The 144,179-nt window shown below is 41.3% G+C and overlaps 3 long non-coding RNA genes across 8 annotated transcripts; 1 reads left to right on the forward strand and 2 right to left on the reverse strand.

The window, feature by feature from the left end:
* Positions 1 to 2,075: 2,075 nt before the first annotated feature.
* On the reverse strand, positions 2,076 to 4,945 carry LOC138750129 (uncharacterized). The gene is made up of 2 exons (XR_011349119.1): positions 4,845 to 4,945; positions 2,076 to 2,422 (listed from the first exon to the last, which is right to left on the reverse strand). It is a non-coding gene; the product is annotated as an uncharacterized lncRNA (long non-coding RNA).
* A 52-nt stretch (positions 4,946 to 4,997) lies between these two features.
* On the forward strand, positions 4,998 to 113,481 carry LOC138740050 (uncharacterized). Of its 5 annotated transcripts, XR_011342638.1 has the most exons (8): positions 4,998 to 5,083; positions 10,502 to 10,560; positions 12,324 to 12,469; positions 14,416 to 14,703; positions 32,205 to 32,411; positions 106,821 to 106,904; positions 112,374 to 112,433; positions 113,090 to 113,481. It is a non-coding gene; the product is annotated as an uncharacterized lncRNA (long non-coding RNA). The 5 variants fall into 5 exon arrangements; XR_011342636.1 differs by lacking the exon at positions 12,324 to 12,469; XR_011342640.1 differs by lacking the exons at positions 12,324 to 12,469; positions 106,821 to 106,904.
* Positions 43,451 to 119,093, reverse strand: LOC138740067 (uncharacterized). Of its 2 annotated transcripts, none has more exons than XR_011342651.1 (3): positions 119,010 to 119,093; positions 109,214 to 109,301; positions 43,451 to 43,542 (listed from the first exon to the last, which is right to left on the reverse strand). It is a non-coding gene; the product is annotated as an uncharacterized lncRNA (long non-coding RNA). The 2 variants fall into 2 exon arrangements; XR_011342652.1 differs by lacking the exon at positions 43,451 to 43,542 and adding an exon at positions 95,485 to 95,594.
* Between the last annotated feature and the right edge of the window lie 25,086 nt (positions 119,094 to 144,179).

Genomic DNA, 144,179 nt, shown 5'->3' on the forward strand with positions numbered 1-144,179 from the left:
GCGGATGAGGAGGATGCAGGAAGGTGAAGGTGGAGTGGGATGAGGAGGAGATGAGGAGGAGGAGGAGGGGAGGAGGATGAGGAGAAAAATTGGCAGGCCAGCCAAAGTCTGTATAGACCCGGCTGTGATCTGTGATTCCAGATCCTAGCAACTCGATTCCCCAATCACAAATCATTCTGTTTCGACGTTTCACTTTGCTGTGGTCCATCACAGTGCCTGCTTAGCAATGCCACAATAATAAATGTCAAAACAACATTAATATTTCAGACTAATTCAGAAATAAAACAATAGCACATTCAATGAAACAAGCACCACAAAAGCTCTGTCTGCACTACTGCTCTTTTGTGCATTAGGATTTACAGTGAATCTTTATGATCGATCTGATATTTTTACAATCTATTTTAAACTATTTCAATTAGTTTACTCTTGTAGTATCTTTTCTTTACAAGAACCTGTTCGGCCGCAGCAAGTGAGAACTTCGGAGCATATGTATATTTACAATGTGTAGGACAAAAAACACGACAGATGCTGGGGCAGATGCTGGTGCTCACCTTACAGAGTCCTTTAATGCTCGTCGTCCTAGATGTCTTCACACTTGTGCCCCAGTGGCTGAGTAACTGGTGCAAGGCAATTGCTATTCAATATGGATGAATGCAAGTGGTTTGAAAGGATGACTTTGAACTATTCTGGGCCAAGGAAGCCTTGTTACAGATGACACGACTGTGGCACAGAGAGCAGTTAGCCCAGGCTGGCGGGCTGACAGGTTACAGCGAGAATGCGGCAGACCATGAGTGTAAACATTGTCAGAGAGCAGGCAGCAGATTTGTGCTTCATCAAACTACTGCAACTCCCTTGGGGGCAGTGCCTCTGTGATTCTGGATAGACTGCTGTGAGGCCTTGCAAAACCTATGGTGAACTGCAGGTTATAGCAATGATGGTAGCAGTTTGAGCACACAGTTTAGTAATCTGAATTTTCTCAGCAGGTTGCAGATTAGTGCCACCTCCTGCTAAGGGGAAAAATAATGTCTATCAAACACTCTTTTTATTGCCTCTGTCCAGAAGTGTATACGTAGATTGGTTACCAGATCCATGAGGAAAAGGGTGGGTTCTGGGCACTGCGTAAAGTCCAAACAGATGTCTCTGTTCACTGATCACAACATTTTGACCAAAAACTCCAAGCTTTTTGTTATCAATATTTATAGTCTGTCAGTGATATTCAGAAAATATCCCAGTAACCATCAATTTCTTGGATAGTGAGTTCTGTGAAAAGAAATTCTGGAACCTAGTTTTAAATGACCATCCATTGATCTTGTAATTATGTCTCCTTGTCTGAGATACTTCCATGAGTAGAAATATCATAAAGTCTACCCTGTTTTAGTTCCCCTCTCATAGCAATGTGTATTTCATTAATAACACTGGAAAATGATGATTTTGCTTCCTGAACACTTCAGGTGTATTTCATTAATTTTGAACTGCTGACCATCAAAATCATCTTAAAATGTGGAATCCATCAATGCTGGCCAATTTATTGTTGGACTCTGACACAAGAGGCATCAGATGCTGAGTACAAATGAAAATCAGTGTCAAAATGTGTCAACATCATTATGTGATTAAATATATTAACTTCAATAATAGTTAATTTAATGTTTCTCCAACTTCCTACATGGTACCACAAATCTGAAATTTGTGTTCAGCTTGAAGTTGTCTATCATAATCCCCAATTTCTTTACAGGAAACAAACTTTTTGATATAAAAGGTTTTTTAAAATCTTTTTTTAGATATTTAAAGATTGGGAGCTATTTAAAATACCATGGTATTAAAACTCCCTCAAGATTTGGAATTAAAGATGATAGAGAAGATATATAATCTTAAACCAAATACTAAAAAGCAGTTCTCAGTTATCAGTTCTCTATGAGTTATTATTAATGTCTAGTGGTGATTCCCTAAACAAGTCTAAGAAACAAATGGGAGCAAGATTTTCAACAAGAATTTTCCGATGTTATTTTGAAACCTGTTAATTCATCCTCTTTATGTGCCCGATATTCATTATTACAATTTAAAGTAGTACATCGAGATTATTTTTCCAAGGTTCAATTGGCTAAATTTTATTCTAATTTCTCATCAAAGTGTAATATATGTAAGACTGAAGAAGGTACATTATTTCATATGTTTTGGTCATGTTCCTCAGATTCCAATTATTGGGCCAGTATCTTCCATACCTTTTCTTTAGTTATTAATATTAATTTGGATCCTAATCTTTTTCTTGCCCTATTTGGGGTAAGTAGGTCAGCTGATTTAAATTGGTCTGGGCTACAATCCACGTCATTGCCTTTGCTCTTCTTATTGCCAGAAGAGCTACACTTATGAGATGGAAGGATGCTGTCCCATTTATACATACTCTGATGTGATGGCACGCTGGACTCTGGAAAAAAACACAAAAAAAAACGCAATAAAAATATTGGAAAGAGTGAAAGAAAATGTTGTGTAATGTAACCTGTGTTCTCCCCTCCAGAGAGATTGGGACAGGTAAGTACACCTTCTACGCCAGTTGCTGTTCCGCCTGTTCTTTTTAACCTGCTTTACTGCAGGATAAGGAAACTGCCAGCCAATCAATGGCATGATACATGTTAACTGGGTATGACATCTTTATAAAACAAAGTAGCATGGATTCCACTGAAGAAATGATATGGTTCTGTCACTTTTTGGGAACTATTAGATTTAGGATCCTGTGATAGTACAGATTCTATCACCAATGTGTCTATGTACAGATGGTAGTGTAGGATGACTGTGATTGGCTGAGAGTGTAGCCACACCTACTGGCAGGTCTTAAAGGATTGCTCCTAGCCAAACCAGGTCATTCTGGACTGGTCGACCTGCTTGTGATATGCTCCAGTCTTTTAGTTAATAAAAGCCTTGGTTTGGATCAACAAGTCTTTGGTTCTTTCGACGTGCATTACAGATCCAAAGTACTTTAAAGTCATCTGCTTTAATGTTCTGTTTTGAAAATATAACACCTTTTCCTTGTGCTATAAGCAAATCAAGCTGACTTATTCTGGCATTCAAAATATGCTAATATATTAGTCCAAATCTGAAGTCAGGTTATTGCACAAATAGGTAATATATACAATTAGCTCATTACTTATCTTTTTATTAAGAAAATTGTCATGCTCTGGAGAAAAATGATGCCTTGCTGCAGACTTAACTGAAACTTAACACCAAAACTGAGAACAAGATAAAATGCAAAGCTACGGTTTTACTTTTTTTTTGAAGGTTGCAGAAAAATATACAGTAGTTCCACTTGTCAAGGTAATGAAACTAAAAACCAACAGCAGTCTTCCTAGCAACAAGCAAGCCATTGGTCATAAAGATAGAAATGCTCATTTATAAAAATGCAAGAAATTATTGAGATATTCATGAGTTTTGTGAATTGCAATGCTTCATCTCCAGTTACTGAAATGACAAACTTTAAATAGGAATGGAATTTTTTTATAATCAATAACCAGAGAAATTAAATAGACCAATGGAATCCATTAATTTTCTTTGGTGCTTGGTGTCTGGCTCTAGTTCAATAAAGGCCTGGTATGGTGATTTATTTCAAACTTTTCTCAGTCAAGCTCAATTTATTGTCAAGGATTTTGGAAAAGACAAGCCCCTGTCCTTGAAGAATGAGCAAGCACTGTGTTTTTTTTTAAGTGTGAGGCAAAGACAGTGTTGTCTCCCCTGGCTTTATAAATCAATGGCATTTTGAATTAATGCTGTGCCCCCTTGCCTTTTGCAAGCCCAAACGAATAACTCACAGCAGCAGTGATAGGTATGGGGCAGAATCCTACGTTGAATGTTTTATTTAATCAAAAGACTTTCTCTGTTTGGAATTAAGCCTCCATGACAAATAAATTTCAGTGGTAGCACTAACCAGAGAAGCAGTTGGGATTTCATTCGACACAACGAACCAATGATACAAAAGCAATAGCAATTCTTTATTTTATTGTTAAGCCTTGCACCAAACTGCTAATGCGACTCAAACTTGATAATATTTTGCCTCTCTTTTGGCAAGGCGAGCAATTTTAGTTGAATAGAAGGATGCTGCCCCATCAACTCATGATCAGTCCTGTTTGAATGTGGAAAAGATTTGTTATTCGGTTACTCATTCATATACAAGATTCCGGAGGTTAGGGGGGGGGGGGGTCACTATCTTACTTAATTAAAATTGCTACTCTCTTTAAATGAAGAAAAAAAATTACTTGATCTACCCAATCTCTTTTCAATTTCAGGTTTTCTTTTTCAGTAAAGTTTCGTGCAGAAAAGCTGCATCCAGTCCTAATTTCTTTATGTAAGATCATTTCTTTATTTTTATTGATCCGTTAATCCCATTAATATTAAAATTAACAATCTTAATTGCTTTATTCATATTTCCTTATCTTTAAATCCCTTTTATCTCTCCCATCCAGGAAGAATTCCCAAACATTAACATGAGATCTCAAGTGTTACCACCTGCAATCCAGAAAGAAATATAAAAAAGATGAAATATGATGCAAATCCACAAAGGAAAAAGAATAACAGAAAACCCTACCCAAAAGGTGCCATAGAATACAGCTCTATATCCCCTTCCATTTGGCGGGTCATGGTATTACCATGAAAACATACGTAAACCGCCAGAAATCAATATCTCCTGACCCCACGGGGAGAAAAAACATTGATGAATCAAAATATCAATCTTAATCTAATTAAAAAAGCAAAAGTAATGTTGCTCAATTTCCTCATCTATGAGAAAAATCAAAAAATAAACTGAAAAATAAAAAAAAAACTTATTAGTCATTGCAACAAATCAGTACTCACTACCTTACTTTATAATTTTACTCCTGCCACGTGGCAGGGCAGCCATGAGAAGATGGCGCCATCAGGGGTTCTCCCTGCCTCGTGCTTGCAGCCCAGCATGTGCCTGGGGCAGCCTTTATGATGTCACCATGCACGCAGAGGCTGAGCTCATGCTGCCCTTAAAGGGGCATGCACAGGATTTGAATCAAACAGTCATTGGTGACATCCACGTAGTGGCTGTGTGCTTCTTCATTGTAGCTATTCCAACGTAAGTAAATTGTCTGACTCCATTTTTTCCAAGTTGTTTATGTTAATTATTTTTTAACCTTTTTTCTTTTAACACCAGTCATATATAACATCTGGAAATGTGGTTCATTAGGGGGGGTTGAGCTTTTCTCTTTTACTGTTTTCTTCTTTCTTTCCTTTTTTGCATTATTTGAGTTTTTTTTTCTTTAAAAAAAGTATATACTATTAGAATATGAACTACAGATATCATTTAAAATTTATGTATGTTAGCGTTATACAGAATGTCTTATTTGGTTTGTGTAACTGTCCATATCATCTTATTGATTTGTATCTTTTTGTTTGTATAAGTTCTTAATTAAAATCAATAAAAATATTTTTAAAAAGATAATATTGGAGTGGGAGCAATGTGGATAAAGGATGTATGCATAAAATATTCAGAATCCATAAGTATATGTTCAAGAAAAGGCAATTTTCTTTCGATTAGCCTTGGCACTGTAAAACATGTTAAAATGGCGGTACTGCGAGAGCAACTGTAATGGCAGCACTGATGCTGATGAGAGAGTGGAGAACACAGCACTGCTCTGAAGGTTTCAACCACCCGGTCCTAATGCCAATGGCTCTGCGCTGGCTTTAAACAGCCTGTTAAAGGAGCTGAAGATGTTTTATTATAAAATCCTGCAACCATGTGTTCAGTGCCCAAGATGGCTGCACCTGTGCTGGCAGCAGCCATGAGGTGTTGCTGGGACAGTGGACCAGAAATGGGGAGGACACTCCTGTTCAGCAGGAGAAGCAGAGGAGACAACCTTACAGGACAGTGACCTTGACAGTGGAATAGAGAGGGGTTCAGTGGCTGAAGGACCCTAAAGGATGGCGGCCACAACAGCAGACCAGCGAGGGGGTTCTACGGTTGCACAGGTTGCAGGTGACTGGCTCTGAATCTGATATCGGAATTAGAATTCAAGATGGTGCTGAGGGCAGGAAAAGTCGAAGATTTCCTAATTGGGTTGGAGGTTTGGATCTGGAGTTTAGGTTACCAAGGATCTCTTTTGCTTCTCTTTCTCTTTCTCTGGTCAACACTAATGGCATAAAAACACAGAAATGCTGGCAGAATTCAGTGGGTCTCCACAGGAGGTATACAACCAATGTTTTGGGCCTGAGCCTTCTGTAAAGGTATACCTTCTCCTTACCTTGAAGAAGGGCTCAGGCCCGCAAGGTCGGTTAGATATCTTTACCTCCTATGGATGCTGCGAGACCTGCTGAGCTCCTCCAGCATTTCTGTGTTTCTACTACAATCAGAGCGTCTGCAGACTTCTGTGTTTCACTCAACATTAATGGTGACCCTTTGCCTTATGGCAGGCAGAAGGCAATTTCATGTAATATTACAAGTTCTGCACTGTTACATGACAAAAAAGGAATCTTGATTCTCTTGAAAAGTGAAGATCTCTGTTCCCCACTAAAGCCCCCGTTGTACCAAGTATGTGCTAGTGGAAGTTAACTTGATGCATATTGGTTTTTTCCCCCACAGAACAAACATGATAATATCTGGACAATGCCAATAAAAACTGCATAAATAGTCATTGCATTAAGTGGTTATGTTAATTAGTAAATTTGTTGCTTCCCCAGACACCTATAGCATGTGATGCAACATAAAAGCTGAGCTGTGTTATTAAAATTCATTGAATATATCTGCTTCTTAGGCCTTAACTCATTTTGTGGAGATCAATCGTAAGACAGTTGAGAATGACATTAGCAGAAGTACACTTGGAAAATCATCTGATATTACCTTTCACTATTTTAATGCAAGAGTTAGCCTGTTCATTTCAAATTAAGCAATATTTTAGCAATATTTGATCTTAGAAACCCACAGCATGAAAAGTTTCTTTGAAAAGTAAACCGTGAACTAAAATTGAGGACTTACAAGGCGACTGATAAAGATGGCAATTTTAGCCATGTTCCTCACTGTGCTTGCTGTTTATACAAACAACACAACCCAGACAGGCATAGCCATTTGGAATACTCACTCGGTGCCAGTTCTGAGACTTTCATTTGTTTTGAAGTGACCCTGAAGGCCTTCGGCACTGTTGCAGAAGCAGCCATTCATACGTCCAGTGATGTTTGCTTCTGTAATCCTAAGGGGCTCCTCAGCAGATTGCAGTTTGGCACTGGGGATCCTTATTCAGATGGACCTCCCAGAAGTTATCCACTTACAGCCTCTCCACCAGCCTACCAGCAGCCTCTTCACTACATAGCTCTGCCTCATCATAACACCTGTACCCTCCTCACCAAAACAATCAATCAACCAAAACCCCACCCCTGCCAATCAATCATCATTTGGCCTGCCTCTGACTCTTCCATCTCCTATCACTCTCAGCAAACTTGGGTGGCAATTCTCCCCTCCTCCAAAACCCCATTTCTCCCTTGTGGCTGTTCTGTCTCTGTGTTTCTTGGGAGGCTTCTAAATAACTTAGAGATGCAAGATTCAAATAACAGAAGAGACTTTACTTACTGATGCTTTTATCACTTTTTTCCAGTGCAACTTAAGTAACTGAACTTTTACACTAATTTATTCACACAACTATTTTTAAACTACTTCTTATCGATATCACACTGGAGGCAGTATGTCCTTCACCATCTTGTAGATTTGACTGTGACCGTTGGGCTCTGTGTTGCTGGGACACAAGTAGGTGATGTACCTTGTTGTGCTTCACCTGACAAATGCTGTGGTGATGTTTCAGTATTAGTAGTTGTGGTCTCTTCACTTGATACCTCACTTGCTATTGGTGTTGCAGGCTTTGCTGGATTAAAGCTTCCTGCTTCATCAAATCTTGTGTCGGCCGGATGTGAATTCTGTTCCTCCTCAGCTGATTGCCAGAGTCTGCTTCGACAATGTATGATCTTGGTGTCTCAGCTTCTCTGATGACCTTTGCTGGGGTCCATGTTTTCAACATAGGCTCTTGAATATGCACATGCTGCCCTCTGAAGAGTTCGGCAATGTTTGTGCATGTTTGTTTTAATGCTGGTGTCCTTCTCCTTGCATGTCAGCCAGTCTTCTCCTGGTTTTCTCCTGGTCTTCTGGAGGGTGTATTTTGCTTGGCAGAGTTCTTTTATATCTCCTGCCATTTAGTAGTTCTGACGGGGACTTCATGTCAGCCCTTAAAGGTGTTGCTCGTAATGATAGAAGAGCTAGGTCTGGGTCTTCTTTTGTTTCGCGACACTTAACTAGTGTGCGTTTCACAGTTTGCACTTGTCTTTCAAATGAACCCATGACCTTTGGGGTAGAATGGGGCTGATGTAGTGATAACAAACCCATACTCTGCAGCAGCCAGCTTTCTGAATTCTTGTGATGTGAACAGTGTTCCATTGTCACATGTTACTTGCTCTGGTATTCCTTGTTCGACAAGAAGTGCTCTCATTTCTGAGGTGATAGTTGACCCTCTCAGGTCTTTCACAAATGGAAACTTAGAGTAGTAACAGGCTACACTTAAATACCACTCTTGATTCTCGGTGAACAAGTCTGCTCCCACTGTGTGCCATGGCCTGGCAGGTACTTCTGTGGAAATCATTTCCTCTTATTGTTGTGTGTTTCTGTTAATGCTTTTGAATATCTTCTTCATCTGGATCTCATAATTGACGGAGATCAACTGCAACTCCCGGCAGGTATCCGTGAGTTGATGGTCCATCTGCATCTTCCACAGAGAACGTACAGAGGATGTTCTTTCCCTTATCCCAGCCATTGATTTAGCTCTCCCTAGCTGGATCATGGGTCCACCATAGGCCGTTAATGTGACATTTGCTGTTTCCAATGCACCATCTTTTGGATATCCTTTATTATGTTCTCTGGGAACAACTGGCAGTTGAGTCTGAGTGGAAGGACATTCCTTTGTGATCCAGTATCCAGCTTCACCTTTAGGTTAAATATCTAAGGCTTGTTCTGGATTGTCCTCTGTTTACAGATCCTTGTGGGCAACTCACCTGCTTCTTTCATCTCACCCGACATCTTGTGAATGTGAATGGATTCTATGTCCAGTATCTGGGTGTTGGAGTCCTCATTGTTGTTTCCTTTTATGTGGTGGATCTTTTTCTTGTCTTTTTTCTTCACTGATATTACTGTTTTCTTCATACGAGACTAGCATACTAGTTAAGTGGTTTGCTTTACCACAGGCTCTACATTCAGAACTGTATGCAGGGCATTTGTTTCGGTCATCAAAAGAATATTATCTGCCACATTTCCTGCAGACCTTGGGGGTTTGCACTTTTCTGATTGTGTTCTTTATGGCGTCAGCCCTTCCTTCTCTTTGCTGTGGGTGGGTCTGCATAGATAGGGATTTCATTTTCATCCTTGTGACTTCGAAGCCTCTGGCTGTGTCTATAGCTATGACCGTTTCAAGCTGTCCTTCCCTATAACAGACTTTTGCACTTCGGGATGGGCACTCCCCCATATTAGTTGATCAACTAATCTTTCCTCTATATCCTTAAATCTGCATTTTTCAGCAATAATTTTTAGTCTAGTGAGTAAGTTATCAACAGTTTCATCAGTCTCTTTCATTAAGCCTAGAAATTCATAGCATTTAATTCTACGATTGGACCTGGGTTCAAGGTGAGAAGCAAACTTTGTAAATATATGCTCTGGATCATTTTTCTCCACCTCTGTAATCTCCCAGGTATCAAAAAAGTCAAGGCCTCGCTCCCCTGTCCAGAGAAGTATATAACTGACCTTCTCTGCTGTTGCATTTTTAAAATAGCTTTTGAATGATAAATTGCACTTCTGCTGAAACTTTTAAATGATTCAACCATGTCTTCAGCTTCCCCGTCCATCATGGGATGAACTGCTGTTGCTCCAGCCATTTTTTAAATAAGGTTTTTTTTCTCCTTTTCCCCTTCGTATTTCATTGACTTACAATCAATTGTATGGCTTTATGCTCGTTCTCTTATACCGCTGCCACCATGTTATGCCACCGTGTTACTTGGGAGGCTTCTTAAATAACTTAGAGATGCAAGATTCAAATAACAGAAGAGATTTTACTTACGGATGTCTTCCACCATCTCACGAAACTGTTCACACACATGCAGACATATACATATACATACGCCCCACAGTGAGAAGGGTGTATTCTTGCCCAGTTACAAAATAGTTCACATTATCCTGACTATATAACAGTGGCCCCTCCTTCTTCTCACTCATCCTCTTGAGTAAACGATGACCCCAGATTCACTCGATGAACTTTGCTTTCCCATGTTGACTCAGTAGGCAAAAGAAAAATTTGTTCTCCTGCAATTTCTGCTCAGTGGAACCCAGGGGGCCTCAGGAATTTGATGTCTTAACATTTTATTGGATGGTTCCATTGTTGTTTTAATAGTGTTTTACAAATGATTGGTGTGCTTTGTTTTGTGGTATTATCTCCACTCTATTTTAAACAGCACATTCTTTCATCATTTCTAGGTCTATAATAATTCCCAACTACTCACTATCTTCATCAAAAGGACTGAAATATTTCAAAGGTATGGGCTCACCATCAATTTGCCAAAGATAAGTTAGAAATGGCAAGAAATATTGCTCTTGACCATAACGCATTGGTGAATAAAGAAACCCAGTTTCCATATTCAGCTGAACCCTCTCTACACCCCTTTGTGCAGTACATTGTGTGAAGCCTTGCACTGGTAATCATATAAAGGCACGCTCGTATTCAACATGGCAAACCTCTTGCAAAGGACAGTCCTTAAACCTTGCCTTTCTCCTGCCAATTAGAGTTAGCCACAGGGCCTGGCTGACTAAAATTTTCTTTTTTTTCCAGTTAATTACTGGTACGTCTAGCAGGTCTAAGTGTGAAAAATTGCCAAATGATTTTTCAAAAAGAGATCCTTTTGCCAATCAGTGTTCGTGGCAGGGCTGCATTAAACATGCAGAATAAAAATTGTTTACACTGAACATTTTGCTTCTGGAGTAAGAATGAGCAGGTCCACCTCAAGCTAAATTGTTTTAACAACTAATGTTGATTTGACAGGAATGTTGACTCTAATCCTGAATGAGACTAATTCACTTTATAAAATGTTTCAAAGCTCAGATAATAAATTTTGGAATAGGTTATTCACTTATCAAAAAATTTGTGTCTTTAGCCATCATTTGGACTTCTTATTCAAAGACGATTGGCTGTGAAGAAAAACCTAAAAATAGGCATTTTTCGTGCTACTCAGACTGGATTAAAAGCTTGTGCTGATAAAGTCTGGGTAATTGAATAAGTCACCTAGAACCTCTAGGCACTGTGAATTGCTCTGAATATGTAATAGGCTGTCGCAATATATAATGTCTGCATAATACTAATCATTTTGGACAACTTCAAATTTTCTTTTAAGTTGGATGAAACCTTTGGTCAAGGTATTTATTATTGAGCATCTTTGACATTTAATTGTAAGAATAATAGTGGGAGGCCAAGGTCTCTGCCGCCATTTGAATGACAGGGGTTAGGCAAGTGGAATGGGAATTGTAGATTGGGAGGCACAAAGTAGATGGATTCCTTTAATCTCAACCTGTTTTTGTAAGTTGTAAATTTCATGCATAAAATTAAATATAAAATCTTTTGTACCATTACTATATTACGCAATGAAAGACTGCTTAAATCAAAGGTTCATTATACAAACGTGAAATCAGAATTGCTGCTCTGGGAGAAGAAACAATTAACAAATTTCAAAGATGAACAGCGAAAGTTCCCTTAATACTTTTCATTTCTTTGTCTCTGTTTAGCACGTGTGCAAAGTCGACTGAAAGGGGTTTACTGACTCGAAAGCTTTCTTGGCAAAGGGGTGACCAGGGGTGGTGAAGAGCGCGCGCGCGCACACGTGCGTGCGTGTGCGTGTGTGTGTGTGTGTGTGTGTGTGTGTGTGTGTGTGTGTGTGTGTGTGTGTGTGCGTGTGTTATTAAAGTAATTAATCTGCCATTTCAAGACCTAAGATCGGTCAGACCCCTTAAAACCACAATCAAATTTGAAGTATGGCATCAAGTAACAGAATAGAAACCAAGCAGCTAGAATCTGCCATTCAGCCTCTCCCACCTTTGGCTCCATTCAGTTAAAACAGGGCTGATCCCTATCTCAACCAATGTAATTTTGCAATGTGTTCTTTATTCTAACTGCCTACAAAGATCACTAAGGAATATAGAGAACTAATAAAACATCTTGTTTATTATTCTCTATCTAGCTGCACTGCGTCTTTGTGTATACCTTTGTCACATACTTACAGACCAATCCATACATTCACATTATTCACAGAATTAATCCGAAGGGCTCAGGACCAAAATGTTGACGACCTATTGCTTTCCATGGATGCTGTATGACCTGCTGGGCTCCTCCATCAGGCTTGAAACATCAACTGCCTATTGCTTTCCATGAATGCTGTGTGACCTGCTGAGTGTATTGTAAGTGCATCACTGTGTTGGGTTGTGGAGCAGCAAAGCAAACACAATACATGAGAATAGACTGCACTGCAGGTTTTAATCGACTTAAACTCTGTACACACCAGTTGTCATATCTTGATGGCTCCATGTGTGTCTGACTGTCCTCTGCTGGCTCCATGTGTCTGGGAGGGGCCGACTCGAGTCTATATACAGGTCGGTGATTGACAACTGGTGAGGTAGGGTCGGCCTCCCAAGTTGCCTACCTGCAGGTACAATGGTTTCCCCCGCAATAAGCTGGTGGAACCGCGGCCAGTGTTGTAGTTGTATCACCACAGTCACCACAATGTTTCCAGACACCAGCTTGCAAATGGCAAGTTGCTGCTCAATGAGGACATGATCTGCTCACGTCTGGCATCTGTCTGTTCAATGAGATCATCAACCTACTTTCTGGTGGTACATCTTTATCCATAAATTGCTCCCTTGTACAGAAATGAGCTCGCTATCTGAATCTGTGAAAAAGAGAAGAAAGTCAAAAGGCTTGTGACCACCACAGAAACTATCAACTAAACCAGTTGATGCTTTCTGATGGGTCTGTCATCGAGCCTTACAAACAAGTCCAATTAATTTTCTGTGTGAAATCAGTCAGAACAACTCTGATCAACCACTACGAAAGGGTGGACTGTATCTTTAAACATCGCACCAAGCTGTTAATGCCCAGTGCATCTCTCCATAACATCTGTTTCACTGACCTTGGACCTAGTGCCAGAGATAGTGCTATGGGGTGTCATTGATACCTCTTCCCACACTAACCCTCACCTCTTCTTCCTCCAACTTCATTCTTCCTACTGCTTATTTTCCTCTACCTCTGCATCTCCTTATCCAAAGATATTGTCACTCATCAGGCAGTTTGTACCCCATGGTATGCTCAGGGCAGTGAGCACCATCCAAAAATATGATCATGGTTAGATTGTGCACCTAGCCATTGCCAATCGTTCCCAGTCACCCACCCGCCCACACATATCCAATCTGTATGAGGAAGGTCAATCTCTCTGCCCATCTGCAGCTTGCAGTTAAAAGTGGTGAGATTTCAGCGACAACCGAGCTGCACTCAGTGAGACAACCATGTCCCACATCCCATTATCCCTGACAGCACTCATCAGATGCAATTCTGATGAAGGGTTCTGGGCCTTTTTTGTGCCACACCTGCTGACTACTCCCAGCATTCTCTGTGCATTTTATTATTATTGCAGGCAAGTAGATGACTAGTCACCATCTTAAAGAAATAATGGGGCAAGTAACAAGTGGTTTGCAGTTGATGTCTTTCCCCTATATTGCCTTGTTCTTATTTTCTTGTTGTGAGACACAGAAGCAGTGGTGAAAAGAATGAAACCATTCATGAACTAATTAGATATTGCACTGGGAGGAGTTTCGGGTCATTCAGGATGGTTAAAATGCATCATTTAGCCTTCAATGTGTCTTTAGAGTAACTAAAAGGCATTTCAGAATCACAAGAATCCATCAAAATTAAATCTTAAAAAAACTCATCATGTTGTGCAGAGTTGTCTAGTGTTGTAAAATTCAGTTCTAGTCCTTGATCCATGCTTAATAGCTTTAAAAAAATATCCGTAAAACTCATCATGTTGTGCAGAGTTGTCTAGTGTTGTAAAATTCAGTTCTAGTCCTTGATCCATGCTTAATAGCTTTAAAAAAATATCTGTTTCCTGGAAAATTCTGAGTGGAAATTAATAATTATAAATATACTTTGCATTATTATATGAAATTACACACATCAATTAATTTGGTGTTATTGTAAATAGGTAGGTTGAACAAAATATACTGTTGAACGCAAAGGTTGATTATGCTGGTAATTGAAAGCAATGTGTGTTGTATCAGATAATTGACTGTAAATAGAGTTTGAAATGTTATAAGAGTTCATTTCATAATTATGTGTGTTTTAAAACTCAAAGGACCCAGCCCACTGAGAACTAATGTGAATCTGGCTACCCACAGACATTCATCTGTTCTGTGAGAGAATGCAGGCTAAAATTCTAACCAATTGATTCCCAATCTGAAAGCTCAAGGAACACAAAGAAGTCCCGCTAGCCCAGCACCCCTATCAAGGAGAGAAAGAGAAGCAAAAGAGTCCTTTCAGAGACAGTATATGGATCGTGCCACCTCTTCTCATGCTACTGCCTCCTGTGCTCTGGTAACCTCTACAACTGCTCAACCAATCCAGTAGTTAACCTGAGTTCCAGGTATCTTTTCTTTATCAATATTTTTATTAACATTGAAATTTCACATCCAAAATGCAGAGTACATGCGGATATATGTTAAAAGTCAAGAAGATATGTTACACTTAAATCAATCATTTCATCCAAGGTGCCCCACATTTTAATCAAATAGATTAGATTGCATTGATATTTTATTACACAAAAAGAAAAATCTATGTTCCAGGTATCTAAGTCACCCTTCTTGATCCCTGGTTCTGAACCCCCAAAATAATTAGGAAGCTGTTAGCGCCCGAGGCCCTTCAGGAATCCTTCTCACCATCAGCACCCTCAATACCTGGGCAGGCGTCTGCATCATCGACCTGATACAGGTTTTTTTTTTGTAATCTTCCAATGCTGCATCTCACTTCCAACAGCATTTTAATGGAGTGGACCCAATCTACAGGACTAACAAAAAAATGATCAACTTTTGTCACCTCCACTGCAGAACTAAAGGATATTGTTCAGACTCTGCACATACATTGCGCGCCTATATACACTTTCCGAATTACAGCTCAGACTCTTTCAACACATGACTCCAAAGTCCTCTATCAGCCTGTTCCTACTGCACTTGAGAGAAACCATGAACATCCTCTCAGCAGCATTCTCCAATTCCACTGGCAGGATAAACGAGTCAATGTCAATGCCCTCCCTCAGGCCATCACAGATTGCATCGGGGTCTTAATTACACGTAATCTGCTCGTTGGGCAAATTGCTTCATTCATATACAGAACTCCAGACACCCTGGGCAGATATTTGATTTCAAGCTCCATCAAGGCACGACATTCAGATTTTAGATATATTATCAGAGTACATACATGACATCACGTACAACCCTGAGATTCATTTTCTGCGGATGAGGCAGAATGACCACTAATTGTAATGCAAAATAAAACTGTGCACAGGTAAAGAACTGAAAACAGATAACGAATGTAAACAACCAACTGTGCAATGCAGAGAGAGTAACAAAAATCAATAATGTGAACAAGTATCTTTTAATGAGTCACTGATTGAGTTTTTGTAGTGAACTGGGATTAACTAGAAGTGTGCTGTACTGACAAATGGTCCCGCCTCCCGGCTCCTCCCCCAGGGGGCCCATATATAATCCTGGTTTCCCACCTAAACCCTGAACCCCTCTGAAGTCTGTTTGTGAACCCTACCTGTGTTGTAAGCTAATAAAAGTGTTTCTTCTCCCTCCAGTCGAGTGTGAGCTTTTATTGATGCTCCAATTTTATTAGCTTACAAACAAGGATGGAGGTGCTGCTTAAGCCCAGTAGGTTGTTAATGGACCTCCTGTCCCCCGATGTGGCTGAGGAGTTCACATATTAGCTAGACTTCTTTCAGGCCTATCTGAATGCGACCAGGGATGTCATCGACACAGACGAGCTCCGGAGGTCGGTGCTTATCTCAAGGGTAGGGATGAAGGGGTACACAGTCATCCAAGACTGCCCGATGTACAAGGCTGCCATCGAGGTGATGAAAGCCCACTACAAGAAGGCCCAGAACAAAGTCCTAGCGAGGCACTGGCTCACCTTACGCCACCAATGGCCCGGAGAGTTGATTGACGACTACCTGCTGGATCTGCGGATGCTGGCTAAGAAGTACAGGTATGAGGCTGCTTTGGGCTGTGTCTGGGAAGATGAAGAGATCCGGGACACCCTGGTCGCAGGGGTCTGCTCTAGGTACTTGAGGCAGTGACTGCTCAAGTCGGGAAGGACGGACCTCGCTAGCCATGTTGAGCTGGCCAAATCACTGGAACAGGTCAGTCTTGAGAATGACAGCCTTGAGGCTAGCGAACTCGTGCTCTCAGGTGAGTTCCCACTTTAACAGTTGCCGCATCCCGAACCCGGGACTGCTTTTTCTGCAGCAAGGGACAGCACCCTTGTGCCTGCTATGAAAGACTTGGCGTGTTCCAGCTGTGGGAAGAAGGGACATTGGGCGAGGCTCTGCCGCGCAAAAGGAGGTCTGGGGAAGTCCATGGCCTGTACCGCTCCTGGATCTGATTCCAGCCCAAAGTCATCTGCCCAAACTCACCCAAGATCGCCTTCTGTGCAAATGGTCACCTACGAAAATGGTGCAAAAAGACTTAGTGGCCATATTGCAGCAGCCCGAATTTGAATTTGGCACCATCATTATTGTCAGAGGAGGGAGGGTGGCCATCTTTCCACGTCACGAGGTCGGCACCATCTTACCTGCACAGGTTGACTCAGGATGGAGGGGCCACTTGAGGGAAGAACACGGCATCGCTGGTGACCTGGCATCGTTGGTCCTCGACCAGAGTAGACCTCATCAGCTCAACAACTCGATGGTGACAGTGAAGGTAAACAGACATTCGGCCAAGTGCCTGATTGACACAGACTCCATGGAAAGTTTCATAGACTCACGTACTGTGCAAAAATATAACTTAAAAATGTACCCCTCTAATTACCGAATCTTGCTAGCGTCCCAGTCCCATTTGGCACATGTACAGAAACATTGTATAATTCATCTGTTATTTGAGGGGGGGAATTTTGTAAATTTCACAAATACACTTTAGATGAATTGTGTGCTAAAGTATTGTTGGGTGTGGACTTCCTGTGTCACCTTAAAAGTGGAGTGTTCTGGTCCCCTTCCCACGGTAACAGTTCGGAATGGAGGACTCACAAAACCAGCACCCACTTGCAGCCTCTCCACGCTGAACATTGACCCCCCCCCCCCACCTCCTAAACCTGTCCGCCGACTGTAAGCTCATGGCCATCAAGAGCAGGAGGTACAATACAACAGACAGGGAGTTTATAAAGACGGAGACCCAGAGCTTGCTGGAGGAGGGGATCATCGAACTAAGTACCAGCCCATGGGGAGCGTAAGTGGTGGTAGTAAAGGGGGAAAACAAGTCCAAGTTAGTTATTGACTAGAGCCAAACAATTAATAGATACAAACTCCTGGATGCATACCCTCTCCCTCGCATTTCGGATACGGTGAACGATATCGCGCAGTATCGGGTCTAGTCAAACAACGACCTGAAAGCTGCCTATCACCAGCTGCCAATCTGTTCTGAGGACCGCAATTACACAGCATTTGAGACTAATGGTTGACTAAATCAGTTCCGGAGGGTCCCCTTCAGTATTAACAATGGGATGTCTATGTTCTAGCGGAAGATGGACAGGATGGTGGGCGAGTACGGGTTGAAGGCTACCTTCCCCTACCTCGACAATGTCACCATCTGTGGCCACCCCGTGGAAGACCATGATGCCAACCTCCAGAGCTTTCTCCAGGTGGCGAGAGCCCTGAATTTCACTTACAACTCTGACAAGTGTGTATTCAGGACTACACGATTGGCTATATCCTTGGCTTCATGGTGGAGAATGATGACATTTTTCTCATATTATGCCAGTGGATCCCTCAATGCACCGATAAGATTTGTCCCCTCTTAAAGGCCACCAGATGGCTTTTAATTACCTTTGAAGATACATTGAGAAAGCCGCCATGCATGCGGTAGATGAGAATGTACCTTTCCAAGTGGAAATTGACGCCTCGGACATAGTCCTGGCTGCCTCTCTCAACTAGGCGGGCAGGCCGGTTGCCATTTTCTCATGGAAGCTTCAAGGCCATGAGCTCCAGAACCCATCTGTGGAAAAGGAGACTTAGGCCATTGTAGAAGCTGAAAGGCACTGGAGGCACTACCTAGCTGGTAGAAGATTTATGCTCCTCACTGGCCAGCGGTCTGTTCAGCAATGCCAAGAGGGGAAAAATCAAGAATGATAAAATTGCTAGGTGGAGGATCGAACTCTCCACCTACAATTTTGACATTGCCTACCAGCCTGCGGCCTTTAACAACCTTCCAGATGCCTTCTCCAGGGGATGCTGTGCCTCTGCACACACTGGCCAACTGCAAACCATACATAATGAGCTTTGCCATCCAGGGGTCACCTGTATGGCTCATTTTGTCAAGTCTCGCAATTTGCCCTACTCAATAGATGACGTCAGGGAAATGGCCAAGTCAAGTCAAGTCTGCGCTGAGTACAAACCGCACTTTTATCGCCCCTTGATAGCACACCTGATTAAATCATCCAGGCCTTTCGAATGGCTCAGCATTGATTTTAAGGGACCTCTCCCCTCCACTAACGGGAACACCTACTTTCTCTCGGTTATCAATGAGTACTTCCTCTTTCCATTCACCATCCCATGCCCAGACACGTCCGCCTCATCCGTTATGAAAGCCCTAGACTCCATTTTCACCCTGTTCGGGTATCCCGGCTATATTCATAACGACTAGGGCTCAGCCTTCATGAGCGATGAGCTGCATCAGTCCCTGCTGGTGAGGGTCATCGCATCCAGCAGGACTACCAGTTGTAATCCCTGGGGGAACAGGCAGGATGAAAAATAGAACGCCATGATCTGGAAGGCTGTCAAACTTGCCCTGAAGCAAAAAGGCCTTCCAGTCTCATGCTAGCAGGATGTTCTCCCCATCATGCTCCACTCAATCTGGTAGCTACTCTGCACTACGATCAATGCTACTCCTCATGAGGTCATGTTTACATTCGACAGAAGGTCGGCATCAGGAACTACAATCCCAGCCTGGCTCACTGTCCTCGTCTGGTCCTTCTCAAGAAACATGTGAGGAGAAGCAAGACCGACCCCCTGGTGGAAAGGGGGAAATTCCTCCATTCCAACTCCACGTTCGCCTACGTGGAGTACCCAGATGGCAGGGAGGACACCATCTCCATCAGGGACCTGGCCCCTGCCAGAACACATGGTCCGTTGTCTCAGGTGCCCCATGTGCTATCGAGCTTTTTTCCCCACCCCAAGTCAGGGACTCAGGGGACATGGTTCAGGAGGAGAGTGAACCCCCCTCGAGTTGGAGCCCCAGCCCATTACCTTTCCATCACAGGCAGACCAGGAGACTTGAGGAGACCAAAGACCCCCAGTGCTAAGGCTCTCCACCAGGATCTCCAGACCCCAGACCACCTGAATCTGTAAATAGTATTGTAAATATTTCTCTTCTGTGTCTATTATCGGCTTCTGATCCTTGTTCTCTGCATCCACAGACCCTTAATTCTGAAGGAAGGGGTGAATGTAGTGAAATGGGATTCACCAGAAGTATGCTGTTCTGACGACTGGTCCCACATCCCGGCTCCTCCCCCTGGGGACCATATATTACCCTGGTTTCCCGCCTAAACCCAGAACCCATCTGAAGCCTGTTCATGAACCCTCCCTGTGCTGTAAGCTAATAAAAGCATTTGTTCCCCCTCCATCGAATGTGAGTTTTTATCTATGCTACAGTTTGTCATTGATGAGTCTGATGGTGGAGAGTCTTGTGGCACCTATACCTCTTCCCTGTTGGCAGCAGTGAGAACAGAGTGTATGCTGGGTGGTGTGGTTCCTTGATGATTGCTGCTGCTTTCTGATGGCAGTGATCCCTGCAGATGTTTTTCATAGTGGGGATGGTTTTGCCTGTGATGTCCTGGACTATGTCCACCACAATTTGCTGGGCTTTATACTCAGGGCTATTGATGTCCTCATACCAGACTATGATGCAGCCGGTCAGCACCCTTTGCACCACACATCTATGGAAATTTGCCAGGGTTTCTGGTGTCATATCAAACCTCGACAAACTCCTGAGGAAGTAGAGGTGCTGACGTGTTTTCTTCATGATGCCTTTAGTGTCTTCAGTCCAAAAAAGAACCTCCAAGATAGTGACTCCCAAGAACTTAAATTTGCTCACCCTCTCCAACTCTGATTCCCTTAACAATCACTGGGCTGTACACCTCTGGCTTTCCTTTTCTGAAGTCAGCAATCAGCTCCTTAGTTTTGGTGATAATGAGTGCAAGGTTGTTGTTGGTGCACCACTCAGCCAAGATTCCAATCTCCCTCCTGTATGCTGAATCATCTCCTTCCTTTATACAACCCACTACTGTGGCAACGACAGCAAATTTGTAGATGGTGTTATTGTCGTACCGAGCTAAATGAACATAGGAGGCTAAGAACGCAGCCCTGTGGTGCTCCTGTACTGGTGGAGATTGTGGAGGAGATGTTCTTGCTGATGCTCTTACCAATTCTCACTGATTGTGGTCTGGAGGTGAAGAAATTATGATCCAATTACAAAGTGGGGTGTTGAGTCCCAGGTCTTGGAGTTTGCGAATCAATTTTGAGGGGATGATGGTGTTAAATGCCAAACTGTAGTCAATAATAAGCATCCTGTCGTATGCATCTTTGCTGTCTAAATTTTCCAGGGCTTTGTGTAGAGCCAGTGAGACGGCATTCGCCGTAGACCTGTTGCTACCATAAGCAAACTGGAATGTGATTGCTCAGACAAGGGGTGATAATGCTTCAACACCAGCCTTTCAAAACACTTCTTCACTGTTGACATAAGTGCTAGTGGCTGAGAGTCTTTAAGCCAGGTTGCCAACTGGGCAGAGGAAATTATTCAAAGACATTCTCAAAGCAAAAACACAAAGCTGGAGAAATTAAGCAGGTTAGGGTTAGATGTTTTAACTTCAACCACGATGCTTTTGTGTTTTACTTCTATTCTCAAAGCATCTTTGAAACAGTGTAAATCCATATAAAAAAATGTCGAATATAGATCTCCAAATGGTGCTCAGGACACAGAAGAGCAGATAACTAGGCAATTTTTGGAAAAGTGCAGAAATAACAAGCTTGTTGTTCTGGGAAACTTGAACTTCCCAGATATTAATTGCCAACTCCTCTCTGCAAGAGGGATAGATAGGACAGAATTAAAAGAAAAAGAAAGGGCTGGATCTTCTTCAAAAACATTCAGATTGAAAAGTCCCCGGGACCGGACAAGATATACCCCAGGTAAGCGAGGGAAGAGATTGCTGGGGATGTTGGCAATGATCTTTGCTTTCTCTCTGGCCACAGATGGGGAACTGAAGGATTAGAGAAAGGCAGATGTGATTCCCTTATTTAAAAAAGGTAACAGGGAATTATAGATCAACAAGTCTTATGTCAGCAGTGGGCAAGCTATTGGAGAGAATTCTTCGGAACAGGATTTGTGAGCATTTGGACAAGTATAGACTTCTCAGGGATAGTCAGTATGGCTTTGTGAGGGGCTGGCCATGACTCATGAGCCTAAATTAGATTTTAAAGAAATGACAAAGGATATTGATGAAGGCAGGGCAGATGATGTGGTGCATATGGACTGGAGTAAGGCATTTGACAAAATCTCCATTTGGAACGTCATGAGGAATGGGATCCATGAAATCTTGGGTGCATGAATTCAGAATTGGCTTGCCTATAGAAAGCAGAGGGTAGTGGTAGGGGGAATGTATTCTGCCTGGAGGTCAGTGACCACTGGAATTCTTCAGGGATCTACTGCGGGACACCTGATCTTTATGATCTTTATAAATGGCCTGGACGAAGAAGTAGAGGAATGGGTCAGTGTGTTTTCAGATAACGGGAAGGATGGAGTTGTTGTGGATAGTGTAGAAGTTTGTCATAGGCTACAACAGAATAAAGGTAGGATGCAGAGTTGGGCAGAAAACTGGCAGATGAAATCAATTTGAATGAGTGTGAAGTGATGCATTTTGGATGGTCAAACTTGAAGGCAGAGTACATGCTTAATAGTAGGATTCTTAACCGTGTGGAAGAACATAGGGACCTTGTGGTCCAAATCAATAGATCTCTCAAGGTTGCTGTGCAGGTTGATAGGATAGTTAAGTAGGCTTATGGGGTGTTGCCTTCCATTAGTCAGAAGATAATATTGTACCTCCATCAAACTCTGGTTAGCCCACACTTGGACTATTGTGTTCAGTTCTGGTCACCCAATACCAGGAAGGATGGGGAAGCTATGGAGAGGGTGTAGAGGAGATATCTCACAATATTGCCTGTATTGGAAATCATGTCTAATGAGGCATTATTGTTACAATTTCGAAAGCCTTAGCAGAGCTAGGGCTTTTCTCTTTGAAGCAAAGAAGGATGAGATATGACTTACTGGATGCCTACAAGATTATGAGCTGCTTAGATAGGGTGGGCAGCCAGCATCTTTTTCCTGTGATGAGACTAGCAAACTCCAGAGGACATCTGTACAAAGTGAGGGGAAGAAAGTTTTGTGAGATGTCAGGGATAAGTTTTCTACACAAAGAGTAATGGGTGCCTGCAATGCATTGTCAGGGCTGGTGGTGAAGGCTAGGACAATGGGGATAATTAAAGTACTCTTAGGCAGGCACATTGGTGCAAGAAAAATGGAGGGTTATCAGTGTAAGGTGGGGAAGGTTTCGGTTTAAGTAGTAGGTGTATCTAGGTCAACTCAACACTGTAAACTGAAATGCCTGTACTGTGCTGTAAAGTTCTATGGAGAACATCAGTGTAAGTGGCAGATGGAATGGATCACCTTCCAAGCAGCCAGCCTGTGCTAAGCAGCTCCTGCTTCACCTCTTTCAGAGTGTGTTGTTCCCACATTGGTTTCATCGTCTGCTTTAGATCTACAGTAGAAGCAAGACATTTTCAGCCCTGCGGAAACTATCCAGGAAGAAGCGCCAATTTTGAAAAGATTAAGCAAGTGCAATGTGGTTTAGCGCGCAATTTAACCTGCTGGAACTCAGCAAGCAAGGATGGGTGGCAGCACATCTTTGCTTTCAAAAGTGAGGAGGAGGCAACAACCTGAAAAGCATGGCTGCCTCGCAAAGCAGGGAAGAGGAAGAAGATGACTGGAGAAGTGATCTGAGGAGCAAGTCCTATCCATAAAAAGTTAGTTGGAGTATTTATTTACATTTAGGCAGGTCATTGATTGATTAGACTGTGTTACATGCAACACATCTTCCATATCCAGAACTGCCACTGCCTGTGACAGGAAAAGTCATTCTTATGTCTCCGTTTCTCCCAGATTGATGCAAAAGGCATTGGTAACATCTTACAATTTTCAGGGCACCACCTCTACCTGGGGCCTCCATTCAAGGAGAACTGAATTTTATCGTATCCTGTTTGTAGCTGAGCAGGTTGCCTGGCTGCACTCATGTCACCTTGCTGGAGGTAGTGGGAGAGAGGACGATTTCATTCCAGATCCTGAAATGCATTCACTCCTTCAATGTGTTTAGCACAGATACAATGACTGTGGAGTGTGGAATTTAATTGGTATGGGAATCATTCCATTTTCTCCATTAACTTCTCAATTGAATTTACTAAATTAGTAAAAGAAGTGTGGAAAATCGGGACCTCTTGAATTTAAAAGGAAAGTGGTAAATTATATCCTATTGAAAATAAGTGAGCATTGGGTTTAAAAACAGAACAAAAGAATATAAAAAGTTTATTGCAGGTAATTTAACCAATTTTCTGAGAACTTGAAGTATATTATTTATCAGTTAATTGGATTAATTTAATAAATAGGTCTAGGTGCCCCTCCACATCTCTGAGGCAGGGTAGCCACTGGTGGACCATTGGTGGTCGATAGGTTTGTTATAGGTGGTCAACAATGATGTAGCAATGATTTCTTACCAAAGCAAAATGAAAATCCTGTCAGTGGTCTGCGAATGTTTCAAGCTTGCCAGTGTCCCTCGATTTTCTCCCCCACCCCCGCACTAGTGTCTGTGGCTTTGTGAAAGGTGGCATCTGGAAAGTAAGGAATACTTAAGGTGGTCTGTGAGTGAAAGCAGCTTTAGAACCACTGATTTAAGGAATGTACTTCTTCTTCCATGCTTTCCATGTCCCAGACAACCACAGATGAATGAGGTGCAGCAGTGAAGAAACTCAAGCTTCATTTTCTGAACTTTGTGAAACCCCTTGTGTCGTCTCTCTGTCCACGAGACTGATTGCATGCACGGATAGGATGTTCGAGAGGCAGTCACCCTGCAACTCAAGAAAATAAAGGCAGAGTGGACAAGGCAGAGCAGGGGACACCTGAGGGAATGCCATTGTAGAACAGTCTTCACTTTGGAATGTTTCACTTGGGGAGTCCAGCTGGAGCCAACCCCATGTATAGGCAGCTATTCTGGGAGAGAGGAGCGATGTAAAGAGAATATTGGTTATGAGGATTCTAGAGTTAGGACAGTGCACAAATAAATATGTGACTGTTGATGTGATTCCAGTATGGAACATTGTCACCCTAGTATCAGGTTAAAGGATATCACTGGGCAGATGCAGAAAATTCTGTTGGAGATGGGTGTAAACCAGAGGCCATGGCCAATAAATATTGCTTAAAAAGAAGGGATGAGGTACTGCAAGGAAATGTTAAGGAGTTAGGAAAGAAATTAAGTGTGACCTTGAATTCAGTAATCTCCAGATTATTCCATTCCAAGCATTAATGAGTACTGAGATAGAAGGTAACGCAGGTAATGCAGGTAACGCATGGCTTGATAAATGGTGCAGAAGGAACACTTTCAATTTCTGGAGAATTGGAATAGATTCAGGGGAAATGGGACATGTACAGGCCACAGACAAATTGCACCTCAGCAGAGCCAGATTGTTTCATTAGTGCTGTGGGAGGATATTTAAACCCACTCAGAAGGCAATGTACAGTAAAAGATAGCACTGAAGGGTGAAAAATGGCATGGAAGCTACTTTGAATGATAAATGGCACCAGTGCAAGAAATAGAGAGCAGTTGTGATGAAACTGAAAGAGATTACAAGAAGGTCTAGGGTAGGTTTATCAAACAAGGTTCAAGAAAAGTAGACACCTTAATTATACAAGATTAGAGTGCTGAGGCTGTTAAGAAACCTGGCTAAAAGATGGGCAGAAATGGGTCCTATGTGTTCCTTGATACAAAATGCTCTGAATAGAAAGACTGAGGAGTGTCAATATTGATTATGAGGAATATCGCAGAGCTGGAGGTTGAGGATGTCCTGGAATGGTCAAGAATTTAAGAGAAAATAGAGGTGTAATAAGACTGGGGGTGGGTCACTCTTCTGTCAGGGGACAGCTAGTGGGAAGGTATAAATATTGATAGTGAATCTTCAATAACTGGGGAGCTGTGCGACTCTTTTATCATACATGTAATATTCCACAATGTCTACAAATTTACAGCCGAACTGTCCCATAGTCTCCCCCCTCCATCACATTGAATACTTCCATACATTTCTGTTCACTCTAAATTGAAATAAATGGTTATGGTCATAATATCAAAAAATGTCAGTTGAGGGTTTTAGGGATATTTTTCAATCTTTTTATATTGCTTTTTTAAATAGAAATCGATGTAACTCCTATAAAGCTTTGTATTGAATTCTATAATTGATTTTAAAAAAACCTAAATTAGTTATGGAGCTAATGCTACTTAATTCCTACAGCATTCTCTTGAGATGTCTAATCTTTCCTTCTATTAGCCTATCATTCTAAATATTACAAGTCTATAAACTGGAAATATAAAAACTAAGTCTTCTAATAGAGCAAAAAACAATAAACATTTTGTCAGGGATTAATCAATAAACATTTAATCATCAAGAATCTCCCATAATCTACTTTCCAAAATCTTTTGCTCCCCCCCCCCATGTTATGTCCTCAAGTGACCTTCAACCAGAATATATTACATAAAAATCAATGTTCAAATACATTCAACTTCACATCACTATGAACAAAAACAGTGAAAAAGATCTCTGTGACGACAGCATGTGACATGAAGGAGACCACCTCCTGGCTGTGATGGTGAGACCACCTCCTGGCTGTGCTGGTCATAGTGGTTGGGGTGTCGCATTGACATGTGTGACAGAATATCTTGTAGAAGGTACATTTTGCAGTCCTTGTGACTGAAGGAAGAATGCTTGAGAAGCCAAATGATTTGATGATTAAACTGGCTGTTTTGTGCTGGATAGTGCAGAGTCTCTTGGCCATTGCTGATGTTTAAGTTATCACACCAAGCAGAGAGTATTCTATCACATTCCCCTGCACCCTGTAGAGCCAGAGAGTGAGCTTCTGACCCCTTTGATTTTGCCCAACGATGACTTGCAGGGGTGGGAACTGGGCCAACTAAACCTGCTGTCTGTCAAGAGATGTGCAGCATTTTATTTTTTTGGAAGTTATCAGTTACTAATGCCACTGACGTTTGATGGAAAGTATTGAGTACAGGAGTTGTGAGGTTATAGTGAAGTTGTATGTGACATTGGTGAGGCCAAATGTGGAGTATTGTTTGCAGCTTTGGTCACCCAACCACAGGAAGGGGATCAAAAGAATTTGAAAGAGTGCAGAGAAGATATACAAGGACGTTGCCAGGACTTGAAGCACAGAGTTACAAAGAATGATTAAACAGGTTAGGACTTTATTCCTTGAAACGTAGAAGAATGAGGGGAGATTTGACAGTGGTAAACAAAATTATGATGAGTATAGATGGAGTAAATTCAAGAAGGCTTTTTTTAATGAACAAACAGAAAGCAGAGAGTTGGCATACATGGGTGCTTTTCAAGTAGACAATCAGCGGTGAGCAATGTACCACAGAGGTTCACGATATGATCTGGAAGAGCCAGCTAAGTTTGTGGATGACCCAAAATTGAGTGGAAAAGCAAATTGTGCAGAAGGTATGGAGAGTCTGGAGTGAAATTATAGATGGGTTAAATGTGTGGGCAAGGGTTTGGCAGATGGAGAACAATGTTGGTAATTATGAGGTTATCCACTTTGGAAGGAAAGATGAAAGATCAGATTATTATTCAAATAGCAAGCAATTGCAGAAGGGTGCTGTGAAGAAGGTTTTGGGAGTGCTTGTGCATGAATTGCGAAAGGTTGTTTTGCAGGTGCAGCAGGCAGGGAGGTTATGCTCCAACTGTACATCTGGAGTACTGCATGCAGTTCTGATCTCCTTACTTGAGGAAGGATGTACTGGCTTTAGAAACAGTGTAATGGAGGTTCAGCGGGTTGATCCTAGAGTCTATGAGGAGGGATTGAGTCATCTGGGACTATACTCACTGGTATTCAGAAGAATAAGAGGGAATCTTATAGAAATGTATAAAACTATGAAATACATAGATAGGTTAGAGGGAGGTAAGTTGTTTCCACCAGTAGATGTGATTCAGGATAGTAGAATTTAGGGTGAGATGAAGAAGAATTGCTTTTCCCAGAAAATGGTGATTTGATGGAATTCTCTGGCCATTGAAGCAGTGTCACTAAATATATTGTTACAACCAAACAAAATCCTATCAGTACTAACAAACAAACAACAACGACAAATTCACCAGGCCATGGTAAATTCAAAATAATAGTTTTTATTGAACTATTAATAGCATAACATTGCCTACTTATCTCCAAACTTAACTCTAACATATGTTATTGACCTTTTGAACTGTGGACTGTCAGAATAAAGGATGGATTTTTGCTCCTCTGTGCAACTTGTGGTACAGCTGAGCACTGACTTGCTAATTGCTTGGAACTTTCGAGAACAAATGGAGAATCCATTTGTGAACCAGAGACCAGCAGGTGGAGTGGCAGAATGGCAGCTGGAGAGCTGTGTAAAATGCACATGCCTCTTAAGTGAAGATCTGTAAGTTTATTGCAATGAAGCATCAGTCATTTCTCTCTCCAACATTCAATACAACGTCCTTTGTTATTCAGTTAAATAACTGGACTTGGACATAGAACTTTGAGATTGAATTCTGTGGACTGTGTTTTTTGTACTGACTTACTTGACTGACTGACCTGGGGTTTTTGGTGGATTTTTTCCTTTTTGAATATTGGGCACAGACTGTAATGGTCTGGGTTTTTCACATACACACTGTTTATTAATATATGATATCTGTGTATTGGCTATAGATACTTATAGTAGGGTTAAGTGTGTTCAGAAATTATATTCTTAATAGTCATTAATAAATATAGAGTTAAAATTTAACCCTTTTGAATTGCATCTTCTGTTGCTGGGTTCAGATATAACAAAATGGGGGCTCATCCAGGATCCAAACAAATTTGGGAGCTTAAAGGTTGATTGATTAGTGATCCATCATCTTGAGCCTGAATCAAGTTGGAGCTTGGTGATTGATGAAATTCTAGTCTGGCCCAGGAAATTCTTTGGTAAAAATAATTAAAAGCTAGTGTGTGTGCGTATGTGACATCAACAGCAACAAACCAGCAGCCATGAATATAGAGGGATATTTGGCATTACCTTTGAGAATTTGAAAAAGGCTAAAAAGCACGAGTTAGTGACTATTGCCAAAAAGGTTGGAAAATTTTTCATTGGAACCACAAATGAAAATAGAAGCATGAATGTTTGACAAAGAAGTGTTAGAGCCATTTCCCAAGAGTAAAACTTCTGAGAGAATACAGTTGGAATTAAAGAGATTAGATTTGGAGGCAGCCGAGAGACAAAAGGAATTGGACATAGAAGTGGGACAGAAGAGATTAGAAATAGAAGCCGCTGAGAGACAAAAGAGATTGGAAATGGAACTGCAGACAGAGGAGAAAATTAGGCTACATGAGCTGGAATAGATTAGAGTGGAAAATGACCGGAGAAATGAAGAGCCACAAGATTAAAGTCTTGGTCTCGGTGAGGGGTTTATGGCCAGTAGAGAAGTTAGGTTAGTTCCTCCATTCAAGGAAAAGCACAACAAGCTTATTCTGCCCTGACCACAGAGCAAGCTCCTAATTATGAAATTGCCATAAAATGCTATACTCCCAACTTATGAGATGGTTCAAGAGACTTACAGACAGAAGTTCAGGAATTTTAAAAAAATCAACAACCCATGCTTATGCAGATTTTTATTTTGAAATGATTGTATGTTTTTTTGACCAGTGGTGCACATCTAAAATTGTAAACAATGACTATAATCAATTGAGAGAATTGATAATAAATGAGGAGATTAAAAGGGGTGTCCCTGACTATATTAAAGCATACTTGGATGAGAAGGAGGTGAAAACTTGGCAGGAGTCCACTAATTTAGCAGATGAATATGCTTTAACACATAAGCCCAAGTAGAGTAAATTTGGAAGTATTTTTAGGAGTAAAGATAAATGGTAAAGGAAAAACCTTTGAGTCCCCTTTGCTGCTACTGTAAGAAGGCTGGTCATGTGATCACAATTTGTCCTGTGCTGAAAAAGTGGTAGCATCGAATGCTTGTATTCAAAGTGAAATGACGTATAGAAACCAAGGAGAATCCAAAGTTTCTGATAAAATTAGGAAGATATTCCAACCTTTCGTGACTGAGGGTTTGGTTTCAGTTAAAGAAGGGTTTAAACAAGTGCCAGTGAAAATCTTACGAGATACTGGGGCTGCTCAGTCACTTGTGTTCAACAGTGTTTTGGAATATGGTGAAGAAACTGGTACAGGTGAAGTAAATTTGATTAGAGGTATCAGAGGTGATACTGAGCCCATTTCTTTACACATAATGTTATAATCAGCCTTGTTTAATGGACCTATTATAATATGAGTTTGGTCGAACTTGCCAGTGAAAGGAGTCTCACTTGGAGGGGAAGGTTGTTCCTGCAGTACGAATGACAGCTAAGCCAGTCATTGATGGGTCAGAGAGGGATTCTGGTATTTACCCCACTTGTTCTATAACAAGAGCAATGTCTAAAAAGATTGTCATTGCAAAAAAGGCTGTGAAAAATGATTTGACAGAAAATAAAGACTGCAATCAGCAAAAACAACATTTAGGTGGAATTAACCTGGTAAAGGTTGAGCAATCTTCTTTATTAGACTCAAGCACTGATAGTAGACCTAAGGGTAAAGATTTGTCACTATCCAGACAGGAGTTGATAGCAAGGCAAAATGAGTATCCTGATCTTGCTGAAGTGAGAGATAAGGCTCTCTGACGAGGAAGTTAATAAAGTGCCAGTGGGTTATTATGTCAAAGATGAAGTATTAATGAGGACGTGGAGACCATGTGATGTTTCTGCCAGTGAAGATTTGGCAGTAGTGCAGCAGATTGTGATCCCTGAAGCCTATAGGGATGAAATTATAACTTTGGTTGATTGCACACCCTTCGGTGGTCACCTTGGGGTAAAGAAAACTATGGATAAGAGAATGAAATTATTTTATTGGCTAAGTTTAAGAAAGGATGTTGTAAGCTTTTACCTGGTCCTGTCACATTTGTCAGGTGGTGGGTAACCCTAATCAGTGTTCTCTAGAGGCCCATTGCCTAAAACCAAAGCTGGGAATCAGTATTTGTTGACCATTATGTGTGCACCCTGAAGGTTTCCAGAGCCCATTCCTTTGAGAAACATTAAAGCAAAGGCAATTGTGAAGGTTTTGTTAAAGTTTTTTTTACCTTCGTTGGCCTGCCTAGAGAAATTCAGTCAGATCAAAGGAGTAATTATCTGTCAGGCTTATTCCAAGTGGTTTATGAATTGAGAGTTAAGCAGATTGTATCTTCTGAATACCATCCAGAGAATCAAAGGGCCTTGGAGAGGTTCCATTTGACCCTGAAAAATATGATGAGAACTTATTGTTTTGATAATGAAAAGGATTGGGATGAAGGAGTTTATTTGCTTTTATTTGCAGTGAGGGATTCTGTCCGGAAATCATTTGGTTTTAGTCCATTCGAGTTGGTTTATGGACATGAGGTGAGAGGTCTTTAATGTTATTAAGGAACAGTGGGTGAATAATGGTGTGCATTTAAATTTGTTGGATTTTGTCTTTAAATGTAAGGATCGGTTACATAAAGTTTGTGAAATGACAAAGGAGAATTTAAAGGCCACTCAACAGAAGATCATGGTTTGGTACGATCGTAAGGCAAAGATGAGGAATTTTAAACCTGGTGACAAGGTGATGGTTTTGTTTCCTACACATTCAAATCCTTTTAGGGCTAGATTTTCAGGACCCTTTGAAGTTAAGTCTAAAATTAATGAGGTCACTTACTTTATTAAAATACCTCATCGCAGACAAGAAACTCAGGTCTGTCACGTAAATATGATGAAGCCATATTTTGAGCAGGTGCCTCACAGTGAGACTAAACTTTCTCCAGAGGTGATGGTTATCGACCAGGATAATGAGGAGACATATAAAACCCATTTTAGAAAAGGTTATGGTACATAAAAATTGATAAGCCCGAGGTTGGAAAATTCCATGGTTTTGCAGAACCTGGAAACAAAGTTGGCTCATCTCCAAACTTTAGAGAGGAAAGCAATGAGACAGTTACTTTTAAAAATTGAGAATTTATTTCCAGATGTACCATAGAGCATTTCCATAACTTATCATGATGTTGATGTAGGTGATGCTAGACCCATTAAACAACATCCCTATCGGATAAATATGGAATAGTGCAGACTAGTAGATCAGGTAATTGACTACATGTTGAAGAATGGTATCATTACAAAGTCTACTTCAAATTGGAGTTCACCATGTGTTTTAGTGCCAAAGCCAGATAAAACTGTTAGGTTTTGCACTGACGTTAGGAAGGTAAATGCTGTGACAAAGACAGATGCTTATTGTATTCCTAGAGTGGATGATTGTATAGACAAGGAGAGGATGGCAAAATTTCTTACCATAATTGACTTTTTGAAAGGTTACTGGTGTGTTCCTTTAATAGATAGCGGTAAAGAGATGTCTGCATTTATTGCACCTTCTGGGTTGTATGAGTACAGTGTCATGCACTTTAGAATGAAGAATGCTCCAGGGACATTTCAAAGAATGGTTCATTCTGTAATTCAGGGGTTGAAGCATGATGGCTGTGAAAGATTTGGAAACTGGGCATTGCAGGCTTCTGCAAAAACAACCCACTGCATCTGCTGAAGTGACCACGTATCCACTCCAAGTGTGTTGATACGATGCATAAACCAATCCTTCAACATCTCCAACTGCTGGCTGTAACTTCCAGGCAGACAAGCCAATAGAGTGAGAACATTTGTCTTTGGAAGTGTGAGTAGAAACTGCTTACCATTAGATTGATAAATATTATAGGTGAAAAACACCTCCTAGCTGAAAAGTAAATCATATAATAGTCATTTTATAATTGAATTTTTATTTTTAGTGTTGATCAAAGCACCATCTGTTGTCGTTCCAAACCCATCTGCAAGTGTGAATCTCCAAGTACAAAAGGATATCTGCAAAATAAAACTAATCCCCTTCAGATCCACTGATGCTATCTCATTCTCAACACGCTGAACCCTTTCAGACATGTGCGTTCACTCTAAATCCATTCATTGAATATCGGTACACATGAGCATCAATTGATGCAATAAAAATTGCAAGAAAACTCTCTTTGGAAGTGAAAATCACTTTTCAAATGCTTACACAGGCAACAATTATAATTAACGATATCTCCATATGTTTAACCAAGGGGACATGGTCTGTAAACCTGTCACAGAGAAGTAATTCCACCAGAGTCTAATCTTCCTTGCTTATCCATGCAGGAGATGGCATTGTGCTGTCAAATAATCACATATACAGTACTCTGGCTTAGGATCTCAATGCAAAAGCTAATTGATTGCAGTTCAACATTTAGAGCTGTCCTATTTCAAGAAATGTTCAAATTTGAGTATTCTCTATTTAATGATTTGAACTTTATGTTTATACTCATGTGGCTATGAAGTTAGGTCAATATAGATAACTGTGGGTTCATAAAGCAATATAACCCAATATATTTTTGAACTTTAATCCATGTCTTCTCTACGTTCGGAAATAAATAGATGATCTGACAACAATAAGAACAATTTCTTGAGTCTTGAACAATTCTTTGTCAATCTCACTTTCTTTCATTCATTCTTGGGTCCACGCACCTTACAAGCTCCCTTATAAGGTGTGGGACTAGCTTTCGTCAGTTATTTCGCCTGCCTTTTTCTTCCCCCACCATTGAGATTCAGCAAGAAAGTAAAAATCAAAACGATTTAACAAGTCCGGCTAAATAAAGCTGATTTAAAAATAAAACGTGTGAAAGAGAAATGTTTTGGGTAATCAGCACCTTGCTCAGTGTTAAAATTCATTCTTACACCCCAGTACACATGACAGCTTCACACCTCCTGCTGCTGACGGTGCCTCTTGTCAACAATCTTCAGGAGGAAAGCTCCTTGCTTGAGAATTTAACACCAAACATATATATGAATGAAGAATAATTACTCAAGGCATTCATATTGATAAGTATTAAGAAGTGAAGCAGCGACTTGAAAACATATGAGCTTAAACAACATTCTGTTAAAATAATTACCTCTAATGGCTTGTCATTCTACAGCCTCAAATTAATATCTGTAGTTCCAAGCTGCTACTCAATGCAGAGCTTCATTTTCTTTATACCTAGTCATGTCACATAAAACTGTAATGCTAAACAGGTTTTATATAGCAGCTTCAATTAAAGTTGTTAGGTTATTTCATCTTTTGAAATAGTTTTAGATGTCTGCTGCAAATTAGCCTCTGGCTAATTAGTTTCCTTTCAGAGATTGTTGAAACATACAAGTGTCTCCAGTTAACATGTGTTCGGCATAAACATACGCATAAAAGAAAGGAAAAATAAAATTTTGGTGATTATCACCCAATTGCATGTCATTATCTAAAATGCGCCAGTTCCATTAACACCGTTGAGTCAGGAGGCCTGTATAGCTTGGCACAGGAGGATCTGGAGTCCTTTAAGTGTATGGAGGGTGATGTGATTTTTGCATGAACATTGGCTGGGGCAGTGTGAGCACCACAGACACCCCTCATTGTACAAAGTGAAAAGACACAACTTTCTGAGGAACCAAGCCACCTGTTTAGAGCAGGGAGCCAAGTTTCAGGTTCAGTTCCTTATCCATGATGTTTTAATTCATCCTGGCCAATTGATTATCCTTAGCCACCCAGAGTTGAGAGAGAAAGAGAGAGAGAGAGAGAGAGAAATTCCTAACACTTAATTGGAAGTTTACAAACTTTAGGCTCTGAGAATACAAAGAAATGAGCAAGAGGTACAGCCTTTCCAGCCGATCTCACACCCCCAAGGAAACAAAAACTAGACAATAAAAGGCCAAGAAAACTGCAGATGCTGGAAATCTGAAATGAAACAAAATTGCTGGAAACTCTCAACAAATTTTGAAATTTGCCTCAATTGTAGTGATTTTTTTTCAAATTTTTAAGTACTTATTTTTTTGGCTCTCCATTTTTCATGGGAAGCTTCTGATCTAATTCAAGGTAAAGGAATAAGAGGGGTGCAGGGCAAAATTGGTGATTTTTCTCTGTGAGTTGGAAGTTGATAGGTTAATATTCTGGACTTAAATGGATTTACAAAGTCTGCTGTTCAGCTACAGGAGGAAGAAATTGCACTTGTGGATGCTTGAATTGAGTAACCTGAATGTAGTTCCCCACCACGCACTTTGAAATGCCCAACTCCTTGTTTGCAATGTGAATCCACAAAAATCAATCCTTCTATTTTCATTCCCAAATATCTGTTAAATTAACGACATTAGAGGGCCAAACAACCAATATTTAGAATGCAATGGCTAAAGACCTCAAGTTATCTTTTTCACTATAAATGGGGTGATAACCATCCTATTCAATCTTTTCTTGCTGCTACCTTCAGGAGGAAGGTACAGAAGCCGAAAGGGCAGCACCTTGAGGTTCAAGAATATTTTCTTTCCAAAAATCATCTGGATCTTGAACCTCCCCTTTCTGCATTAACCATAAAATACTTCAATCCCACAAAAAGGACCGCCAGGACCACGGAACACCATTTATCTCTTGCTCGATGATAATATAAAATCTATTATCTGTCTTTTTTACACTAGCACTTTTAAATGTAAATGAATCTCAAGATTCAAGATTCAATTTATTATGATAGTAGTGTCATATTATATGAAATTTCTTTTTGCCTGCTGCAAGGCGGACAGATTCACCACTGGTAGGAATTGCCTAAGTGCCTCTTGCAGACTGACTTACAGTCAGAGAGAAGCAAAAGAGACACTGACCGATTGTCCATAGCTTTGCATCACTGGTGACCCAAGCTCCAGATCCGAACCTCCGATGCAGTCAGGAAACCTTCAGGGCCCTCAGCACCTCCTTCAGACCACCTTCCGATACCTGGTCCCCCTCCGGCCAATTTGCGCCAGGCTTTTGCAGTCCGCAGTCCGGCACGAGTCTACCGACAGCGGTCTCCAGCAGCCCGCAGCTTCCGCAGGTTTCTCGCCTCGAGTCGCCAGCAGCCTGCCACGGGCACTGATCCCTCAGCCGCAGAGCTCCCTCACTGGTCCACTGCCATGGTCACCGTCCCCACGGGTCGTCTCCTCCGCTTCTCCTTCTCAGACAGGAGGGGGAGGGGGAGGAGTGGTGTGATCTTCCTGTCCTCTGGTGCCCTTTTCCAGTCCTGCACTTCCCCAGAGTCTGCAGCCCCTTGTGGCTGCTGCTAATTAATAGGCGCCACCAGAATCTGAACTATTCCTCTGCATATCTGTTTATATGGGCACCCTTCAATACTGAAGTTGAGTCCTGTTGTCCTAGTACCTTTTTCAGCTGCTGCAACAATAATTCTGGAGCCTACACACATCATACAATGTATATGACAATAAACCCAGGCAAACCCACAAATATGATTAAATTGAATGTTAATAACTTTAATTCTGAATAAAAATGGTCAACTAGGGATTAACTGTTCGGTTCCGAATCATGGGTCCTCTACCGGCATCACCTACGGCTCCTAGAACGCTTCCACCAGCGTTGTCTCTGCTCCATCCTCAACATTCATTGGAGCGACTTCATCCCTAATGTCGAAGTACTCGAGATGGCAGAGGCCAACAGCATCGAATCCACGCTGCTGAAGATCAAACTGTGCTGGGTAGGTCACGTCTTCAGAATGGAGGACCATCGCCTTCCCAAGATCATGTTATATGGCGAGCTCTCCACTGGCCACCGTGACAGAGGTGCACCAAAGAAGAGGTACAAGGACTGCCTAAAGAAATCTCTTGGTGCCTGCCACATTGACCACCGCCAGTGGGCTGATATCACCTCCAACCGTGCATCTTGGCGCCTCACAGTTCGGCGGGCAGCAACCTCCTTTGAGAAGACCGCAGAGCCCACCTCACTGACAAAAGACAAAGAAGGAAAAACCCAACACCCAACCCCAACCAACCAATTTTCCCCTGCAACCGCTGCAACCGTGTCTGCCTGTCCCGCATCGGACTTGTCAGCCACAAACGAGCCTGCAGCTGACGTGGACATTTTACCCCCCCCCATAAATCTTCGTCCGTGAAGCCAAGCCAAAGAAAGAGGGATTAACTGGAAACTGCTTTAAAATGACATTTCCACGAAACAGTTGTGTAATTAACCAGAGGTGATTAGTGAGCTGAAGCTAAAGGACCCCTCAGGAGGCAGTAATCACAATATGATCGAATTCACTTTGAGATTTGAAAAGGGGAAGCTAAAGTCCGATGTGTCAGTATTTCAGTGGAGCAAAGGGAGTTACAGTCGCACAAGAGAGGAACCGGCCAAAGTCGATTGGAAAAGCACACTAATGGGAAAGACGGCCAATCAGCAGTGGCGGGAGTTTCTGTGAGAAATTAGGGAAGTGCAGGACAGGCACATACCAAAAATAAATAAATTTGTGAATGGAAAAATGAGACAATTGTGACCGACGAGGGAAGTTAAAGCCAAAGTAAAAGAAAAGCACAGGGCCATACAGGGAAGCAAAAATAAGTGGAATGATAGAGGACTAGGAAACTTAATAACTTAGAGAAGGTAATTAGGTAGGAAACAACATATTATGAAAGGAAGTTAGCAAGTAATATCGAAGAGAATACTAAAAGGTTTTTTAAATATATAAAGAGTAAAAGAGTGACCAAAGAAGACATGGGACTCATAAAAAATGACACTTGAGAAGTTATAACGTGAGGCATGGAGATAGCAGAGGAAATGAATGAATATTTTGGATCAGTCTTCACTGGAAGATATTAGTAGCATGTTGGAAACTCATGGGTCTCTGGAAAGACAAGTGAATGCAGTCAAGATCACAAGAGAGAAGGTACTTGGGAAACTAAATGGTCTGAGGATAGATAAATCTCCTGGACCAGATGGAATGCACCTTTGGGTTCTGAAGCAAGTAGAGATTGTGGAGGTATTCATAATGATTTTCCAGGAATCAATGGATTCTGGCATGGAGAATCGCAAATGTCACTCTACTGCTTACAAAGGGAGGGAGAGAGTAGAAAGGAAATTATAGTCTTATTAGCACATCATACTATAGTAGTTAGGAAGCTGTTGGAGTCGATTGTTATGGATGAGGTTACTGAGTACTTGGAAGCTCATGACAAGATAGGCCTGTCAACATGGTTTCTTAAAGGAAAATCATACCTGACAAACCTATTGCAATTTTTTTGAAGAAATCAAAAGTAGAATAGACAGGGGAGATGTGTTATTGGACTTTCAAAAGCCTTTCAACAAGGTGCCACATATAAGGCTGCTAAACAAGATGAGAGCCCATGAAATTACACGAAGGATACTGGCTGATTGGTAGGAAACAGAGAGTAGGAATAAAGGGATCCTATTCTGGTTGGTTACCGATTACCAGTGGTGTCTGTCTCACAGGGGTCGGTGTTGGGGCCGCTTTTTTGACGTTGTATATAAATGATTTTGATTATAGCTTTGTGGCTAAATTTGCCGATGATACCAAAATAGGTGGTATGGCGCATGATGCTGAGGATACCAAAAGGCTGCAGAAACTCTTGGATAGATTCGGAGTAAGGGCAAAAAGGTGGCAGATGAAATCAATGTTGGAAAGTGTACAGACATGCAATTTGGTAGAAGAAATTGATGGGAAAACTACTATTTAGATGAGGAGAAACTTCAAAATTCTAAGATGTAAAAGTGTCCTAAAGGTTAACCTTCAGGTTTGGTCAGTGGAGAGGAAGATGAAGGCAATGTTGGCATTAATTTCTGGAGGAATAGCATATAAGAGCAGGGATGCAATGTTGAGACTCTATATGGCAATGGTGAGATCTCACTTGGAGTACTGTGTAAAGTATTGGGCACCTTATTTGAGAAAAGATGTGCTGGCATTGGAGAGGGATCAGAGGAGATTTACTAAATTATATCAGGAATGTAAGGGTTACTCTATGAGGAACGATTGTCGGCTCTTGGATGGTACTTGTTGGAGTACAGAAGGATGAGGGGGACCTCATGGAAGCATTATGAACTCTGAAAGGCCTGGACAGTGTAGATGTGGCAAGGATGTTTCCCATGCTACAGGAGTCTAAGACAAAAGGGAACAACTTCAGAATAAAAGGGAGTCAATACAAAATAGAGATACAAAAAAAATCCTTTAGGCAGAGGGTTGAGAGCCTGTGTAACTTGTTGCTAGTCATCTGTGGAAGCGAAGTCGTTGGGTGCATTTAGAGATTGACAGGTATTTGTTTAGTCAGGGTTATGGGGAGAATGCCAGGGAGTGGTGCTAAGTGGGAGATGGATCAGCTCATGATTAGAATGGCAGTGCAGACTCGATGGGCCAATGGGCCAACCTTTGCTCCCGTATCTTGTTAATTGGAATATGTCACAGAGGGACTAGACTCATGGAGAAAAGGAGAGAATGAAAGGAAGGGGGAGACAGGAAATAAAAAATAATGGAAGAGGGATTTTAATGTAGCGAAACAGGAGGGGAAGGTTAAAAGAAAAAGGGGATAGCAGGATTTAGATGGAGAGAGGGAGGGATTACAATGCAGGATAGAGAGAAGGGAGAAAGAGGGAGGTGTTTGATGGGGTAACGTGAGTAATGAATGATGGAAGAGGGATGGAGGGACAGAGAACAAAAAAAAGCATTAGGAAGTTCAGGCAGACGGAGGAGTGAGATGGAACTGGAAAAGAGAAGATTTTTTTTATGAACCATTGGCACATCATACACCATCCTTCATTGTGTTGGGGGGGGAGGTGAAAGAATCATGTCCTAAACTTCCAAGTGGCTATGTCTTCCTGCTGAAGACCATTGACCCTTCTGGAACTTGTACTGCTGTGCATTACCCCTATTCAGACACTGCAACACATCCAAGGTGTTGATGAAGGGCTTAAGGACAAAATGCTGGTTATGTATCTTTATCTTTGCTCTATAAAGTTCACTGTTTGACCTGCTGATATTCTCCAGCATTGTGTTTTATACGTTAACACATCCATGCCCTCATTAGAATAGGCGATGAGAATTTAAAACATTTAAAAAATGCTAGAAAATGGAATTTAATTTTTTTTTATTCCTTGCCTCAGATAAGAGGCAATGAGCAGTACAGTAGGACAGAGGGATCTGGGAATACAGGTGCATAATTCCCTGAAAGTGGCATGACAGGTGGATAGGATTGTAAAGGGAGCTTTTGGCACATTGGCCTTCATAAATCAGTATTGAGTACAGGAGTTGGGATGTTATGTTAAAGTTGCATAAGACATTAATGAGGCCAAATTTGAGCACCTAACTGCAGGAAAGATATCAATAAGATAGAAAGTGTGCAGAGACGATTTACTAGGATGTTGCCTGGACTTCAGGAACTGAGTTACTGGAAAAGGTTAAGCAGGTTAGGGCTTTATTCCTTGGAGCGTAGAAGAATGAGGGGGGATTTGATAGATGTCTTTAAAATTTTGAAGGGGATAGATAGATTAGATGGGGATAGACCATTTCCATTGAGGATAGCGGAGGTTCAAACTTGAAAACATGAGCTGAGATTTAGGGGGCAAAAGTTTAGGTGTAACACAAGGGGGAGCTCTGGTGGAGGTGGTGGAGGCAGGTACAATATTACCTTTCATGAAAAATTTGGATAGGTATCTAGAAGTAAAAGGTATGGAGGGTAATGGGCAGAATGCAGGTCAGTGGGACTAGGAGAGTGTAAGAGTTTGAGCACAGACAAGGAGGGCCGTGATGGCCTGTTTCGGTGCTGTAATTGTAAATAAGAGGATGTGGGTTAAAAGTGAAAGGGGAAAAATTTAGGGGGAACATGCTGAGTAACTTCTTCACACAGAGAGAGTTGGGGGTGTGGAACAAGCTCCCGAATAAAACAGGCTCAGTGTCATGGGGGGGATTTCGCGGCCCATACCCCACACCCCACTAGTGTCACTAGGGGGTTGCAAACTGCAAAGGGTGATGCCATCAGAGGGGGTGTCACCAAAATGAATAAATAAAAATAATCTGTTTGAAATGGATTTGTAACAGAGAAGGGCCTCTGAGTCTGAAATATACAGCAGATTTTACAAGATAAACATTCGCATCTCAATCAGCAGATAAATAACATCCGTTACCAGGTGACCTGATTTAATTACACGATTGATCAGGTCCACAGATTGTGCAGTGAAATCCTACACTAACATGTATTTAAGTGCAGAGTACCTGATAGATGATCTGTGGAAATTGTTCTCCTGTACATTAAATGCATTAGTTCACACACAAACACACACACACACACACACACACACACACACACACACACACACACACAACACACACACACACACACACACACACACACACACACACACACACACACACATGTCCTCGATGGAGTGAGGTCTGGTACTTGTGATGTGGCAGGCCGAGTTTATTCTTCTCCTGAGAAGTTGGTACCTCCATACCAGGCAGTGATGCAACCAGCCAGAATACTCTCCACAGTGCACCTGTAGACGTTTATGAGAGGATCAGTGAGGATTGGTAAAAACATCTCCTCCACAATCTCCATCATTACTGGAGCTCCATAGGGCTGTGTTCTTAACCCCTGCTCTACTTACTTTACCCCTAAGACTGTGTGGCTCAGTATGACAATGACACCATCTACAAATTTGCCGATGGTACCACGGTAGTGGGTTGTATAAAGGAAGGGGTTGAGTCAGCAAAGAGGGGGGAGATTGAAAACTTGGCTGAAAGGTGCACCAACAACAACCTCACACCAAACCCAACGAGCTGATTGTTGACCAGGAAAGGAAAACCAGAGGTATGCAATCCAGTGATTATTGGAGGATTAGAGTTGGAGAGGGTGAGCACATTTAAGTTCTTGGGAGTTACCATCTCAGAGATCTTTCCAGGATCCGACACACCAATGGCATCATGGTGGAAGCACGTCAGTGCCTCAGGAGTTTGCAGAGGTTTGGTATAACGCCATAAACCCTGGAAAATTTCTAGAGGTGGGGTTGAAAGTGTGCTGACTGGCTGCATCATGGCCTGGTATGGGAACACCAATACCCCTGAATATAAAGCCTTCGAAAGGTAGTGGACCCAGCTCAGGACATCACAGTCCTGTCCGCTGTCGAGAATATCTACAGGGAAGCTGCCGTTGGAAAGCAGCAGCAATCATCAAGGATCCACACCACCCAAGACACGCTCTGTTCTCACTCCTGCCATCAGGAAAGAGATACAGGTGCCATAAAATTCACACCACCAGGTTCAGGAACAACTGCTACCCCTCCACCATCAGACTCCTCAACCACAAACTCAATCAGAGACTTATTTAAGGAATCTAACTTTTGCACTTTATTTTTTTTATCTCTATTTTGCAGTTTGTCTACATATCTTTATTTGATTACAGGTATAAGTATTTTCTAGAGTACAATTTTTTACTCTACCAATAAGTGGTTTTGCAAGCTCAGTTTGTTTACATTCATTATCTGTTTTCAGTTCTTTATTTGTTTACATGTTTACGTGAATGGTTTATTTTTTTCACTACTAATAAGTAGTAATTCTGCCTTGCCCGCAGAAAAGGAATCTCAGGGTTGTATGTGATGTCATATATATACTTTGACAATAAATCTGAAATCTGTATTTACTTGTGTCATACATACATTCAATAAGGCAGCCTCAACTGCTCACGGGGCACAGAATTCCACAGATTCACAACCCTCTGGGAAAGGCAGCTCCTCCGTATCTCTGTCTGAATGAACATTAGCATAAAGGAAAAAGTTTGCAATAAGGCCTTATGAAAAATGAATCTGCAACTGCTGCCCAGGACATATTTACCATCTTGGCTACCAACGTCTGTAGTGTGAGATAACAGGACTATAAGGTGATATTTTGTTGACAGAAAATCATTAGGAGTTGCAGATCAACACCTCGACAAACTGTTCCATCAAGCAGAAGGACACATATGGCAAAAGCAATTCTATTATCGACCTTTAGTAAAGAACAGAGTCAACTTTGCAGCCATTCTATAATTGCAGGTTTGAACTATTAAACAAAATAACTAACGGTATATTTAAAATGGATATATCGAGTGGGCATTCCAAGCATTTCAAAAAATAAATGGATTGTAGATGCCAAACATACTGAAAATCATCGATATCCTGGTGAGGTCAAGAGTGTTTTTTAATTGCCCCAACATTGATAGAGAGATGGAGAAGATTGCATCCATGTTTACAATGCGCCAATAATTCAGAACAATACCATATATAATTAGGATATAGTTATGTAAATAAGTAAATGATGAAAGGATTTTAATAAAACAGTGTCGTATTACATGACATTGGTTTTGCCTGCTGTAATGCAGACAGATTCACCATGAGCAGAAATTGCCTTAAGCGCCTCTTACAATCAAAGGTTGTCATGCCATCATTCTATATATCAATGCTAGCATTATGTGCAACAAGTCTGTGTTGCTTGAGATAAAATGGGCACTCTTCTGCAGATGCCTTGAAGTCAGGACAACTTTATTCGGCATCTGAAAAACTGCTCCCTGTAGACAGTCGCAACTATAATGATCTCCAGAAAACATAAAATCCATGTAAAATCATTACAACAGCTTGTAGAAATCAATCAGCAACTAACCCAAGTTGATGATCCTTTTAAATAGCACCGGCAAGGTTGCTTCATCCTGCTGAACCACACAAGGCAAAGGGAGAACATTAGAGAGTGATTTAACTCCAGTTGGTGAGCACCGGATTTCACACTGAATGATACTATTTGGCTATGGTGTATAAATCCTCTACTCATCTTTACATCCTAACCAATGTGGCAACAATTGTAATTTGAGTCATAAATGGGTATTTGCATTCCTTCATATGAAAAACTGTTCACCATGTGTTGCGATTTAATAGCTGAATTTTGCAGACAACATGTTTTCACATTCTCCTGATTCTCCCGTGTTGTTGCCTAAAAAGAATGAAGAGCAGATGCAGTTTACAAAGACATGAAAAAGAAATGCAATAACGCATTCATCGTAAAATACATATTCCATCAATAGTTATCGCAACATTAACAATCTAATGACTGCATTACTGCCTTTCAACTCATAATTATAAACACTTCTATTTACATATAAAATTGGAACTGTCACCAGAAGTTTAACACATTAATTATGTCATCATAAGAGTGTTGGCATGAAATGAATCAGATTCCATTTTTATCACAACACGATCCGTGCTTTCAAAAACAGAAACGCTGGAAGAATTCAGTCAGTGGAGTTGCAGCTGAAATCATGGCATCAGTGGCCCTTCCTAAGAACAAGGGAGAGAGGAGGGCTTACAGTTTTCAAATCAGAGCAAGGAGCTTTTGTCTATTGCTTTTTGCTCGTCCCCTCCTTCCCTCCCCAGCCTTTTCATTCCTGCGCCTGCCTGCTTTTTACTCATACCTCAAAGAAGTGACCAAACCTGCAATGTTAGTTACAGTGTTTATCTTTACTGGACACTGCAAGACATGCTGAGCTCAGAATCAAAATTTATTGTCATGAACAAGTCCTGAAATTCGCTGTTTTGTGGCAGCTTCATAGTGTGAACGTTCATATTATAACCATCTTACAACATTACTATAAATAAATAAATACAAAGATAGTGCATGAAAAGTAAGGCAGTGTCCTTGGTTCATAAGTCATTCAGGAATCCAATCATAACGGGGAAGAAGCTGTCTTTGTGCTATTGAGTGGTCATCTTTCGGCTCCTGGTAGCAGAGTGAAGAGGGCATGTCCTGGTGGCTCTTTGAGGATAGAAGATGCTTTTTTGAAGACGCTGCCTCATGTCGATGTGCTCGATGGAGTGAAGTCTGGTGCCTGTGATGTCGCAGTCCGAGTTAAAGTGTGCTCAAGCTTTCTAAACTCTTGATCTGCCTTATATGGGCTTATTTTCATATCCAAAATTTGTGTTTTTATTACAATCATAGTGTCTTCAGACTTTTGTGTTTCACTTCAAGGAGCAAAGAGCCAGGTAATAGAAGTCAATTTTAAAGTCTAATATGAAATGAGCTCCTGGAGGAACTCTCCAAGAGCAGGTCAATAAAATTCAACCACAGCTGGAGTTTTACTTCGGATTCCAGCATCTGCCATTTCTTGTGTCTCTAAAGCCTATATGAAGATAAGCCTATATAAGACAGATCAAGAAATTAAAAAAGCTTGAGTGCATTTTGTTAGCAAGTTATTTTCAAGAAAAAGACTGAGTAAAGCTGAAAATGGGAAACAATGAAAGAGCAGATTACCTCCAGTTGGAGAATTCAATGCTTTTTCCAAAAGGATGCAAAATGTCTAGACTGAAGACAAGATCTAGTTTATATTGGACCTCACTATGAGGTTTAAGTTCAAGTTTATTTGTCATCAGTATCAGTACAACCTGACGAAACAGCGTTCTGTGGTCCATGGTGCAGAACAGTGCAATTTATGGCAAACAAGTTACAAATTGTGTGTGTGTGTGTGTGTGTGTGTGTGTGTGTGTGTGTGTGTGTGTGTGTGTGTGTGTGTGTGTGTGTGTGTGTGTGTGTGTGTGTGTGTGTGTGTGTGTGTGTGTACATACACACATATATTAAAATATATTTACATATTATAAAAATTATTATTGTTAAGAAGAGTTGTTTTAGGAGTCATTTGGCAGTGTCACTCTCTGTGGGAAGAAGCTGTTCTCAGCCTACAGGATCTGGCTTTGTAACTCCTCTATCTGTAATGCAGCCAGCCAGGACGCTCTTGAAAGAGCTTTTGTAGAAAGCTGACAGAATAATGGCCGGTAGCCTTGCCCATCTCAACCTTCTAAGGAAGTGCTGTTGCGCCCTCCTGACAAGTAAGGAGATGTTATGTGTCCAGGATAGGTCAATTCTTAAGTGGACTCTGAGGAATATGAGGCTCTCCACTTGCTCTACTACTGTGTTATTAATGTGTAGTGGATGGTGGTCATCCCTGGTCCTCCTGAAGTCTACAATCATCTCCTTTGTGCTGTCCACCTTGAGACTGAGGTTGTTATTCTCATACCATTTCACGAGTCATTCTACCTCTTCTCTGTGGTTTCTGCTGAGGCCACCTACTGTTGTGTCATCTGCAAACGTGATGACTCTGTTGGAGCTGGATCTGACATTGCAGTCATGTGTCAGTAGTGTGAACAGGGGCGGACTGGACACGAGGTGCACCAGTGCTCAACGTGACAGTGTTGACATTCAGCTACTGACCTGGACAGACTGTGGTTTTTCATTACGAAACCCAGGATGCCGTTACAGAGAGGGGTGAGAGGAGGAGGATGGAGGATGCAGATATACATGTTGGAAAGGGAGTGGGATTGAGAATCAAAGTGCCATGCAGAGTGATTATCCAGTCTGTGCTTGATTTCACCATTGTGGTGCCACACTGTGAACACCGAATGCAGTAGATGAGATTGGAAGAAGTACAAGTGAATCTCTACTTCATCTTGAATGCTTATTTTGGGCCCCTGGACAGTTGGAATGGAAGGGGTGAATGGACAGGTGTTTCCCTCGGTTGCACGGACAGGTGATGTATTGTGTTGGGACACAAGAGCTGACTAGGAATTCATGAAGTAAGTGGACTCTGTGAAATGCAGAATTGGGAGATGAGACAATGATTTGATTGGTGTTGGGATCATATTGAAGCTGGTGGCAAATGCAAAAGACTGTCTTTAATAGATTATGTCTTTAATCCACTGTCCTTAGTTGATGGATAAACAGACAGATGCAGGAGAAACTCAGCAGGTGCTGTTATGTAGCAAAGGTAAAGATACATCACCAACATTTCAGGCTTGAGCCCATCATCAAGGTGTTTCGCTGTCCTTAATTGATAGTGAATATGGCAGTCAGGGCAGGGACATCCTCCTCTTGGAGAATGTGGATAGATAGGGAAGTCAGCAGTGTGCCTGATAACTTCATGTGCAAGAAATGCACCCATCTCCAGTGCCTTACTGACTATGTTTGAGAATTGGAGCTGGAGATGGATGAACTCGGGATCATTCGGAATGCTGAAGGGGTGATAGACAGGATGGACAAGGACGCAATTACACTTAAGAGAAAGGAGGAAGGTAGCTGGGTCACCATCAGGAGAGGGAAAGGGAACAGGCAGGCAGTGCAGGGTTAAAAAAAAAACACATTGAAATGCTGGAGGAACTCAGCTGGTCTTTCAGCTTCCATAGGAGATAAAGATATATTGTCGATGTTTCAGCCTGAGCCCTTCTTCGAGGAATAAGCAGAATGTGCAAATAACAGGAAATCTCAGAATACAAACCTGTTGGTTGGGTGAGGAGTCCAGATGAACAAAAAAAGTTAATTGGGTATGATAAGGGGAGAGAATTCATTATATCTTTGCGAAAGGAGATGTGAAGCCCTTTCATGCCAGGTCTCCACTTGGAGGCCGTCTATAAGCGCGGAGGGAAAACATAAACTAACCTTTCATGGAGCAGCCCTAAAAGGTTGCTGTCGCATCACATTAATCTTGAGTGGCGCCTCATAGTGCCCAATGGAGGCGGGGCATCTAATGCTGTAGCGCCACCTGTTATAATTTCCAAGATTCAAGCTTTCTTTATTGTCATGTGATTAAAAACAGTGTAATATTACGAGAGACCCTTCAGTCTGTTGAAAGGCAGACAGATTCACCATCAGCAAAAATTGCCAATGGCTCTCACAGTCAGAGAAACAGAAGCCACAAAGAATCTAAAGGTTCGCCTCCCATTCTGATGCTTTCTGCCATTTTAATAATTTCCAACCAGCCCATGGAAATTCAGTCTCTTTACACCTCCATCACCAATCAGGAATGTCATTTCATCCCAAACTGGCGGCTGACCCAGTTCCCCATCCACACACACATCCGATTGGCAGATCTGGTCCTTGTGCTCAGCAACCTTTCCTTTGATTCTAATCACTTCCTCCAGGTTAAGAGCACCCACTTGGCTGCAGCTAGGCCTGTGTTTCTGTTGGAATCACAAAACAGTCCTTTTTCCAGGCTTTTCCAGGACCACTTCTCAACCTTTTCTCTGATGCGTTAATGAGATTGTTGGTGTCACATCCTTCTCGCACATTGAAATTGACGATGTTATCACTTTTGTCATCAATTTCTACCATCTTCTCACATTTACACGCTTCATCTCTGACTTTTTCCTTCCATTTCTTGATCTCTGTCTCCTTTGGAGAGGGCTAGCCACCAAGATCTTTATCAAGCCCACAGTCACCACAGCTACCTCAACCACACATCTGCTCTGCAGTCACACAACTCTATGCAAACGTAAATGAAAATATTTGATCAAATCACTCCGTTTATTTTTTTTTTGTTTTTGAAATGGAACATGACATATTCATGTGAAGAAATGCTGGTCCTGTGACAAAATAGATTTCCATTGCCATCCATCTGGTCAAGCTGATCAATCCCAATTCAGCTTAACAAGGTACAGCTCTTGTAGAGAAAGTTGGCCAGGAACATAAAAAGAAACCATCGAAACAACTTGACGTGTCAAGCAGCCACTGAGGGAATAAAGAAATTGTTGCCATTTCAGATCAAGATCATGCACCAGGCTCACCTTGGTCATTGCCTGGCAGGACATTCAATTTAATTCTTGCACTACTGAGTGTGTAGCTTAGTTATTTCAAAGGCATTCCTGAGTTATACATAACATGACCTGGTAAGAACCAATTTCCCCTTCCCAGAAGGACATCAGTGAGACAAATGGGTCTTTAACAACAATCCAGTAGTCTCCTGTCAGCATTACCAATGCAAACTTGTTTTGATAGCAGCTTTAATTTATTTATTTAATTGACTGATTTCCAACCTGCAAAATGCTAATTTGATATGTTTTTCTAAATAAGGTTTTCTAAATTCGCTCTGCCCACTCAGAAGTTCCTAATTTTGTCATTCAGCACATGGAAACAATAGAAACAAAAGACCACGAGGTCCAGTTTGGCAGGAAATGAAAAAAAAAATTATGGGCCATGTGCAGCCAGGGGATGAATGTATTAATCACTGGTTGACATGACTTTTCCTTAATTCCGTAAATAAGCAGTCCTGAAGTCTTGATCACAATATACAGGCCTCATGAATAAGAGACTCTGTCTAATTAGCACTGTCTTTATTACCAAACACATATGTCAACCCAGCACCTGCTACATTAATTTGTCCTTATGGAAAATAAATTTCTTTACTATGTAGAAAGAAGCAGCAACCAAATTTTAGATTACTATGTGCCGTTTGAAATATTTGATTATAAGAAAGACATTAATGCTGTAGAGGCTTATATTTTTCAGGTTGCTGCTGGGGAGATTTAGAGTTGTGAGGCAAGGCTAGAATAGTGTTCAGTTTCCACCAAAGCAAATGTTGCCTTAGAGGAAACACAACAGAGGCTTTTAAAATATGGTTTTGATAGAATGAATAGAAAGGCTTGCTTCCTGTACTGAAGGACTGTAGTTAGTAAGGGCCATGAATTTAAAATGGTCACATACAGCATACAAATGAATTGCTTTGTGTGGATTGGTATTGGAAGATGGAATCGCTTGCCTCAGAAATGGTTGAGACAGAGAGCAATGCATTTTGTAAAGGATAATTGTATAATTATTTGATGCAAAGGAATACGCAGGGCCATTCAGGCATTAGCTTTGAATTGAGATGCTGTTCAAATATGGCTCCATTTCTTCACTGCCTCTAAAACATATATCCGATATATTAGAGTATAATTTATGTGATTTCTGCGGGATAAGATATAGCTGTTGCAAAAAGATATATTGCACCAAACTATATCTTACATATATTGTATTGGTCATGCTCTCCTGACATAAATCAGACCACTTTTTAATCACCAATACTAATATTCAAGTCTGATTTCCCATCTTTGTTTTGATTTATATAACTTCCACTTGGGAGTTCCCAACTGAAGTAAGGAATACATTGCAGATAAAACTTCCTTGTGTTTCCCTTTCAAATCAGAATCTCCATTTTACTGCCCTCTGGGAACATTATGGGCATTCCTAATGAAAAAAGCTTTGAAATGAAAGTAACATAAGATTGTGTTGTTAAGAATATTATATCAGAAATGGGAACCTTTTTACATTCCACCTGGTCATGCCCTAAAGTGAAACCTTTTTGGGAACATTTAAGAATTTTATTAGACCAGATTATTGAGAAACAATTGCCATGAAGTCCAGAATTGTTTCTCTTAGGAAATACAAGACCAAAAATGAGGCTGTCCAAGTATCAAATAGAACTTCTTAAAATTAAATTGCAGTGGTCAGGAAATGTATGGCAGTAACTTGGAAGTCTGATTCCCTTCTGGATATAGCCTGGTGGAATGCAGAAATGCATATTTGTGTTCTCCTTAAGAAAATTACTTATAATGCAAGGAAGAAATATAACACATTTTTGCAGGTAACAACAGCCATACTTGCAGAATGCAGGGTTGAATTATTCTGTTCTTGAGTTCTACCTCCTTGTTCTTTCCCCTGTTTGAGATCTAGACAAGTGAAGGAATTAGCTCCTCTGATCCCGGATCCTGACTGTTCCTTGTTCTTGCTTTTCTGTATCTTTCTCTCTTATACAATTTCTTTTCCTTTCCTTCCTTTTTTTCTATCTTGGGGTTTTGTTAATTGGGAAGGGAGAATGGGGCTGTTTTGAAATATGAATAGTCTCTATCATTGATCTTTTTTCATTTCAATTTATGTAGTCGGGTAATGGTTATTTCTTGATATATATTTGACTACAAAATTAAGTGTACAAAAAATGTATATGACTGCATTGCTTTCTGCAGCTTTTATCAGCAACATGCACAAAGCATCATAGCTCCCATTGAAGTCTCAGGTCTATTTTTCAATCCGTCCGTCACATAGAACAGGCAGAGAAGATTTAATTATGTACATGGAATTGCTCAATACCGACATTTCTTGTACCATTGCAGCAATCCTCACATCAAATACATTACATTTAATAAATAATTATTCTGACATTGAATGAAAGGATAGACTTTTTTCATGGATTGAACAGGTGACCATTCCAGGTTTGTGCAAAGTTGGATGAGTTCACTGTCCTCATTCACATGATGCCTAATGCACATTGCACACCTTTCCTGGTCTTTCACACCAATTGGGATGGTTTTCCTCAAATCCTACCCTTGAAGGGTGAAAGTCACAGAGCAAGTGGGAATTATTGAAAGAGCCGGACAGAGTAGACGGTTAGAAAAAGAAATCAAAGGGATAACAAGATCACGGAGGAGGAATGGTTGGTCTAGGAGATGATTATGGGAAAATATTGTAGAGGTGGGAAGCAGTGAGATTAGCAGCTGAAAGCCTGGGATGCCAGGATTAACATAGACAGCAGAGAACATTGATGGAATGCAGAAGCTTAGCCTCAAGGAAATTAACTCTTGGAAATTGTTAGATTCCCTAGAAGGGATCTAGGCAGGGATGTGCCCTTTTACCAAGACAGGAACTGATTTTAAATGACCAGTTAACACTTGTATCTGCAATTGGAAACTGCGCTGCTTGTAAGATGCATTCTTTAGGGTAGGAATGTATGAATTATGTTGTCCTTGACTTATGTCTTTGTGTATGCCTACTGGCTTCTGTGCGCATTCAAACCAGATGCACATGAAACTACACTGCAATTAGTGTATTTTTGTGATTTATCAAAATCATTCCTCCACATGAAATTACTTCATTGAATACAGCAAAAGCCATTAGCCAAAATAAACATTTTGTTTGTAATGCAAAAGCCACACTCCAGAACCATTCCCCCTCTAATATTTTTACACTGGTATCTCGCAAAATTTAACTGATATGCCTGCCCACAAAAAGTAGGAGAGGTAGAGTCTGACCAATTACTGCCCCATTAATCTCCTCTCAGTAAGATTCAGAACAATAACTCTCCACTGGTTAATGTCAGCCTCAGTGCAAAGGAAGATGTTTTGGTTATTGTGGATTATTTTTATCATCAAAAGCAATGCAGAAGTTCCTCAGGACAGAGACCTGCTCCAAGTCTCTCCATCTTTTCCTTCCTCCTTGGGGATGTCCATTGTTCAGTGCCTAAATCAAATCACAAGAATTTAACTAACAACTATCCTAGTAGTCGCCATTCACTAGAAACATAACGGATCCCAACACATACATACAGTGGCTATAAAAGCACACCAATGACATATTTCCTTACTCCTAACTTTCCACTTTCTATATTGCAAATGTTAGGAGAACAGTCACAGAGCCTAGAATTGCAATAATAAGAAAGAGCAATTAGCACCTTGCAAGGGCAGTATGATATTACTATTATAGGGTTCAGTCAGAAGCCTGATGGCTGTGGGGAAGAAACTGTCTTTAAGCCTGTAGTGTATGCTTTCCCACTATTAAGCTTTCTCCCCAAATGGGAGGAGAGAAAAGAGAATGTGTCTGGGATGTGATGGGTCTTTTTATTTGTTAGCTGCCTTTTTTGGGCAACAGGAGATGTAGATGGAGTTCATGGATGGGAGGGAAGTTTGTATTATGTTTTGAGCTGCATTCCCCACCTTCTGTAGCTTCATCTGATCTTCAGCTGAGGCGTTCCCAAACCAAGCTGCGATGCATCCAGTAGGTTTTTTTTATGGTGTACCTGCAGAAGTTGAGGGAAAAGGGAGACAAGCCAAACTTCCTTCACCTTCTGAGTAAGTAGAGGTGTTGTTGTACTTTCTTGACACATGTTTGAGTCAGATCAGGACATTGGAAATATTGAAAAGACTCAAAGCTAACTATTAGTACAACTACAGCACCATTAACGTGGGCAGATCTAATATTCTCCCTGTTCTGGATTCATTCCACATCAATCTGTCCTGGAAAGTTCTCCTCATTCTATCATCTTTAAAGCCATTGTTACATATATGCCTACACAACCAAAGGTGATTTGCTTCTTGTGGCTAACAATTCTACCCAACTATTCCAAAGTTTATTGTCGTGCCCCATCTGAGCCGATACATTAAGACCCCCACTCCCTCTCCAAAAGTCAAAGATCTTTTTTTTGTTGGTCTTATTGATATTGAAGGGCAGCTTGTTGTTTTGAAACCACGTGACAAGACTTTCAATCTGCATTCTTTCTCGTCATTACTTTTTGCCCACCCCACTACTATGGCTTCATCAGCAACTTTGACGATGATTTAGCTATGCAGTTGTAGGTATGGGATGAGGAGGGGTGTGGTGCAGTAGAGCATTGAGGAGCATTGTGATTGACTGTGATTGCGGAGGAGATGTCATCGTCCATCTCACCAATTGAGATCTCTTCAGTGGGAAGTCAAGGATCCATTGGCAGAGTGGGCACAGAGGCCCAGAGCATGAAGTTGAGGAATGAGCTTGTTTGGGTCTATATTGTTCATCTTTTATTATTTTCAAGTTATAATCCTGAAATTTCATACCTAAAAGAACAATTGAAGTACCAAACCATACTCAAGAAAAATTTTACTTCCATTATCGGAATTCAAGAAATCAGCTGCCTCAAACAACTGGCAAAAAAAAAAAAAATCACAGAAAATAACTACTGGTAGGTAAAAAAAATGAACGTTTAAAATTGACGCCCCCTACTAGTTAGTTCACCTAACACGCAACACACAATCTCAAGCAACCGGAAAATTCATTTAATCGGCATCTACCAATCCTGGATACTGGGTATTTTACTTTATAACTTTATCAAAAACAATTTGGTTGGAGAAGCAGATGCTAGTGTTGCCATGCCTTGTACAAATGAATGAAGAATGAACAAAAACAAAGAGACTTATTTCCTGCCTATTTGTTAAATGGCATCTGTTTGTTTTAGATTTTTGGACTCTGCATTCTCTGTTTTGTTTTGTTTTATAACAAGTCTAACATTGAATAATGATTGCAAATATTGGGATGTGGCTCAGACTAGAAGCTCAGGAGCAGAATTTTTTTTTTCTGTGTTTCTTTGCAAAATCCTGCACAGAGGATCCTGCTTAAGAAAAAAGAAATTACAAAGCTATCAGAATTCAAGTCACGATTGTGTGATAATTTTTTTACAGAACAAGATTACTGAAAGCATTGCATGGTTTATAATCTCCAGCATTCTATGGGAAGAAAATAAAATCACTCGTCAGAGAAGAAGCAAGGGGAGGAGTGGTCCAGATTTGTGAATTATGATCAACATTCATCTATCGTTGGATTTTATGGTTTAACGCTTCTATTTAATTTTTAATGTGAACAAGACTACTAAAATCACAAGAGTAACATACCAACTACTGCATTTCATGCCCTGGAAGAGTCATTTCATTCTCAATTATAAAACTGTAAATTCAAATCATAAAACTATTAGTTCTAAAGTAAAATATTCCAAATCTCCTTTGCTGTCAACAGTGCGAGGAAATACAGAGTCTTTAAGAATCTTAATTTAATCTGCTACATTCAACCCTCGTTCCCTGCACGTTCTTTTGGTCTAAATACCCACATACATTCTTGCTGATAGTCGTCCATTTTATTCTTATAAACACTCCTTACTGCTGCATTGTCTTCCCATACATCAGACCTGGAAATAGTGTGCATCCCTCAAAAAGATGCAAAGGGCTTCAGGGAATACAGAAGGTGCTGCTGATCAGATTGAAATCCAACAAACATTAGACCACACAAACATGAGCTGAGAAATACCTGCACTAGGGGAATCAACGTTAGGCTGTCAGGAAGAGGTAACTGAGTGAGTCAGACCCAAGTGCCAACGACAGGTCAAGTGAGTTGGTGGCAGTTAACACGAGAATAGTTCATGGTTTGTGATGAAATGCTCTTCAAGTTGTGTTTTTGCAGGAGTTTATATTGTAAATGGCATAAAATAATCTGATCGTGGTCATTTGAGAATCTAGAATGGAATGGCAAAGAGTACGAGGCAATGCTTCTCTAATGTGCATGTTGACAGGTGAGAGGCGATTAATCTGACAGGATCAGCTTGCAATAGAACTGTTCTGTGTAGATTTGACATTCAGAGCCATATGATTATCAGTCCTCATTCGGATTTCAATTTATCCACAAGGGACAGCTAGAATTTGAGGGATGTCAAAAGAAGAAATGACTAATAACTTAACATTCCAAGGTAATGAGTTATTCAGGCTGACTTTGCGGTCTCTCAGGGACTGCAAAAACAAGACGGAAGGAGAGATCTTCGGTTTCTTCAACCAGCAGGAAATCAGAAATGGAGCAGCTGCTTCATGACCCCACAGAAGCGATGCAATCAAAGGCAATGCAAGGGGCTCTCTCGGTGAATGGGAATGTGCCATCAGTCAAGTTTCTCCTACTGAACCTGGAGGAAACACAGGATTAGGAAGTGCATTCACATTATTGGAAAGCAAATTTTAATGTATCGGCTCAGATGGGGCACGACACTAAATTTTGGAATAGTTGGGTAGAATTGTTAGCCACAAGAAGCAAACCACCTTTGGTTGTGTAGGCATATATGTAACAATGGCTTTAAAGATGATAGAATGAGGAGAACTTTCCATGACAGTTAGATGTGGAATGAATCCAGAACAGGAAGAATATTAGATCTGCTCATGTAATGTCTAATGAGATGTTTATAACTAGATGTGCAGTCAATCATGCAGTCACTAGCCTAGTTAGTATTAGCCTCAGCCACTTTTATAACCATTGTCAGGCTGAACAGAATTCATTTACTGAGCATTTTGCATTCTAAGAGACAACTGATGGCAGCAAGAATGCAGATATTCGATGTTTGTAGCAAAAGAATGCCAAATTTCAGAAGAAAGCAGAAATATATGAATAAAGACATGCAATCCAGAAAGCAACATAAAAGGTCCATGTGCCATAAACAGACAATATAATTTTAAATAACAAAGCTAATATTCTTGAGGCCTGATCTTTGTGGGTACTCTCTTGTTTCGTGATCTGTATTGCAGAAGACCACCGGGAATTCATGCGCAGGTACGGAAAGCAATTACAACAATGAATGGCTTATCTCAGGTAAACAAAGGGGAGGAAATTATTCAAGTCATGGAGAACCTGGTCAGGCCATATCTGAAGGACAGAGATCTAGACCCTGCACCTCAGGAAGGACACCTTGGCCTTGGAGTAAGTGCAGTGCAAATCCATCAAACGATACTGCAATTTAATAGGTGAAAGCATAATATAAAAAACGAATTAAACGGGAATACAATTCCTTTTAGTCAAAAGATTGAGGGTGATCTAATCATGGGATTTAAAATGAGTTAAACCATGAGATAGATACAGAGAATCTAGTTTTACAGCCGGAGGAATCCAATAAAAGAGAACAAATCAGAACTAAAGTAAATTAAAAGAATCCAAGGCGTAGAATATGAATATTTGTACGTATTTGTACATTCGCCCCCTGTGCTGCCTCCTCTGCCATTCAATAAGATCACGGCTAATCTTTTACTTCAGTGTCATTCACCTATTTCCCTTTATTTCCAAAATATACATAAACAATCATATTCTATCTTAAATATACTCAAGAACCAAGTCTATTCTGTGGATATCTTCAAAGATTCACGTCTCTGCATGAAGATATTTCTTCTCATTTCTGTCCTGAATGGCTAATTCGTATTTTGAGACCTGGACCCTAGCCTGGTAAGCTTCTGAAAAATTCTATACATTCCAGTGAAAAGTTCACGGTTTTGGGGCGGCACAGTTGGCATGACCTTTGTAGCACCAGCGGATCCTGCTGCTGCCTGTAAGGAGTTTTGTACGTTCTCCTCGTGTCTGCGTGGGTTTTCCCCCAGGCGGCGGGGGCGTCTCTGGTTTCTGCTCGCCGTTCGAAATACACCAGGGGTGTAGGTTAATGGGGTGCAAATTGGACTCGTGGGCCTTGCTACATGTCTAAATTGAAAAATATAGCATTACTGAACCAAGATGTTTAAAGTTTCATGTTATTTGACTAATTTACATTCTACAACTGCTATGATGGATTTGAATTCACATCTCTGGATTAGTTAAACTAGGTTTCTGGATTACTAGTATGTCCATTTAATTGCAACACCATAACACCCTTAGTTCTTATTCAGGATTGTATAAGGAAGTATTTTTTTCCCCAGGCACTGGTTTCCTCCCACATTTCAAAACATACCGGGGGTGTAGGTTAATTGGGTGACATGGACTTGTGGGCCACAATGGCCTGTTACTGTGCTGTATGTCTACATTTAAAATTTAAAATTAAAAAAATAAATTTAAGCCAGCCCACACCTCTTTGGGATGTGAAAAGAAACTGGATTACCCAGAGGAAATTTGTCTAGCCATGGTGAGAATGTGCAAACTCCACACAATAGGTTAGAAGTGAACTCATGTCCCTCGAGCTGTGGTAGCAGGTGTCACAGGTGGAAAGGATCATAAGTCATAAAAGAGAACTTTTGGCCACATTGTCCTTCATAAATGAAAGCATTGAGTGGGTGACAACATCTCTGAGGATCTGTCCTGGAATCTCCATATTGATGCAATCACAAAGAGGGCTCGGCAGTGGCTATACTTTGTGAGATGTCTGAGGAGATTCAGTATGTCACTGAAAACTCTTGTAAGCTTCTACAGGTGTACCATGGAGAGCATTCTGGCTGGATGCATCACTGTCTGGTATGGAGGCACCAAATCTCAGGACAAGAATAAACTCCAGAGGGTTGTTAACTCGGCCTGCGACATCGAGGACATCTACATGAGGCAGTGTCTTAAAAAAGCAACCTCTATCCTCAAAGACCCCCACCACCCAGAACATTCCCTCTTCACTCTGCTACCATCAGAGAAAAGGTACAGGAGCCTAAAGACGAGCACTCAGTGGCACAAGGACAACTTGTTCCCCATTACCATCAGATTCCTGAATAATCAATTAACCAAAGACACTACCTTACTTTTCATGTACAATTATTGTTATTATTTTTATAGTAATGTTGTAAGATGTTTATAATATGAATGTTTGTCCTGTGATGCTGCCACAAAACATTATATTTCATGACTTGATTACGACAATAATTTGTGATGTTATGTTGAAATTGCATTAGACATTGGTGAGGCCAAATTTAGAGTATTGAACTACAGGAAGGATATCAATAAGATTGAAAGAGTGCAGAGAAAAGAGAAAATTCACAAGGATGTTGAGTCTTGAAGAGCTGAGTTATAGGGAAAGGTTGAATAGGTTAGGACTTTATCCCCTGTGACGGCTGAGTATGCGCGGAGATTTGATAGAGGTATACAAAATTTTGAGGCATAGAGAGAGGATTAATGCAAGCAGCTTTTTCCACTGCATTCGTGTGAGATGATAACTGGAGCAGCTTTTCTCAATGGGTGTCATATAGACCCTCCTGGGGGCCACAGCACATTTAAGCGGGAGCATGGACTGAAATCATAAAATAATTATCATGTGGTCTGTAGGAGAGAAGTACCAACTAAACTTGACTGCTTCACAGGGAAGGGGGCCCATAAACTTTGAGCAGAGTCCAAAATGGGCGACAGACAAAAGAAAGGTTGAAATTAACGAGCTGCCAGTGGACGTGGTGGATGCAGCACTTAAGAGATATTTGGATAGGTACTTGGATGGGAGGGATATGGTCCAGGAGTAGGCCCATTAGGGTTACTAGATTTTCCATATAAAAATTCAGGATACCCTGCTCAAATTTAAATTCAAATGATTTCTAATATACATTGTGATAAATTAATCTTACTACATGGTGTCCTGATACAAGTCAAAACAGCACACTGGACAAAATCATTAAATTCAGGACATGTCCTGTAAATACGGGATGCCTGGCAACATCAGGCTGATGGGACTAGATGGAAAAGCTTGGCACAGAGAAGATGGGCCAGAGGGCCTGTTTCTGTGCTGTACTGTTCCATGGTTCCATGTACAAGAGCATTGGTGCTCTTGTAATTATTTGGTGGAATAGGCAAGGAGCTGATCAGCTGTTAGGTGTCCTATAGTAATGCAAAGGTTCTCAGCTAGACCAATAGTGCTTTTTGCAAAGGTCTCCCTAAAATTTCCTCAGACATTTTTTGACTAAAAGGGATGGATACAAAAGAGGAAGGAAAGTTGTTTCCACTGGTAGGTGGGTTTGGAATTAGAAGGACATTGTCTTTAAGGATCAGGAGAATAGATTTAGGACTGAGCAGAGAAGGAATTGCTTTTCTTAGAGAGCAGTGAATCTACAGAGGCTCCCAAGTCCCAGCAAAATATGAAATATATCTTGCAGCGAATCAAGGGTTATGGAGGAAAGACAGGTGTTGATGAAGCTGTGACCAGCGCCAGATCAGCCAAAATCTTAATGAATGGCATGCTTGATGGTCTACTCCTGTTCCCAATTCTTGTTCTTATGTAAGATGTCTCGAAAACCCTGAAATGTTTGCTCCCAGCCCTTATCTATTTTCCTGGCATTTCCCTTTCAGGTGAAAGGGCCTGCATGTCTAACTTTAAAATTTAAAAATTAATACAAAATCTATTTGTAAGTTGGTTGCCAGAATCATAACGATTGAACAACAATATCAGTTTCAGGGAGGGAAGACAACTGATGCAGGGAGGACAAGTGACCAGCTCAGTCGGATTTCAATCAACGGTAACCACGGTTTTCATTGGTTTATCCCTTCACGAGGAGACAATGCAGTGGCCAATATCTCTTAACATTCCTCTGCATTTTCTCATTTGGAAATCCAATCTACTTGCATCAGATGCTGACAGACATCTGGAGCTTATTCTAAACAGGAGAACAGTGATAATACCTTTGTGGGAGAAAGTTGGTGCAAGGAATTGTCAGCCTATGAGCAGGAGGCATTAGAATAGGTGGAAACGAGACACACCAAATAGATATTGTGAGAGTAGAGCAAAAAGATAGCTGTGGGAGTTAGTACCAGGATTCAAGCAGCAGGAACTTAGTTGGAGCACTGAAAAAAAAACTTCAGCGATTTCACACAATAGGCAATTGAAAACAACATTGGATGTCCATCTCATGAAATGTCCCATTGGCTTTAGATATTACCGAGTTCATGGCACCCCATCATTCATCCACCAGCAATCTTCTTGAGCTGTGGTGCAATCCTCAACATTTACAAAGCCCTCAGATACAGTCCTGGCAGTTTACTCACTCTGCCAGGTATTCCATCAAGAAAGGAAATGCATTCAAACACACTGCCAACTCACCATCACAATTCCTTCTAGGTTAGTGCTGTTGAATCATAGTTGACTGTCAATCACCCCCAAAGAAAGGCAACAGTTATTATAATGGATGTTAGATGAGACTAAGATTCTTGACCACTAGATACCTATAACCATGGTGTCTTCTGTTTCTTCCATCCACATTCTTATTATCCCCAGTCTTTGATGTTTGGCAAGCTGCAGATCATGTCATTGCACATCTTTCCATTCTCCCTTTGCCACTACCTCATTCTGAGCTTCTTTCAGAGGGTCAAGAAATGCAAACGTGACCAGATGGTGTTTTTAGACCAAAAGGATAATGAAGATGAATCAATGCCATAATTGAATTTCACATTCCCAGCAATCTGCTGTTAAATTATTTCTGGCCTTCCGATAGGTTGAGGCGGGGTGTGGGGACCTTGCATAAACTCTGATATTCCACTAAATGGCAGCCAGTGTGAATTGCACCACAAATGTTCAACTTTTGAGATATCTTACTGGAAATCGATTTGACCCAAAACCTATGCACCACGGAGCTAAATTTATCTATCTATACAAAAATACAAAATATTTTTGAGGACAAATATTTATTGTCTAAAAAGAAAATATTGTTGGAAGAATATACAAAAGATTCCAGTATAAAGCAGAGTAGGACACAGCCAGTCAGGCCAGTGTTCTTTTCAATTATCTTGGAACTGAGAAAAATACTTATCTGATTTGCAGAAAAGCTCGAATGATGTCTCTGATTGGCAATCATACGTTACCCATTGAAATCTGTTCAGACAGCTAAAGGAACTGAAAATATTTCAAATACCTAGTGCAAGAAAAGTTGATCCATTGGGTCAGAGAACTGTCTGGAGACTTGGTGATTGATGAAATACTTGTTTATTGATGGCAACTTGGTGCCAAAATGTTTAGTGGATTTCTCTCCTCAAAGCCTCTCTCACCATTGTTTAAGGGGATGGGGATCAAGAAAAGAATGACAGGGATTTTAAAAAAACACATCTGTTGAAAGATTTGCATGACATTCTGTACTTACCTCAGAAATGTATTTTAAACAGGACTGGGACAAAACACTGCAAAACGAAAATATCACCCCATCCTGCAGTGAGTTGGGTTTTCTCGAGTTACGCGTTCCTCACAGAGGCACTGAAAGTTAACTGAGCTCGAAGCAAAATTCTGGAAAGCCAACTTAATCTGGAGCACAAATATCTACAGCTGCAATAGTACTCTGACGTCAGCTTGGTAGCACTTCTGCTGCCGAACGATACATTCCCATTCCGCAGCACTAAACAGGTTATAGAGCAACATCAATGCATTGTACATTGTCTTTGAAATTCACTTCATTTGGAATGAATTTCGGAGGCAAAGTCAACACTCACTGATGCTGCTAATATCATGCATTTAAAACCATCGTCAGAAATGAATTTCCAGACAGAGATTTCATTTGCTAAGTAGATATATATATCTCTATATATATACAGTGGATTGAAACTATTTGCCGGGTAATAAGGTGACATCTTTCTTACCTTTTTGAACGATGTTATATGGTCCTTCGCATTCTCCCAAAAGGGACTTGAAATTCTCTGTGCCTAGAAATTGTTTACTAAAGAAATGCTAATCCCTGCATTGATTTGCCTGTGATCACAATATCCGAATGACAATCAGAATTTATTGTCATGAGCATGTCGCGGAATTCTTCATTTTGCTGTACCATCACAGTGCAATCATTTTTACAGAAACCACATTACAAAATAAATAAAAATAATGAAAGAGAAATAAAAGGCAAAACAAACTATAGTTCATTGTTCATTCAGGAACCTGATGGCAGCGGGGAAGAAGCTGTTTTTGAGGCTCCTGTTCCTTTTTCCTGATGGTAGCAGAGTGGAGAGGGCATGGACTGGGTGGGGATGGATGGGGTCCTTGAGGAGAGAGGCTGCTTTTTTAAGACACCGTTTCATGTTGATGTCCTCCATGGAGTGGAGACTGATTCTTGTGATGTCGCAGGCTGAGATAACAACCCTCTGGTGTTTTTCTTGGTCCTGATTTTTTTCTTGTCTGTGCAGGAGTTCTTCTTCTGCATGGTATGGAGTTAGGCACCTCCATACCATGCAGCCTGCTCTCTACTGTACACCTGTAGAAGCCTTTGCGAGTCTTCAGGGACATACCGAATCTCCTCAAACTCCTCTCAAAGTAGAGCCGCTGCCGAGCCTTCTTATATTCCAACCTGCAAGATGCGGAATGCACTGTGCATTTAAGGAAAAAAAACTCCTCGACCTTCTCCTATTTGGAGCTTGTGATGTAAACACAATTAACTTCAGACCATCAGCATTGGAACCTGCTCTACAGTTGCAGATATCATACATGCACCATTAAAAATTAGCTGCATTAGTTCCATTTGGAAGCTCCTGCTTGATGCATGTGTCAATTTAAATTTTCGTTTCTTATTGTTCCTAGATGTGATGTGCCTTAGGGTGCTGGGACCATTGTTGTTTGTCATCTATATCAATGATCTGGATAATAATGTGGGAAATTGGATCAGCAAGTTTGCTGACAACACTAAGATTGGAGGCGTTGTGGACAACGAGGAAGGCTTTCAAAGCTTACAGAGCGATCTGGACCAACTGTGAAAATGGGCTGAAAAATGGCTCATGGAATTTAATGCAGACAAGAGTGAGGTTGTAGTGGGTTGTGTGTGAGGGCAGCGAAAAGAACTGAGACAGTAGGCTGTGAGCTCATTTAGCACAACTCATTTACTTTACAGTTCACGCTGCAGCCTTTAAGGCCTTCAGGGCTCCGCCCCTCACGTTCCAAAGCTCATGTCATGCTGACGTCAGCGTGTACATGTACTTACAGTCTGTACCGGAAGAGAAGGACTTGAAAAGCCACTTTTGCCATGGCTGCCAGGCTGACAGCGGGGCTGATTTTCCGCTGCAATTATGTACACTGCCACACAACCCCTCCCCCCAGAACCAGTGCCAGTTGTCTCACTGTGCATCGTGAATGAGATCAGCTGCTTCAGTGGCAGACCTCTACGTACTGGTGGCGGGACCTTTACCGGCTCTGACAAGTCCAAGTGGGCTGGCTTGAGGTGGTCCAGTGTGAAAAGTTCATCTCTGCCCCCAGTGTCGAGAGTGAATGTTTGTGCATTTCTCTGGAGCACATTGTAGGGTACCTCGTAGGGACGCGGGAGGTGTGGCCTGTGTCCGCCCCATGACAAAACACATAATTGCAAGAGTTTAAGTCTGCAGGGTAATTGGAGGGTGGGTGACAGTGTCACAATGGTGTGAGTGATCCCAATTTGTCTCTCAGTCTTTCCAGTATGATGGCAGTGTCAGAGGCTTGGCCTGGTGATGAAGGGAGGAAATGGCCCAGGACTGCAAGGGTTTCGCAGTAGGCTCTCTGCTGAGGAGGTTTTGAGGACATCCTTAGGTGCTGTGCATTTACCGAAGAGGACTTATGACAGTTCATTCACACAGTTTGGCCTCTCCAGCCTTGCCATCAGTATTGACTTAAGGAAGCGATGAAAATGCTTGACTAATCTGTTGGACTGAGAGTGGTAGGTAGTTGTGCAGTGTAGCTGGGTGCCCAGGAGTTTGGAGAGTTCATTCCAAAGGGTGGAGGTGAACTGGGCCCTCCGGTCAGTAGATGTGTGCGCTGGGACTCCAAAATGGGAGACCCAGGTGGAGAGGAAAGCTCTGGTGCAAGTGTCAGTGGTGGCGTCCAGGATGGGGACAGCCTCCGGCCATGGGGTGAATCTGTCTACTATCGTGAGCAGGTAGCGTGACCTTTGGGTGACTGGCAAGGGGTCCACTATATTGAGGTGGACATGCTGGAACCTGTGAGTTGGTGTGTCAAACTGTTGGAGGCGTGGCTTGGTGTGCCGAGCTGTTGGAGGCGGGGCTTGGTGTGCCAGTGAACCTTCGCACTTGGCAGTGTGTGCAGGTTTTCACCCATTCACTAACCTCCTTGTGCAGCCCATGCCAGACGAAGCAGGAAGATATCATCCATACCATCGTTAGGATGGAGGAATGGAAAGGCCACGTAGCATGTCGAAAGCTGTTCACTGGCATTGGACATGTCACAGAGTAAAGCCATGCCATTGGTGTCCAGTGGGAGGTCTCGAAGCTGTAGACTCATGATCACTGTCCTGAAACTGTAGGTCTCTGGATCACCCTGTTGGGGTGGAGCCAGGTCATGGTAGTTGATGCCTTGTGACAGGGCATGAACAGCTGGCCTGGAGAATGCGTCAGTGACAATGTTCTCTTTGCCTGAGAGATGGCGGGTGGAGATAGTGAATTCAGAGGCGCAAGTTAAATGCCACTGCTGGCGGGCAAACCGCAGGTCAGAAGATTTGGAGCATGCAAAGGTCAACAGCTTATGATCTGTGTAAACCATGAAAGGCCACCCCTCCAAGAAGTAGCAAAATGACTGAAGGCGAGGTAGAGGGTGAGTTACTTCAGTTCATGTGCTCGTAGGTAATGGCTGAAAAAAGCGAGAGGTCTCCTGGTGTTGTCTACGAACTGTTCCAGGACCCGCCCACTGCTGTATTGAATGCATGTGGGGACAAGCATCATTGTGGCAGCCAGGGCCCCCTTGATCTTCTGGAAAGCGGCCTGCATCTCATCGGTCCACTCGAGTTCTTTCTTGGAGTCTGATATTAACGCAAAGAGTGGGCATATGATGCTGGCAGCGACGGGGATGAACCTGTTGTAGAAATTCACCATGCCCACATATTCCTGCAGTCCCTTCAGAGTCGTCGGTCTGCTGAACTGTTGTATATTCTTCACCTTGTTGGATAAAGGAGTGGCACCATCCTTGGTGATTCTGTGGCCCAAGAAGTCGATTGCTTCAAGGCCAAACTGGCACTTTGCTGGGTTTATGTTGAGGCTGAACTCAGTCAATCGGTCGAAAAGCTGGCAAAGGTGTGAAAAGCTGGCGAAGGTGTGAGTTCTGCACCTCAAGAGTCTTTCTCACTTCCAGGATGTCGTCCAGGTTGATGAAGAGGAAAAGCATGTCTCTGCTGACCGCATCCATGAGGCACTAGAAGGTCTGGTCTGTGTTTTTCAGGCTAAACAGCATGCAAAGAAATTTAAAAAGACCAAAAGAGGTGTTGATAGTGGCCTTCAGGGCATGTCCAGGTGAACAGGGATCTGATGATATTCCCCGATCAGGTCCACCTTAGAGAAGAGGCGTGCACCATGGAGATTTGCCATGAAATCTTGGATGTGGGGGATTGGGTAGCGGTCTGGCATCATTTCATCATTGAGGCATCTGAAGCCTCCGCAGGGTCTCCAGCTGCTGCTGGACTCTCACATCAAGTGGAGGGGAGAGGCCCATAGATTGTCAGAATGGCAGACGATACCGTGTTCTTCCTTGTACTTAAACTCTTCCTTGGTGAGGTTGAGCTTGTCAGCGGCCAGACGTCAGGCTCAAGAATGCACTGGCGGGCCTGTGGTTGCAATGTGGTGCTGGACGCTGTGCTTTGGCAGGGCAACGCTGAACTGGGGACGCAGGATGGAGGGATAGCTGGCAAGGAGGCAGCTGTATTGGCCATGTGAATTCTTCACAGAGGCGAGCAGAGTGGATGGCTTGTTTGGATGGGCTGAGGGGTACTGTCTGGAAGGTCTTTGAGCGGACCAGTCATTTGCACTGGAGGTCTACCAGTAGATATTGTGCACACATGAAATCTGCACCTAGAATAGGCTTGTCTATCGATGCCAGATTGAATGATCAATTGAAAGTGTTCTCACCAAAACGCACAGTAATGCACCTTTTGCCAAAAGTTTTAATGGCGGTGTTGTTGGTTGCATGCAGGGTGGGGTCGTGAGGTCTTGTGCGTGTCTTGAGTGATGTAATGGGAATAACACTCATCTCTGCACCCGTGTCCATGAGGAATCTGCAGCATGAGATCCTGTCCCAGATGTTGAATAGGCTAATGGTGGCTGGCCCTGTCGTTTCCCTTAAACAAGGATGGCTGGCGGCACTTGCGAGCTCCTGCGCCCCACCCTTGATCGTAGAAGCACCATTTTGGGTCAGGGTTTTCAGTTCATGGGTAGGGAGGACAGGCCTTTGGCATTCTGCTATTCTCCAATCCACTCTCATGTCCCACCCAATAGTTGGCACTGATTGTGCCTGACTTTGCAAATGCAGCCATAGGGAAGAGTCACAACTAAAGTTTAGCGCTATGAACAAAATGGTAACCAGTGTCCCATAGCTGTTCCATTCCAGTCCACTATAACAGGACAGTTGAGTTTGTAGCCTGAAATTTGTCTGTCTCTCAACAAATTTAACTGTTCTTTTTACTCTTTGAAACTCTTCCTCTCCATCACTGGTTGACATCTGCTTCAAGTTTCTGTAAAGCACGTATATCAGAAAATGCAGTAAACACCCCATGGGACAGGCTGCATCTGTAGAAAGAGAAATAGTTATTCTGTAAAAAAACATCTTAGCCTTGCACTGTTTCTCTTTCCACAAAATGCTGCCCGACTCACAGAGTGTTTCCAGCATTTTCTGTTTTAATTTCAGGTTTATGGTATCTGCACGGTTCTTTATGAATTGGTGTTTCCTTTGTTTTGATTCTTATCCCCCATTTCTCCAATCAGGCATTGTGCAGGAGGTCTGTGTGTGCAGTTAAACGTCAGTTCAGAGTAGGAAGATACATCTTTGTTTGCAAGCTTTATTATGTGACATTCTGATTGGTTGAATATCAGCATCGATGACTTTTGAATGAAAGTTTCAAAACCCATTTATTTGTTCCACATGATTATTAATTTTCACACTGGACAATGGTGGCAAAGTTGGGGCTCACTGACCATTTCTAATTTCTCGATATTTTTACACACCTCTCTGGTTATCTAGGCCAGAGGGCATTTGCTATGTTGAAGTGAGGCGAGCATCATAAACAGACCAGGCAAAATCCGGATCAACCTTCCCGAAGAACTGCAGGGAAGCAGTTTGGTTGAGCTAGTGGAGTTGTTCTAGTGAACCGGTGCAGACTCAAAAGGTCGACATGGCCTGTTTCCGCTCCGTAAATGGTTATATGGTTATATGGTTATATGGTTATTGACTTGGTCGGCGGCCTTGTACTACAGTCAGCTGTGCCTACAGGCTCATGTTTGGAGTGGTAAAGGACGTCTGCCCATGCCATGTTCTTACACGGGCCACTGAAATCCACGTTAACCAGTAGCAGCCTAATGTTTTTGGGGGTTTGCTCGAGGAATGCCTGCTCGAACATAAGGCAGGACTTGTGTCCCTCTGCCAAGGAGAGCCCCTCGTCCACGATAGTGGATGCCATTCTGCCCCCTCAGCTATCCAGGTGAAGGAGCCTGGCAGCCCTCTCATGCTATGAGAGCTATCGAGGAGGTTGTTTAGAGCCATGAATTTACCTTCCTCTAGTGGACCCTGGATGAGGTAATTAATTCGTGAGGCAGTTTCCTGGTCTAACGAGCTGATGATGTGGAAGTATTTTGTCAAATCCAAGGTTGATCTGGAACTTGGCTGAACATCATGTGGGGCTTGATCCTCCAGAATGAGGGCAGCATTAACGCAACAGTGCCTATAGTTGCCAGGCCCATTGTGTTGAGTCTTCAAAATGTGGAGCCTCATTGCGGTCACCAGTGTAATAGTGTGTGCGCGAGTGCAGCAAGAAGAACTGAGACAGCAGGCTGTGAGCTCATTAAGCATAACTGATTTACTTCGCTGTTCATGCTGCAGCCATTAAGGCTGTTCCGAGACCACCCCTCGCGTACCAGAACTACGTCATGTTGATGTAAGTGCGTATGCGTAGTTCCGGTCTGCACCGGAAGAGAAGGATCTGTGATGCCATCTTAGCCGTGGCTGCCTCGCTGACCGCCCATGACCAGTGGGGCCGGTTCGTTGCTGTAATTATGTGTGCTGCCACAAAGTATTGCATTTTGGAAGGACAAACCAAGAAAGGACATACACAGTAAATAGTCGGGCACTGAGGAGTGCAGTAGAACAGAGGGATCTGGGAATACAGATAGATAATTCCCTACAAGTGATGTCACAGGTGGATGGAGCTGTAAAGAGAGGTTTTGGCCTTCATAAGTCAAAGTATTGAGTATATGAGTTGGGATGTTATGGTTGTAATTATAGTGATCATGGTTGCATTGCAACTAGCAATGCCTTACTGCTTGATTAGACTTGGCTGCCAGCAGGGGGCTGAAACACAATATGCAGATTTGTAATCGAGGTTTGCAGCCTCATGGCCAGCCTCATGCTGCTGCTTATATCAAATTTAAAGTAAAGAACCTTTTCCTTCATCTATGTGTTGTCTTAAGAATTCACACATACGAATACAAGATGAAACAATGATAAGGCTATACAAGACATTAATGAGGTCAAATTTGGAGTACTATGTGCAATTTTGGTCACCTAAAGGTAGAAAAGATATTAATAAGATTGAAAGAGTGCAGAGAAGATGTTACCTGGACTTCAGGAAATGAGTTACAGCGAAGGGTTAAACAGGTTAGGAATTTATTCCCTGGAGTGCAGAAGAATTAGGGGCTATTTGATAGAGGTATTTCAAATTATGAGGGGGCTAGATAGAGGTGAAAATAGGTGAGATATAAACCAGAGGACATGTTTTAAGGTTGAAAGGGGAAAAGTTTAGGGGGAACCTCTTCACACAGAGAGTTGTGAAAGTGTGGAACGAGCTACAAGCTGAAGTGGAGAATGTGAGCTTAATTTTAACTGTTAAGAAGAACTTTGACAGATACATGGATGGGATGGGCATGGAGGGCTATGGACTGGGTGCAGATCAGTGGGGCTAGGCAAAAAAAAAATGGTTTTGCACAGACTAGAAGGGCCGAAAAGGCCTGCTTCTGCGCTGTAAATATTCTATGTTGATGTTGCAAAATCAATTAAAAGCATGGAATAATACTTAAATATAGTACAAAAATATTAGATTTCTGCCTTTGCCTTGGACAGTGTGGAAACCCAAGGGTTCAGACAAAAGGGAGTCAACCTGAATCTCTGTTCCTCTTTCCACAATTTCTGTCTTATATGCTGAGTATTTCTAGAATTTTTTGCTTTTATTTCAGATTTCCAGCATAGAACTAGGTATAGTTACAATATTTAAAAGACATTTGGAAAAGTGCATAGAAATTCAGAGGGATTTGGGCCACATGCAAGCAAATGGATCTAGCAAGCCATCAGATCAATGACTTTGTCAGCAAAGACATGATGAATAAATCAATGACTATCTGATTTTAAAAAATATATATATATTGTTACAAGTCCAGAGGACCCCAAAACCCAGCAGCAATAGAAATTCACCAAGACAAGTGGTTATTTAAACAAAAGTTGCTTTTAATTATCCTTAAACAGAAAAAAAACAGGATCAAACTTTAACTTACTACTATTAATTTAACTTAACCCCCCTTCTAATTCTAAACGCACGTGAATGTAATGTGTATATGTTTAGGAAAGTTTTTTGATTCAAAGACCAATCTCACTTCTCACTCCTCCAAGTTGAACACACACACAAATTGATTTCCTACGATCAGTCACTTCAGTGATTTGCCGAAGAAACTTGTCCCATCACGGGTTTTCCAAATGATAACCTCTTCTTCCAAGTCACCGCAGAGTTCCTTGTTTCCCTTATTACAGGAAAAACACTCCAGCCAGCCATTTCCTCTTGTAAAGACTACAAGGATTTTGAACAGGCTGAACTCAGAACTCACAAACCATTTTCAAAATGGGGTTTTCAACAAGCTGCCAACTTGCCATGTTGCAGCCTCAAAAGCCACTGTAGAATTCAGTTCCCTCTCTCTTTCTCCAAAGTATCACTTTCTTTCTCTCTCTGTTTGCAAAATCACATGACCCCTCTTAGAACAGCAAACTGCAACCAGACAAATCAGTTTCTGCCTGAGCATCTGTTGCTTTAAAGACAATAATCCATTTACTTCACATTGGTTCAATTAACATCTACTTGTGAAGTCTCCATAGGCATTCTTGAAAGCTTCTGTGAGGTCACTGTGGACATAAAGTCTGCTTATGCTCTTGCATTTCAAATGAGATGTATTTTGTGAAATGCTAATATCTGTTTGTGAAGTGACAGACACTAAACCCCGGCAATCTATCTCTTTTAAAGACATATATAATAAAAAATATAATACACCTCGTAACAATAATTTAATGAAAACCAATGGCATCCAGCTCCAACAGAATCATCAAGTTTATAGATAACACAAGAGAAAATGGCTTCATCAGCCACAACGATAAGTCGCACGATAGAGAAGAGGTGGAAAATTTCCTGAAATGGAGCGAGAATAACAACCAGAATTTCAACATGTACAAGATGAAGTTGCTGATTGTGGACTTCAGGATTGCACTTCTGGAGAAGACTGAGATGGGCAAGGCTACAAGCCACTATGCTGTCACTTTTCTACAGAAGCAGCCTGGCCAGTTGCATCACAATGTGGTAAGATTGCTGTAGAGCATCAGAATGGAGGTTAATCCACAGGAGTAAAAGAGCAGCAGTGAGGAGCACTGGGGTTTCCCTTCCCTTATTGACATGATTTTCCAGGACCATTGTCTAAAACAGCGGTTTTCAAACTGCCTCCCTAATCTCAAATTCCACTTTAGCAGTCCCAATGCCATAAGTGCTCTGTGATTAGTAAGGGATGGCTTAAGATGGTATGTGAGTGGAAACAAAAAGTTTGAAAACCACTGTTTTAATCGTACCTAATTGACTCGTTATGTTCATGGTTTCAGAACTCAAAAGGAAATGGGCCAATGACAAATTTTCTCAAACAAAATACTTCAGTAACATTTGGGTCAAGAGCAGTGGTTCTCAACCTTTCCTTCCCACTCACATACCACCTTAAGCCATCCCTTACTAATCACAGAGCACTGATGGCATAGGGATTACTTAAGGTGAAATGTGAATTTGGGGATGCAGTTTGAAAATACTGGTCTAAAAGGAGCCTATAAAATCAATAAGGACATCCACCACCCTGCACACAGCATCTTCCAGCTACAGGAGTATCAGAGCCAGAACCTCCAGGCTGAGAAACAGCTCCTTCCCACATGCAGTGAGAATACTAAAGAACTGATCAACTCCTCTGAGACTCAATTATTTATTTTTAAATATTTATTTATTTATTATAAGTGTATATACACATTGCATATGTATCATTTTTCTGTATGTGTGTTATGCCTTTAAGTCTGTTTGCATAAGGACAGGAGAATGCTATTTCATCAGGTTGTACAACTGGATGACAATAAACTTGATTCACTTTCAATCAAAAGGTGCCGTTGTTTCATTTAATTATAACTTGATGGTGAAGGGGTCATTTGAGAGATTCTAAAATCCTCAGCAATTGTGACCATAAGGAGGTTACAAACGCATTAGCCGATGTCTTGCAGAATCTAGTCCACTGTTAACCAGGAAATCTTTAATGCTGAGCTGCATTGTTGTTGATGTAACATCCAGAGGACATAAACCATATGCATGTGCCATATCTAATTTTGTGAAGTTGACTCCTGTCACTTCTATGAGAAATTTTTTTTTGAAATGTCATCTATTCATTTGGTACAGGGTCACTTTAAACTCACTGTTAAATTTAACAGTTTTGAATGTCTTGGTCCTACCTCATTTGGGGTTGCCCATTCACGTGCTTGCACGAAGATACCCATTCTTCTCCTGCTTTTTTAAAAATTGTCCTTTCTCCAGGCACCACAGTGAGTCTGGATTTAGTTGGGGTTTTCGATGCAAAATGAAAACAGAGTATGTTGGAAATACCCAGTGTGTCAGACAAAATCTAAAGGGCCAAGGCCAGGGTTCATGTTCCCAGTCAATGCATTTTCATCTCATCATAGTTAACAATTTGAAGCCTCAACACATTTTCCCTCTCCATGGGTGCTGTGTGATTTTCTGAATATTTATAATAATTTTCTGATTTTGTTTCAGATCTCCAAGTCGAGTAACTGTTTGCATTTTGGAGGGTTTGAATATTCTGGTTTGCCATCAGGTTTGGTACCAAGTGTACTTAATTTCATTGATGCCAGTATTCCCACATAGAAGAATTGACCAGAAGGTTAAGGCAAAAAGAACAGAGGTAAACTGAATTCAAATGTGGCTGGGTAAGGGAAAGGTGTTGGATAGAAGTGTGATTCAGTGAATTTCTGGATAGAAGTCTGTAAAAATGGCACACCACTGAGATCAGTGATAGGGCCTTTGTGTTTCTAATTTATAAACATGACTTATAGCAGAATGAATATAGTCTGATTGATAAATTTGCAGATGACATGAATATTATCTAAGTGGCAGATAGCAACGAAGGATGCAGCAGGAGATCGGCTGAAAATTTGGGTAGAATGGTGGAAGATGGAATTTTATTCACACAAGAGTGTTATAATGCACTCTGGGGGTCAGATTTTAGTAGGACTTATGTACAAAGTAAGTGGCTGGGACCTCTGGAGTGCTGACGTACGGAGGGACTTCTACAGTGCAAGTCCGTTGAGTTAATTGTAAATGGTGACAGAGATGGACTTAGTATGTTGCCTTTATGTACCAAAGAATTGAGTTAAGGAATTGCAGTTGTTCAAAACATGGTAGACTGCATTTGGAGTATTGTGTGCAGTTAAAGAAGAATAGAGTAGCAACAGAGAACAAATTAACTATGATGTTGTCTGGAAGGAATAGCTGTAATTATAGGTAGAGATTGGATAAACTGGGGTTATTCTCAGTGCAATGTGGGACATTCAGTGGTGGCCTTAGAGAAGTTAATAAGATTATGAGGGATATGGATGAAATGGATAGTTTCTGTCCCAGAGCAGGAGAGTCCAAAGGTAGAGGGCACAGATTTAAGATGCAAGGGGAGAAATTTATGAAGGGTGGTTTTTCACACAGATGGTGGTGATTATGTGGAATGAGCTGCCAGAAGAAGTAGTAGAGCAAATACAATGACAATGTTTAAAAGTCACCTGGACAGCTAATTAGACAGGAAATGCATAGATGGATACAGAACTAATGCAGGAAAATAGGGGCTTTATTTTCTGGAGCACAGGAGGGTGAGGGCTGACCTTACAGACCTTACATTCTGAAGGGCATTGACAGATAAATAATAGTCTTTCCCCCCCCCCCCCCCACCCAAGGTCGGGTTATCTAAAACAAGAGGGCATAGATTTCAGAGGGGAAAGATTAAAAAGGGATCTGATTTCTATCGGGAAGATAGACAAGTATGAGATCACGTACCTTCAGATTCAAGAGCACTTGCGGTAAAGCACTGTTTGTATTTTTAACTGTCTGGGCCTAACCATAGGCTGGCTGTACCGGTGGCTCCTCCCACAGACTCCTGGATAAAGGTGACAGTTCCACAACCCCCTCCCTAGTTCAGGACAGTCAACCAGCAGGGGCGTGACTCCATTCTGTTGTAAATAGAAGCCTATCGGTTTTACATAACTATAAGTGTTTTGGTGTTAATGATGGTGCATCAAGTTGTTATCCAAAATGAACTCCACACTAGTTAAACTAATGTTGTGTTTGCTCTGTTTTAAGTACTCTCTCTCTCTCTCTCTCTCTCTCTGTAACTCTGCACCCTCTATTTACTGCCATTGACCTGGGTACTGATCCAGCACTGTACGGAAGGAGTTTGTATGTTCTCCCCATGTCTGCGTAGGTTTCCTCTGGGAACTCCAGTGTTCTCCCAAGTTCCAAAGACAAAGTGAAGTTTACATATGCAGGCAACGTCTGTTGCCAGCCCAAGCTTGAGCTTCCATTTTAGTCTCATTCCGATCTGAAAAGTGCATCTGCCACCTCCAAGCTCACGCTGCACTCTGTTCACCTCTCCTTTGGATTTAACTTTCCTGTCATTGATGTTTCTCCTCTTCTAGCTTCCTGCTTTTAAGATGTCGGTTTTACGACTGCCATTGTGTGTGCAGGCTTAGTGCCTTTGTGCACTCAGGAAACCAGCAGTGGAGTAATGAGATCCTGTGGTCAGTGTTGCTGATCCTCAGGGCTCAGAAGGTGATTCAAAGAGTTGTTCTTTAATGATTTCTAGGGCACAGCAGAGGCTTTAGAAAAGGGCTTTGCCCTTTATTACAGACTAATAACAACCTAAACCTACTTGCATCGCGTGCTTGGGATGAATTGATTCACGTGGGATTCAATTGCCTGCAAATGTACCATGGGGACGAGTACTATTAATGTACACAGGCCAGGCTTTCACCCTCTGTCGAAGCATGCCCCTGCAGTCCAATTCCTCACCATTCATGAGTCACTGGTTAAAGGTCGGCAAACAGCACAAGTGCTGACACGTCGTCAATTGAAGGATGAAATATATAAGAGAATGAGTAAGTTTCAAGATAGAGCTAAGCAAAATGAAGACCATTTTGCTGAGCTGTTTCTTTGATTAAAAAAAAAGATATTCCAAGTCTTCTCATGATTGCAGAGATAGGACATCAAACAACAATCCACAAACCGCAATTCATGATGGAAGGCAGAGGAATCTCATTTTATTATTATGGTTGAACCTCTGCCTGGTCTCTCGATTATTCACCAAATCTTTGGCAACAATCCGCAGAAATCCCCTGAAACGCCTGTTTGTGTTCTTTCTCCTGGTTTCTGTAAATCTCATACAGAAATGACAGCAGACAATCCCGAGACCCCCATAACGTCTGCCGGCAACTCCTATATGCAAATTATTTTCTCAGCTGTCATGCATTTGTCACAGTTTCATGTCAAATATTCCCATTGTAAGTTCCCAGCGTCTGATTTATAGCAAAAATCAATGTAGACTTGTCAGTCTGTAATTTTCTCCACAATTCCCATCCCACACACCGCCTAAAGCTGTTGCTACTTTGTCTGCCTGCACCAATCCATTACCCCTGAAAGCAAAGAATTTACCAAAAAAACTAAAGAAGCAGGAGAATCAGAGGAAGGCAAACACAAGGACAGAAATTTCTTTCATTGCCAATGCCCAGTGCATGGAAGAGAACTGGCCACTAGCTATGCTCTCCTCCGCTCACTCTAATTCTCTGTAATCCATGAGACAAAATGTGTGGATGGGCAATGGCTATCAAAGATAAATATTACTCCTTTTCAGAGATTCAACAAGTCAAGTAAAACAGCAGAAAGAAACATCACTTTTTCTGATTACCACCTCCAACAGATTCAGATTTCAGTTTTATTGTCAGACAACCCTGAGAATCTTTATCCTGCGGGTGAGGCAGAATGACCATTTATTGGCAGTGCAACAAAAAATGGTACACAATGTACACAAGTAAACAACTAAAGAAATGTAAACAACTGATTTGAATATGAATGAGATTGTCCTGATCTCAGAAGCTAAGGAGGCTCAGGCCTGGTCAGTACTTGGAGGGGAGACCGCCTGGGAACACCAGGTGCTGTAGGTTCCTGAAGTGGTGACTCCCTGTCTGCCCTACGGTAGAGAAAAGTTAAAGGATTTCATATATGTTACATTCTAAATGTAGTATTATGTGACTACAATGGAACCTTTGTGGCGACTCACCAGCAAGCAAATCGTCTCCCAAAATGGCAGACATGCTGTGGAAAATGCAGGAAATTGACCTGCATCCTATACAGTCTCTTATCTGAGATGATGACATCACTGATGACGTCACTTCCCATCCATGTGACAGAAGTAGTAATGTATGCAAGCCTGGAGGTTTCAATCTTGTACTAGGCTCCACAGTGTATACATCAACTTGACAATGTTTACACTGCTGTCTTTAGTAGCTCAGTATAGAGTACTTTGCTACATTGGTGACCCTGATGGTCCAAACGATATTTGAACCCCAACATGGACATTTTTTCTTCGATGCATGCCATGGCTCTGAAATTGCCAGTGTTTTGGACTTTACAACCGGTTTGACTAAATAGAAGCCCAATTCCAGTTGAGGCAGATAACATCTGATTCCATGTGGTGCTACGATGTAGTAGGTGCCCAGGGCCAAGATACAGCATTGCCAAGTTTCTGATTTTCTGCAGTAGCCTCCAGAAGAGGGCAAGTATATGGCGCTCAAGAGTCTGCTCATCCATACCTTTGGCGTCTCATGGCGTGAGCGAGTGGCCCTTTTACTTCACTTGGATGGCTTGGGAGACAGGACCCCTTCTGTGCTAATGAATGAAATGCTGGCACTAGCGGAAGGCCATAGGCCCTGCCTTATATTCAAGTAGGCTTTCTTGGAGCATTTGCTAGAAGATATCTACATGCTGCTGGTCGATGAGGATTTCAGTGACCCATGGAGAGTCGTGGCCCGTGCTGACATTCTATGGTGGGCAAAGCAGGAAAGTGGGATGCCTGAAGTTCAGGTCACCAGATCCTGCTCACAGCAGCAGGACCATGCAACTCCAATGTTAGACCAGCAGCAGGATTGATCAAATCTGTTGTCAGATCGTCAGTTGGCCAGGAGACAATAGGATGAAGATAGCACCTTTTAGAGTTTCTGCCATCAACGATGGGATGGAGAAGCTCGCAGCTTCCAACCCCCCTGTGCATTTCAGGGAAATGCCGGTGCCAGCAGCCGCTAATGACTGCAGTGGCTGGCCATTGAGACAGCTTTTTCTATATCTGGGATAGACATTCCATCCGGTGTTTCTCGGTGGATACAGGGGCTGAGATCAGTGATCTCCTTCACGTAACAGAAAACCCGGGCCATCATTGAAAGCTGTAAACTTCAGTGCTATCCAGACGTTTGGCACATGTAGGATCCCACTTCAGTTCGGCAATACTAAGTTCACGTGGACGATCACATTGGTCATGGTCACACAACCGCCACAGGGAGCTGATTTTCTCAGATCACGTGGCCTGCTGGTTGATCTGGAGGGACAAAGGCTCGTTCATACCAGCATTTCCCAGTCCTTTGTCCTAGGTGAGGTCAAGCTGCCAGCCCCGCACTTAGACTCCGTTGCTCTTTCGGAGAATTATTTTGCCAGATTGTTGGCAGAATTCTCCACAATAATTATGCTGCAATTCACTTCGGTGATGCCAAAACATGGGGTGCAGCACTGCATACCAACCGAAGGGACACCGTTGCATGCCCAAGCCCACAGGCTCCCTCCAGATAAACTTTGTCTGGCCAAAGAGGTGTTTGAAAGGATAAAGGACATGACATTGTACAACAGTCTGATAGCTCCTGGGCCTCCCCCTCCAAATGGTACCCCGCACCATAGGCGAATGGAGACCCTGCAGTGATTACCACAGGTTGAAAGAGGTTACTGCACCGGATTGCAACCCGGTACTGCATTTACAGGATATCATATCCAACCCATAGGGAGCCCGCATCTTTTCCAAGGTAGACCTGGTCCGGGGGTTTCATCAAATCCTGGTCCACCTGGATAATGTTCCAAAAATGGCTATTATTACACCCTTTGGCCTTTTTGAGTTCTGAAAGATTACTTTGGGCTCAAGACTGCAACACAGCCTTTCTAACATCTAATGGACAAAGTGGGATATGATCTCGACTTTATCTTCATAAGCCTGGACAACATACTTATCACTAGCCGCAGTCATCAGGAACATCTGTCCTACCTGCACAAGATTTTGATGGTTTGAATGAGTTTGAGCTGACCATCAACCTGGCCAAGTGTCAATTCAGGTTAGCAAACATTGACTTTCTAGGCCGTAGAATTGAAAAACGTGGAGCAAAGTCACTACCGGCAAAGGTCGAGGTGATCCGGGCATTCGCTAAGCCCAGTGCAGTTAAAGGCCTCGTGAGTTTATTGGAATGGTGAACGTTTATCACTACCATCAGTGGCTTGCATCATGTGCCCCCTCTTCGCCCTGGTGTCAGGCAAGACAAGAAAGTTACTTAGGATGAAGAATCATCGACAGCATTCGAGAACACCAAGGATGTACTGGCTAATGCTGCATTGCTGGTCCACCCAAAAATGGACGTCCCGACAGCCCTGACAGTGGATGTGTCCAATACAGCAGTAGGAGGGGTTCTTGATCAGTACATTGATGGCGATTGAAAACCATTGACTTTCTTCAGCAAGCACCTAAGACCACCAGAACTCAAGTACAGTGTTTTTGATTGAGAATTGTTTGCAGACATTTCAGGTACTTTCTAGAAGGCAGGCATTTCACAGCTTTTATGGACCACAAGCCACTTACATTTGCCTTCACTAAGATATCAGACCCATGGTTGGCTCATCAACAGAGACATTTATCACAATGGGCAGTCGAAAAAATTCCGTGTTATGGAACAACATACTCGAACTTGCAGCTGGAAGAAATTCCGGTTGGCCCGGGAGTGCTCAAACACCTGTGTGATGTATCTACAGGTTCTCACCCAATAGTTCCGGTGGCCTAGAGGCGGCAGGTATCTGATGTGGTACATGGGTTAGCATCCATCGGTCCGATCGACTGTCTAGATGGTAGCCAACAGATTTATGTGGCATCGCCTTTGAAAACAGGTCAGTAATTGAGTGAAGACATGACTCATTATCAGATATCCAAAGTCCAGCAACACACGGAAGCCCCACTACAATATTTTGAGCAGATGTATCAGAGGTTTGACCATGTATGTTAACCATGTGAACGTTATAGGCCCCTGCCAGTGTCATGTGGTTCCCGTTTTCTTCTCATTATAGTGGATTGGGCCTTGCGGTGGCCAGAAGCAATTCCACTGGCAGACATGACTGCAGACATCTGCGCCAGGGCCCTCATTTCCTCCTGGATAGCACTTTTCAGTCTGCCAGGACACATCACATCTGACAGGGGTGCTCAATTGACGTTAAGCCTGTGGTCAGCAATGGCCACCCTGCTTGGAACCAAGTTGCACCACACAACTGCGTACCACCCACAATCCAACAGACTAATAGAAAGGTTCCACAGGCATTTGAAATCACCCCTTATGGTGCATCTGCAGGGACCTAACTGGGTTGATGAATTGTCATGGGTACTCTTGGGCATATGAATGACATTTAAGGACAATATAGGTGCCTCATTGGCATAGCTGGTCCACAACACATCCCTGATGGTTCTAGGAGAGTTTGTATCAAGACTCATGAGGACAGGAGGAGAGGCCAGCAGTGGTCCTAAGCAAGCTCCGCGAAAAGCTTGGTTCTTTAGCACCCATACTGAAATCTTAATACGATCAGGCCGGGTCCTATATACCCCTGAACTTGCGGTCCTGCAAATACATTTTCATACAGAAAGGAGAACAATTAGCACCATTCCAGCATCCGTATGAGGGTCCCTTCGAGCTACGAAGATGCAATGGTTCAACGTACATTTTGGACATCGGAGGTAAAGAGGAAGCTTTTGCAATTAACCGCCTCAAACCTGCCCATCTGGAACTGGACGGACCAGTCATGGTTCAGGCGCCTCGGCGGAGAGGAAGGCTGCCCAAACAAAAAAAATATACAGACTTTGGGGGTCTGTAGCGGGATTGCTGATTCGGGGGGTGGGTAATGTGGTGACCCATTTACCAGCAAGCAAACCAGCTCCCAAAATGGTGGACGTACTGTAGAAAATTCAGGAAATTGACCTGCGTCCAACACAGGTTTTTATGAGCTGATGACATAGCTGATGATGTCACTTCCTGTCCATGTGACATATGCAGTGCTGTGTACAAGTCCAGCATGCAAGCCTGGAGGTGTCAGTCTTGTACTGGACTCCACAGCGTATACATCAACTTCCCTGCGTATACATCAACTCGACAACATGTACAGCGATTCCACAACATGTACACCAACATCAATAGTAGCGCAGCATAAAATACTTCGCTACACCCTTACCTTTTACCTTTACAGAGAGGAAAGAGCAAATTAAGAGTCCTTAAATAAGTCCCTGATTGAGTTTGTCGTTGAGGGGTCTGATGGTGGAGGGGTAGCAGTTGTCCCTGAACCTGGTGGTGCGAGCCTTGTGGCACCGACACCTCTTTCCTGATGATAGCAGCAAGAATGGAGCATGTGCTGGATATTGTGGATCCTTGATGATTGCTGCTGCTCTCCAATGGCAGCGTTCCCTGTAGATGTTCCCAATGCTGGGGAAGATTTTTGTCTGTGATGTGTTGGGCCGTGTCCACTACTTTTTGCATGGCTTTATGCTCAGGGGCATTGGCGTCCCCAAACCAGACCATGAGCACACTTCCCACCACACCTCTGTAGAAATTTGCCAGGGATTCCAACATCATACCGAACCTCCGCAAACTCCTGAGGAAGTCGAGGTGCTGACATACTTTCCTCTGATGCCATTAGTGTGTTGGTTCCAGGTAAGATCCTCCGAGATAGTGACTCCCGAATACACTGAACACAGCCCGCAAGTTAACAAACGAAAACATCTTGTGTTGGTGAATGTTATTTGCCCAATTTTGCATCACAACTTTCAGTTCACCTTTAGTCAAGTTTATTCATCATCTGAAGGCACAAGTACAACCCGATGGAACAGTGATCACAGGCCTTCGATGCAAAACATGCAGAAATACAGCCAGACATATAGCATTAACACAGACAAGCAATACATATACAGGACAAGTATTCACACATACAAATAAATAAATAAATAATGTTTTGTAAACATGACAGCCGCAGATGGTTAATGTGAGCAGGTCCTTTGGTTGTTCCGTAGTTTCACTACCCATGGGGAAAAATCTGTTCCTCAGCCTGGTGTTGCTGGCTGATGCTCCCATATCTCTTTTCTGATGGGAGCAGCTGAAAGATGTTGTGTGCGGGGTGGGAGGGGTCCACAACAATTTTGCGTGCCCTCTTCAGACAACAATCCCAGTGGATCATGTTGATGGGGGTAAGGGATTGACCTCTGATCCACTCCTCTGCAGCTACCCTATCACACTGTGGTACAGCCGGCAAGGACACGCTCGGTAGAAGGCTGGCATGATGCCGGCCGGTAGCCTCGCCCCCTTCAGTCTTCTCAGGAAGTTCAGTCACTGTTGCACCTTCCTAACAAGTGAGGAGATGTTGTGTGCTCCATGATAGCTCACCAGTTAAGTGGACGCCAAGGAACTTGGTGCTCTCCACTCTCTCCACTTACAGAGTTATTGATGTGTAATGGAGGGCGGTCATTTCTTAAAGATAGATGACATTTCAGATGTCATGGAATTGAAGACCTCGTTCCTTTTAGAGTTCTTCCTGTTAATCAATACTCAGTCTACAATGGTAGATTACATGAATAAAGTGTATTTTAACTTTATTTATTACTGGCATTCAACTAGATTACTTTTATCTATTCCATTATTTACAACCTTAAAAATCACCACCATACTTGTCAATTATTTCCCCTTCTTGAAGGAAGGCATATTGATTCAGTTAAATCCTATTAATATCTTTAAAGTTCCCTATTACCACATGCTCAATAATAGATTCCAGCCATGGCCCAATTGCTAAAGTCAAGCTAACTGGTTTATAGTTCAATATTTTCTCTCTCTTACCTTTCTTAAATAGTCGGATCTGCAAATATGTCTGTGAGATTTTGGAAGACGAGTGCTCTCACTCTCCAGCCACCCTCCTTCAACATCTTTAGAACGTGGGTCATGTCTCCCATTCATGTCTACTAAACTTCTTTCCTCCACTCATGCTTATTTGAAGCATATTCACTTCATACTGTTAGGTACTAAAAAAATGAATGATACATTTCTTGGGATGCACACAAAAAGGGGAAAAAAAGGAGACCCACTAATTAACACCAGGTTCAGAAAATAAATACAGAAGTTGAGAATAAATATATGAAACACTCCATTCCAGTCACTTGCACTGTAGCTGCTAAGTCAACCAATGGAAATGATGCTGGCTAGAGGGACATCACACCATAAAATTGTCCCACATTGCAGCATCACTTCTACAATACTCATTAATTCATTACTTGTTGGTTCAAACTTACACCTTGCAAGATTTTTGCCAGTGAGACTCTATACTGAGGCATTCCTTTGATTTGGGTGTCATTGCCACTTTGGATTTAGAATCTGTGAACAGGCACCAATCAAGATTATATGAAGAGGAACCAACAAATCTTGCGTTCCCATTAATCTTGCCTTCTGGTGAAAGAAGCTGTGGATTTCAGTGATGTCGTTGGACTGCCATAGGACTCCATAGCAATGCCAGTAGCTGCGGGAGTGAATGTTAATGAAGGTTGTTCAGTGCCAATAGAGTAGTTGCTTCAGCCTGCATGGTGTTTATACTTCTTTAATGTTAAGAACATAGAACAGCAGAGCACAGGAACAAGCTATTCTGCCCACAATGACAGCACCTTCCCTTATTGCTCATATTCTCTAATCCAGGCAACCTTCTGTAAAATTGCTTCTGTACCTTTTGCAAACCTTCCACCTCCTTCCTGTGTTTGGGGTGAAGAGAATTCTGCACAGTCCTCAAAAGGTGGTCCACCCAAAGTTTTAGAAGGTTTTAACATGAATTCTTTACTCCTGCATTTAATGTCCCACCCAATGATTCAAGATGCCAAATTAAAATAAATTCCATCTGCCTGCACATAATGCACATCTCTCTATTCCCTGCATATTGAAGTGTCTCTTGAAAAGTCTCTTAAATGCTGCTATTGTTTCTCCTTCCACCACTAATCCTGGGAGCCTATTCCAAGCACTTACCATTCTCTGTGTAAAAAAACGTCCCAAGTCCATCTCCCCAATTCTCAGAGAAAAGATCCTGTGTCTATCCTGTTTATACATCTCATAATGTTATCAACTTCTTTCAGGTCTCCCCTCAGCCTTAGTGCTTCAGAGAAAAGAACCCAAGTTTGTCTAACCTCTCTTCTTACCTATTGTTTGGCCATGGCATCAGCAGTCCCCTAGGGTCCGTAGGCCTCTTCCCATTGGTCATGTGCGGCCAGCACTATTTACGGAGCTAAAGGAGCATGGAGGCACATGCGCGATTTCTTAAGCCAGGCCCGGCTTATCCTCCAGTATGCTTGCACGTTTGGCTCAGCCCTGGCAGCAAGCGGTTGGAACCAGGGCCAATGTATTTTGCAATGAGCATGCATGGGGTGGTTTGCATGGGTCGAAAAGGAGGCTCGTTAGCCCGCTCTGTCAGTTAGGTGATCCGAGAAGGGTGAGTTAGGTGTTGATAATTTCTGTCAACCGTTACGTTACAAGGACCATTATACAGATATTAGGTTGCTATAGGAATGTTAGAATGTTACATTTTATGATTAATCGATATTTTGCTAGTTTTTTTTGCTATTGATATTGAATGTTACTACAGGCATTAGGCCTTCTTGTGTTTGTTAATGAAGTCTAACAAAATTCATTTGGGATTCATTACCAATTCATTCAAGAAACACGTTGCTTAATAACACAAGGCAGCTGAGTACAGAAAACATTCAAGAATGTAACTTGAAGGCCCAGCTAATAATGATGCAAAAAGAAATAAAAATTGCATTTCAACAATGTTACAAGCAAGATGAAGGAATTCAAACACTACAGCAGGGCAGAAAGCAGAAGTACCAATGCATCACATGATCTTTTAACTCCAGATCAAGTTAGTAAGTTCTTGGAAGATAAAGAGAGAATTACTTTCCTCTTGATAGAATTGAATGCAGAGAGAGAATCTAATAAAAGACTTCAAAATAAGATGTTAGAAACTGAGACTGAATTGGAAGTTGCAAAATTGGATCTGGAATTGCTGGAAAAGGCAATAGAAGCCAAAGTGGTGGAAAAGGCTGCCGTTCTTGTTAAAGAGATTTGTAGGAGCCATAAGTGGAACCAGTCAACTTTTTTCTACAAATGCTATGGCTGTTGATGAGTTTGAAGAACTAATGTCATTCGAATCTTACCTTATCGATGATCAACTGCAGAAAAGAAAGAAAAAGATGAGCAAACCTTTTGCAGGGAATGTTAAAGATACTCTTTTATTAAAATCGAGAGGATCAGATATATCTTCAAAATTGGGTTATAAAAGTCCACATTCTTACTCTGAGAAGCAGAATGCTGAAGAATGGAAGAAAGCCAAATGACATGCTGAAGATGTACCTTATGTTAATCTCAAAAGAAAAGTTGTATCTATTCTTGTCTGAGGAAGATCTGAGGTTTACTGGTCGACGTTTTAATTCAAGTATTCTACTGAAGACGGCGGAAACTTGATAAGTACAAATGGACTTTATTTTGTTGCTTTTGTGTTTTGTACTTTTCCCACTACACAGACTGCAGAGTGGTGGTAAAGATCACTCTGTTCAAAGCTACATGCTGGTAACCTCTGGCCTGGCAACAAATGAAGAAAGAAGGCCTACGTAATTGTTATTTATAATTGTATAATTATGTAATTATTGTTAGGGACATTATATCTCATTATAATAATTAGGAGTTGGTTCTTTCCTGTTGATTGGCTGCAGGTGTCAGAAGTCCCCTTGGCGACATGCGTGAAGGCAGACACCGTTTCTGGAGCCAAAGGAGCATGGCAGTGCATGTGTGGTTGGCTGGGTCCAAGTAGCAGCTTCAGCCAGGGCCGTGTATCTGCCAGTATGCAATGCTCATTGCAGAATGCATTGGGCCTGGCAGCAAATGGTTGGAGCCAGGGCCAATGTGTTCTGCAATGAGCATATGTGGGGATATGCACACGTCGTAAAGGAGGTTCATTAGGCCACATTGTCTGTTGGGTGATCTGAGGAGATGATTTAGGCATCAATAATTTCTGTCAACCGTTACATTACATGGGAAAGTTACACGGACAGTTACACGGACATTAGAATGTTACATGCTATGATTAATCGGTATTTTGCTGGAATGTTACTTGCTTCTACAGTAGGTTTTTTGCTATTGATATTAAACATTACTACAGATGTTAGCTCTGTGTTTGTTTAAGAAAATTAATTTGGGCTTCGTGTTGCAGAAAAACACCTCACTTGGCTTCCAAGCGACTATTTTAATGATCGAAGTCGCTACATTCTCCTCGTTGATCATTCTTTCCTGGTCCTAATTGAATCCAGGCATCATCTCGCTTGTAACTTGTGCGCACAGATGGTCGAAAGGTTTTGGGATGTCAGAAATAATCAGTGCAAGAGGTCGTTCATCTTCTGAGTTGTTCTTGTATCTGTATAATTTATGTGGCTGCACAACAGAGTAAATATACTGGATTTGGAGTAATAAAATAAACTACCAGATGAACTCAAAAGTCAGACAGTTTCCATGGAAGAAACTAATGGTCAACATTTCAGGTCTTGACCCTCTGTCAGAACTAAGTATGTAGATGTGGTCTGGATTGATCTGGTTCCATTCCACCCCACCTCACATAGATCCACCTATCACTTACCAACCCCATCTTACCCTTCCCTTTCATACCTTTATGCTGGTTTTCTTCCCTTTACAGTACACTATATCCTGAGGTAGGGTCATGACCCAAGACATCAACCATTCTTTTGCCTCCAATAGATGCTATTTAACCAGCTGAGGTCCTCCAGCAGTTCTGTTTCTCGCTCCAGCAGGTCCAGTTACATTACTAATCAGTGGTAAATCCAAGAAGTTGACTGTGTAGGACTCAGTGATGGAAATGTCATTAGATTCTGCTAGACTAAAACAGTCATAGCCCAGCAATTGTATTACTTGTAAATTGCCTGACTACTATAAAATGATTTTCCACTCCAGGTGCAGGTACACATGTTATCCTTGTCAATGAAAAAGCAGTTACTGAATTACAATAATTTGAACACTGACTTCATATTCCCACCAAAGTCTGCAAAACTGCTCTATTTTGGAAATCAAGCCACTCTTGGGATTGGTAAATGCAAACTATAGTTTAAACTAAGACACTTTTCTTGAATAGAAGCTAAACTGTTTATGCACCAAAGGCAACAAATGATCTTAGGTCAGAGACAGAACTTTCAGTGTGTTTTAAGAGTGATCTAACATTTCTGATTCAACACAAACCCTGGCAGCTATACATTCGCATTCCATCCAGCTGAATATGAAGAGAAGAATTTTCTATATATTCACTTCATTGTGCACTTAAGTTAGGCAAATAAGCACAGAATCAGTATTGGCATTGTTCTCCTGCCTGTTTGAGATATGGCAACTTAATTTGGAAGACAGAAATGCTATTCAAAGTTTATTCAAAATGCAGCAAAATACATCTAGCTTTTAATAATGTTAATATTGTTTAAATATGCTACAAAATACACAGGTTAAATGGAGCATGCAAGTTTTAGTTTGAACATCGGTATGCGATGGCGAATTGGTGGAATGTGACTTTGTTCCTCCCACCCTCACCCCCCCACCCACTCCAAACTCCATTAAACTTTATAGCTCAGCTCTGTTAATGTTAAGGAGGAAGCATTTTGGACAAAGGCATTCCAAAAGCATTCCATGCTTACTTCTGCACACCTTGTAACAGCTGGCACAAGGCTGTATTGATGAATGCTTGAGAAATTGTGCCCTCCTGTGATAGTACAGATACTATCACCAATGTGTATATGTACAGATTGTAGCGTAGGATGACTGTGATTGGCTGAGAGCGTAGCCATGCCTATTGACAGGTCTTAAAGGGTTGCTCCTAGCCAGACCAGGTCATTCTAGACTGGTCAACCTACATATGATAAGCTCCAGTCTTCTAGTTAATAAAAGCCTTGGTTTGGATCAACAAGCCTTTGATTCTTTCGATGCGCTCCACACCTCCCTAATCCACTTAACGGCAGGAAACAAAGAGAAACTAGCGAAGAAGTAAATGCAAAGCTTGTTCCAATCTGACATTGACCGTGACATGTGCATTTTAAGCAGCAGTTTGAACATTGCCCTTCTCATTTAATTGAGACTCGGAAGGATTTATTTTTCAATCTTGCACTAAGATGTCGGTGTCGTTGAATTACTTAAACATTTATCATTGTGATGCACTTCCAACATTCGTTGTACAATATTTCCAATCAGGACCAATGTCCAATTCTAATGTCACTTCAGGATTTCCTTGTTTATTGCTTCTATTTTAAAGGGGAAATTACCACAGGTCACATTTATTCAATTTCTTTTTGTAATGGGTTATTAAGATAAATTTGCTCATTTTTGTGATTTACCCTCAGATACCCCTGCATGCATTAAAATTCTCTACCAGACTGCTTAATTCAACATCATCTTTTTGCTGGCCACAGAAATAATAAATTTTTGTTAGAATTTTATTTGGATAGAGGCATTGCTCTGTTAAATATCACAGAAAAGGATATGATCAGCTGAAGAAAATGGCAGCACACACACTGGGAGAGCAGGCAGCAGAGCCCCAAGTGGTCCTCTGGAGAAATCCTACTACCCAGTTGTCATGTTGACTGCCCCATGCAGGTTTTACATGGCCGAGAAGGAAAAGCCTGGTAGAGGACCCTACAGGGAAGGTGACAACAGCACCAGACCATTGAGTGGCTTGGAGGACGAATGACTCACCAGGCTGTGGATTGCTGGGAACTCTTATGAAATCCAGGCATCGGGGCTGTGATTCCTGAGGGTGCTGATGGCGAGTTGGACTCCCGAAGGACCTCGGGTGTTAGCAGCTTCGTGATTGCATCAAAGCTCAGTTTCACTGCTGCACTGATCAGGAGGCCGCGCGGCTGCAAAGGCGACGGGAGCGCCGGAGGTGAATCCATGGATATTCTGTGTCTCTGAAGGGCCTCTCTTTTGCTTCTCTTTCTCTTATTGGTGGAGGCTCTGGGGTGATACATACACCAGCCTACTGCAGGGGGCCACCTAAGGGCTGATCCCACCTGGCCGGCTGTCAATCAGCCGACCCGAGAAAAGACCTGAGCCGGCCCCTCCTGAGCCAGTCACATGGGAGCCATCAAAGTGTGAACTGGTGTTCAGACTTTTACCTGAATAAAGCCTGTTGTACAGCCTTTTGAGTTTTGTGCTTGCTGGCTGCTACGTCAGCGCACCACAGGCTCTAGGCTAGTGGCTCCTCTTTGTGTGCCTTTACGGCAAACCAAAGGTGACAAATTTTGTGCATTTCTGTACATAACAATAAAGGAATATTGAACAAGGGCACTTTGGTACAAATACTTAGAAATGCAAACTTTGAGAGCTTTGTCTGAAGATATACTGCAACTCAATAGCAAAAGTAAAGTAAGAAAAACACGAAAGAAGATGGGATGCCATCTGAAAACAATACATGACATCACTCACCATAGCAACACTATTTTCTTAAATCATTTTCATTTACTTGAGTTTCCTTCTGTGCAGAAAACTAAGAATGCTGGACAGAAAATCGTTCCAACAATAGATACAGCAGCATGGCCAGTTGCAAACAATCATTTGGAGAAGATTTCTCTTTTGACATACAAAATGTTCAGGGCTGCCCAGCTCTTGACAAAAGGAGAGTTCTAAATGGTGCAGGAAAGTAACTGAGTGCTTAGCTTAAGAGAGAGGCAAATGATTCCTTATCAAATGGAAAAGGCTGCATACTTTCAAAGCATGAAAAACAGAATGAGAATAATTGTTCGAAGATTGAAGAAAGATACATGTTTAGAATGTTTCCCATGGTAGGGGGTGTCTAGGACAAGAGGGAACAACTGCAAAAATAAGAGGCATCAATTTAAAACGAAGTTGCGAAAAGATCTCTTTAGGTCTTGAGTCTGTGGAACTTGTTGCCCCAGGCCAAAATGGAGGCCATTGGGTGTATTTACAGCAGAGCTTGACAGGTATTTGATTAGTCAGGGCATTTAGGGTAACGGGGAAAAGGCTGGGAAGTGAGGGTGAGTGGGAGGGATGGATCAGTTCATGATAGAATGGCAGAGCAGACTCAGTGGACCTACTTTGGCTCCTATGTAGTTTACATTACATTGGAAAAGGCACAGTTATGCAATATTCTCCCCTACCAAACTGGTGCAAGCATGCGTGAAACCAAAAGCTCACAGCATGGAAGACGAGGCAGTAGCCAAGCATGTAGGGAATGGGATAAAAAGGACAAAGCAGAACTGCGAGACAGGGATGTCGTTTTACATAATCATGCTTTCTGTTTGACAAACTCTCTCACTGCACTTTGATACAGGGGAAAAAAAAACTTGCAACATTTGACAGGAAAAAATATTACTGATAAATGCAGGTCAGGTGGTTCTTTTTTTCCAATTGAAATCAAAACATATCAATGAATTGGCAACAGTAACAAAGTCCATTCATCAAATGGGAAAATAACATCAGCTTCAACCTTTCAAAATGCTTAAATCATTTAATTAAGATGTAAAAATGAGACTGGAGACCATGACAATTTTAAAAAAAAATGGTGGTGCAAGAGGTTGAAGTAGCCACTTCGGATCCGTACAACGTTGAAGTCTCCTACCCTACATCCATTGTCCATGCTGGAAAAACAGGAGAGAAAATAAGAAAGATGACCTGGAGTTTCAAACTGGAGGATCGGACTAGTAAGTTAATGAGTGGTTTTAATGTAGTGAAGGATGTGAGCCAGAATGCAGCAAACTGCGGAGCGGATCGGAGGAGATGCGTGAAAGCCACCGCAACCTCTATGCGAGAAGACAGAAGTGTGGCAAATGGACTGGCAGCAGGTTTAGACTGAGAGTTAACCCATTCAGACCCACGCTCCTGACAATCTTATTCACCAATGTAAGATCACTGGAGAAGAAAATGGGTGACCTGAGGCTGCATATGAACTGGAAAGAACGGCAGGGCTGTCATGCTCTGGTGATTACAGAAACATGGCTCCAGGATTCCATTCCAGGTTCAGTGATCCCGCTAGATGGCCTTATCTCTTCAGAGCAGAGATGCTGCTGCTTCTGGCAAGGCTCGAGTGGGATGTGGGCTGTGCATTTAGTTCATTGAGAACTGGTGCACAAATGTCTCTGTTGCAAAGACCTTCTGCTCAGCAGAGATAGTGTACCTGATGGTGAAATGCAGACCCTTCGACCTGCCCAGGGAATTCATAGCTACATGGATCACCACGGTTTACATTCTGACTTTGTCGAAGAGGTGAAATAATGAAGGAGTTTTATGGTGCCATCTGTTAAGTCCTGATGTCCCACCCTTCCTTATTCATACATCCCTTACTTACCCCTCTGACCGCAAGAAGTGCTACACTTGCACTCCCACTTCCTCTCTCATAACCATTTGGGGCCCTAAATAGTCCTTCCAAGTGAAACAACATTGAATCCGCAGGAGTCATCTACTACACATGCAGCTCTCGTCGTGGCCTCTTCTGAATCAGAGAGACTGGCCGCAGGCTGGGAGATCATTTTGTTGAGCATCTTTACTCTGGCTGCTGCAATAACGGAGACCTCCCAGTAGCCAGCTATTTTAATTCCACACACCATTCCCACACCAACATGTCTATCCATGGCCTCATGCTCTGCTAAACCAAGGCTACTCATTAACACGCAATATTCTGTCTGGCCACTCTCAAATCAGAAGGCATCAACATCGGCATCTCCAGTTTCTGTTAAACCCCTCCCTCCAACCTCCTACTTTCCTTGTCCCTGTATTTCCTGTACTCCTGTTCCCCATCCCTTCCCTCTCCATTCAGAGCTACCTCTCAATTTACCACTTCTCAGCTGTTGTCTCTTCTACTCTTCCAGCTGTTTGACCATAGAATATTACAGCACAGAAACGGGCAATTTGGCCCATCTAGCCTGTACCAAACTATTATTCTCCTCATTTCAGTTAATATCTCTCCATTCACCCCCCCACCACACACCCATCCACGTACGTCCAAATTTTCAAAATATTAAAACTGAGCCCGCAATCACCGCAGGCAGCACATTTCATATTCCCACTACTCTCTCTGTGAAGAAGTTCTGCCTAATATTCCCCTTAAACCTTTCCCCTTTCACCCTTAACCCATGTCCTCTGGTTTGTATCTCACTCAGCCTCAGTGGAAAAAAAACCTAATTGTCGTTAATCTATCTATACCCTGATAATTTTGTATACCTCTATCAAATATCCCCTTGTTCTTCTGATTCCTTGACAAAATGCTCCAGGCCAAAATGTTGGTTATAAATCTTTATTTCCAATGGTCACAGTGAGACCTGTCGAGTTCCTCCAGTATTTTTGTGTTTTTGCCACAATCACAGCGTTGCAGTCTTTCATGTTTCATCCCCCTTGTTCATCTATGCTGCAGGAAATAAAATCTTCACCTGTTTCACTTTCTCTGTAATTCAGTTCCCCAAGTCTCAGCAACTGTCTTACCTGTTAGTCCGTACTCTTCCCCAGCCCATTCCTCCCCCTTCCTTCCTATCTCCCCACCTTTGTATTCAGGCACCTGCCTGCCTTTTGCGTGTACCTTGACGAAGGGCACAATGTTGGTTGCCCTTTACTTCCGATAGATGCTGCGTGACCTGCTGAATTTCTCCAGGACCCTTGTGTTTTGCACTGTTTGCATTGGTATTCATTTGAATGAAACCAGTTGACACAACTTGAGTGGCATTCTGAATGCTTAGATTTCTGTGATGAATACCTTCTGGGCATTGAAAACTGACTCATTATGGTGATAAGGGTGGCAGATATCTAAAGATCTGTTATTTTTGAATGAGAGAAATCATGTCTGTGTCTCTACGAACCTACCAGTAAAATCCAGCAATGGCTAGGAACACCAGGTGCTGCAGGTTTCTGTGAGAGGCGCTGGACAAAGAATTTCACGCATGTTACATTCTAAATGTAGTATTATGTGACAATAATGGGCCCTTTACCTTTTCTCTATGATAGAAGTGACTTCATCATAAATTTCTGCTATTTTATCATAGTCACTCATCTGAAGAAACTTCATTCAGTTCCACTTCACTGCATCTCAAATTATCATAATTCCCCCACCTTGTCAACTGAAGATCATTAATTTTAGAGACCACGGTTGGGAAGGAGGGGATGCTCAGGGACTGGAAGGAGGATTGGCTATCAGTGAGTTGAGGCAATGGGAAGGATAGGAACCCATGAATACAGGTCAGTGATCTTCGTTGTTGAGTCCTGGGGATGGAATTGCCAAAAGGGTCTGAGGGTTGCATAATTAGAGTTTCGGATAAAGGTCAATGGGGATGTGGTCAGAGATTGTGTCAAATAAAGTCAGGGTCTGTTTCGGGTTAATACCTCATTTGGTAACTGGGAGTCTCGATAACTGAGAATGACTTCCACTTGGATCAATCTCCCAGTCTGGTATCTATTAAAATAAGCAAGCCTTGCAGTACTTTGAAAGCTAAGTTTTGCAGGTATATTCTGCAAACCGAGCAGGCCTGTCCAAACCAAGGAATAACCTTGGAATTAGAATCCATATGTGCCTTGGATGTTATTTGACCCCTCTGCATTTTTCAAATCACAGGCTGTGATTTTCACCAATATCCTTAATTTTAGCTTATGTTCCTTTAAAAAAAATTGTGTTACAGAACAAGAAAAAAATATGCATTCTCCTCTCTCTGCTGATATATTTTTTTAAATGTGCAACGCTAAATCCTAGAGATTAGATTTGAAAGAAAATATTCATACTTGTTTTTGAACTGTAGGACACACGTTAAAAGTAAAGCATTTTCCACTTGGCTTTCTAAGTTTCTGTTCATATCCAGCCGAAACCAGTCCAGAATCTTCCCCTTCTAATTCATCCCATTGCTGGTGTCATTTCCTTGTTGTAGTTCACATGTAGGATGTGCATATTAGAATCAGAATTTATTGTCATGAACATGACACAAAATTATTTTAGTTTGCGGCAGCATTACAATATTGCTATAAATTACATTTCAAAAATAAAGAACTAGTGCAAGAAAATAGGAGAAAATGAGGTAGTGTCTGTGGTTCATTGTCCATTCAGGAAACCGATGGCAGAGTGGAGGAAGCTATCCTTCTTCCATCTAGTGTTCGTCCTCAGGCTCCTGTACATTTTTCCTGATGGTAGCAGAGTAAAGAGGGCATTGACTGGGTGGTGGGGGTCCATGAGATTAGACACTTCTTTCTTAAGACACCACCTCTTGTAGATGTCCTCGATGGAGTGAGGCCTGTGATGTCCCTGGCTGAGTTAACAACTCACTGGAGTTTTTTCTTGTCCTGAGAGTTGGCACCTCAACACCAGACTGTGACGCAACCAGACAGAATGCTCTCCACTGTACACTTGTAGAAATTTTCGAGAGTTTCCGGTGATGTACCGAATCTCCTCCAACTCCTCACAATGGCGAGCCTTCTTCGTGATTACATCGACATGGAGGCTCCAGGACAGATCCTCAGAGATGTTGACACCCTGGAGTTTGAAGGTCTTGACCCTCTCCACTGCTGACTCCTCGTGTTCTCTTCATTTCATCCTGAAGTTCACAGTTAGGTCCTTGTGTTGCTAACATTGAGTGCAAAGTTGTTTTTGTGACACCACTAACTAATCTATCTCCTGGACACTTCCTCATTGCCATCTGTGAGTCTGCCGATAACTGTGATGTCATCAGAAAATTTGTAGATGGCATTTGAATTGTGCCTGGCCACACAGTCATTGGTGTAGAATGAGTAGAGCAATGGGCTATGCACACATCTTTGAGGTGTGCCTGTGTTGATTGTCAGTGAGGAGGAGATGTTTCCAATTTGTCTTGACTGTAGTCTTGTGAGCAGGAAGTCAAGCATACCGTTCCGGGGTTGGGAGTTGGTGTAGAGGCCCATGTTTTGGAGCTCGTTGACCGGTACTGAGGGAATGATGATGTTGAATGCTGAACTGCAGTGGGTCCAGACCTTTGATTAGGTACTTGTTAGTTCTGGCCTTGACCAACCTGTCAAAGCATTTCATCGCAGTAGATGTGAGTGTTACTGCGTGGTAGTCATTAAGGCAGCTCACTCTGCTCGTCTTGGGCACCGGTATGATTGATGCCCTTTGAAGTAGTCCATTGTGTATTTCTGACTTGTTGACAGAATGCAGGACAATAGCTCACAATCTACATTCTTAACTCAGAGTAAATCAAATAGTCCATCATCCAGACAAAGGTAGGAATATGTGAATTATAGTTGTTTGGATCAAGAATTTTGATACTGATGCAGAGATTTGAGCCACTTGGTGGATTTTTGGTTCTAGATTGCAGGATCGCCAATCTTATTTAATTTTCATTGACTCTCCCACATTTGACATACGCATCGCTCCTTTTATGGACAGCACTGATGTACCACCCCTGCACTTGAAGCACTGACAATTGTTCTACCTCTTCCATTGGACGGAATGCCCTAATGTCCTGTGTGGCCCTGTATCACCCTTTTCCTTCTTTGACCCTTAAATTCCATCACTTCTCTTCTCCCAATGCCCTCTCAATATTCCCTGTTTTCTACTCTCTCAACCCCCTTCCCCTTTAAGCCCTCATCTCCATGGCAGCCTGTGTGCTAGTTGTGACCTCAGGCAGAAGCCTCTCTCTGGGAATGCACAAATTCACACCCAATACATAGTGGGTTGCATAAAAAGGGACAAAAGAGTCAGCCTACAGGATGGAGATTGAAACTTGGCTGAATGGTGCACCAACAATAACCTCCCACTTAATGTCACTAAAACCAAGGAGCTGATTGTTGACTTCAGGGAGGGAAAACCAGATCCAGTGATCACTGGGGGATCAGAGGTGGAGAGGGTGAGCAAATTTAAGCTCTTGGGAGTCACTATATCAGAGGACCTTTCCTGGACCCAACACACTAATGGCATCATGATGACATCACATCAATATCTCTACTTCCTTAGCAGTTTGCAGAGGCTTGGTATGACATTGAAAACTCTGGGAAATTTCTACAGACGTGTGTTGAAAATGTGAGCTGACTGGCTGCATCATCATCTGGTATAGGAACACCAATGCCCCAGAGCATAAAGCCCTGCAAATGGTAGCCTAGGACATCATAGTCAAACCCTTCCCACCATCGAGAACATCTAGAGGGAACACTGCCGTTGGGGAGGAGTAACAATCAGTAATACCACACATACCGCTCTGTTCTCACTGCTGCCATCAGGAAAGAGGAACAGGTGCCACAAGACTCACAACAACAGGTTCCGGAACAGCTGCTACCCCTCCACCATCAGATTCCTCAATGACAAACTCAATTGGGAACTCGTTTAAGGACACTTACTTTTCCACTTTAATAATTTTTTTCTCTCTGTGTTGCAGTTTGTTTACATTCCTTTATTTGATTACATGTATACTTATTTTTCTTGAGTACAGTTTTTTTTTGCACTACTAATAAGTGCTAAATTCTGCCTGGCCCACAGGAAAATGAATCTCAGGGTTATATGTGATGTCATGCATGTACTCTGACAATCAATCTGAAATACTGAAAAAAAATTGGAGCTGCCTAATTCTTCATGACTGGAGGATAAACTAAAGTAATTAAAACTTACTCATATGATATTTCTCTGAATGTAAGTGAACTCTTGTTTACAGCACTCTTTTTCATATATACATTTCGAGCCATTTTCCAAAAGTGATTTAGAAGCTTGAATCTAAATTTACAGGAATGTAGATCCTTAATGTACACAGTTACATTTTACTACTTTTCTATTTAAAAATATGATACGGTAACAGGGCTTTCAGCCCCAAACCCAAATACACCCATGTGACCAATTAATCAACTAACCCAGTACATCTCTGGGGCATGGGAGGAAACCAGGGCACAGGAGGAAACCCATGTGGACACGGGGAGAACGCATAACCTGCTAACGCTAACCATTATGTTGTGGATTTATTGCCGTATTTTGTCATGGTTTTCTCCCATAAAGAAATATCATCCTTTTAAATGGAGTCTCACAAGTCACTTCTATTATACTGGCAATATTTGTTCTTTAAATTGAATTCCCAGGCCCACACTGAACAAACAGCATCATAATTGCATGCTCAGTGTAAACATCAGGAATCCAACTTCATACTAAACTGTTTCAACATTCCTATTCATTTTTATTGCTTTCTGCATGTCGATGAAAATCAAAGCTTCCATTTACTGTCCATTTCTTAATGCCCTGAGTGTGTGATGGAAAGCCTTTCTGTTTACTTCTACAGATGGTTCTCTTGCAATCCTGGTAGGTCTGGAATGTCAGTCTTTTTCACTGAAATCACAGAGTATATTTTCTAATTACAGAGACCATAATTTAAAGTTTTTTTTAATCTATTGGTCTTATAGAAATAACCAATATTTCAGCCTCAGGTCAAGGATTTCAATAACTCACTCAAATACATCTGTGTAACCATAACAGATTTAAACAGGAAGTATATTAAAGGATGTTTGATTTAAGTAAACATCAGTTGCCAAATGATTTATATTAAATTCTTTTTGTTTGGGTGACCTAAGAAATTTGAGGAAATAAAAATAAACAAGAAAGAAAAATATGGTTTTTGAGTGGCACAGTTAGAGTGTTTGAGGAATGAAGTCAGTAGATTGTAACCGACAGTTTCAATTACCTGCACACGGTCCAGAGACACGTCTGTCTTTGAGAGCTTGAGAAATGTACCCAGGAAAAGAATGAATTAGCCTTAAGATTTGAAGAAATTATGTGGTAATTCAAGCAGAAAATTAGCAATTATATTTCATGTCATCAGTAATAACTATTTCTAAAAAATCTTTGCTTAATGTTAGACACTGCAACCGTAAATCAAATAGCAACACCTGTATTCCATCAACTAGAATGTCCTCTGCAATGCAATGCCATTTTGGTTTAAATGTAGTTTCACAAACGATAAGCAATACTGCTGACATCGGTTCAATGAAAAAAAATCACAAGTAACTCATTTAATGGGATAACCTGACCTTGGTTCAGAAGAGCAGACTTCTATTTACTTAATGCAAAAAGCAGTATATCTTATCTGTGAAGGATTCTCTTGCATTGAATACACAGACAGTTCAATCAACAGTTCAAAGCAACAAAAAAAGGTTCAAAATGTGCCTTAGAAGATGTGCAACTGTTGGACAAAACATATAGAATCTTGAAAAGCTGTGGCTAGAGGAAAAACTGATCTCGCAGTCTTTATCTTGTCACTACAATTTTTCCTGACAACAAGGAAGCATCAGCTCATAAAAATAGTGCTTTGTTTTGAGAAATTATTAGTATAAACCATGTGGTAACAGAATTATGTGGACAAATCATTTTCTATGGTAATTGGTACTCTAGTTTTGTGGAAACATTGTTTGCACCATAGTTCTGCAAGCTTGTCCATCTGTTGAAATAGATATTTTATTCAGAATATCTTCAGCAAGGCATTAGAGATTTTACCAACGTGATATTATGGTCTCCAGTTTAAAAAGAAAAATGGTGTTTACAAATATCTACAACTATTCTATTAGGACCTTTAGCTGGAGTTCAGGATGAGTTAGAAATCTAAAATATTAATAACATTACTGGTCAGACAGCATCTGTAATAAACAAAAATAGGAGGTGAAGTTTATATATTGTTCTCAAGGCATGAATTTGGACAATTGGAATGACCAAATAGGCCATGGCAGGCAAGTAATTCCCTACTTCTCCTTCTGTTCCTCATACTCTTGGAATGATCAGATGTGGAGAAATATTGTCAACTGGCAACAAATAATTTGTCTTTTCACAGACGCTGCCCTTCCTGAGTGAGCAAAGTTTGCAGAGCCGAGGAAGGGCGATGAGAGAAATTGGAGAAGACTTAATTTAAGATGATCAATCCTTAGGTGATATTTCACCACTATTTAGTCTAATAACAGCTGATAAAATAGAAAATAAGGTCAAGGAAGTTATGGTACAACTTTATAAAATATTGCTGAGACACCATCTGGAATATCATGTGCAATTTTGGTCAGTGCAGTAGATCAAGGGCATGATTGCTCTGGAGAGGGTGCAATGGAAATTCACCCGGATTTGCCTGGGACTGAATAGATGGGTTTGTTTTCCTTGGAGAGAAAGGGGGAAGGGAACAGCATAGTGGTGAACAATATTATGATCAGCATAGACTGAGATTACTAAACTTCTCTTTTACTGATATTAGACTCACATGCCCATAATTACCTTGCATATCCCTGCAGTCTTTCCTGAATAAAGATGCCTTATGTCAGTTGTTCTCAACTTTTTTCTTTCCACTCACATATCACTTTAAATAATCCCCGTACCGGTGCTCTGTGATTAGTAAGAGATGAGTTAAGGTGGTATATGAGTTGGAAGGGAAGGTTGTAGTTACTGAAATATTTTGCTTGAGAAAAATTGACATTGGGCCACTTCCTTTGGGGTTATCAACCTATCCACATACAAGTCAATTAGGTATGATTAAAACAGTGGTTTTCAAACTTTTTCTTTCCATCTACATACCATCTTAACCAATCCCTTACTAATCACAGACTACCGATGGCATAGGCATTACTTAAAGTGATATGTGAGTGGAAAGAAAAAGGTTGAGAACCAGTGATCTACATTATCCCATTCAAACTACTTGCCCAGCTACTTGTGCCTGAAAATTTAGTCCCCACAGTCTCACCTCCTGTTGGGGGTATCTACATGCTGACTCAAAAAGCTCTCCTTGGTTCACTTTAAAAACTCTGCCCTTCTGCGCCTTTCACACTTAGGAAATCCCAAATAATATAATGTAATCCCATATTACTATAATCCTATAGTAAACATCTCCTAAACATCTCCTTTAATTCTCCAAGGACAGATTCATTCTGCTCAGTGTGCACAAATAAAAAGCAATAATTTAAGAGTTTATCTACACCAGTGAGCTCCAAGCTCCTGTTATTTTTTTTGTCCTATTTGCTCTTTATGTTTTTGGAAAGTGCTTTGAGATTTTCTTTTATGTTGTCCATTAATTGGGAGTAGTCAAAAGGTGCCAGATAGCCCTTTGAACACTGAGGAGCAGGTAAGTAGGCAGATTTAGGAATGGTGCAGATATTACAGGGTTGTTGTTATGGGAGACTTCATCTTCTCTAATATCGAATGGCATCTCCTTATTGAAAGAGGGATAGATGGGACAGAATTTGTCAGGTGTAACCTAGAAGGATTCCTGAAACAGTATGTGGACAAGCTGACCAGATGAGAGGATCTAGTACTGGGTAATGAACTTGGTCACATGCCAGGCTTCTCAGTAGGGTAATATTTATTTGAAAGTTACCATAACTCCGTGACCTTTATAATAGCTATGGACAAGGATAGGAATAGACAACATGATAAAGTGTTTAATTAGGGAAGGGATTATTACAATCGGATCAGGCAGGAACCGGGGAGAGGAAATCAGGGAAAAGTGCAGAAGTAATGTGGAGGTTATTTAGGGACCATTTGCGAGGGGTTCTGGATAGGTTTGTCCCACTGAAACAGGGAAAAGATGGTAGGAAATAGAAACCTTGGTCGACAGAATATGTGAAATAGGTAGTTAAGAGGAAGTCAAGTTTATTGTCATCTGATTGAACTAGTACAACATTCTCCATCCTCAGTGCAAAGCACACAGACACACGCCAGACATAATGTACATGTAGACAAACAATACATATGCAGGACAAACATTTCATCTGTATACATAAATAAATTAATATTGTTTTGTACATATGAGGGTTTTTGGATGTTTAGTCTGAGCAGCTCTGCATGCCAAACTGCATGAGTTTTTCAAGCTTTGTTGGGACCAAGGTAAACTGCTTCAGGATCTTCGTGATGCCACCATCATCACCCTGTACAAAAACAAAGGCGAGAAACCAGACTGCTCAAACTACAGGGGAATCACGTTGCTCTCCATTGCAGGCAAAATCTTCGCTAGGATTCTACTAAATAGAATAATACCTAGTGTCGCCGAGAATATTCTCCCAGAATCACAGTGCGGCTTTCGCGCAAACAGAGGAACCACTGACATGGTCTTTGCCCTCAGACAGCTCCAAGAAAAGTGCAGAGAACAAAACAAAGGACTCTACATCACCTTTGTTGACCTCACCAAAGCCTTCGACACCGTGAGCAGGAAAGGGCTTTGGCAAATACTAGAGCGCATCGGATGTCCCCCAAAGTTCCTCAACATGATTATCCAACTGCACGAAAACCAACAAGGTCGGGTCAGATACAGCAATGAGCTCTCTGAACCCTTCTCCATTAACAATGGCGTGAAGCAAGGCTGTGTTCTCGCACCAACCCTCTTTTCAATCTTCTTCAGCATGATGCTGAACCAAGCCATGAAAGACCCCAACAATGAAGACGCTGTTTACATCCGGTACCGCACGGATGGCAGTCTCTTCAATCTGAGGCGCCTGCAAGCTCACACCAAGACACAAGAGAAACTTGTCCGTGAACTACTCTTTGCAGATGATGCCGCTTTAGTTGCCCATTCAGAGCCAGCTCTTCAGCGCTTGACGTCCTGCTTTGCGGAAACTGCCAAAATGTTTGGCCTGGAAGTCAGCCTGAAGAAAACTGAGGTCCTCCATCAGCCAGCTCCCCACCATGACTACCAGCCCCCCCACATCTCCATCGGGCACACAAAACTCAAAACGGTCAACCAGTTTACCTATCTCGGCTGCACCATTTCATCAGATGCAAGGATCGACAATGAGATAGACAACAGACTCGCCAAGGCAAATAGCGCCTTTGGAAGACTACACAAAAGAGTCTGGAAAAACAACCAACTGAAAAACCTCACAAAGATAAGCGTATACAGAGCCGTTGTCATACCCACACTCCTGTTCGGCTCCGAATCATGGGTCCTCTACCGGCACCACTTACGGCTCCTAGAACGCTTCCACCAGCGTTGTCTCCGCTCCATCCTCAACATCCATTGGAGCACTTACACCCCTAACGTCGAAGTACTCGAGATGGCAGAGGTCGACAGCATCGAGTCCACCTTATGAAGATCCAGCTGCGCTGGATGGGTCACGTCTCCAGAATGGAGGACCATCGCCTTCCCAAGATCGTATTATATGGCGAGCTCTCCACTGGCCACCGTGACAGAGGTGCACCAAAGAAAAGGTACAAGGACTGCCTAAAGAAATCTCTTGGTGCCTGCCACATTGACCACCGCCAGTGGGCTGATAACGCCTCAAACCGTGCATCTTGGCGCCTCACAGTTTGGCGGGCAGCAACCTCCTTTGAAGAAGACCGCAGAGCCCACCTCACTGACAAAAGGCAAAGGAGGAAAAACCCAACACCCAACCCCAACCATCCAATTTTCCCTTGCAACCGCTGCAATCGTGTCTGCCTGTCCCGCATCGGACTTGTCAGCCACAAACGAGCCTGCAGCTGACGTGGACTTTTTACCCCCTCCATAAATCTTCGTCCGCGAAGCCAAGCCAAAGAAAGAAGAGTCTGAGCAGCTCCTTTGGCCTTTCAACATTCTTACTGCCCGAGGGAAGAAACTATTCCTCAGCCTGGTGATGCTGGCTCTGATACTCCTGCATCTCATTCCCGATGGGAGCAGTTGAAAGATGATGTTGGCAGTGTGGAAGGGGTCCTTAATGATTCTAGTAGACCACGCTGATTGGGGGAGGGAGACTCCAGTGATCCTCTCGGCCACACTCATTGTCCTGTGGATTGACTGCCAATCCATTTCTCTGCAGCAACTGTGCCACCCTGTGATGCAGCCAGCCAGGACACTCTTCGTAGAGCTCCTGTAGAAAGTTGACCTAATGGTGGCCGGTATCCTTGCCCACTTCAGTCTTCTCAGGAAGTGCAGTTGCTGTGGTGCCTTCCTGACAAGCGAGGAGATGTTGAGTGTCCATGATAGGTCACTAGTTAAATGAACTCCAAGGAACCTGGTGCTCTCCACTCTCTCCACTACAGAGTTGTTGATGTGTAGTGGAGGGAAGAAAGAATCATGAGGTTAAAGAAGAAAAAGAAAGGAAGGGCTCATGAAAATGATATGGTGGCCAGTAAGGAATTTTAGAAAAGTCTTAGGAGAGCTGGAAGGGGCATGAGAAGGCCTTGGCAAGTAGGATTAAGGAACTCCTGAAGGCATTCTATGCATACATAAAGAATAACAAGAGTGAAGGTAGGGATGCTGAATGATAAAGGAGACGACATGTGTCTGGAGGCAGAGGAGTTAGGAGAGGCCTTAAATGAACATTTTGCTCACTTTTTACCAGAGGGAAGGACCTTGGTCAACATGAGGTCAGTATAGAACAGTGGTTTTCAAACTTTTTCTTTCCACTCACTGTGAGTGGCATAGGTGCTCTGTGATTAGTAAAGGATTACTTAAGGTGGCACGTGAGTGGAAAGAAAAAGTTTGAAAACCACTAATATAGAACAAAATGATGTGCTGGGGCATGCTAAGGTTAAGAAAGAGGAAGTGCTGGATATTAAAAACATTAAAAACATCAGGATGGATAAAACTCCAGGACCAGAAGAGATATATCCTGGTTACAACAGAAAGCAAAGGAATAGATTACTGAGGCATTTGTAAAGATCTTTGCATCCTCCCTGGCCAAAGGGGAGATACCAGAGAATTAGAGAAAGGCAATCTGATACCCTTGCTTAATAAAAGTTATAAGTAGAATCCCGGAAATTTATTTTTTCTTTGGCTTGGCTTCGCAAATGAAGATTTATGGAGGGTTATGTCCACGTCTGCTGCAGGCTCGTTGGTGACTGACAAGTCCGATGTGGGACAGGCAGGCTCAGTTGCAGGGGTTGCAAGGGAAAATTGGTTGGTTGGGGTTGGGTGTTGGGTTTTTCCTCCTTTGTCTTTTGTCAGTGAGGTGGGCTCTGCGGTCTTTTTCAAAGGAGGCTGTTGCCCGCCGAACTATGAGGCGCCAAGATGCATGGTTGGAGGCGATATCAGCCCACTGGCGGTAGTCGATGTGCCAGGCACCAAGAGATTTCTTTAAGCAGTCCTTGTACCTCTTCTTTGGTGGACCTCTGTCTCGGTGGTCAGTGGAGAGCTCGCCATATAACACGATCTTGAGAAGACGATGGTCCTCCATTTTGGAGACGTGACCCACCCAGCGCAGTTGGGTCTTCAGCAGCGTGGATTCGATGCTTGCAGACTCTGCCAGCTCGAGTACTTCAATGTTGGTGATGAAGTCACTCCAATGAATGTTGAGGATGGAGCGGAGACAGCACTGATGGAAGCATTCTAGGAGCTGTAGGTGATGCCGGTAGAGGACCCGTGATTCGGAGCCGAACAGGAGCGTCGGTATGACAATGGCTCTGTACGCGCTGATCTTTATGTGTTTCTTCAGGTGGATGTTTTTCCAGACGCTTTTGTGTAGTCTTCCAAAGGCGCTATTTGCCTTGGCGAGTCTGTTGTCTATCTCGTTGTCGATCCTTGCATCAGATGAAATGGTGCAGCCATGGTAGGTAAACTGGTTGACCGTTTTGAGTTCTGTGTGCCTGATGGAGATGTGTGGGGGGGGGGGGGGGGCTGGTAGTCATGGTGGGGAGCTGGCTGATGGAGGACCTCAGTTTTCTTCAGGCTGACTTCCAGGCCAAATATTTTGGCAGTTTCCGCAAAACAGGGCGTCATGCGCTGGAGAGCTGGCTCTGAATGGGCAATTAAAGCGGCATCGTCTGCAAAGAGTAGTTCGCGGACAAGTTGCTCTTGTGTCTTGGTGTGAGCTTTCAGACACCTCAGTGCGGTACCGGATGTAATCAGCGTCTTCATTGTTGAGGTCTTTCATGGCTTATTTCAGCATCATGCTGAAGAAGATAGTAAAGAGGGTTGGTGCGAGAACGCAGCCTTGCTTCACGCTGTTGTCAATGGAGAAGGGTTCAGAAAGCTCATTGCTGTATCTGACCCGACCTTGTTGGTTTTCATGCAGTTGGATAACCATGTTGAGGAACTTGGGGGGGCATCCGAGGCGCTCTAGTATTTGCCAAAGCCCTTTCCTGCTCACAGTGTCGAAGGCTTTGGTGAGGTCAACAAAGGTGATGTAGAGTCCTTTATTTTGTTCTCTGCACTTTTCTTGGACCTGTCTGAGGGCAAAGACCATGTCAGTAGTTCCTCTGTTTGTGTGAAAGCCACACTGTGATTCTGGAAGGACATTTTTGGCGATACTAGGTATTAGTCTATTAAGGAGAATCCTAGCGAAGATTTTGCCTGCAATGGAGAGCAGTGTGATTCCCCTGTAGTTTGAGCAGTCTGATTTCTCGCCTTTGTTTTTGTACAAGATGATGATGATGGCATCACGAAGGTCCTGAGGCAGCTTTCCTTGGTCCCAGCAGAGCATGAAAAACTCATGCACTTTGGTATGCAGAGTTTTGCCGCCAGCCTTCCAGACCTCTGGACCAATGAATCTTACATCTGATCTGGGCAAATTATTGGTAAGGATTCTTAGGGATAGGATTTATGAGCATTAGGGAAAGTCAACATGACTTTGTGAGGGGTAGGTCAAGCCTCAAGAGTCTATTTAATATTTTTGTGGATGTAACAAAAGAATTAATGAAGGCAGGATGGTAGATGTGTTGTATGTGGATTTTAGAAAGACATTTGACAAAGTAACCCATGGTAGATTTATTCATAAAGACATGAGGCATAAGATCCAAGGAATCTTGGTTGTGTGGATTGAGAAATAGCTTGCCTACAGAAAGCAGAGTCTAGTAGTAGGTGGAATGTATTCTATCTGAATGTCACTGATGAGTGGAGTTCTGCAGGGGCCCATTCTGGTGCACCTGCTCTTGGTGATTTTTATAAATGACAAGGACAAAGAAGCAGGGGAATGAGTCAGTAAGTATGCAGATGACACGAAGGTTGGAGGTATTCTGGATAGTGTTGAACGCTGTTGTAGTTTAAAACAGTATATAGACAGGATACAGAGTTCAGCAGACACATGGCTTATTGAGTTCAATCCTGATAAGTATGAAGTGATGCATTTTAGATGGTCAAACCTGAAGACAGAGGACATGGTTCGTGACAGGATTCTTAACAGTTTGGAAGAACAGAGGGACCTTGGGGTCCAGTGGTGATACAAACACTACACTGGCTGCACTCCTACCAACCTACTGAAGGGGGCAACACTGTACCTGCAGGTAGGCAACCTAGGAAGCTGGCCCCATCTGCTGGCTGTCAATCACTGGCCCACATAAAGACTTGAGCCAGCCCCTTTGGGGGCAGTTAGATGTGGAACCAGCAAAGATATTAAGACTGGTGTGTACAAGTTTAAGCTAATTAAAGCTTGTTGTACAGTCTGTGGACTTTGCGTCAGAATCATTCACACAGCAGCGCTCACAGGTCCAAATCCAGAGATATCAAGCTTGCCTTGCAGGTTGGTAGAGTAGTTAAGAGGGCTTCTCGTGTGCTGGCCTTCATTAGTCAGGGGATTGAGTTGAAGAGTCATGAGGTAGTGTTGTAACTCTATAAAACTCTGGTTAGACCACATTTTGAATATTGTGTTCAGTTCTGGTCGCCCCATTAGAGGAAGGATGTGGAAGCTATGGAAAGAGTGCAGGGGAGATTTACCAGGATGTTGCTTGGATTGGAGAACGTGTCTTATGAAGCAGTGTCAGCAGAGTTTTGACTTTTCTCCTTGGACCAAAGAAGGATGAGAGATGACTTACTAGAGGTCTACAAGATTATGAGAGGCATAGTTAGGGTGGACAGCCAGCATCTTTTTTCCTGGTTGAGAGTAGCAAATATCAGAGGTCATCTGCACAAGGTGAAGGGACAAATGAGACATCAGAGGTAATTTTTTTTATATACACAGAGAGTGGTGAGTGCCATGAATGCATTGTAAGGGATGGTGGTTGAAGCTGGTACAATCGGAACATTTAAAAATTCTTTGACAGGCACATGGGCGCAGAAAAATAGAGAGTTATGGATGTGAGGTAGGGAAGGTTTAGTTTGTTGAGTGGGATTTTATAGATCAGCACAGCATCATGGGCTGAAGTGTCCGTATTAAGTTGTAATGTTCTATGTTCTATATTTCATCCCATTATTTTGCCTTCCTATTTTTATAAAATATACCCCTATTGTGACAGATTATATTATTTTTTATATTGTATATAGATATGTGTTAAAGGAGATAAATTGTGTCAGGTTTTTTAGTGTAGGTCACATACAAACACTTCAAAATAGATCTCATTTAAAATGCCAGAGCTCAGCTCAAGCCAGATAGTCCAGGCTCCGAGTGCCTTTGAAGGACTTCACATGTAGGTGTTAATTGATCATGCTATGGAGTGATGGATTATTGTTTTGGAAAGCAACAGGTGAACAAACTCAGAAGATCAGGTCCAGAGCCGCAGTCTGTCTGAGTGCAGTTAGCTGTTCTAAGAAGATTATGTGGTTTACTCTGCATGTGTGTGTGTGTGTGTGTGTGTGTGTGTGTGTGTGTGTGTGTGTGTGTGTGTGTGTGTGTGTGTGTGTGTGTGTGTGTGTGTGCGTGCGTGCGTGCGTGCGTGCGTGCGTGCGTGCGAGTGAGAGAGAGAGAGAGAGAGAGAGAGAGAGAGAAAGAATTCAGTTCTACAGTTCAGCAGCAGCAGCTGGGACTGAAACAGGACAAGCTGGCAAGCTTGTGGAAAAACCCCATTTTGAAGATGGCTTTTGAGTTCTTAGTTCAGCCTGTTCAAAGCCCTGGTGGTCCATACAAGAGGAGAGGATTGGCTACATAATGTTTCACATGAAATAAGGGAAACAGAAGAGGAACTCTATGGTGACCTGAAAGAAAGAGGTTATCATCTGGAAAATCCTGAGGGGGAAAGTTTCTTCAGCAAGTCACTGAAAGGTATCAGTTATGGGTGTCCAATGAGCAACAAATCTCTCTCCTCTGAAAATCAACAAGAACCTTCCTGAATGGTAACCATTTACCTTTCAAGCACCAAAACCTGGTGAACTTTATAAATGTTATATTCTGTGCACAGTATAAGAATTGCCTGATGCTAGTGAACTTGGAGGAGTGAGAAGTGAGATTGGTCTATGAATCAAAGAATTTTTCTGAATTTAAATACACATTGCATAGAATTAGAATGGGATTAAGTTAAATTAATAGTGATAAGTTAAAGTTTGATCCTGTTTTCATGTTTAAAGAAAATTAAAAGTAACTTTTGTTTAAGTAACCATTTGACTTGGTGAATATCTATTGCTGCTGGATTTTTGCGTCTACTGGGCTCATAACATTGTGCATTCCGGCTGCTTCCAAACTGTCCAACTAGTTTTCAGTTCTGCATACAGGTCATGTTCTTCTGTTTTATCTGTGCTCAACCCTTGATACTCTTGACATCCAATGATCTTGGGATCGCTCTTGCCCATCGTCTCCCTTGCAGGAGCACGTACTGGCTGTGAACTCAACTTCTGAATGATTCTCACTTGACAAAGATGGATTTGCTTGGAACTGGCTGTACTCAAGTCTATTCTGCAAAGCATAATGTGGAAATTAACCTTCCTCCTTCTTTGCATGTTAATTTCTGATCCATCCTTATTCTTTTCCATAGCAACCTTGAAAGTTATAGAGCGATTGGTTGCTATCTCCCAGTGACACACCAGCCAATTGCCCAGCCACATCCCCCCAAGATAAGGTACGTAATGTCTCTTCTCTTGTTGGATTATCTTCCTACGCTGGCACAAAAAATCTCCTCGGTGCATTTTAGGAACTCAGTATCCTCAAAGCCTTTCACATTATTAACAGGAAATGCAAAATCAAGCAGCTCTCTGTTCACTATGATTATAAAGGATTGTGATCATTGCCGATATACTTGGCTTCACTCAATACTTTTGTTTCAAAAAATCTATAAATCTCAGGTGTAAAATTAACAATTGAGACATCAATTGCCATTTGCGGAAGGGTCTAGAAAATACACCACACGTAATGTTGGAAATACTTGATAACTGGAAATTTGAGCCTTAATTTTTAAAATTATTTCCTTCAGATTCAGACTTTCCAACCATCCCTGTCAGTTCTTATTAATAATGGAAAATTGCAATCAAATCATCCCTCTAGGTCTCAGGGAATACAACTTAGTTTTTTTTTGTAACTTTTCCTTGTAATTTAACACTTGGACACTAGGAATTAGAACTCCTCACAGCACAACAGGTATGGTCCAACCAGGTTTTGAATTAGTTGCAGCAAACGTTAATCCCCTTGTATTATTTTGTCTTTGTAGATACGAAAATCTTCATTTAATTTGTCTTAATGATTATGTTTTGAAATGTCCAAGACATTTTAATGCACTCAGTTCATAGATTTTCCACACCTGTGGCCACTACAACTTCTAGCTATTAGCCATTTTGGAAGTACTCTGAAAGATAGTTTTTAAGTGGCGTTTGCTGTTTTTGCCAACATTTAAATTCATTTATGTGCAGTTTGTGCATAACCTACTGCATTTCACCAAATTACATGACTTTTTGCATTTTTATGGTCACTTGCATTTGTATGGCTACATTCACACTATTCAAAATGTTACTCCTTGAGACTTTGGCAAAATGCTTTCTGTCCTATCATCCTAGATGTTAGATCCAAGATATTTAATGCAGTTGCGAATAGCTGAGGACCAACATAATTTCCATTAAGTGTGAAAACCCAATGGGAGTGCTTGGCTATTTTCCAGACACCCTTTCTTCTACCAATTTGTCAGGCCAACAAGTTGGTTAATGAGTCTTTAATTTCTTGATTTTGGTCTCTCATCCTTCTCAAATTATGTGACGAGCCCAATTTCTCATTTGAAAGGAATAGATCAGTGCCTACTCTGACAGATTCTGATATAGTTTATATTATATATAGTTATGTTTTAAAAGGAGATAAATTGTGGCAGGTTTTGTTTAGTGTAGGTTTCATACAAACACTTCAAAAGAGATCTCATTTAAAATGCTGGAGCTCTGCTCAAGCCAGACAGTGCATTTGGAAAAACTTTGAAGAATTCCTATAAGGACTTCACAAGTCGGTGTTAATTGGACACGCTGTGGAGTAACGGATTATTGTTTTGGAAAGCCAAAGATGAACGAACGCAGAAGATTAGGTCTGGAACTGTAATCTGTCTGAGTGCAGTTGGCTGTTCTAAGAGGGTCAGGTGGTTTTCTCTGAGACAGAGAGAGAGAGATAATTCATTTCTAAGTTCAGCAGCAGCAGCTGGGACTGGAACAGGACAAGCTGGCAAACGTGTGGGGAAAAAAAAATAATTTTGAAGTCGGTTTGAGTTCTTAGTTCAGTCTAGTCAAAGCCCTTGTGGTCCATACAAGAGGAGAGGGCTGGCTGCATAATGTTTCACTTGAAATAAGGGAAGCAGAAGAGGAACTCTGTGGTGACCTGAAAGAAAGAGGTTATCATCTGGAAAATCTTGATCGGTCAAGTTTCTTCAGCAAGACACTGAAGTGGCTGATCGAAAGGGATCAGTTGTGGGTGTCCAATAAGCAACAAATCTCTCTCTGAAAACTGATAAGAACCTTCCTGAGTGGTAACCATTTACCTTTCAAGCACCAAAGCCTGGTGAAACTCATAAATGTTAAATTCTGGCAACAGTGTAAGAATTGCCTGCAACCAGTCAACTTGGAGGAGTGAGAAGTGAGTTGGGACTATGAATCAAAGTTGTTTTTTTGAACTTATATACACATAACATACACGTGTGCTTAGAATTAGAAGAGGGTTAAGTTAATAGTAATAAGTTAAAATTTGATCCTGTTTTCATGTTTAAAGATATCTTTTGTTTAAGTAACCATTTGTCTTGATGAATTTCTATTGCTGCTGGGTTTTGGGGTCCTCTGGGCTCATAACACTACTGCTAACCTCAAAACATACATCCTAAGTTTGTAAAAGCCCCAAAGACCCCAACAGAGTATGTGTGAACAATGAAAATAATATGTCTAAATTGACTAGAAATATCCTGTGTCTTACCTCCATGGATTTGTTTACAAGAACCTTGATCATAAATTCCACTTTTTTGCTCTTCCGTTGTTTTTCAACAAACCCTCATCACAAATAACTTTGGAGTGACAATGAAAAATAACAAAATGGCACTGTTAGTGCAATATGTCACTTTGATTTTACTTAATTTCTTGCTTTCTCCATCTACTCCTTATAAATATTTTCAAAGATTATCAGGGTTTTCAATAAGAAAATTAATGCAGTTTTAAGGTAAACAACTGTTATACAATGATTGACTACTGCCAGATGGACACACATCCCGAGACCGATCCTACCCATAACCCTTTTGCATGCTCCCCATTCCCCTGCCGTGATCAGTCGATGAGGTTGGTTGTTGCTCCAGTCTCCATTCAATAAAGGCCAATCGGTTTCACAACATCAGTCTTTTGTGGTAATTGATGGTATATTAAGTATAGCACTGAGAATAGCTTGTACATTTTCGGTGCATAGACTGCAAATTAGCTCTGATTCCAATTAAAATAATGGCAACATTATTTATTTTAGCAGTTCACCATTATTCATTGCATCGTATGCTTGGGAATCACTCAGTTATAACTTAAATATATCAGGCAAATGTACAACTTCATTGAAATTAGACCTCAATATCTTGTGACATTTTATTTACATTCATGAACTTTTAATGTATTTCAGGTTTGTTTTCTAAATTACTCGGGACATTTTTCAAGGAACATCTTTCATTTATTTACAAATAGTATATTGCCTAATCAATTTCATGCCCTTGTGGAGTTTACAGTTATTATGACACCCTCTGAGAAATTCAAGCATTTGTTAGGTGTCAACTGCATTTATTTCTTAAACTTTGAGAACTCTGAATTAATTTGTGAGTAAATGACATGTATATTAATAAGATAATATATCACCATACAGAATGGACTGGTATTGTTGCCTGCTGGATTCATTTTATATTTACATCGTATTTAATAAATACTTCCAGCACTGTCGCAGAACTAACAGATCTAAGTGTTGAGACTTTGTCAGAATTTCATTTTCTGTTCTTTGATTTTGATCCTTTTCAAGTGAAAGCTGGATTGAATCTTAATTTTGTCATCCCAGGAGGTCTTTAAGATTCCTTACATCCCACTTCCACACGGAAACAATTTTTCATTCACCTCTAAGCTGCTAGAGAAATAGCATCGTCTTAATGTTCTAATGGGTGTAAAATGGTGCGGGACTTCCAGTACAACATGTACAGTAATTGTAATTCTTGGAGCACCACAAACACTTCGGCAGGAAGGCAAGTTATGTGCTGCTGCAGATGAAAGCAACAAATTTCTCCTTAGACCTGTCATGTCAGAGAACTTCTTTCGGAATGTTGCAGAGCAGAAATGGCCAGACATTTTGGGGCTTATCTAAAATGTGGGATGTGCCTAAGCCTGTGTTCATGTATCCCAGAAGGCCACTTGCACTTGTTTGAAGACATTCCCAAATGTAAGTTAAGTGACATCTGTGGAAATAGGGTGGGCTGGTTTTAGAAAGTTCCATGTTATAAGAGGAATGAAAGATTGGGCTAAATAATACGCAATGCTGATTTGATGCCCCTATCCGTCTCCAGAGTGTCCCCGCTTCATTCCAATTCATCATCACGGGGAACTGGCCTGCTTCTCCCTTGTTGATATTGCTCGATTTCCCAGAACAATGAGAGACTTTTCAGTTTCTCGATCTTTTCGTCATTGCTTACGCCCGCCATTCTAAACGACGCAGCAATGACCTTGTCGGGAGAGAAGCTGAGGCTCAACCTCTTCCTAATCACCGCAGATGATATTTGTGTTTCCAGTTTTGGAAGAGCGAGTCTGCCATCTCTATTCCTGGAATACAGGACCCCATCAGCTGTTTCTGGGAAGAGATGGAGGATTTATTTCGCTGTTTTTCTGATTAGGCTGTCCAGTTCTTTCAGACAGTTTTGCGAGACCTCTGTTAGCGTTAGATGGAAGAACGCTCGTGGGTCTTTAACAGCTTGATCTTCTGGATCGGCTTTGGGGATAGTGAAAAAGCCAGTGAAAATTAAGGCATAGTTAGTAGCCACAGTGTCGGGACACACACAAAAACCAAAAAAAGGAGCTATAGGATACAACAAAAAGATGGAGAGACATTCAATTGTAAATGATGTGACACTCAGCATGGACCAAAACAATGCCCAGCTTATGGAAAAGTCTGTAACAAGTCCAAAGGGCAGAATCACTATGCAAAGCAATGTTTTTCCAAAGGGAAACTAAACAGAAGTAAAGTGTGCGCACTGCAGGAGACGCTGTGCGCACTGCAGCAGACGCTGTCCTATAGCTAATAAAGTATAGTTGTTTTAAAAGAACCCAATTTTATTTATTGTAATAAAAGAAATATCACAACGACTATCAAGAATTTCCCTACTGCACAATCCTCCATTTATTCCATTTGTCTATCTAATCGTCTCCACTGCTGGCTGCACACCCATCACTCTCTTTGTGAAAAACCTACATGTTGCATCCCTCCATTCTTACTCCCAAGCACCTTAAAACTATGTCCTATTAGCCATTTCTGCCCTGGAAGAACGCCTCTAGCCATCCATAGGATCAATGCTTTCATCATCCTATCCTATACACCTCCATCAGGTTAACCCTGATCCTTCATCCCTCCAAGGCCAAGTTCACTCAACCTATCCTCATAAGGCATGCTTTTCAATCCAGCCAAAATCCTCTGCACCATCTGTTTAGCAACCAATTTCTCCTGTAGCAAGGTGACCAGAAATAAACACAATATTCCAAGTGGGGTCTAACTGAGGACATATAGCTGCCACATCACAGCTCTTGACAGTTCATGAAAGCCATCTGACTACATACCTTCTTATCAACACGATCAACCTGATCAGCTTTGAGGGTCCTATGGACATGGAGTCCGAAATATCTCAATTCCTCCACACAGCTCAAAGTCCTCCTAATAACATTGTATTCTGAATTCAGATTTGTCCTACTGAAGTGAATTGCTTGACACTTTTCTGGATTAAACTCCATCAGCCCAGCTTCGCATCTTATGAATGTCCCTCAGTAATCTGGCGAACCTCCATTCTATCCACAACACCACCAATCTACATGTCATCCACAAACCTACTAACCCACTCTTCCATTTCCTCATCCAGATCATTATTAAAAATCACAAAGAGGAGGGCATCCAGAACAGATTCCTGTAGAACATAAAGGTAAAGGTTCCATTATTGTCACAAAATACTACATTTAGAATGTAACATACATGAAATTCTTTCACTTTTGTCTATCGTAAGGCAGACAGAGAGTCACCACTTTGTCCAGCATTCCTCATATGACTGGTCACCAACCAGTGCAGAATAGGAACCATCTACCACTACCCTCTGCCTTTTCTGGGCAATCCAATTTGCAAAGCAAAGCCTCCTTAGATTCCAGGCCTCCTTACTTTCTGAATGAGCCTTGCATGAGGAACCTTATCAAATGCCTTCCTGAAATCCACATAACCCAGTGAGTGGTTTTTAAACTTTTTCTTTCCACTCACATACCACTTTAAGTCATCCCTTACTAATCGCAGAGCACCTACGACATAGGGATGACTTAAAATGATATGTGAGTGGAAAGAAAAAGTTTGAAAACCTCTGATATAACACTATCCCACCTTCATCAATGTGCATTCTTACATCCTCAAATAATTCATTCAGGCTCATGAGACATGACCTTCCCCTGACAAAGGCAGGCTGGCTATTGTTGATCAGATTATGCCTCTCTATATGCTTGTAAATCCCATCTCTCAGGATCTTCTCCAATTTAGTTGTTTATTGATATTGGTTGAAGTAGGTTTATTGTTTGCTATTTCTAAACTTCTTTGTAGGTTGTGCCTTTGCCCTAGATGTTTGGAATAATGTGAGGTGATTCGTGAATGTTCAGAGATCTGATGGCTGTTGGAAGGTGAACGATGGAATGTGGCACAACAAGCAACATGTGCAGTTTATGGAGTGGGGGGGAGGGTGGTACGTATTTAGGATGCTTTCGCTGACCTTGACCATGTTGGTAAGAGATTAAACATTTTGTGGAGCTACATCTTTCTCCAAAAGGATGCATTTCTTTTGAGCAACAATTCATACCGAATTCCATTCACCCACCAGTGATTAAGCAACTCCTGGAATGACAGAAATCTACAATGAATGAAGTTTCTTTGCCTGTTATTTTAAAATGTTAAAAACCCAGTTTAACTATTGTCATGGATTAATCTTGTTATTTTGTTTTCACCGTATGGTTTTCTATGACTGTTTAAATTCAAAATGGCACCAGATGGTGGTGACTTCATGTGAGTTGCCTGGATGGCATGCAAAATTAAACTTTGCGCTGAAACTTGGTATGTGTGATAATCGACAATAACTACCTGGCTTAATCTTCAGATCCACTTCCTCCTCCTGCCATTTTAACATCTACCCAGAGAGCCTCCTGCATCTCAACAGACAGCTTCATCAGATTGTGAACTCATTGACATGCAGTGCTGATTTGATGCCAGTGTTGGAGAAAGCATCTCTTACCCTGCCCACTACCCCAGCCAAGGCCTTCAATTGTAAGCTGGTCTCTTCAATATTGTGTCATCTCTTATCACAAATAACCATGATGTCTGGACTAACTTCCAACAATGGCACCAACCACCTAATACCTCCCCTTCGTGAGGTTCAGGCTGCAGTTTGTCATGTGCGAGTTTGATCAGAGATTACTGTCACATTTGTGGCCCGAAATGTGAAGTTAATGAAACATTAAACACAAGTTTTATCAGGTAAACTTCTCTGTGGCCTTATTCTCCCGTTTCCTTTGTTCTCCTGCTTGTGTTCTTATCTCTCTCTCATACCACGTGACTTCCGGTACATCTCATACATATTCATTATCATGACATCCCTCCTTTAATCAGAAATAAACTTTACCTTCACTTACCAATATCCCTCGGAAACTTACAAACATCGTAACTAATGGTAATACTATAACTCAACTACATAAAATTTACTTCCTACAGCACTCATACATGCACTTTATGATATAAGATTAAATACTGTCCCAAAGTTCTTATTAAAACTATGGCACAAAGTCTTCGTATCGTTTGGGCGCTTTCCGGTTTCGTTTCGGCCTGCCTGCGATATTGTCGTCGCTTCTCGGTTGTTCACACTCAGCGTCGGAAATACTGCTCGCCTCGGCTTCGGGTGTTTCTGGCGCTCTAGTCACTTCATCAGGAGTGCTGGTAACTGCCTCTGGAACATCATCAGGTCTCTCAGTTTCAGCATCTCGTATTGGCCTTTCAACCTCTTCGCTCGATGTATCTCTGGACTGGTACCTTTTTACACCTAATACATTTCTCTTATACAGGACTCCAGTCGGAGACTTGACTGTCACCATACTGCCACTTCTGGATACGACAGTATAGGGTTGATGGTAATAAGGTGTGTCTAGCTTACCACCAGTTTCATGCCTCACTAGAACATTATCTCCTGGCATGATGTCTGAGTACTTGGCACCACGTTTCGAATCTGTGTACAGCTTTGCTGCCCCTTTCTTTTCAGCATCGTGGTCCCTCATCTCCTGGTCGTCTCGGATTTCCTTTTTTTCTGGCATTTTTGTGTGGATTTTTCTTCCAAAAAATGCTTCTGCAGGACTTTTTCCAGTGGTTGCATGAGGCGTTGCTCCATAGACAGCCACATAAGATAGCAATGCTTCTCGCCAATTTTGTCCTTCTGCGTGTGCAGTCGTTTTTCAATTGACTGATTTTGTCTCTCTACTTCTCCGTTGGCTTGCGGCCATTTCGGAGTTACTTTATGATGGTGGATACCTGTGGTCCTCATGTATTCTGCAAATGTCTCTGAAATGAATTGTGGACCATTGTCAGAGTATAATGTAACAGGTAATCCATATCTTGCGAATATCTCTGCTAATGCTTGTATTGTTTTTTCAGTGGTTGTGGACTTCAACACCACGTACTCATAGTATCTGCTGTAGTAATCTATCACTACCATAATTGATTCACCCGTCGGTAAAGGTCCAAGAAAATCAACAGCTACGTCGATCCATGGTCCTGTCGGGAGTTGCGTACTCCGGATCGGTTCTGGCGGATTACTCCTACTTGTGATTTGACATCCGTGACAAGTTTTAACAAATTTCTCTGCGTCTTTATCACAACTTGGCCACCATACCTTGGTCCTGAGGTTTTGCTTGGTACCAACAATGCCTAGGTGTCCTTCATGCGCTAAGGATACGATCCTCGGTCTCAATCTTTGCGGAATCACCAATCTGCAACCTCTCAATACACACTGTCCAATGCAACAAAGATCGTCTCTAATGGGAATGTAAGCCTTGTGAGTACACTTGTCCCATTGTCCACTCTGTATGCATTCTCTTACTTCCATGAGTTCTGGATCACGTTCGGATTCTCTCTCGACCTCCTTCGTAGTCACAGCTTTCGGTGTCGACTGAATAGCTACGAATCGTACAAAGCTCTCTGTTTCTGTTCCCAATTCTGACTTGGATTGTGGACCACCAACCATCACCAATCTGGACAGCGGATCAGCAATGTTTGCTTTCCCTGCAATGTGGATTATTTTATATTTGTAGGGTTGTTGTCTGAGTACCCATCTCTCTATTCTGGCACATGGTTTGGATCTAGGTGCATAGATCACCTCTAATGGCTTATGATCTATGTTCAAATTCAATGCCGTATAAATATGCATGGAACCTCTCACAGGCCCATACAAGTCCGAGTGCTTCTTTCTCTGTCTGAGAGTATCTTCTTTCCACATTTGATATCAATCTGCTGGCATAGGCAATGATTCTTGGTCCTCCATCATGCATCTGGACCAACACAGCTCCTAAACCAACCGGGCTGGCATCCGCTATGACTTTAGTTGATGCCGCCGGATCGTAATATCCAAGAGTTTTTGCATCTGTCAGGCTTTGCTTCAGCGCTGTGAACGCTTTCTTCTGCTCAGATCCAAAATGAAATGGTACACCTTTCCTGGTTAGTTTCCTTAGTGGTTCTGCCACTGTAGCGAAATTAGGAATGAACTTTGCACAAAAATTGACCAATCCCAGGAAACTCCTCACCTCTGTTGCGTTCTGAGGTGCACGTGCCTCTGCAATAGCTTTCACCTTGGCCTCTGCAGGGTTTACTCCTTTCCGTGTAAGTCTGTGTCCCATGAAGTCCATTTATGAAACACCAAACTGGCACTTGTTTCCATTCATGGTAAGGCCTGCCTCCTGTAGTCTAGATAGTACACACCTCAACCGTTTGTCATGCTCTTCCTTCGTTGGTGCATGGACTATGATGTCGTCAGAAATGTTGGCAACTCCAGGAATGCCTTGAATCACTCGATGGATTTCATACTGGTAGATCTCCGAAGCTGCATTAATTCCAAATGATAGTCTCTTGTAACGATACAATCCACAGTGAGTCACAAATGTTGTTACATCTCGGGAACCTGGATCCAGCTCTAATTGATGATAGCCCCATTTCAGATCAATTTTTGAGAATACCTTGCTGGTAGTTAGTTCTTGAAGTATTTCCTCCACTGTTGGTATAGGGTGTAGTTCTCTAATTATAGCTTCATTGGCCATTCTCATGTCAACACATAGTCTTATGTCACCCTTTGGTTTGGGCACAATCACTACAGGACTGACCCATTGTGTCGAATGTTCCACAGGTTCAATAATGTCTTGTTCGATCAATTCTTTAATTTTGGCTTCGACTTTCCCACGAAGTCCAAACGGAGTTCGGCGCATTGGTTGTGCCTTGGGTTTGACCATTTCATCTACCGCTAGCTTCAATTGTCGACCTTTCAGCTTTCCTACTCCTTGGAAGACTGCGGGGAATTCTTGCATCATATCCTCGTATGACTGAATTGAATTGACACAAGCTCCAATATGAAGTATTGCCAGGTCTTGCGCTGTGCTTCTACTCAGCAATGGTTCTCCCCTCTCTTCTATGACCATAAACTCTGCTTCGGTGTACTTATCTCCAGCTTCAACAGTTGCAGTAAAACATCCAATGGTCTGCAATGGCTTGGTTGCTGTGTATGGATACAGTTTCTTGGAACACTTCTTTGAGGTACAGATAATATTTTTCCTTTTCAACTTCTCATATAAATGTCGATCAATCACATTACTGTCTCTGCCTGAGTCTACAATGACCTGAACTGTCACTCCACCAATGATCACTGGGACTTTCTCATGATGTACTTCATTCAACATAAATTGGTAACAACTCTGTTCCTCCTGGGTATCATCATCGTCACCGTCTATCTGGCGAATGGTATCTTTCTTTACAGGATACTTTCCTTTTCCCCAGGCTTTGCCTTTGGAAGTTGTACTCTTCCTCTTCTGGTCTGCATTGGACTTGCTTTTGCACTTCTTTGCAAAGTAGTCCTTACCTCCACACTTTCTGCAAACTTTGCCTTTCGCCGGGCAATATGGGTCTTTTCCAAAGTGACCTCGGTTTCCACATCGATAACACTCCATGTCATGTAGCGGCGTATATCTTGGCTGATTATGCCGATGTGAGAGCCTCTTAATTTGCTGGCTTGAGTTGTCTTTCAGGGTCATGGTATGAAATTGCCCTTCAACAGCCTCTAATGCAGCAGCAATGGCTAAAGCATCGGTGAGTTCCAACTCACTCCCTCTTTCCAGTAGACGTCTTCTGAGTTTATCTGATCTGCAGTGCTGTACGACTTGATCCAGTAATTGGTTGTCCAAATCAGCTGGCATGTAATTGCATCCAACAGCTAGCTGGCGTAGTCTCGTCATGTACTGAGCAATTGTCTGGCCATCTTCTTGTCTCGTTCTCCGAAACAAATGGCGTTGAAATGTAGCATTCGGTGTCACTACATAGTGTGCATTTAATGCATCTACCGCTTTCCGGTACTCATCCTTCCTTTCAGTATTCAAAAGTGTCTTAAATGTTTCCCGAACTGAGGGTCCTGCAGTGAAAAGAAGTAACGCCCTTCTCTGCGCTTTTTGTTCAACTGTACCGGTATCTAGAAATAGGCCACGACTGTCGGCGTAGGATTCAAATTCTTCCAGCCATGCCTTCCACTTCACACTTACAGTGCTTGCATCACCAGTCGGGTCAAAATGAGCAATTCCACTATCTGTTAGAAAGTCACCGTCTGCACCAGCCATGAGGAAATATTCCAGCCCCAAAAGTACTGAATCAAAGAGAAAATTCTTATCACCTTGAAGTTGTCTGTAATCCTCTGTAATCTTGTTTAGTCTTTAATTTTATTCAAGCTTATCCCATCCTCGTCGCCAATGTCACATTTGTGGCCCGAAATGTGAAGTTAATGAAACATTAAACACAAGTTTTATCAGGTAAACTTCTCTGTGGCTTTATTCTCCCGTTTCCTTTGTTCTCCTGCTTGTGTTCTTATCTCTCTCTCATACCACGTGACTTCCGGTATATCTCATGCATATTCATTATCATGACAATAACCACTCAAAAAAGCAGAGTCACCTCTTCTATACCAATGAGGCACTAATGCACGTTAATGAGCACAGCGTGAATTTTGCGTGTAGCCTGCACAAGAGTGAAGGTTAGTGAACAATACAGGTTCCTCATCCAGCATAATCCTACTGCACATTTTCCAATATGACTTCATAAACATTTACCAAGTTCACCTTGATTATTTTTGTTCAATTACTGAAATGTGATCATATTTTGGAAACAATCTTTTTATCTGTAACACTTATTTCTTAGAGCTACTTTGTTCAGCGAAACCTTTCCACACATTGGTCGTTACCTTAAAGTTTTAAGATGAAGGAAGTTGCTCTTCATTTTTAAGGATTAAACAAAAGATGGCCTGGATATATAACTTGACAGGCACTTGTACAAAATACTCGTCTACTGAGATTACCAACTGCATCACAAAGAGGCTAAATATGACATGTTATCCTGAAAGATGTCAGTTTACTGAATGAATAACAGACTATTATTTTTTTTTCAGTAAGAAACATAGAAGTAAGATTGCCAGGTGACTGAGTTTGCACAGTCATGCAAAAATTGTCTTTCATGTAGACTCAATTTAATGTAAAATTCATCAAAGCTTTTCAAAATCAACCACTAATCGTAATTTTTTTTCAAAAATGTTCTATCCATGCAATTATATACTTTTACATAAGCAAAATTTGATTAAATTTTGAAACTACAATAATTATATGATGGTTTAATCTCCCCCCCCCCACTTTAGCCTCCCGTCCCCTCCCTCCCTCTTGTATCCCCCCACTAAAAAAATCATTTAATAATAGAAATATACATCATATATAGTTATATGAAAATATTTAAGGAAAAAGAAGAAAGAGAAAGAAATAAGATAATATTATCCTGTATTTCACAAAGGATCAACTCACACATTGGGATCATTATTTAGAAAAAAATAATTCTTAATATAATTATTTATTTGGTTATTGCATTGAAAATGTATCAATCCAACTAACAAAAGTGGGGGGGGGGGGGGAAGAAAAAACAGATTTAGATGATTAAATTTAAACTTCTGTTGATGCTTAAACAACTTGATTAAAAATGTTATTTTTAAAAAAAATTAGACATACATCACCATGAGCAGCCATTTCGGCCCATGAGTGTGCCGCCCAATTACATCCGATTGACCTACAACCTTCAGTACATTTTGAATGGTGGGAAGAAGCTGGAGCCCCCGAGGAAAACCCACGCAGACATGGGGAGAACGTACAAATGCCTTACAGACAGTGCGGGATTTGAACCCATGTGATTGGCGCAGTAATAGTGTTGTGCAAAATTGAGTGTTTAAAATAGCTCAATTAAAGACTGGTTCAGCCTTTGGTTTACCAGCCATACACAACCAAATCCTTTCATTGGTGATTTTTATGGCCATCCTCATAGGTAAAACAATTATAAAGTCAACAGAGCAAGTGAACAACAAGAAGGGTGATCACTGACATCTATTAAAATTTTAATGGGAAACAGCTGCCTGGCTAAGGAAGAACAACCAAGACCTCCTGATTCTCATGACTGGCAACAGCAAAAGGCAGATGCTCACCTGGTCCCAGAATGTCCTTCGGAATGTTTCCCACTCAAAACACCAGCCAAATGTTGGACTTACAGTCCTGGACCCAGCAATAGCCAATTCTGCCCTTACACCAAGCTGAAACATACAGATGTTCTGAAACTTTCTGATGACCCACTGTCAAATGTATGTCCAAGAACAGCGTCTGAAATAATTACAGCTATATCACTCAGCATTTGAAAGTTGCAACCAGAAGCCTATCTGCAGAACAGGAAATAACTGCTGGCAGATTCAACACGAACTGGAACTTGATCACAGCAAAGGTACTCTTGGATTCCTTGGACCCCATGTAGATAGCAAGGGTAGGCTGAGTGAGAAGTCAGAGGAAATGGGGGAAATTTTGAATGATTTCTTTGCCTCGGTATTCACTAGGGAAAAAAATATTGGACCAGTTGAAGTAAAGAAAAATAGTTGGGGGGGGGGGGTCATGAAGCATATAAGGATAACCGAAGAGGTAGTGATGGCTGTGTTGAAAAAGATAAAGGTGGATAAATCTCCAGGACCGGACAAAATATTCCCAAGGACACTCAGGGAGGCTTGTGGACAGATAGTGGGGCCATTAACAGAGATATTTAGGATCTCACTGGCCATGGGGGTAGTGCCAAAGGATTGGAGGGTGGCGCATGTGGTTCCACTGTTTAAGAAAGGGTCCAAATGTAAACCTGGGAATTATAGACCCGTGAGTCTGACGTCTGTGGTGGGTAAGTTGATGGAAAGTTTTCTGAGGGATGGTATTTACAAATATTTGGAGGTACAGGGATTGATAGGGAGTAATCAGCATGGTTTTGTCAGGGATAGATCATGCTTGACAAACCTGATTGAGTTTTTCGAGGGGGTTACAAAAAAGGTTGATGAAGGGAAAGCTGTGGATGTTGTCTATTTAGACTTTACTAAAGCTTTTGACAAAGTTCCCCACAGGAGGTTAGGAAAAATGGTGGAGGCATTAGGTATAAATAAGGAGGTAGTGAAATGGATTCAGCAATGGTTGGATGGGAGGTGTCAGAGAATAGTGGTAGAAAATTGTTTGTCCAATTGGAGGCCGGTGACTAGTGGAGTTCCTCAGGGATCGGTCCTGGGTCCACTATCGTTTGTTATATATATTAACGATCTGGAAGTAGGGGTGGAGAATTGGATAAGCAAGTTTGCGGATGATACAAAGATTGGTGGTGTTGTGGACAGTGAGGAAGATTACCGTAGTTTAAAAGGTGATTTAGGAAGGCTGGAGGTGTGGGATGAGAAATGGCTGATGGAATTTAATACAGATAAGTGTGAGGTGTTACATTTTGGAAAGGCAAATCTAAATAGGTCATATTCATTAAATGGTAGGCTATTGAGATGTGCAGAGCAACAAAGGGATTTAGGAGTGATGGTAAATAGTACCCTCAAGGCTGATACTCAGGTAGATGGTGTGGTGAAGAAGGCATTTGGAATGTTGGCCTTCATAAATCAGAGTATTGAATTCAAGAGTAGGGAGGTTATGATGAAATTGTACAAGGCATTGGTGAGGCCAAATTTGGAGTACTGTGTACAGTTTTGGTCACCAAATTATAGGAAAAATATAAACAAAATAGAGAGAGTGCAGAGAAGATTCACGAGAATGTTGACAGGATTTCAAGGTTTGAGTTATAGGGAAAGGTTGTGCAGACTAGGGCTTTTTTCTCTGGAGCATAGAAGATTGAGGGGGGACTTGATAGAGGTGTTTAAGATTTTAAAAGGGACAGACAGAGTAAATGTGGATAGGCTTTTTCAATTAAGAGTGGGGGAGATTCAAACTAGAGGGCATGGTTTAAGATTGAAGGGGGAAAATTATAAGGGGAACATGAGGGGAAATTTCTTTACGCAAAGGGTGGTAGGGATGTGGAATGAGCTTCCGGCTGACGTAGTTGAGGCGGGATCATTGGTTACATTTAAGGATAGACTGGATAGTTACATGGAGAGGAGAGGACTGGAGGGGTATGGACCAGGTGCTGGTCAGTGGGACTAGGAGGGTGGGGATTTATTACAGCATGGACTAGTAGGGCCGAACTGGCCTGTTCTGTGCTATAAGTGGTTATATGGTTATATGGATTTTCTAGACCAATGGTTCCCAACCTTTTTCTTCCAACTCACATACCACTTTAAATATTCCCTATGCCATAGGTGCTTTGTGATTAGTAAGGGATTGCTTAAGGTGGGATGTGGGTGGAGAGAAATAAATTTGAAAACCACTGTTTTAATCATGCCTAATTGACTTGTTATGTGCATGGTTTCATAACTCCAATGGAAATGGGCCAATGACAATTTTTCTCAAGCAAAATATTTCAGTAACAATTGGGTCGAGAGCAGAGGTTCTCAACCTTCCCTTCCCACTCATATCCCACCTTAAGCAATCCCTTACTAATCACAGAGCTCCAATGACATAGAGAATACTTAAAGTGGGATGTGAGTGGGAAGAAAAAGGTTGGGAACCATTGCTCTAGACGATGAAAAATTGAAAAAATGGCGAGAAACAGCAGGAAACCTAGAATTCTTGCCTTCCAACAGGGGAGTCTGTTCTAGATGTTACGTGTAGTTTTGGTGCTCCCATGCAACACGCTAAAGCACAGTTCTAGACTCAAGATCAGTTCAAAGTCAATAATCTCCACCAAAAGCAAACAAAAAGTGAACACATTGCTTCAGCTGATCACCAAGAGCACACAAAAATGAACATTAGAGGTACAGGTGGTAGGTGCAGTGGTGCACCTGATCTAGCTCTGTCTCACAGTGCCAGGCACCAAGTTAACTCCTGACCTTGGTTCCTGTCTGTGTAGTCCAATATTTCGCAACCTTTTTCTTTCCACTCGCATTCCACTTTAAGTAATCCCTATGCCATCAATGCTCTGTGATTAGTAAGGGATTGCTTTAGGCAGGATGTGAATGGGAAGGGAAGGTTGAAAACCACTGCTCTAGACCCAATTATCACTGAAATATTTGAGACAAATTGTCATTGGCCCATTTCCTTTGGAGTTCTGAAACCCTGCACATAACGAATCAATCAGTAGCTTTCAAACTTTTTTCTTTCCACCCACATCCCACCTTAAGCAATCCCTTACTAATCACAGAGCACTGATGGCATAGGGAATACTTAAAGTGGGATGTGAGTGGGAAGAAAAAGGTTGAGAACCACTGATGTAGAGTTTGTAAGTGCTCTCTGTGACCATGTGTCTTTTCTATAGGTTCTCCTGTTTCATCCCACTTCTCAAAGACATTGGTAACTTGATTGGCCACTGAAAATTGAGTTTGGATTTGTCAGTGATAGAATCTATGGAAAGTTGATGAGAATGTGAAATTGTAGGATTACTGTAAATGGGTGATTAATGTTTGTTATAGATTGAGTAGACCAAAGGGCCTGTTCACCTTTTGGCTCTCTCTCTCGCACGTTCCCTTCCTGCCTCCATCTGTTATCCTAAGATACGGCAACTATTGCTGAATTATTATTTACCACCCAACAATTAACCAAGGTAACCTTCTCACCCCTTCACTTTCACAGCATTCACCAGCGAACAGGCAAACACGGTACTAATCGCCACTAACTCTGAAAAGTCTGCCAAAGCTGATGCCAATGAACTGCTCAAGAAGCTAATTCTTGAGAATTAAATAAAATTAATAAAAAATGTATGTAGAGTGGCACAGTTGGCATAGTAGTTAGGGCAATGCCTTTACAGCACCAGGCCATGTTCGAATGCCGCGCAGTCTGTAAGGATTTTGTATGTTCTTCCCATGTCTGCGAGGATTTTCTCCTGGGGCTGTGGTTTTTTCCTACCATTCAAAAATGTACCAGGGTGTAGGTTAATGGTGTGTAATTTGAGCAGCACAGACTTATAGGGCCGAATGTCTAAATTTTAAAATAAATTCTCAAAAGTCAAAACACAGTTTGCCAAATTTACATTCAATGACCCCTGAGACTGGGAGTTACCACAAAGTAACTGTCCTCCTGAACCAGGAAAGCATCATAATGCCCTCAAAAGTTATTATCTAATAGCCCTTTCATGTCCAACCTTCCAGCTGTTTGAAAGACTTATCTCTGGACAGACAACAATATAATTTCAAGCTTCTTGTCCAAAAGTGGAGGCTGAAGTTTTGAGATTGAAGATGTCACTCTGACTAGATGCTTTAATGGACTACCAACTTTGAAAAGCTACCTTAGAGTTAAATGAAAACTGGAGCAAGGTACGCGATGCTAAAATTAAAGAATTTCCAAATGATGCAATTCTCTCAGAATTATTGTCATGCTGTTAAAAACCCAAGATCCATCTTCTTGGTGTCAAGACAAGCAGGATGCAAACACTGAACCATGATCAGCCACAAATGTCAATGCTTATATCACAGCTAGACAGGAGACATGCTTATACCAAATCCCACAAGTTCATCCATATAGTCCTGACATTACACCCATCAACAATAGAGGAAGCAAGCAAGACTTTAACAGACTAATGACACCCACTAAAACATTACCTCTGCTCTCGCTAGATAAAACAGATGATTCAATCTTTTGCCTCTCCAACAAGAAATCCTGGAAAAAGAACTTTGTTCTTCTGTGCAAAGAAGATCATAATCAGAATCATAATATATTGTCATGAACAAGTCATGAAATTTGGTGTTTTGCAAACATATATATTGTAACCATCTTACAACATTACTATAAAAAATAAAATAATAATAACAATACCAGAGCATGAAAAGTAAGGCCGTATCTTTGGTTCATTGATCATTCAGGAACCTGATGGCAGCGGGGAAGAAGCGGTCCATGTGCCACTGAGTGCACGTCTTTAGGCCTCTGTACCTTTTTTCCAACGGTAGCGGAGTGAAGAGGGCAAGGCCTGGGCGGTGGGCATCTTTGAGGATGGAGCCTGCTCTTTTAAGACATCGCTTCATGTTGATGTCCTCGATGGAGTGAAGTCTGGTGCCTGTGATATCACAGGCTGAGTTAACAACCCTCTGGAGTTTATTCTAGTCCTGAGAGTTGGTGCCTCCATACCAGGCAGTGATGTAAACAGCCAGAATGCTCTCCATGCTATACTTGTAGAGGTTTATGAGTATCTTTGGTGACATAGCGAACCTCCTCAGACACCTCGCAAAGCACACCTTGGTGGCGAGACCTCTTGGTGATTACATCAATGTGGAGGCTCCAAGACAGATCCTAACAGATTCATGAGAATCAATTATAAATAGTTCTCTCACATACTAATCATCTTTTATTAAAACCACCCAAAAAAATATGAAATTGGGTACATTTGGTCTAAAAGCTTGCCAGCACAATGCTGGCCCTTCCATACTCTGTTACAGAACATTGGCATTCATGTTTGACAGATACATGTTGAACCTACCTCCGATATATCATGGCACTAATGATTTTCAGTCTGGCTCTCCCTGTGAATGTACAGTGAAGCAAGTAGTCCCAAAAGTCACCATTAACAGCTTTAAAACATCCGATTGAAGACCGCTTCAGCACATTAATACATGTAGAGTGAGCAGCCAAGCCCTTATGAACACATTGTAAGCCACCAATGTGGAGGAGCCATCCTGAAGGCGATGAAGAAATCACACTAATGCAAAGAGTAGGTCTCCCATTGGATTGGTCTGTTTTTTTTTACCACAAAGCTAATCAAAGTATATTTAAAGCACAGTAGATCTCTATTGTAGAACTGCGCTGACACCTGAGCTTTAAAGCTTCAGTCAAGTGGAGACAGCATCCTTAAGAATATCTATGAAAGTCTTGCTACTTTTGTTGAAATGTTGTGAGAATTCTCAGATAGTTGTCCAATTAAAGCAGTCAGTTACAGCAATAACGAGTGTTTGTCATACAGGAAAGATCATGTGTATTTCCTAATAAAGACAGGCTATCAGGAGAGAAACAGCAGCAGAAAGAGAGTTGATCCAACTTTGGGTAACTTACTGACTAATACAGTAATAGCTGGGAACACAGGAGTTTTGGAGAAGGTCACCATTGATGGAAATGCAACTTGATGAAGGCTCCTAGAACGCTTCCACCAGCGTTGTCTCCGCTCCATCCTCAACATTCATTGGAGCGACTTCATCTCCAACATCGAAGTTCTCGAGATGGCTGCTGAAGATCCAACTGCGCTGGGCAGGTCACGTCTCCAGAATGGAGGACCATCGCCTTCCCAAGATCGTGTTATATGGCGAGCTCTCCACTGGCCACCAAGACAGAGGTGCACCAAAGAAGAGGTACAAAGACTGCCTAAAGAAATCTCTTGGTGCCTGCCACATTGACCACCACCAGTGGGCTGATATCGCCTCCAACCGTGCATCTTGGCGCCTCACAGTTCGGCGGGCAGCAACCTCCTTTGAAGAAGACCGCAGAGCCCACCTCATTGACAAAAGACAAAGGAGGAAAAACCCAACACCCAACCCCAACCCACCAATTTTCCCCTGCAACCGTGTCTGCCTGTCCCGTATCGGACTTGTCAGCCACAAATGAGCCTGCAGCTGACATGGACATTTTACCCCATCCATAAATCTTCGTCCGCGAAGCCAAGCCAAAGATAAGGAGAAGACAAGGTGCTGGGTAGGTGAATGCATCAGTTCATGATGGAATGGCAGAGTGAACTTGATGGACCAAATGGCTTACTGCTGCTCCTATGGTCTTGTGGCCTAATGTGAAATACAACTCAAGCACTAGAATGGTATTTAATTCTTCTTTCAAACGATGACCAGAATTTTGGATCTGTTGATCATTTCACTACTTGCACGTCAATTCCATCCTTTATTCGAGGAGTATTTTTGCATTGGTTTGAAGTCTTCCCTTTCAGCTGCTGTCAAGGCTTAGTTGAAAGATTTATCTTATTTAATAACTTCCCCTTGAACCCGCTTTTGACTTTTACATCGCAATTCCCTAAGACTAAGACACGTTTCCGGGTAACCCGAACAGTACTCAAACCTTGCCGACAGCAATTTCATAAAAATCTCATTAGCATTCTCCAGAATGCAAATCGCAATGGAAAGGAAGCAACAAGCAACATAAATAGACAGGGTCAGACGAAGGCATCCATCATATGACATTTTAATTCTCTAAATCCCTCTGTAGCCTAGTGATGCTATGAAATATAATGCCTGAAGCCATCATCATATGCCACATTTAAGAAATTGCAATTGTGGAAACTCATCTTTTATCATTATATATTGCAATAAAATACAAAGCATTCAGAGATTTGACTCAGGTGAAATAAAAGCCAATGCCTGAACCAAAATGATATATTATGGGAATTGTTTTACCTAAATAGTGTTTTCCCTAAAATTATGTTCAACCAGTCAGAAATTCACAGAACTCATTCCCTCTGGTCTTTGATGTGGAGGAAGAGGAAGGTTGGTGGGGGGGGGGGGGGGGGGTGGGGGAGAGAATGCCATTAGGGCATCGCAGATAATTGAAGGTATCAGACAGACCATGGCAGGGCTCAGTTGCAGAACAGGAGTAAGTCATTTACAAATAATTTTCTTCTTTAACTGTGCTGCAACATAGCCATTATACTTGGACTAATGGAAATAATGAGGAAGTTGCTCGATTAAAGAGGAATTAAGTTGCATTTCCATCAATGGTTCCAATGTGCTAAGCTCTTCTTGATGTTTCCGCCATCACGGTGACACAATGCATTCACTTTCGTTGAAGGCAATAACATCTGTAATCATTTTAGCTAAATCAGAGCTTCAAAGTAAAAATAGAAAATTATTTTCCCTCTGAAAGTTGGCTGTGGGGTTAAGGCCACATGAGCGCCCACGACTACTGAATCTGCAAAGACAACAGGCAAGAAGCCAACCCTAAGAGTTTCTCACCATGTCCAGTTAAGTTAGAAAAGGTCATGGAACAGAAGACATGTTGTCCAGATGGATTATATTTTGATTGAAAATAAGACTTTATTATGTATCACTTATTTAGCTTTGCCACGCAGAGTGGAACCTTGTTGGGTTCTTTCCGAGACACCCATGATTTAGTGACCGATTAAAAAAAAAGGGCACCCACTTTGATGATGTTCTGAGAGCAGTTAATGAATAGAGAGGAGACTGACTATTTTAAGAGGAATTTGCTGCAAATTAACAGATCAGGTCTATAATGCAGATGGATTTTAATATGGATTATGCAGGGTAATGCACATAACTACAGTTAACAAAAAAATATGTTGGCAAAGACCCAGAAGGGAAATGACTGAGACTGATCATTGATCGTACACCATTGCACCAACATAAAATGAAATATTAATTGATAAAGCCAATAGACATTGATTCTTCACTCATAAGAGGCTATTCTGATACTATTCAGATCAGTAATAAAAAGTCAAGGCTGCAATAGGAAGTACACCCAAATTCCAAAAGGATAGAGACATGAAGGTCTTCAGTCATGGGATCCAGCGAGGTCATGAAAATAATTTCACACCTCTGGAAATTTAGCTGAATACATCAGCTCAAGACGTATGCAAAAAAAAACAGATTGAAGGCATATTACACTTCTTCAAAAGCATTACAAGTTACCAATGAAATGGGATTAAATAAACAGTATATCTTTAACACTATTTATAAGATTAGAGAACAAAAAAAATATTACCCATACTCAGTAAGGGTAAGATATTTGCAGGAATTCACAATCACTAGCTTCCCTCACCCCACTTCCTCTGAACGAAACTATGGAACCAACATCACAGCGGTAATCTTTCAATGGCTTCACTCAGCTCGCAGCAAATGACAGGGACTCCCAGTGGCAGTCCATTTCAATTCCCTGCCCCATTCTCACTGCCAGACTGAAACGAACCGCAAATTGGAGGAACAGCACCTCATATTCCATCTGGATACCCTCCAACTGGATGGAATTCGCATCAACTTCTTTGGTTTCCGTTAGCCCCCCCCCTTCCCCTGTTTCTCTCCATCCTTCTTTCCCTCCATTCCTCTATCCCTGTAATTCCTCCTATAGATGCTACAAGACCTGATGACTTCCTCCAGCATTTTTGTGTTTTTATCACAATCACATCATCTGCAGACTTTTGTGTTTCACATAATGTGGCAATTTCACTTGGGAGTTTGTCAATTCACTACATAATAAGATTTCAGCATGGAATGACATTCGATTGACATTCAAAGAGCAGCCACATGTAGCAGTAACCAAGGTAAACACATCTGTTCTTTTCCAATGTCTTTATAAGCTGTAAAAAATGGACACTTCACTTGTTCTCAACACCTCGATCAAATGCTCTCTTGATACTCTGCAATAACTAACAATGGCAGATTTTGTTTATTTAATTGTAAACTTACATATAAACACTTAACTAAAAAGATATATCTGTCATACATTTTGTTTTAAGGTCATTTCATGTTCAACAGCCTGTTTTAATATTTGGTAAGTGAGGATTGACAACACAATACAGTGCAGACCCACCTGTTGCTTAATCCTGGCCTCCCTTCAAATCATGGACTCACCCAGTTCCAGACTGTGTTCCACAAGTTTCTCTGCATTTCACAATTTCAGGCAACAAATCAACACCCAGTTTTCTCACAGAATATCAGAATTTGAATGGAAAAGTTCCTCAACATCTTCCTCATCCTGATCCACACAAGCATTGATCAGAACTAACAGAAAGAAAAGATTTATATTATCTTGATGTGCATCACACTAGGCCTGGATGTGACTAAGTGTGCAAAGATGGCATAAGCATTTTCACTTCCTACGCCTATCAACAGATAGATCTGAAATATATATACAAAACATATGTTTTTAACAATGATGAAGTACTTTGGCATAATAGGCAACAATTACAGCAATTCAATGTTCTTCCATCCAATTAGAAACTGGTAAGGTCTGATATGGCGGTTTCTTTGCCAGTTCAGAAATATGTGGCCCATCTTTGCACAAATGTCCCTGTTCTCTTGTCAGTCATGGAACCAAAACATGTTTTGGTTGGTCTAATTCCAAGTATCTTAATTTCAGATGCCACTACGTGGAGATGTTATTAAAACATTAGCTCCTCTTGCTCAGTGTAAATGATTTCTTCTTTAGTTGGGGTTATTGCAGTGGTAATGAACACTGGTAATAATGAGCAAATACCAATTAAAGTGAAAATGCAGAAAGCAGTCATTAAATTGATAAAATATTAATTCAAATCAGCTCTCGAAAAGCCCCAGCAACTGAACAGAAAGCAGGTGTTAAACATTTGCAAAGACAAAAGCATGAAGGGGTTATTGTCTGGAGCCTGAAACCTTTACTCTTTCAATAAACTGAAGGAAAGTGACCACTCAGTTTCAGTGACAAAAGGTCACATTCCGCCTGCGGACACTGCCTTCAAGATTGAATAATCCTGCCAGCTTAAGCAACAAAACAAACCCACAATCTTTGAAATGTTTTAAATATTCAGAGGTGGTTAAATCCTCTCCACATATGTCTCACAGCAGGGTTTAAGATTATTAAAGTTGTTCAACATAAATCTCTTTCATTGTAAGTGCACTGAAATCTGCCCCCTACTGGGCAACATTTCACTCTATCACACATCAATGAACCCAGCAATGCAGACCAAAGAACAGGACAACACACTTGTACATTTGTCAGGGAAGGCAAAGAAAATGAAGATCAATTGATTTTCCCAAGTAATAGAAGTGGCTATATCAGTGGAGCTTTTATCACGTTGCACTTTCACAATCCATTGACCATGGATGATGGCTGATAATATGGCATGGAACCAAGGGAGTTTGCTTTAATTCTAACTTTGTATTTCATTATTTTGTTCATTTCATTTAAAGTAGATAATTTCATATGATAATATACAAGTTTGATAATTTGCATAATTCAATCTTAAAGATCATTTGCAAATACTAATTATCTGTTTCTAGCTCCTGTTAGTTTTCTGTGAGAAATGCCCACTTTTTAAAATGTTTTTATTTTTCATACTATGAATCATATCAACCAAAATATGTACAAACATTTCTCATTAAATTTACACAGTTGTCTTTTCTCCCTTTTTTTCCCCCTTTTCCTCCTTCCCCTCTACCCACCCCCTCTAAAATCCATAAATATTCAACATATACAATACAATAAAACCATAAAACAATATTTTCACACTAAGGAAAATAAACAAGAAAAATGCGTCATCTATTTATTACACACGGAATCTAGTTGTTTTGTCTTCTTATCATTTTCATTCTCATTTTAGGGGATGGAGGTCATAGGCAAGCTGTCTCTGATATGTTCCATGTATTGTTCCCAAATTTGTTCAAACATTGTGACTTTATTTTTTAAGTTATATGTTATTTTTTCCAATGAAATACATTTATTCATTTCCATGTACCATTGCTGTATACTCATGCTCTCTTCCATTTTCCAAGTTGACATTATACATTTTTTTGCTATCGCTAAGGCTATCATAATGAATTTTTTTTGCACTTCATCCAATTTGAGGCCTAATTCTCTACTTCTTATGTTACTTAAAAGAAATATCTCTGTTTATTTTGGAATGTTATTTTTTGTAATTTTATTTAGTATATGATTTAGTTCTTCCCAAAACGTATTCACTTTCGTACATGCCCAAGTTGCATGTAATGTTGTTCCCATTTCCTTCTTACAGTGAAAACATCTATCTGATAATGTTGAATTCCATTCTTTAAATTTTTGAGGAGTGATATATACTCTGTGTAACCAATTATACTGTATCATGCGTAACCTTGTGTTTATTGTATCCTTCATAATTCCCACCTCACTGACAAAAGGCAAAGGAGGAAAAACCCAACACCCAACCCCAACCAACCAATTTTCCCCTGCAGCCGCTGCAACCGTGTCTGCCTGTCCCGCATCGGACTTGTCAGCCACAAACGAGCCTGCAGCTGACGTGGACTTTTACCCCCTCCATAAATCTTCGTCCGCGAAGCCAAGCCAAAGAATTCCAGAACATTACTTTTCCCATACTTCATTTTTTATCTTTATAGATCCTTTTCCCACTTCTGCTTATTTTTATAGTTTATTTCATTTTCCTTATCTTGCAGCTTAATGTACATGTTGGTTTTAAATCTTTTAATTATCATTGTGTCTGTAATCACATATTTAAAGCTGCTTCCTTCAGGTAATCTCAAGCTGTTTCCCAATTTATCCTTTAAATAACCTTTCAGTTGATGATATGCAAACATTGTACCATGAGTTATTCCATATTTGTACTTCAACTGTTCAAATGTTAATAAATTATTTCCCAAAAAACAGTTTTCTATTCTTTTGATTCCTTTTCTCTCCCATTCTCTAAAGGGAAGGTTGTCTATTGTAAAAAGGATTAGCGGATTTTCAATCAATAATAATTTTGGTATTTGGTAATTCAAATTTTTCTTTTCAAAATGGATCTTCTTTCATGTATTAAGTAAATGATGCAGTACTGGTGAGTTTTTATATTGCACCAGCTTTTCATCCCACTTATAAAATATATGTTCCGGTACCTTGTCCCCTATTTTATCTAGTTCGATCTTAGTCTATCTTTTAAAGGGTTTTTCCCTTTAAAATCTGAAAAATACCTTAATTGTGCAGCTCTATAATAATTTCTAAAAATTTGGTAACTGCAAACCACCCTGATTATACCTCTCTGTTATTTTATCTAACGCTACCCTTGGTTTTCTCCCTTTCCACAAGAATTTCTTTATTCTCTTTAGTTCATTTTTTAAAAATCTGTTAAAGGAATTGGTAACATTTGAAAAAAGTATTGTATCCTTGGGAACACGTTCATTTTAATGCAGTTTACCCTCCCTATCAACGTTGGCAGTAATTCTTTTCAATGTTCTAAGTCTTCCTGCTATTTCTTTATTAGTGGCTGATAATTTAGTTTGTACAAGTGGCTTAAGTTATTATCTAACCTGATCCCTAGGTATCGGATTGCTTGTGCTTGCCATTTAAATGGTGATTATTTTTTAAATTCTGTATAATCCATGTTATTCATTGGCATCACTTCACTTTTATTTGCATTGATCTTGTACCCCGATATTTCTCCATATTCCTTCAATTTCTTATGTAATTTTTTTTACTGACACCTCTGGTTCTGTTAGGTATACTGTGATGTCATCTACAAATAAGGTGATTTTATACTCCTTCTCCTTTATTTTTATCCCTTTTATTTTATTTTCTATTATTATCAGTTCTGCCAAAGGTTCTATCGCTAAGGCCAACAATGAGGGGAGTAGTGGACATCTCTGTCTAGTTGACCTACTTAAATTAAAGTGACTCAAAACATATCCATTTACTGTTACCTTCACCAACGGTCCATTATACAATGCCTTAATCCAATTTATATATTTTTCTAGTAGATTGAATTTCTGTAATAGTTTAAATAAGTAATTCCACTCTACTCTGTCAAAGGCTTTTTCTGCATCTAGAGCAACAGCTACTGTTGGTTTCTTATTTCCTTGAACTGCGTGGATTAGATTAATAAGTCTACAGACATTGTCTGCTGTTCGTCTTTTCTTAATAAATCCAGTTTGATCTTGTTTTACTATTTTAGGTACACAATCGGCCAATCTGTTTGCTAATAAATTCTCTATTATCTTATAGTCTGAGTTAAGTAGAAATATTGGTCTATATGATGTTGGTGTTAATGGATCCTTCCCCATCTTTGGTATTACTGTAATTATTGCTGGCTTACATGAATCTGGCATGTTTTGTGTTTCTTCTACCTGATTCATTACTTCCAGGAGAGGAGGAATTAATAACTCTTTAAATGTTTTATAAAATTTTATTGGAAATCCATCCTTTCCTGGTGTTTTATTGTTCGGCAGCTTTTTTTAATATATCTTCCATTTCAAATGGTTTTATTAGTTTGTCTTTTTCCTCTTCTTGCAATTTCGGCAGTTCTATTTTAGCTAAAAATTCTTCTATTTTATCATCTTTCCCCTCCTTCTCAGTTTGATACAATTGTTCATATAATTCCTTAACATGTTCATTGATCTCTGTTGAGTTATATATAATTTGTTTGTCCTTTTTCCTTGATGCTAGTATCGTTCTTTTAGATTGTTCTGTTTTAAGTTGCCAGGGTAATATTTTATGTGATTTTTTCTCACAGTTGGTAATACTTTTGCTTTGTTTTCATTATGTTCTTCTCCATTTGTAATGTTTCAAATTTAATTTTTTTGTCCACTAATTCTCTCCTTTTCGTTATATCATCCCTTTTAACTAATTCCTTTTCTGTACTTACTATCTCCCTTTCCAACTGCTCTATTTCCCAATTGTAATCCTTTTTCATCTTAGTCACATAACTTATTATCTGCCCTCTAATGAATGCTTTCATTGCAGCCCATAATATAAATTTGTCTTTCACTGAACCTGTGTTTATTTCAAAATATGTTTTAATTTAGTGTTCAATAAAGTCCCTGAATTCCTGTCTTTTAAGTAGCATGGAATTTATGTTCTTGGTGGGATGTCCTCCAGTTCTATTGCTAATAATAGGGGTGAATGATCTGATAGTAGTCTAGCTTAATACTCAGTTTTCCTAACTCTCCCTTGAATATGGGCTGACAACAAAAACATATCAATCCTTGAGTAAGTTTTGTGCCTACTTGAATAATATGAAAATTCCTTCTCTCTTGGGTGTTGCCTCCTCCATATATCCATAAGTTTAATTTCCTGCTTTATTTAACCATAAATTTGGCTACTTTATTATTTTTACTTGTCTTTTGTCCAGTTTTATCCAACATTGGGTCCAAATTAAGGTTAAAATTCCCTCCTATCAATATATTTCCTTATGTGTCTGCAATCTTCAAAAAATATCCTGCATAAACTTTTGATCCTCCTCGTTAGACACATATATATTGAGCAAATTCCAAATTCTGAGTATATCTGATACTTTATCATTGCATACTTCCCTGCTGGATCTATTATTTCCTCCTCTATTTTGATTGGTACATTTTTGTTAACTAGTATGGCTACACCTCTAGCTTTTGAATTATAAGTTGCTGCCATTACATGTCCTACCCAGTCTCTCTTTAGTTTATGTTCCGCTTCAGTTAGGTGTGCGACCTGCACAAATGCAATATCTATATTTTCCTTCTTCAATAAATTTAGTAGCCTCTTCCTTTTAATTTGGTTATGTATTCCATTAATGTTTATAGTCATATAGTTCAACATGGCCATCTTATATCTTGCTTACACCTCTTTTCCACCTCTTCACCACCTCCATCCCCCTTTTCCCCATTTTCATCTCTTAGAATTCTCTTATTACACTTAATGTACGACAACACATTTAAGATATAAAGTACCCCCGCAGTTCCCACGTCCATTAATACCTTAACCCCAAAAGTTCCCTCCCCCCTCTCTGAGTTGCCCCATATCCCTTGCCGGGCAACCACAACTCACTTTTTCATTTGGATTGTGATCTTGTTCGCAGCATCAACTGATTTTGCAGTGACAGTTATTCCCCCTCGACCCAGCCCTCTCCAGAAAACACTTTTTTAAAAACACATATAACAAAGCTCTCTCTATTCCTTTTATCCCCCCTTACTTCCTTCCTTCCCTTCTCTTTACCCTCTTTAGTTCTTTACATATATATTGTTTTTACATTTTATATATTCTTTGTCACCGTTCTTCATTATTGTTACATCTCTTCATCTCTTCTCCTGTCCTGCAAACGTTCTGCAAATTCTTGCACTTTTTTTGGATCCGAGAACAATCTGTTTTGCTCCCCAGGTCTAAATATTTTAAGCACGGCTGGATGTCTTAACATGAATTTCTAACCTGTTTTCCATAAAATTGATTTTGCTGTATTAAACTCCTTCCTCCTCTTTAAGAGTTCAAAACTTATGTCTGGGTAAAAAAATATTTTTTTACCCTTGTATTCCAATGGTTTATTATCTTCTCCAACTTTATTCCTTGCCTGTTCCAGTATATTTTCTCTTGTCGTGTATCTCAAAAATTTTACTAAGATGGATCTTGGTTTTTTATGCGCCTGTGGTTTCGGAGCTAATGCTCTGTGTGCCCTTTCTATTTCCATTTCTTCCTGCATTTCTGTCATTCCCAGACCCTTCGGGATCCATCCTTTTATAAATTCCTTCATGTCTGTGTCTTCTTCATCCTCCTTCAGGCCCACTATTTCTATGTTGTTTCACCTACTATAATTTTCCAACATATCAATTTTCTAAGATAACAAACAACTCTTGTGTCTCTTTAATTTTTTTCACTTTCTTCCAATTTTTCTCTTAAGGCATTCACTTCTATTTCTACAGCCATTCTTGCTCTTCCACATTCTCTACTCGGTTCCCTATTTCTGTCATTACCAGTTCTAACCTTTGCATTTTATCTTCTGTTCTTTTCATTTTCCTTTCAATTGCATTAAATTCTAATCATAGCCATTCTTTTAGTGATCTCATTTGTTCTTCAAAACAAAACTTTATTTATATTCTGTTCATCAGTTTTACCTTTTATTTCTCTTTGTCCATCAATTTTACCTTCTATTTCTCTGTGAAGATCTTGGTCTTCTTCTTCCTCTTTTTCTGTGTCTGTACCTGTGTTTGTGCCTTCTTCTTCTTCTCTTCTTTGTGTCAGTCTCTCTTCTGTTTTTCCTGATGAGCTGCTTGTATCTCTTTGTCGGGCCTCTTCTTGCTGGGCCTCTTGTTGCTAGTCCTCCCATCCAGGGCTGCTCGTCTATTGTGCTTCCTGACATTGATCTTCTTGTCGATCAATCTATCTCCCATGTCTGTTTCATTGCTCTCTTTTCCTCGTCCTCCAGCTGAGCGCCATGGTGTCGGCCATCCCTCAGCTGAGCGCGCTGTGGCAGCCCGCTCCTCTGCTGAGCCCCCCTCCTGCCGGTGTCCTCTTTCTCCTTTGATTGCACACTGCACACTTTTGTTTGGCTCTGAGAGCCATTTTTGAAGTCCACCAGGTGGTGAGTCACGTCTCCGCAGGGCAGGCACTGACCTCGAGGGTCTGGTGCTCCTCGTCACCTTCTTGCAGGTAAGGCCTTCTTCTTTCTTCTCTGGTGACTTTTCTACTTTTTTTCCAGTTGTTTTTACTTTCAACTTCTTGGAAGCCACCTTCTTTCTCTTCTCCGTATCTTCTATTTCTTATATTTTATTTTTGTTATGCTTTGCTTTTTCCTAACTTTTTTTCCTATTTTCCTGGAGAGGCCTGGTTTTTCCAACTGGCCACTACTCCATCACGTGACTCCTGAAATGCCCACTTAAAGAAGTCCTGAACCATTCATACCAATGATGGGGTCAGAACATGAGAACTATCCGTTATCTGATGATACAATCAAAACTGTCCATAAACCAGCACTTGCTGTCATTGTAAATGGTGTCTGATCTACAGCTATTTTACTGCTAATCACATGCTTTCAATAATTTGCCAAATAAAACATCACTTAAAAATGAAACTTTACAGTTGCCATTATGTGTTCTGAGATTCATGTGCGCATCGCCATGCGGCAAGAATCCAAGGGTGTCTATTTTATTATTTGGTTGTTCCTATTTTGATTTGTTATTTGAAGAAAAAATTATATTCATTTTCTTTTGCTGCATTTTAATAAATATCAGGATAATAAATATAAATAGTTGAGCAAAGATTTTAAAGGATTCATTTGTTAATCATTTATGGGATGTGGGTTTCCTGGCTCTTATTTCCGATTCTCAATTGGCTTCAGATGGTATGGTTGAATTCCTCCTCAAACAGCTGCAGTCCTTTTGGAGAAAGAACTATTGGGAAGGGAGTTCCAGGGTTCAATCCCAGCACCAATGAAGGGATGTCATAATATTTGCTCATTAGGAATTGGAGTGACTTAAAGAAGAACTTGCAAGTGGTCGTATTTCCATTTTCCTTCCATTTTCATGAGGGAGAAAAAACACAGATATGCTGGAGACACTCGGGAGTTGTCCACTGGTAGGTTTGGAGGGATGGTTGAAGAAAGTTTGGAGGGTAAGTGCAGTAGATGTTGTCTATTAGAGGAGAAATTAATGCACGTAATTAATAAAGTGATTGTGTGGCACATTGGGAAACATAAATTTGCAACAGCACCGCAAAAGACAAAGTGACTGAGCCACTAACACTTCTTCTTCCTCTATTTTGAGATTTGATGCCAATCCCTGTTATACATTTATGCTCTTTGATTATTTATTAAATAACTGGATGACTCTCTCAAAGTATCTCCCTATCCCTGCCTAGTCTTAATCTTTAATGGTATACGGTAAACTAGAAAGGGTTTACCTGTCAACTTGGGGTAGGGGGTTTAATTATGATGGCACCTCAGTGATTAGTGTTTACAGCATCAGAAACTGGGGTTCAAATATAAATTTTGTAAGTTACAGGAATTGCCTAATTAAAGAGAAATTTACATAATTAAGGAGTACAATATTGAATTTTTTTTTCAAATTACATTACATTTTGCACAGTCTTTTGTCTTTTAAACTGTGTCTTCTTAACGCCGGTGTATTAGTTAGGCATTGGAAGAGTGAGTCTCAGTCAACCAGAAAATTTGCATATCCGTCATCCACAATCCCCTTAGCTGCCGAATATCGGGGATTTTACTGTTAATGAGAAAATAAGCTTCTGGTACACATGGAAAAAGAAAATTAAATATCAATTGAGCTGTGAAGAATAAGATGATGCATATTCAGTTGAAGCAAGAGGATGGATTGGAAAAGTATACTAATTTAATTGAGATCACTGGATGTTGAATATCTGCAGTCAATCTGAAATTATAATCAACAACACCAAATAGTATAAACTCACAGGATATGACATCAAAATTAAAAACAAATGTTCTATCCTACCAGAAATCATTGCAACTTTGCCTTATTTTTTTTTAAATGCTGTCTTACTCTCCTCCAAAGGTTTCCTGAGATCTGGAGCGAACGGGACAGTTGAACTGTTAGCTCACACCTCAGGCGACCTAGGTTTGATCTTGACCTCTGGCAGTGTCTGTGTGGCTTTGGGCATTCCGGGTGTGGACTGTGAGTCACCAATGCAAATGTTTTAGATTCCTCCCACAACCCAAAGATGTGCTGGTTCGTAGATTAATTGGCTACTGCCAATTCGTAGATTAATTGGATAGTAGGAGATCGGGAAGGTGGGAATTGAGTTCACAGAGGGAAAAAGGTTGTAGAAAAATTAATTGGGTTGGATTGGATGTTCTGAGAGCCAATATCGACTCTATGTGCTAAATTATCTCGTAATAGTCCATCAAGAAATGAGGAAGTATGAATTACAAAATGAGATTATGAAAATAATCTTCTCTGACGAAGGAGCACCCTCTCCATTTAGTCAAAATACTTTTATCATAATTAAGACCAGAGTATAGATTAAAGGGCAATCCTCAATGTAAGATGACAAATGGAAGTGCAAAAATGTCTGCAACATAAAATAATGGGTAAAAAGAAGAATGGCCTTGCCTCCAGAGAGCTGCCTTGGAGAACGTTATGCCCATTTTCTTCTATTGTCTGGTTTGCATGATCCCTTTGTAAGGTTGTTTCAGCCTCACAAATGCACAATAAACAACTCTCCACCAACTTCCCATCCATTTTCAGTATTTGTCTTGGCCAATTTTTAACCCTCATCCAATATCGCCTTAAACACATGCCTAGAAATGTGTCTTGCATCAATCTCTCTAAACATATCATTTTTTTGGCATCTCTGGCCAATGTATTCTTCCTCAAAATTTAAACTATTGATTCCATTGCTTGCTGTAATGAGCCAGGAATCAACTTCCACGCAAACATCCAGTCATTCTAACATTTTTCTGGAAGACAGGTGCACAGAAAACGGTGATTGCCTGCTGTTCAATACTGAAACCCTGACTCAGCTTCAGAAGGTACTTCCTGGCAATAAAGCATTGTAAGACATTCTAAAGTTGTCAAAGATTTCATATCAATTAAAGTCTCCCCTTCAAATGTATCCGTCCTATTCAGACAACAGTATATTAATTATGTCAACCATCAAAGGGCATTGTGTACAAACTGCAGTGTGACACTCATGGCCACTATGGTAACAGTCATTTGCAATCAGATTCTGGTTCTACCATGTGGTCTTTTCGATTTGTTGATGCCAACATCTGACATAACCATTATAAATAAACAGGCTGCGCCCCATCCGACATTGAAGTTCTTGGTTTGTTATAAACAACAGCATCAATAAATTCTGAGCATGGACATAAAGGAGGAAGTAGAGCAGGGCTTGTTGGAAGTCTCTCACAGACCCCTGGTCCTTTTGCTTTTTGTATGTATTCCTCATTCACAGGTACAAATTTTCAGTAATTTAACTATCAACATGCACAGGCTCATTTTGATGGGTGGAGAAGCACAAGATACTGGAATCTTGGGCCAAAAAATAACGTACTGGCAGAAATCTGTGGAAGAGCAAGAACAGTGAGTCTTCAGGAAGGGTTTCAACCTGAGATGTTGCCAATTTTTCTTCCCCCCACCCCCCCCCCCCCACCCCACCACCATTGATGCTGCTTGACCTATTAAGTTCTACCAGTAGAGTTTGTTTGGGTAATTTTTATGGTTGTCACGCTACCTGAGAAATAGACCACACAAGATAAAGAGTGCAGGAGAGGAAACCAAAAAAGGCAAGGGCTGCCTTAAGGATGCTGGTCGGAACATTTCAGATGACGCTGATTTACAATGTAATTGGGGGCTTACCATGAGTTCTTCAGGGTACCATCAAGAATGTTCTAAGCAGGGAATGTTTTCATGCATTACAACCCACTGTTCTGGTAATTGCTTGCAAGGCAGAGGCCATGAGTTCAAAATCCAGCCTCAAAATTATGAAAACAAATTCAATAAATATTGGAATTGTTAGACAGGCATTGCAAAACCAAGAATCCAAAAATACAGAAGGTTATAATTGGCTCAGAACATCCTTCAGACTAGCAAAGATGACAAAACATTTTGTGGTGTCCTCACAAACTGGGGTGGTGGGGTTAGCATAGTGGTTTTAACATAATGCTTTTACAGCACCAGCGGCCGAGATTAAAATCCCACACTGCCTGTAAGGAGTTTGGACATTCTCCCCACGTGTGTGTGTTTCATCCAGGGGCTCCAGTTTCCTCCCAACGTTCGAAGTGTACCGGGAGGTTGTAGGTTAATTGGGTGTCATTGAGGGGGCATGGGTTTGTGGGGAAAAATGGCCTGTTATCATGCTGTATGTCTAAATTTATAAATATATAATTTAAATTGACAAAATTTATAATTGTACCAGTGTTATACTCGTAATAATATCCGAGGATCAGGGAAGAAGAGTGGCCTTCTTGTGTCGCAGGGAAACATTATTTTAAAACTGGTGAAGCAGACCATCATGGTAAATGGAGGTATAACATTGCCTTTGGCAAGGCTCATCATTTCAGGAGGATGAATACTTCAAGGAAGGTTTCACAGGTCTATAACAAGATTCATCACGCTGATCTATCTGATGCTGATTCAAGGAATTATTTCAATCAAGTCACCTTAGCTTTTCAAATTCCAGGGGAAAGCAGTTTTAACACATGGAATATATCCAAATAAGCTAACTCAAGAGTTCTGTTGGAATTATGCATTCAATTAATCAACTCTTAATATATCCTTCTTGAAGGGTGATGCCCAAAATGGCCCATGGTATTCCTGCATTGTTCTTGCAAGGGCACTGGATTACAACTGTCCTGTATTGGACAGGATTTTTTGTGTTTTAAAACTGCCATCTCTATCCAAAGTGATTTTGAGATAGACGATGTAACGGCAACAAAGAGTCCCTTCACCTGCCCAAACACCATGAAAATGGCATCTGGTGAGGTAATCATGAAGTTTACAGTACACCATATCCTGACCACGGATTGTGGCTGCAGAGGTAAGATTTAACTTTTTAAATTATTATTGTTATTTTGGACTCGTCCTTAATGAGGTGTTGCGTTTCCCTGATATCAAACTTGTACTTCCAATACCCTTTGCTCATATTTATACAGCTGACTTCAAGTATGTTAATTCCTGTCTCCCCATCAACTAGAGTCAAATCAATCCAGGATCTCACATAAGAGTGGGCTCATCTGCTAGTGGTATCTGGAATTGTGGGCACTTTGCACAACATCAGAGCCACTTGTCATCAGTGCCTCATACAACATCAGGCCCATCTGGTAGTTGCTGTCTGGTACAGCAGTGCCTCACGCAACGTCAACTCCATCTGACAGTCCGTCACTGGTACAGCAGTGTCTCACACAACATCAGACCCATCTGGTTATTGCTGTCTGATAGTGTCTCACACATTGTCAAGCCTGCCCAGCAGTCTCCAGAGAAGCAGGGTCTGTAACAACGTCAGCCCCATGCAACACTCAGTCTCTAGGGCAACAGAACCTCATGTAATTTCATTTTAATGGAATCACAGAAAAATAATGATGGACTTTCAGCATTTGCCAGCAGATCATCATCATGTACAACCACTGGGAGCTGTTTACTCAAATACTTGTCTGTAAAATAATCAGCTATCTTATAGCATTTTTATATTCTGTTATATTTTAGCTAAGGTCATCCTGAGATTAATGCATTAAAAGAAAAGTGAGAAATTTAAATACAATCCTACTGCAAATAAATAAATCTTTTTGCAAAATATACCGAATAAATATTGAAAGGATTGTGTAAATTGAATATCTAAGAAGTATTAAACTTTTTCTTTTTTAAATTCTTAAATATTTTAAAATAAAGATATTTTTAAGCAAATTTATTCTTTTCATATGCAGAGGGAGAAAGGGGAATTAGAGAACACAGGTGAGAGGCAATTAAGGCATTTTGCTGGTGAACTGCTCACGTGTGGGTCTGTTTATAAATTATCTAGGGATCAATGCTTCTTCATCTATGGTGCTGAGGGTGAACATGGTCTGCAAAGGTGGATTGGATGAACAGTAAATAACTTGATCTTTAACTTCTGGAGTAGTTTAACCAATGCAATGATGAATGGTTTAACAAGATAAGTCTTCTGGACTACAAAAAGAAAAAATATGGAGAGAGAGAGAGAGAAAAAGAGTGTGTGTGTGTGTGTGTGTGTGTGTCTCTTTCTCACTGTCTCTCAGGGAGAATTGCAACTGGGTATCTGAACAGTCAAATTTCCAGAAATACTCATCAAGTCAGCCAGCATCTGTGGAAAGAATAATTCAGCTTTGGGTTGAAAGGTGCTTTCATTTCAAATTTCTCAAATTTGGAATTTGTTTTTGATTTTCAGTAGTAAAGCCTGCAGGATTTTGCTGTCAACCAGTGAGTTGAAACCCAACCACATCTACCAACACCAGCAAGGACTGCCCACAACTTCTCCTTGATTATTGGGATTCAAGATTGAAATATTGTAGGTCACATGATAGGGTAGAGGAAGCCAGAGCAAAAGTAGGAAGAACAATCAAAGGGACAGAGCAGTGTTTCTGGGAGGTGCCAGGGAAGCTGGATAATGGAACAAAATATCACACTGACGGTTTTTAGAAACAGCCAGACACCAGAACAGAATGCTAAATTAATACTGTACTTGATGAAAGCCTAAGCAGTCACAGCACTCCCCTTTTATTCTCTTTGCTCTTTGCCTGCAATTCATTTCATTTTTTTAAACTTTACTTGGTTCAGATGGACATTCATCAATCTAAATGTTTAGCTCTGTTTCCCTCTCTACAGCTCCCGCCTGACCTGCTGGGTATTTACAGCATTTTGTTTTTATTTGTGATTAAAACAACTGAAAAATTTTGAAGAGCCCAACTATTTTACTACTCTAATCTGATTAAACCTCATGTGTTAGATTTTGGAAGCTAAAATCGTGCAGGACCCTTAAGGAACATAAAGATGTCAGGAAAGACCTCAAGCAAGGCATTAAGAAGGCCAAAAGAGACCATGAAATGCTGTTAATGAGTCAGATTAAAGGGGATCCCAAAACATCCTTTTAAAAACAACAGGATATTAAGAGAC

Source organism: Narcine bancroftii, chromosome 1, assembly GCF_036971445.1.
Source record: "Narcine bancroftii isolate sNarBan1 chromosome 1, sNarBan1.hap1, whole genome shotgun sequence".
Classification (NCBI taxonomy): Eukaryota; Metazoa; Chordata; class Chondrichthyes; order Torpediniformes; family Narcinidae; genus Narcine; species Narcine bancroftii.